Source organism: Sorex araneus, chromosome X (assembly GCF_027595985.1).
Source record: "Sorex araneus isolate mSorAra2 chromosome X, mSorAra2.pri, whole genome shotgun sequence".
NCBI lineage: Eukaryota > Metazoa > Chordata > Mammalia > Eulipotyphla > Soricidae > Sorex > Sorex araneus.
The window spans coordinates 110,789,619-110,933,797 of NC_073313.1; the positions used below are offsets into that span (position 1 = coordinate 110,789,619).

Sequence of the window (144,179 nt, forward strand, 5' to 3'; positions counted from 1 at the left end):
CTGCTGGTCTCTACTGAATCAAAATCTGTTATATTATAATAGAAATTAAATTAAAGAAAATATAAAAATATTACCTCCCAGAATATCCTATCTATAAATATCACATTGGGGTTATAGTTTCAATATATAAATTTTGAGGGGAGGGGAGGAAACACAAACAGTACATACGAGTCTTCTACTTTTTCCCATTGATTTATTTTCTGATCTCTGTGTGACTATTAAAATGTAAACTACTACACCTTCACATTAAACCTTGATATTTAAATTCAAATGTTAAATTAGCAAGTTAAGCTTACTCCTAAAGTCCATGTTCTTCCTTGAACATGTTTCTTGTTTGCTTGTCTTTGTTTCTTTGCTTCTTGTTTCCACTCTGGAGAAACCTGTACTCTGTCTCAATCATGAATTTCTTCCTATCTGCCCTCATATATTTCTAAATAAGTTTCAATAAAACCTACTTTGCTTCAAGCCATGGAAGCAGTACAGTGTGTAGTACCCTTGCCTTGCACACGGCACACCCAGGTTCAGTCCCCGGCACCCCAGATTGTCCCAAAAGTCCACCAGGAGAGAGCTCTGAACACAGCCAGGAGATAAGCGCTAAACACTGTTGGTGTGAACCCCCAAAAAAACTAAAAAGAAAAAAAACAACCTACTTTACTTCCCCCCGAAAATAAAATAAGCAAGTGAACTGCCTTTCACAGGGCAAATCCTGCTTCAGTTCTTCCCCCAAGTACCCTGAGCTTCCCCCAAGCTCAGGGGTCAAGCTATGCGTGACTCCTGAGCACAGAGCCAGGAGCAAATTTTGGAGTACCTCATGATGTGACCTCCAACGCAAAAACAAATTAGCAAGTGAAAATAATACCTAATGATAGGATATTTATTAGAATTGCACTGGAATTGCATATTCTTTTATTTCATTTTTATTTCTTTCTGGGTCACAACCAGCGATACACAGGGGTTACTCCTGGCTCTGCACTCAGGAATTACTCCTGGCAGTGCTCGAGGGACTATATGGGATGCTGGGATTCGAACCCGGGTTGGCCACAGGCAAGGCAAACGCCTTACCCGCTGTTTCATATTCTTTTAGAGAAAAAGATCTGAGACATAAAGTTATCGAGTTTTTTCATCCTTCAAGACTCTTTATATCTCCTTTAAGTCTTTTGTCATTTCCTTTCAATAATGTTTTGTAACCTCTGCAATTTTTGTTAGATTTGATCTTAAGTGCCTTATGCTTTGATCACTCTCATGAAATGGAATGCTTCTATTTAAACAAGTTTTTCAGTTGATATCATACTGGAATACACAATGTACTTTTTCCAGGAGTACACTTTCAAGCATTCTCGAAACATGTTACCACACCAAAGTACCAATATCCTCCTACCACACTCCATTGGGACCCCTCCTCAAATATGTGTCAAAAATTTATATCATATAATGCTTGAAGAAGGCATGATAGATATTTATTATCAAATTAGGATACTCTCTTTTAGTCCACATTGCTAAGATTTTACCTTTAATGTTTTATGATAACAGTAATGGATATAAGAGGGATGAACATATAAGGAGCATATTTTCTAGGTAGCATTGATGAAACTTGCACCTTTATTGAAAGTCTAGACAAAGGGAAATAAAATGTTCAAAGACTAATTAGATTTTTGTGCGGGAACAATTGATTGTAAAAGTGGGAGAGGAAAATACCAATTTTCTTTCGTATAGTCTAAATTTGAGCACTCTGAAGTGTTTAAATAAATATAAAGATGAGATAACCTGAGGAGATTCTTGGGATAACATTTCAACATTAACAAGGAGAAGAAATGGACAAAAGAAACAGAACAAAAGACAGTGAGAATCAGGCCAGTGAGGCATAAGAGAAGCTATGGGGGATGGGGAGACTGGCAAGCGTAGAGGATTATGAGGGTGGGGAGGAGACCTACATCAATGGTGGAGAGATGGCTGGTTTGGTGTTAATGCATTATTTTCATAAAACACCGCCATTGACAGTATTGTAAAGTTGTTAATCATGGCGAGTAAAATAAAATTTAAATCGAAAAATTAGAAAAGAGATTGAATGGCCAGAAAACTCTGGAAAGGACCACCCCAAACAGTAGGATGGAAACCAAGCAAGTATGGCATCACTCACTAAGATGGCAATAGTTGTAAGAGCAAAAGCCCTAATATTCCCAAGTCCCCCACCTGTGTTCCTAGTATTACGTTCAGGATCCTCCTCCTTGACACCAGACTCCCCTAAGGGACATATATAAAAGCAGCTGAAAGAGAAATCATATGAGTGACCCTGAAAAGCAGTCAGGCATAACTTAGCCAATAGTAGGACAAACAAACACAATAAGGTGTAACCAACTATAAATCCAAAGGTAAGCTTGATTGTGAAATATTTTCCATTTACTAATGTCAGAATCGTAGAAGATTGGACTGAAGAGAATAAAAGGAAGATAATTACTTGGTATTTGCCATGTATATAGTGTGAGGAATCCATTCAAACATATTTTTTCCTTATGCAGGTACAGAAAATTAACCAGTATCGGAATTCACACTTTATTGAGCAGTTGCTTGCATTTTGAAATAAAGCTGCATATATATGTTAAGAAAAGAGCAGTTAGAATATGCATTAAAAATTTAAAAAACGGACAGTTAGAATAGTTACCATGAAATATTAACAAATATAATATATAAATGAGATTTTTAGCAAATATAAACTAATGGCGTTAATCATCAAATTGACTGTATGTAATAAATACTAAAAGGCATTCTTTTACATGAAGAGAATAAATTATAGATCATTAAATCTTGAGATATTATGTAAAAGGTAATATAGTAACAACCCCCCCAAAAATCAGCAAGATGAGACTATAAGGAAAACACTAAAAGTTGCAAATGAAAGGACAAAACTGATAGAGCAATTTAATGCCTACACGTACAAAAGACTCTTAGACAGAGAAAATATGATATAATCCCTATGGTAATCACAAAAAAAATCTGAAGCAGAGATGTTTAGAACAACAAATAATAAAGAGGATCACCAGATCAATCTATTGACATGAGAGATGAGGTAGAAACAAATGGGAGAAAAATGATAGAAACACAAAACAAACAGCAAACAAAGGACAAAATGAAAGCAAGACACATATATAAATATTCATTGCAAGTGTGAATGAATGATATAAACTCACTAAGCAAAAAATACAGAGTACTTGAGTAGCATGAAAAATATCTACGTATACTATTATGAATTTAAGAATTTCAATCAAAGACTGAGACACATTATAGTGGGCCTAGCATGTGTTCAACCGGGTTTGATTCTTCTCACTATACATTGCCCCATGGTCCCCCGAGCCCCTCCAAGAATGATTTCTGAGCTTAGATCCAGGAGTAAGCCCTGAGCACCGCTGAGTGTACTGCTTTCAAAAGTATTTCACATCAGATATAAGGACAAAAATAATCTCATAGTTAAAGACTGCAACAAGATTTTAAGTCAGCAATGCAGAGAAAATGTTAGGAACTTCAATTCTTGTATCTGATAGAAAATATTTTTAACTAAGAAAGATAATGAAGGAAAAAGTTGGAAACTATACATTGATCAAGGAGTCAGTTTAGTAGGAAAATAAGCCCAAATATGAGAAGTATGCAAAATTATTATTATATTAACAAGGACATTACTGATAGCAATACAATGTAATTATATGAGTTCTCACTACATGACCTACAAGTCATCCATATAAACTTAACAGGCAAAAATATAATTTAATGAAGCTATCTATGGGAGAGTATTATTATATAGATCTAGATATATGGAGAGACAGAAAAATTTCCATCTCAGAACCATAAAGTACATAAGAGAAAACATAAGTGTTTCATTCCAGGAATTCAACATAAGAGTTATTTTCTATGACTCAATTCCCCTGAAGAATTACAAGAGAAAAGGCAAGGGAAATAAACTGCAATAATAAACAAATTGGACAAGATTTAATCAAAACTTTTACAGTGAAATAAACTACCAGTACTAAAAAGAGGAAACAGCAATTGGAAGAAGATGCTTATATGACCTATATCTAACAAAGGGCTAATAACACAAAAAGCCACATAAATTACGCTTCATTAGACTTTTCAGCAGATATACTAGGGGCTAGAAGACAGTGGAATGATAATTTTCACACTACCATAAATCAATAACTACAAACCAAGAATACAAATCTATAAAGGACAATTTTGTTTGCTGAGTTTTGTTCCAGGGAGGGGGTTCATCCAGGATGCTCAGGGTTTACTCCTGGCTCCATGCTAAAGGATCACTCTGATCAGGGGCCTAGGGACCATTTGTTGTGCCAGGGTTGGGAACTGGAATGGCAGCATACAAGGCAAGCACCCTACTGACTGTACTATTGCCCCTGAAAGACAGTTTGCTTGTTTTGAGCAAAGGGATATGCCTTTAAGGTTGGTCAACCAATGAACCAATGAACGCATAACAGCAGAAACCATGGCAACATACTAAGCTATGTCATAGTTGCATTCTATAGGTTACCATGGCGAGGAGTATCACCATTGACTTGAGTTTCAAGGTAAGTGAAGCCCAGGGATGGACCAATTTTTCAGGGACATAAAAGGAACCAATATCACCTGAGAAAAATGTGTACAAACCTTTCAATCATGGGACAGGAACTGTAAAATGTCTAAGAAAACCAAGAGAAAGATGTCTGTTTAGACCTCTTGTGGAGATGTGCAGAAAGATGCATAAGAAAAACAACACAGGACACATTCCGATTGAGAATTACAATCTGACATGAATTCTAGAGAGGTAGAGACAATGTTTGGGAAAGAAATATTGAAATGTGATCAAATAATAAAAAATCAAGTCACCATGATTATTAAATGGAGGATTGTGGACCAGTGAGTCTAAGATAGGTAAGTTTTCTCATATTGATTTATTCTTGTTTTATAATGCTATGGTATTTTGCTTCTATGTGTGTATGACTCACCGTACCCTACACTATAGTTCCAGTGTTATTTCTTCTCCAAAAACTCCCCTCTATCCATTCTTCCAAACTCCCTTAGTCTTTCTTCTGAAAGCACCATAGTTTTTTTTATCAAGTGTATAAATTAGCTTTGTTAATTATTGCCTGTTCATTTGATTTATTTATGTTTTAAATATGAATAAAACTATCCGTTATTTGTTTTTTCTCTTTCTAATATATATAAAGAATTCACAAGATGAACACAATAAAACAGCATGAAACCCAGTTTTTAAACATGGACAAACTACATGATTAAACAGTTCTAAGAAGAGATACAGATAGCCCAAGAACACGTGGAAAATTCTAAACACTCTTAATTATTAGGGAAATGCAAATAAAAATACTCCAAAGCCGAAACTACAGTGAAAAAATTTTTTAAATTTTTGAAGTCCTACATTACCTAATGTGACAGAAACTACACTATAAAGCTATAGTGATCAAAACAGCCTGATATTGGAATAAGGATAGACTTTGACCAATGAATCAGAATAGAATATCCAAGGATAACCACATACATATATGATCAGCCAACTTTTGACAAAGGAGCAGAGGCATGAAATGGAGTAAAGACAACATCTCCAACAGATGATGTTATGGAGACTGAAAAAAAACAAGGGTGTTAAAAATAGAAGATGGATCTGTATCCTACACCTTACACAAAAGTCAATTCAAAGTGGATTAGTCCTGAAAGTATAAAATACACTGAGTAAAATTTAGGCAGAATACCTCAAGATCTGGATCTCAAAGTTGTCTTCAATGGTACAATTATATTGGCATACGCAACAAAATAAAAACAATTTGGACTACATCAAATTTAAGCACTTCTGCGTGGCAAAAGAAACAAGGGTTAACTGTGAAGAGTCACAGCTGAGTGGAGAGCTGGGCATAAACCAAGAGCACCTCCATATGTATTCACCGCAAAAATGAATAGTTGATAAGCTCAGGAACAATGTGGGGAGTGAGGAGAAGGGATAGTCAGAGGGATAATTTGGTAGGACATCTCGGACAGTGGTGGAGGGTTCTGTTTGGAACACTGTATGCATGAACCCAGTCATTAAATGTAAGTCATTGTGAATCATGGAGCTTTAAATAAAATAGAATTTGAATCATTGAATAAGAATAAATAAATAAATAAATAAATAAATAAATAAATAAATAAACCCACTCTATCTGTTTAGATTTGAGTTGGTTTTTTTTTAATGGTCTACTTGGACAGCAGGGCAGCCAGGTCAAGTCGAAACTCATGGACAGCTAAGCACCCAGGCTGGGTCCAGATTTACCAAGACTGAAAATCCTCCACCACCACTCCGTTGGCTCAGGGCTCAGGAGGCAGAGCTGCTGCGGTATCTGAAGCAGATCAAAGCCTCCACCACCACACTGTACCAAGTACATCTCAAAAGTATTGCTGCCCGCAGTGTATTATGGAACATGAACTGGCTGGAGATTGAACCTGAGGACCAGTGTGTGTGCCCCCTGGTCAGGTTCTGCTGGACTGGTCGCTGAGGCCAGCCCAGAGCACCTGACCTGTGCATGGTGGCCACCCTACCCCCAGTTCTGGTCCCAGCCTGGGCTACTTCTGCCATCACTGCTGGGACCCAGAGGGCACAGCACCACCAGCAAGTCAACTCAGACCCAAGGTTGACTTAGAGTCTTTTCAACCATCAAGAGCATCAGCAGCCTGATGACACCACCAGACTCCAACAACTCAGGACCAAGCGTTGAAAAATTGAAACACCAAAATTTAGCCATACCCACAAACCACCTCTATCTTCCCCATATATCAGCCTTGCTCCAGAGACTCATAAATAATTTTTAAGTTTCTTTTTTTTATTGCATTTAAAAAAAATCTTTGGCATCAGAAATCGCTTTGTAATACAGCTTAATTAGAAAATATTTTTGACCTTTTTTCCTCTCTTGCTTCCTAAACCCATGGAGATCCTGATGAGAAGGCAGCTCTAGGCATGCTCTGCAAGGCCATATAACCCTTGAACACTTAATCCCTGTCATTCTCTCCTCTCACATCTTCCTAAGTTTCAATAAAAAGCTTTCTTGCTCCACCGAGAGGGGGGGTGGGGGAAGTTCTATCTGGACATGGCACCCTTTTGGTTTTATTTTGTTTTTGTCTGGAGACCACAGTTGGCAGTGCTCAGGCACGAGTTAGTACTGACTCTGCACTGAGTAATCACTCCTACCTGGCTCAGGGCACCAAATGGAATGCCAGGGATCTAACCTGGGTCAGCAGTGTACAAGGCAAATAAATGTCTTACTCACTGCACTATCCCCTGATATGGTACCATTTATACATTAGTTATCTGTAGAGTGAACTAAGATCAGATATCATGCCTATGAATCATACTTAGTCTTTATAACAATTATCATTTGATGCACTATTTTCCTTCAGCTTTTTCAGGGACTCATCTGCCTTATGTTACTGATGCATTGTGGAAGTGCATGTTACCCTTTCAGACTTTCAAAACAAAACAAAAATACCCTCAGCACTTTATAAACCAGCACTTGTATTTGATGGATATGTGGAAGATATAAATCCTGGCCCAAAAGTTTGGTTTTGGAATTCACTTAACTTCCCTGGAAGTTGTTAAATTCAAGATACTGTTATTGTTGTAGGTCCCTTCTAACCTGTCTGCCCAATGCTTGTTTAATTTTCAGTTTAGAAAATACATACAGTTCTGCTGGGTCACGTGACTGACATGTGAGCCCTCCCAATGAACTCACTCATCTCCTTCAGGAAGCCAACAGGCGCTTAAGACCAGCCCCAGGCAGGGAAAATCTATCACAGTCCGCCTAAGTAATTACAAAACTTTCCAGTAAACATACTTAAAAGGAAAATTAAAATGTGATTTAATTATACACATTTAACCCAACAAATCCAAAAATATTATACTATGTAATATCTCATAGTAAATGATGTAAAGTCACTGTGATACTTTGAATGAATTGTTTTATACTGTTATTAAAATTCGGGTTCAGTTCAGATTAGCCTTACTACAGACCAATAGTCAGATGCTTCTCAGAGATGCTTCCTGGGGCTGCCCTGGAGAGTTACATGCCCATCAACCTACCCAAACTGGCAACAACTTCATAACCCAGTGCTGATGGATTCAGCTCACTGAAGTCAGCCTGTGGAAATTGGTCATCATTTTCTAAGGAGAAAGAAATCCATCTTCACAAATGCCTGAGGTTCCCTGCCCTTGGACCTGCCCATTCAGGTTAGATGATGCAGATCCCAGAGGTTAACCAAGTGCTTGTAGTTGCCAGTCAAGTGACTGTACCTCTGGGACTGGAAACTGGATGCTAATTCATTACCTCTGGTCACCTGGCATGCCACTGGCGATGTGCCCACAGGCAAAGGACAGGTACCCTTTGAGGGGAGATGATTCTCATTTCCCACCACTGCAAAACACCCTTCATGTTTGGGGGTTGTTTGCTTTGAAGAATTTTCGTTTTAGCTGGAGTTCAGACAAGAACCTACTCTTCTTCGGAGTCACTTTTCAAAGGAAAAAAAAATGATCCCAGGGGTGGAACAATAGTACAGAGGATAGGGCATTTTCCCTGAACATTGCCATCCCTGATTCGATCCCCAGTATCCGATATGGTCCCCCAAGCACCGCCAAGAGTGATTCCTGAGTGCAGAGTCAGGAGTAACCCCTGAGCACCCTGGGTTTGACCCAAAGAGACAAAAAAATGAAACAAAATAAATAAATTGATCCAGACCAACATCTCCAACAAGAAAAGAGACAGCAAGGTGATCTCTCACCCACAGACTGAACAATCAACGGGCTTAAGATAAATGCAAACAAGAGAAAAACGCTGATGCCTGGATCCCCAAAGCAACAAGGAAAGAGAAGCAGAGTTGGACAGCCCCAGCACAGAAGATGAAGGCAAACCATCGTGTCACTCTGCTTTAGCTCAGGTTTTCAGGTCATAAATAAATCTTGAAAGAGATAACAAAAATGCAGTACTCTTCTCAGACCCCCACATGGCTGAAAAATTCAGGGCATACCAGAGGGTTAGCCAGTGCCTGCCCCGCAGTTACTTGTTTCCACAATCCAAAATCACCACTATGTCCCCAGCTGGACCCCACAATCTCAAGACAGACCCCCAATGAGGAAATAATCTGTTGAAAATTTGGTTATACAGGTTTTGTGACTGAAGTCTCCAGGCTTCCTCGGAGTCAGGATGGCCCTGACTTCCCTATACTTTCAGAAGCCTAGCAGTCACTCCTGCAAACCAGCTCCTGAGCTATAATGTAACGTCTTTCATTGACCTTGCTTCAGAGACCCATAAATAAATCTCGAAAGGGATCTAAAGCCACAGTAAATTTTGAACATGCTCATGGCTGAAAAATTCTGGGTACATGAGAGGGAGGAGGAGTAGGGCAATTCCTGCCCAAACAGAGCCCCCCTGTAGCTGAATGCTCTCCCAATCCAAAAGCACCACTAGGCTCCCAGACAGACTTCATTATCTCAGGAAGGACCTCACTAATATATTAATCTGCTGAAAATTCTGATATGTGGATTTTTAATGCATTTTTTAATTTATTTTTTTATTGAATCACCATGTGGAAAGTTACAAAGCTTTCAGGTTTACGTCTCAGTTATACAATGCTCGAACACCTATCCCTTCACCAGTGCACATATTCCACCACCAAGAATCACAGTATACCTCCTCCCCACCCCCTACCCCGCCAGTGTTACTGATAAATTTCACTTTACTTTGATTACATTCAATATTTCAACAAAAAACTCACTATTATTGTTTGGAGTTTCTCCTCCCAAAGTCGGACCTGCTGAAAAGGAAGCATTTGATAATTTGTTTTCCATTGCTGAGAATGAAGAGATATGAGGTCAAGCAGCCGCAATAGCAGCTGCACGGTTTTGGATTTCTGTATTTTAGTATTTTAGTAACTAAGTCCAGAGAAATTTCTGCCATAAATTGCATCATTGCAAGCTTGTACCTCTCTGCTACTTTATATTCCACATGATATGTAGATTTTTTAACTTAAATCTCCAGTCCTCTCTCAGAGTCAGGATAGGCTATCATCCCCCACCTCTGTACTTTTGGTAGCCTTGACAGCCACATCCATACACCAAAGCTGCCACCAAATTAAAAAAGCTACCCCCACTGTACATCACCAATAAAAAGTCTGAACTCCCTGAGCGAACCTATATTGCAGACCATAATGCACAACAGGAGATAAAGAAGAAAATTGCCTGGTATAGAGGCATGTTTTTTGGGGGGTGTTGAGTGATGGTGGGAGGAAAAATAGGGACATTAGTGGTGATACATGGTCACTGTTGGATGGGATGGGTGTTGAATCACTATGACTGAAACCCATTTATGAACAGCTTTGTAATAGTCTATCTCATGGTGATCTAATAAAAATTTGTTTAATTAAAAATTAAAATTAATGGGGCTGCCTCTGCTCCTTAAAGACTATGATCCTGGAGGTCTACTAACCCATTTTGGCACCCTGCGGCTTCTGATAGAAATGCATCTAGACTGTGAACTAAGCTATAACCCCATGCCGCCCGGGGAGGGGGACATGACAGCAATGCCAGCAGCAACACCCATGTGGCGTCCACCATTTCCTAGAACTCACAACCCAGAGGTATGAGCTTACAGTGACGTGGTGCGCAAGAGATCATGGGATGGGTGTGTTACCGGCATGCTCTCAGGCCAGATGAGAGCCGGAGCAGCCGAAACACGGCACGGCCCCTCTGCTCCTTAAAGACTATGATCCAGGATGTCTACTAACCCATTTTGGCACCCTGCGGCTTCTGATAAAAACACATCTAGACTGTGAACTGAGCTAACATAACAGAAATCCAAAACCGCACAGCTGCTGTTGTGGCTTATATAATCTAAATCTGCTGTTGAGCTTATATAATCTTCATTCTCAGCAATGGAAAACAAATTATCAAATGATGCCTTTATAGCAGGTTTGATTGTTGGGGGAAAATTCCAAATAATAATAGTGAGTTCTCTGTTGAAATATTGAATGTATTCAAAATATAGAGAAAATAAAGTGAAAATCATTAGCCACTCAGATGGGGGGCGTAGTAGGGGGTATATTAGGGTTCTTGGTGGTGGAACATGTGCACTGGTGAAGGGATGGTGGCTTGATCATTATATGACTGAGACTTAAACCTGAAATCTTTGTAACTTTTGTCACAGTGATTCAATAAAATAGATTTTTTTTTAAATTAATGGGGCTGAAGCAATAGCACAGCGGGTAGGGCGTTCGCCTTACACGCGACTGTCCCAGATTCGATTCCAGCATCTCATATGGTCTCCTGAGCACTGCCAGGAGTGAGTCCTGAGTGCAGAGCCAGGAGTAACCCCTGAGAATCGCTGAGTGTGACCCAAAAAGCAAAAAAAAATCAATTAAAAAAGGGCTAAAGTTAAAAGATAATCAACTGAGTGGAAGGATATATTTTAAACAACACATCAAATAAAGGGTTAAAATGAAATAAAAAATAAATAAATAAAATTCAGGATGTAAAAGGTACTCGCAGAGATCAAACACAAAAACTGAAATGAAAATCATCAAATAATGGAGAAAGGAATGAAGACATTTCACTTAGGAAGAGCAACAGTTGACCAACAGGCACATGGAAAAATGTTCACCTTGTTACTAATTATTAGGGAAATCCAATTCAAGACAACAATAAGATATCACCTTGCACCAGTGAGAATGGCACAGATCAAAAATACTGGGAAAATTCTATGATGGCTGGGGTGTGGTGAAAAGGGAACTCACATCTACTGCTTATGGGAGTGTTGCCTGGTTCAACCCTTATGGAAAACAGTATGAAAACATGTTAATAAACTAATAATTGAGCTGCCGTATTACAGCAGTTCCACTTCTGAGTATCTACCTTCAGACACAAAAATATTCATTCAAAAAACATATCCACATCATTATTTATTGCAGCACTTAGTACAATAGTTAAGACTTGAAGTCAACGACAGAGTAGATCATGAAGGACTTATATATATATGTGTGTGTGTGTGTATATATATACATGTATATGTACATATAGATGTGTGTATACAATGAATAACAAAGCTGTAGGGATAGATGAAACCATGCAATTATTGCAACATAGATGAAACTGGAAGATACATTAAATGAAGCTAGGAAAGAAAAAGACAGGATGATCTCAGCTATATATTGTATGTAAAAGAATTGTGTAAGAGAATTGTTTGTAAGGGTAGATGCCTAGATCATCCATGGTCTGACAGTTAAAAGGAGAATGGCAGAGAAGCAATGAAATCAAGGGAAAAGAAGAGATAGATGGGAACCAATATGGGATCTGAATAAACTGATGGTGTAAAGTAGAAGTATAGCTAAATATCCAAATCACAGAGTCAACAACACTAAAAACAAGAGATCTGAACTTCAACAACCAAATTTTTTTAAAAAAAATTATTGAATCACCATGTGGAGGGTTACATAGTTCTCAGGATTATGTCAGTTATACAATACTCAAACACCCTTCCCTTCACCAGTGCCCATATTCCATCACCAACACCCCTAGTATACCTGCCGCCCCCTCCCACCTCCCCAGTCCCCACCCTTGTAAGTGATAAGTTTCACTTCATTTACGCTTTATCTCGATTACATTCCATGTTTCAACACACAACTCACTACCGTTGCTGAGGTTTCCCCCAAAAAAGAAAAAGACAGTCCTATTGCCAAGGAAGCATTTGATAGTTCTCCATTGCTAAGAATATAGAGATATTAAGTCCCGCTGTTTGTTACATAACTTTTCTTTCTTCCCCCCTTGCCCCGCGCCACTGAGTTCACTCCTGTTTAGTAATCGCCACGCTGTCTGACAAAGGGGAAAAAAACCGAAGAGGATGGTTATTTCCCGTCATCAGCCGGCATGGGGCTCTGGCTTAGTTGATAGTCTAGTAGTGTGTCTGCAAGCAGTTTCTGGAACTAAAGGTATTGCGCTGGTATCGGCTCCGGCTCGAGATTCCACCAGCGTCCCGCTGTTCCATGTACATAATTTTTCCCCTTATATCCCATTCCCACGCCACCAGGTCTGTTTGCTTAATGGACATCACACTGTGGTTGACGCCACGCCGCGTTTCTTCCCGAGAAAGAAGGATATTTCTTCTCAGCCAGCGTGGGGATATAGCTTAGTTCAGTCTAGAGAGATGGCTACCACTTTGATTGCCTTCAATATTTCAGCAAAAGACTTACTATTCTTGTTAGGATCTCCCACAAAAGTCCGACCCGTTAAAAAGGAACCATTACATATTGTTGATGCTAAGATGACATTAGGTCATCTTAGCATGACCTAATGCAATATGCAGCGGCCGCGCGGTTTTGGGTCCGTATAAAGTCCAGGGAAAGTACAACCAGAAATAACATCACTACAAACTTTTACCCTTTTATGGTGCTCATAAGATGGAGAAACCTAGAGAGAGGTTCGGCGTCTCCATTTTGCGCTCAGAAAGCAGTGGACCCTGCGCTGTGCTCGGGAGGAAGGGGTTGAGAGAGAGAGGTTAAAAGAATTGGGGAATGCCCGGTTTCCACTGTCTCAGCCCGCCGTGGGGTCTCCGATCCCATGCCGGAATTAGTTCAGTGGGCTGCTCGGAGTCCAAGGGCGCTCTTTTGGGCTCTTCCATCATGCTCGATCCACAGCAGGGCCAGAAGGGACACACACGTGGGGGAGGTGGGTTTAAGTATCTATCTGCGGTGGGGTCTCCCGCGCCCGCGCGTCCTGTTTCAGCTGGCTCGGAGTCTCCATTTTGCGCTCAGAAAGCCGTGGACCCTGCGCTGTGCTCGGGAGGAAGGGGTTGAGAGAGAGAGGTTAAAAGAATTGGGAAATGCCCGGTTTCCACCAACAACCAAATTTTTAAATGTGTCTGTCAAGGTGACAGACTGGAGATGGGGCTGGGTTTTGGGATAGAAGGGAACCTGGGAACCCTGGTAGATGGAAGAAGATACTCATGGTAGTATTGGTGCTGTTTTTGAAACAGTATGCCTAAACCCAAACATGAAGAACTTTGTAAATCATGGTGCTCTAATGAAATATTTCATTTATTTTTTTAAAAATTTATCGAATCGGCCCCACTCCCCGCCCCCTGCCCGCCGCGGCTCGGGGCTTCTCCTGAAGCCCCTGCCTGGCACCTTTCCGCCGCCGCTGTCGGATCCTGACCAATCTCCATCCTGCAGGTAAACAGGCAATCCCTTGGAGAGCCTGCCTCAGCGCGGAGAAGCTCCCCTCCCCGCCCCCTGCCCGCCGCGGCTCGGGGCTTCTCCTGAAGCCCCTGCCTGGCACCTTTCCGCCGCCGCCGTCTGATCCTGATCAATCCCCACTCTGCTGCTTAGGGGCGTGTCCTCATCTCAGGGGGCGTGGCCTAAAAGTGGGCGTGGCCTCTTTCCGGAGCGGCCAACGCTAACGCGGCCGCAGTTATTTTTTTTTTACCATTCCATGCCTTCTCCTTTGGCCACAATTGATAGAATTCATTCTATCTGTGTCTTAGTGGGCGTGGTCTAAAGTGGGCGTGGCCTCCTCTCAGAGCGGCCAACGCTAACGCGGCCGCAGTTATTCTTTGCTACCTCAGCTCAATCCGTACTGTGTATTCCTTTGAAAACTCACTTTTGCGATCTCAAACATTTACGCAAAATAGCCATTAGCTTAGGCTGACAGTATAAAAGCTATCAGTGAATAAGGGAAGTTTAGCACAATCGGAGCCCCTTCTTCCCACAAAAAGGAAGAGGAATAAATAACTACAAGCTTCCAACTCTGCACTTCCGTGACAATATGAAGAAACAGCGAAAATCCCCTCCACCAAGAGAGGGAGAAGAAAAGATACTAGAAACCTCAAAAGAGTCTCCCAACATCTACGACCTCTCAGATAAACAATTCAGAGAGGAAATATGGAGGAGAGTCGACCTACTCCAAGCAACTATGGAACAGACATCCAATAAATTAAGGGAGGAGATGAATCAAGCGCTGGAACGGTCTACCAAGAAAATACAGGAACAAATGAGAGCAGAAATGAGAGCAGAAATTTCAAACCTTCGAACCGAAGTCTCACAAATAAAGCAATCGGTAGATGAAATAAAAATCTCACTAGATGCCCTCAACAGCAGAATGACTACAGCCGAAGACAGAATCAGCGAGCTTGAGGATGAGCTGCAGAAAGCTTACAGACAGCAACAAATAATGGCCAAAGACCTCAAAATGGCTATAGAGCGAATCAGAGCCCTGGGGGATGACTTCAAGAGGAACAACATAAGAATCATTGGAGTACCAGAACCACAGGGAAGTAACCCCAATGAAAAAAACATAGTCAAAGACATCATCACTAAGAAATTCCCAGAGCTGGAGAAGGCAGGCGTCCAGATACAAGAAGTCCGAAGAGTGCCAGCAAAAAGAGACCCAAATAAAAAGACTCCAAGGCATATCATAGTCAGAATGGCGGATGCTGTAGATAGAGACACAATTCTACAAGTAGCAAGGTCAAAGAGGGAAATCACATACAAAGGAGCACCCCTCAGATTTACGGCCGATCTGTCAGAAGAAACCCTCCGAGCCCGAAGACAATGGTGGGACATAGTGAAAAAACTCAACGAAATGAATGCCTCACCAAGAATACTTTATCCAGCTAAACTCTCACTCAAACTGGAAGGAACCATACACTATTTCTCGGATAAACAACAGCTCAGGAACTTCATAGACTCAAAACCAATCTTGAAAGAAGGTCTAAAGGGGCTACTGTAAGACAAGGAGGAGCCCCATAAGAACAACAAATCCCACAGAAAGATGACACAAAACCACATCACAATAATCTCTCTCAATGTCAATGGACTAAATGCACCTATCAAAAGACACAGAGTGGCTAAATGGATCCGGAAATTAAACCCAACATTCTGTTGCCTGCAAGAAACACACCTGAACAAACAGAATAAACATAGACTCAAAGTCAAAGGATGGAAAACAATCCTCCAAGCAAACAACCCCCTTAAAAAAGCTGGAGTGGCCATCCTGGTATCCGACAACATAGATTTCAGGATGAAAAAGATCAAAAGGGACAGCGAAGGTCATTTTCTGTTTATCAAGGGATATGTACAACAGGAAGAAATCACACTCTTAAACGTATATGCTCCTAACAAACGACCGGCTAAATATTTAAAACGACTCCTAACAGACTTCAAAGAGGACATCACTAACAGCACAATTGTAGTCGGAGACTTCAATATGGCCTTATCACCTCTAGATAGATCCACAAGAACAAAACTCAACAAGGAAACACTGACTCTGAATGAAGAAATTGAACAGAGAGGCCTAATAGACCTATACAGGGCCTTACACCCCAAAAAGAAAGAATACACATTCTTTTCCAGTGCACATGGAACATTTTCAAAAATAGACCATGTACTGGGCCCCAGAACATACCTCAATAGAATCGGAAAAATAGAAATTGTATCAACCATCTTTTCAGACCACGATGCGCTGAAGATAGAAGCTAACCACCCACAAATACGGAAAATCAAATCAAACACCTGGAAATTAAACAATTCCATGTTGAACAATGAGTGGGTCAAGAAGGAAATCAAGGAAGAAATCAAAAGATACTTAGAAATAAATGAGAATGAAGACACGAGCTACCAAAACCTATGGGACGCAGCTAAAGCCGTGTTAAGGGGAAAATTTATAGCTCTCCAAGCATTCCTCAGGAAGGAAGAAAGGATCCACATAGATAGCTTGACTTCACGACTCAAGACCCTAGAAGAGGACCAGAGAAAGGACCCCAAACCAGACCGAAGGAAAGAAATAATAAAAATTAGAGCAGAAATTAATGACATCGAAACCAAAAAAACAATCCGAAAGATCAATGAAACAAAGAATTGGTTCTTTGAGAAAATAAATAAGATTGATAAACCGCTAGCAAGTCTCACAAAGAAAGAAAGAGAGAAAACTCTAATAAATCGAATCAGAAATGAAAAGGGGGACATCATAACAGAAACCAGTGAGATTCAAAAGATCATTAGAGACTACTTTGAAAGTTTTTACGCCACAAAAAAGGAGAACCTAAAAGAAATGGATGGATTCCTTGATTCCTATAATCTCCCAACACTGAAGAAAGAAGACCTGGAATACCTGAATAGACCCATCAATGTTAAGGAAATTGAAACGGTAATCAAAAACCTCCCCAAAAACAAAAGCCCAGGCCCAGATGGTTTCACTGGCGAATTCTTCCAAACATTTAAAGAAGACCTATTGCCTGTTTTCCTCAAACTTTTCCAGGAAATTGAAAAAACAGGAACTCTCCCAAACAGTTTCTATGAAGCACATATCTCCCTAATACCAAAAGCAAACAAAGACACCACTAAGAAAGAAAATTACAGACCAATTTCCCTGATGAACACCGATGCGAAGATCCTCAACAAAATACTAGCAAATAGGATCCAACAACTCATCAAAAAGATCATACATCACGACCAAGTGGGATTCATCCCAGGGATGCAAGGATGGTTTAACATTCGGAAATCAATCAACATAATCCAGCATATCAACAAAAGGAAAGATAAAAACCATATGATCATATCAATAGATGCAGAGAAAGCATTTGACAAGATCCAACATCCTTTCATGATGAAAACCCTCGCCAAAATGGGGTTTGGAGGAACTTTCCTCAAGATAGTCGAAGCCATCTATCACAAGCCTACGGCAAGCATTATCCTCAACGGGGAAAAACTAAGGGCCTTTCGTCTGAGATCTGGCACAAGACAAGGATGCCCACTCTCACCACTCCTCTTCAATATAGTACTGGAAGTACTTGCGATAGCTATTAGACAAGAAAAAGAGATTAAGGGCATCCAGATAGGAAGGGAAGAAATCAAACTCTCACTATTTGCAGACGACATGATACTATATCTAGAGAAGCCTAAAACCTCTACTAAGAAACTCTTAGAAACAATAGACTTATACAGTAAAGTTGCAGGCTACAAAATCAATACCCAAAAATCCATGGCCTTCATATATGCAAACAATGAGGCAGAGGAAAGGGACATGAAAAAAGCAATCCCATTCACAATCGTGCCCCAGAAAATCAGGTACCTCGGAATCAGCTTAACCAAGGAAGTAAAAGACCTTTACAAAGAAAACTACATAACGCTACTCCATGAAATCAAAGAGGACATGAGGAAATGGAAACATATACCCTGCTCGTGGATAGGGAGAATCAATGTTGTCAAAATGGCAATACTCCCTAAAGCATTATACAGATTCAATGCGATCCCTATAAATATACCCATGACACTCTTCAAAGAAATGGATCAAGCAATCCTAAAATTCATATGGAATAACAAACGTCCAAGGATAGCTAAAACAATTCTTGGGAAAAAGATGATGGGAGGCATCACCATCCCCAACCTCAAACTTTACTACAAAGCAGTAACAATTAAAACAGCATGGTACTGGAACAAAGGCAGAGCCGTAGACCAATGGAACAGGGTGGAATATCCCTACACACAACCCCAAATGTATGACCATCTAATCTTTGATAAGGGAGCAAGAGATGTGAAGTGGAGCAAGGAAAGCCTCTTTAACAAATGGTGCTGGCACAACTGGACAACCACATGCAAAAAAATGGATTTAGACCTTGACCTGACACCATGCACAAAAGTCAGATCAAAATGGATTAAAGACCTCAACATTAGACCACAAACCATAAGGTACATTGAAGACAAGGTCGGCGAAACCCTCCACGATATTGAAGATAAAGGTATCTTCAAAGGTGACACGGAACTAAGCAATCTAGTAAAAACAGAGATCAACAAATGGGACTACATTAAACTAAAAAGCTTCTGCACCGCAAGAGATACATTGACCAGAATCCAAAGACTATCCACAGAATGGGAAAGGATATTTACACAATACCCATCAGATAAGGGGTTGATATCAATGGTATACAAAGCACTGGTTGAACTCTACAAGAAGAAAACATCCAACCCCATCAAAAAATGGGGCGAAGAAATGAACAGAAACTTTACCAAGGAAGAAATACGAATGGCCAAAAGGCACATGAATAAGTGTTCTGCATCACTAATCATCAGAGAGATGCAGATCAAAACAACTTTGAGATACCACCTCACACCACAGAGACTAGCACACATCCAAAAGAGCAAAAGCAACCGCTGTTGGAGAGGATGTGGGGAGAAAGGGACCCTTCTTCACTGCTGGTGGGAATGCCGACTGGTTCAGCCCTTCTGGAAAACAATTTGGACGACTCTCAAAAAATTAGATATTGAATTCCCATTTGACCCAGCAATACCACTGCTGGGAATATATCCCAGAGAGGCAAAAAAGTACAATCGAAACAACATCTGCACATGTATGTTCATCGCAGCACTGTTTACAATAGCCAGAATCTGGAAAAAACCCGAATGCCCCAGAACGGATGACTGGTTGAGGAAACTTTGGCACATCTATACAATGGAATACTATGCAGCTGTTAGAAAAAAGGAGGTCAAGAATTTTGTAGTCAAGTGGATGGGCATGAAAAGTTTCATGCTGAGTGAAATGAGTCAGAAAGAGAGAGACAGACATAGAAAGATTGCACTCATCTATGGTATATAGAATAACGGAGTGGGAGACTAACACCCAAGAACTGTAGAAATAAGTACCAGGAGGTTGACTCCATGGCTTCGAGGCTGGCCTCACGTTCCGGGGAAAGGTCAACTCAGAGAAGCGATCACCAACTACATTGTAGTTGAAGGCCATGTGGGGGAAGGGAGTTGCGGGCTGAATGAGGGCTAGAGACTGAGCACAGCGGCCACTCAACACCTTTATTGCAAACCACAACAGCTAATTAGAGAGAGAAAACAGAAGGGAATGCCTTGCCACAGTGGCAGGGTGGGGTGGGGGTGAGATGGGATTGGGGAGGGTGGGAGGGACGCTGGGTTTACGGGTGGTGGAGAATGGGCACTGGTGAAGGGATGGGTTCCCAAACTTTGTATGAGGGAAGTATAAGCACAAAAGTGTATAAATCTGTAACTGTACCCTCAAGGTGATTCTCTAATTAAAAATAAATAAATTTAAAAAAAAAATTTAGAAACGCCCTAAATGCTTATTTACAAAAATAGTGTGTAAATTTGTACAGTGAAATATTTCATAGCAAAGAAAAATGAAAGAACTATAACTATTTATAATGATCTGACTTTATCTTAAGTTGGTTCATGGAAACAAAACAAGACCCAGAGAATTATGTATAATAAGATATTCTTTCTATAAAAAATAAACAATCAATTTAGATCAAAAAAAAATTATTGAATCACCGTGAGATAGTTACAAGCTTTCATCTTTGGGTTACAATCTCACAATGATCAAACACCCATCCCTCCACCAGCGCACATTCACCACCACTGATATCCCCGGTATACCCCCCCTTTCCCACCCTCCCCCTGCCTCCATGGCAGACAATATTCCCCATACTCTCTCTCTACTTTTGGGCACTATGGCTTGCAACACAGACACTGAGAGGTCATCATGTTTGGTCCATTATCTACTTTCAGCACACATCTCCCATCCTGACTGATTCCTCCAGCCATCGTTTTCTTAGTGATCCCTTCTCTATTCCATCTGCCTTCTCCCCTCCACTCAAGAAGCAGACTTCCAGCTATGTGGAAATCCTCATGGCCCTTGTATCTATCTACTGTCCTTGAGTGTCAGCCTCATTTTATGTTACTCTATACTCCACAAATGAGTGCAGTCCTTCTCTCTTTGTAGTCAGAAAGAGAGAAAGTCCCTCTCTTTCTGACTCAATGAAATATTTTGAATAAATAAAAATTCAAAACACAATTATATGTTGTCTCAAACAGATAATAATGGTGTATATCAAAAAGGATTGATAAGGGTGTGGAGAAAAGATTATTCTATTACTGTTGGTGAACTTTATTTGGAACTTTATGGAAAATGATATGAAAATTTCTTTTGTAAAAGAATTACATTATCTAGAATTACATTAGCTAAAAATTTATCCAAAGGATACAAAAACACTGATTTTAAAGGATATTTTCAATAAAAAATCATTTTTAAATAAAATTAATTAGAACCTCTGAATTTGTTATAATTCTCCAACTGATTCCAACTTGCTTAGAATTATGAATCACTGGTATATATCAGTTATCCAAATTTTAATGTGAATGAATTACCTAGGGATCTTAATAAATTGTAGGATCTGACTGAGATCATATGAGGTATGTCAAATTTTTGTTGATTTATTGTTGTTTTATAATAGTATAGAACTTTAGTTCAATGTGGGTATGACTCATAATACTTTTTTTTTGCTTTTTGGGTCACACCCAGCGATGCTCAGGGGTTACTCCTGGCTTTGCACTCAGGAATTACTCCTGGCGGTGCTCAAGGGACCACATGGGATGCTGGGAATCAAACCTGGGTCGGCCTCATGCAAGGCAAACATGCTACCCGCTGTGCTATCGCTGTAGCCATACCTGTACTCTTTCTGGAGTGATAGCACAGTGGTTAGGACATTTGCCATGCATGTGGCTGACCCGGGTTCGATTCTTCCTTTCCTCTCGAAGAGCCTGGCAAGCTACCAAGAGTATCCTGCCCACACGGCAGAGCCTGGCAGGCTACACGTGGCATATTTGATATGCCAAAAACAGTAATAACAAGTCTCACAATGAAGATGTTACTGGTGTCCAATCGAGCAAATTGATGAACAATGGGAGGACAACAGTGCTACCATAGTTTTCACCAAGTCTGTAAATTCGTTTTGTTACTTATTGTCTACATATTTTTTCACTTATATTTCAAATATACATGAAAATACCATGTTAATTGTCTTTCACTTCATAGCAATCAGGTAAAATAATAAAAATAATAGCTTTAGGTTGTTTTGTATATTTTGACCCAAAAAGCATAGTTGTTTTTTATGGCAATGTAGTATTTCAGAGAGTATATAGACTACTGCTTCTTTATCCAGACATCATTCAATGACAACTAGATTCCATGTTTTGTTTATTGTGAATACTGCTACTAAGAACATAGGGGTTTAGGTATCCTTTTAATTTTGTGTTTTATGTCCCTAAAACAAGTGTTTAGTGTGAGCTTTGCTAAATCCAATGGAATTTCCATTTTTATATTTTACCTATTATTCATTTCCTATGGAGGCTTCATCAATTTGCATTCACAAAAAATGTGTGACAGACTTCCTTTATCAAAATCCTAAATTTCTTATGCACTACTATGCTTTTGGACAATACTTCACTTATATATGTATTGTAAATAATACATGTACAATTTTAAGCCCAAGACTGAAACAAATCATCAGAAAAGTGGGTGTTAGCACAAAACATCCAAGAATATTTTTCTATATTCTCTCTCAACACTTGCTAATGTAATGCAAGTATATACCAGAAAGATTATTAAACTAAAGGGATAAGCTGTTTATCATCAAATATCTGTGTGAACCAAAAGAAAAAAGAACATTTATTTAAAGGTGATTACATGATGAACTTTTTTTTTAATTTTTAAATTTATTTATTTTTAATTAGAGAATCACCGTGAGGGTACAGTTACAGATTTATACACTTTTGTGCTTATACTTCCCTCATACAAAGTTCGGGAACCCATCCCTTCACCAGTGCCCATTCTCCACCACCCGTAAACCCAGCGTCCCTCCCACCCTCCCCAATCCCATCTCACCCCCACCCCACCCTGCCACTGTGGCAAGGCATTCCCTTCTGTTCTCTCTCTCTAATTAGCTGTTGTGGTTTGCAATAAAGGTGTTGAGTGGCCGCTGTGCTCAGTCTCTAGCCCTCATTCAGCCCGCAACTCCCTTCCCCCACATGGCCTTCGACTACAATGTAGTTGGTGATCGCTTCTCTGAGTTGACCTTTCCCCGGAACGTGAGGCCAGCCTCGAAGCCATGGAGTCAACCTCCTGGTACTTAATTCTACAGTTCTTGGGTGTTAGTCTCCCACTCTGTTATACTATATACCATAGATGAGTGCAATCTTTCTATGTCTGTCTCTCTCTTTCTGACTCATTTCACTCAGCATGAAACTTTTCATGCCCATCCACTTAACTACAAAATTCTTGACCTCCTTTTTTCTAACAGCTGCATAGTATTCCATTGTATAGATGTACCAAAGTTTCCTCAAACAGTCATCCGTTCTGGGGCATTCGGGTTTATTCCAGATTCTGGCTATTGTAAACAGTGCTGCGATGAACATACATGTGCAGATGTTGTTTCGATTGTACTTTTTTGCCTCTCTGGGATATATTCCCAGCAGTGGTATTGCTGGGTCAAATGGGAATTCAATATCTAATTTTTTGAGAGTCGTCCAAATTGTTTTCCAGAAGGGCTGAACCAGTCGGCATTCCCACCAGCAGTGAAGAAGGGTCCCTTTCTCCCCACATCCTCTCCAACAGCGGTTGCTTTTGTTCTTTTGGATGTGTGCTAGTCTCTGTGGTGTGAGGTGGTATCTCATGGTTGTTTTGATCTGCATCTCACTGATGATTAGTGATGCAGAGCACTTTTTCATGTGCCTTTTGGCCATTCGTATTTCTTCCTTGGTAAAGTTTCTGTTCATTTCTTCGCCCCATTTTTTGATGGGGTTGGATGTTTTCTTCTTGTAGAGTTCAACCAGTGCTTTGTATACCATTGATATCAACCCCTTATCTGATGGGTATTGTGTAAATATCCTTTCCCATTCTGTGGATAGTCTTTGGATTCTGGTCAATGTATCTCTTGCGGTGCAGAAGCTTTTTAGTTTAATGTAGTCCCATTTGTTGATCTCTGTTTTTACTAGATTGCTTAGTTCCGTGCCACCTTTGAAGATACCTTTATCTTCAATATCGTGGAGGGTTTCGCCGACCTTGTCTTCAATGTACCTTATGGTTTGTGGTCTAATGTTGAGGTCTTTAATCCATTTTGATCTGACTTTTGTGCATGGTGTCAGGTCAAGGTCTAAATCCATTTTTTTGCATGTGGTTGTCCAGTTGTGCCAGCACCATTTGTTAAAGAGGCTTTCCTTGCTCCACTTCACATCTCTTGCTCCCTTATCAAAGATTAGATGGTCATACATTTGGGGTTGTGTGTAGGGATATTCCACCCTGTTCCATTGGTCTACGGCTCTGCCTTTGTTCCAGTACCATGCTGTTTTAATTGTTACTGCTTTGTAGTAAAGTTTGAGGTTGGGGATGGTGATGCCTCCCATCATCTTTTTCCCAAGAATTGTTTTAGCTATCCTTGGACGTTTGTTATTCCATATGAATTTTAGGATTGCTTGATCCATTTCTTTGAAGAGTGTCATGGGTATATTTATAGGGATCGCATTGAATCTGTATAATGCTTTAGGGAGTATTGCCATTTTGACAACATTGATTCTCCCTATCCACGAGCAGGGTATATGTTTCCATTTCCTCATGTCCTCTTTGATTTCATGGAGTAGCGTTATGTAGTTTTCTTTGTAAAGGTCTTTTACTTCCTTGGTTAAGCTGATTCCGAGGTACCTGATTTTCTGGGGCACGATTGTGAATGGGATTGCTTTTTTCATGTCCCTTTCCTCTGCCTCATTGTTTGCATATATGAAGGCCATGGATTTTTGGGTATTGATTTTGTAGCCTGCAACTTTACTGTATAAGTCTATTGTTTCTAAGAGTTTCTTAGTAGAGGTTTTAGGCTTCTCTAGATATAGTATCATGTCGTCTGCAAATAGTGAGAGTTTGATTTCTTCCCTTCCTATCTGGATGCCCTTAATCTCTTTTTCTTGTCTAATAGCTATCGCAAGTACTTCCAGTACTATATTGAAGAGGAGTGGTGAGAGTGGGCATCCTTGTCTTGTGCCAGATCTCAGACGAAAGGCCCTTAGTTTTTCCCCGTTGAGGATAATGCTTGCCGTAGGCTTGTGATAGATGGCTTCGACTATCTTGAGGAAAGTTCCTCCAAACCCCATTTTGGCGAGGGTTTTCATCATGAAAGGATGTTGGATCTTGTCAAATGCTTTCTCTGCATCTATTGATATGATCATATGGTTTTTATCTTTCCTTTTGTTGATATGCTGGATTATGTTGATTGATTTCCGAATGTTAAACCATCCTTGCATCCCTGGGATGAATCCCACTTGGTCGTGATGTATGATCTTTTTGATGAGTTGTTGGATCCTATTTGCTAGTATTTTGTTGAGGATCTTCGCATCGGTGTTCATCAGGGAAATTGGTCTGTAATTTTCTTTCTTAGTGGTGTCTTTGTTTGCTTTTGGTATTAGGGAGATATGTGCTTCATAGAAACTGTTTGGGAGAGTTCCTGTTTTTTCAATTTCCTGGAAAAGTTTGAGGAAAACAGGCAATAGGTCTTCTTTAAATGTTTGGAAGAATTCGCCAGTGAAACCATCTGGGCCTGGGCTTTTGTTTTTGGGGAGGTTTTTGATTACCGTTTCAATTTCCTTAACATTGATGGGTCTATTCAGGTATTCCAGGTCTTCTTTCTTCAGTGTTGGGAGATTATAGGAATCAAGGAATCCATCCATTTCTTTTAGGTTCTCCTTTTTTGTGGCGTAAAAACTTTCAAAGTAGTCTCTAATGATCTTTTGAATCTCACTGGTTTCTGTTATGATGTCCCCCTTTTCATTTCTGATTCGATTTATTAGAGTTTTCTCTCTTTCTTTCTTTGTGAGACTTGCTAGCGGTTTATCAATCTTATTTATTTTCTCAAAGAACCAATTCTTTGTTTCATTGATCTTTCGGATTGTTTTTTTGGTTTCGATGTCATTAATTTCTGCTCTAATTTTTATTATTTCTTTCCTTCGGTCTGGTTTGGAGTCCTTTTTCTGGTCCTTTTCTAAGGTCTTGAGTCGTGAAGTCAAGCTATCTATGTGGGTCCTTTCTTCTTCCTGAGGAATGCTTGGAGAGCTATAAATTTTCCCCTTAACACGGCTTTAGCTGCGTCCCATAGGTTTTGGTAGCTCGTGTCTTCATTCTCATTTGTTTCTAAGTATCTTTTGATTTCTTCCTTGATTTCCTTCTTGACCCACTCATTGTTCAACATGGAATTGTTTAATTTCCAGGTGTTAGATTTGATTTTCCGTATTTGTGGGTGGTTAGCTTCTATCTTCAGCGCATCGTGGTCTGAAAAGATGATTGATACAATTTCTATTTTTCCGATTCTATTGAGGTATGTTCTGGGGCCCAGTACATGGTCTATTTTTGAAAATGTTCCATGTGCACTGGAAAAGAATGTGTATTCTTTCTTTTTGGGGTGTAAGACCCTGTATAGGTCTATTAGGCCTCTCTCTTCAATTTCTTCATTCAGAGTCAGTGTTTCCTTGTTGAGTTTTGTTCTTGTGGATCTATCTAGAGGCGATAAGGCCGTATTGAAGTCTCCGACTACAATTGTGCTGTTAGTGATGTCCTCTTTGAAGTCTGTTAGGAGTCGTTTTAAATATTTAGCCAGTCGTTTGTTAGGAGCATATACGTTTAAGAGTGTGATATCTTCCTGTTGTACATATCCGTTGATAAACAGAGAATGACCTTCGCTTTCCCTTTTGATCTTTTTCATCCTGAAATCTATGTTGTCGGATACCAGGATGGCCACTCCAACTTTTTTAAGGGGGTTGTTTGCTTGGAGGATTGTTTTCCATCCTTTGACTTTGAGTCTATGTTTACTCTGTTTGTTCAGGTGTGTTTCTTGCAGGCAACAGAATGTTGGGTTTAATTTCCGGATCCATTTAGCCACTCTGTGTCTCTTGATAGGTGCATTTAGGCCATTGACATTGAGAGAGATTATTCTGATGTGGTTTTGTGTCATCTTTCTGTGGGATTTGTTGTTCTTATGGGGCTCCTCCTTGTCTTACAGTAGCCCCTTTAGACCTTCTTTCAAGATTGGTTTTGAGTCTATGAAGTTCCTGAGCTGTTGTTTATCCGAGAAATAGTGTATGGTTCCTTCGAGTTTTAGTGAGAGTTTAGCTGGATAAAGTATTCTTGGTGAGGCATTCATTTCGTTGAGTTTTTTCACTATGTCCCACCATTGTCTTCAGGCTCGGAGGGTTTCTTCTGACAGATCGGCCGTAAATCTGAGGGGTGCTCCTTTGTATGTGATTTCCTTCCTTGCCCTTGCTGCTTGCAGAATTGTGTCTCTATCCAAGGTATCCGTCATTCTGACTATGATATGCCTTGGGGTCTTTTTATTCGGGTCTCTCTTTGCTGGTACTCTTCGGACTCCTTGTATCTGGATGCCTGCCTTCTCCAGCTCTGGGAATTTCTTAGCAATGATATCTTTGACTGTGTTTTTTTCATTGGGGTTGCTTCCCTGCGGTTCTGGTACTCCAATGATTCTTATGTTGTTCCTCTTGAAGTCATCCCCCAGGGCTCTGATTCGCTCTATAGCCATTTTGAGGTCTTTGGCCATGATTTGTTGCTGTCTATAAGCTTTCTGCAGCTCATCTTCCAGATCACTGATTCTGTCTTCGGCTGTAGTCATTCTACTGTTGAGGGCATCTAGTGAGATTTTTATTTCATCTACCGATTGCTTTATTTGTGAGACTTCGGTTCGAAGGTTTGAAATTTCTGCTCTCATTTCTGCTCTCATTTCTTCCTGTATTTTCTTGGTAGACCGTTCCAGCGCTTGATTCATCTCCTCCCTTAATTTATTGGATGTCTGTTCCATATTTGCTTGGAGTAGGTCGACTCTCCTCCAGATTTCCTCTCTGAATTGTTTATCTGAGAGGTCGTAGATGTGAGAAGCCCCTGTTGAGGTTTCTGGTATCTCTTCTTCCCCCTCTCTTCGCGGGGGGGATTTTCGCTGCTTCTTCATATTGTCACGGAAGTGTAGAGTTGGAAGCTTGTAGTTATTTATTCCTCTTCCTTTTTGTGGGAAGAAGGGGCTCCGATTGTGCTAAACTTCCCTTATTCACTGATAGCTTTTATACTGTCAGCCTAAGCTAATGGCTATTTTGCGTAAGTGTTTGAGATCGCAAAAGTGAGTTTTCAAAGGAATACACAGTACCGATTGAGCTGAGGTAGCAAAGAATAACTGCGGCCGCGTTAGCGTTGGCCGCTCTGAGAGCAGGCCACGCCCACTTTTAGACCACGCCCACTAAGACACAGGCCACGCCCCCAGTGTCTTCCTGTTGATGGGGGGGACGGGAGGGCGTGGCCGAGGGATGGTCCTCGTACCTGATGGATGTGCGCAGTTACAAGCCGGTTCGGGAGACGGGGCGCGCAGGGCGAGCAGGGAGTGACTTCAGAAACTCGGGGGACGCAGACGGCAGCGGGAAGTGGGGGAAAGGGTACATGATGAACTTTTGACTTCAGGCTTGAAAATCAAAATGGGATCAAAGAGTTGATATATGAATTTTGGAATACATATTGAAAAATTGGATCAAAATTGAAATTTATACATATTTATATTTTATGCTTATATGCAAGAACATTAGCTTAAAGTAGAAAAGTTTTTATTAGGAATCAGAGGTAAAAAAAAAATCAAGATTTTGGTGAGGGTGCATTGATAAATGATATCCAGTGTCAGAGTATCAGAATTCAGGAATGAGAAAAATGTCATTGAAAGTATGAGTCCAAAAGAAAAAATATTAATTTAAAAACCATTATACTAATGTGTTATTTTCAGCACTATTTACGATATTCCAGGCTTCAAAACAGTCCTAGATTCAAATAACAGTTGAGTGGATAAAGAAACTGTTAAAGATGGATAAGTAGAGAGATATAAAAATATATAATCCTGCCATTTGCAACAACATAGAAGAGCTTAGCGCATAGGATTAGTGTAATAAGACATGTAGAAAAAGACAAACACTGATTTTCGTTCACAGATGGGATACAGAGAATATATACAGACAAATTAATTAAGCAAAAATAGACATTTGCACTAAAAGACAAATTACTGGTTACTAAAGAGAAGAATAATTGAGGCAAGAGAGATTTTACTGAGGGTAAAAACATGTCTTGCATGCTTTTAATCCCCACCATTGCATATAGTTCCCTGAGAACCATCAGGAGAAATTCATGAATAGAGGAGTAAACTCTGAGGATATCCAGGTGTGACCCATCTCTCCTGCCCCAACCCCAAAGGAGGATTTGTTGTTGAGTTGTCACAAACAAAGAAAATCAACTGGAAATTTAAGGATAGAACTAGACCTTGAAGTGTTAAACTTAATGTTTGTTTGTTTGTTTAGTTATGCATGCACAAAATAGATAATGCTACAAACCGATGCTGCTCAATAAAGTTTTTAAATGAGATAAAATGCAAAAGCAAACAAAAAAGATTTCAAGAATAGCTAAAAATATATTGGAGCCAATTTAGAGACCATGACACTAGCAGAGCTGTTCACATGAATATTGAAGTTTCCAAACAAAAGACAAATTAATCAGAATATAAAATAGCACTAGATGGACAGAAATACAGTATCAGGTAAGTTACATTACCACACATGAAATCAACCAGGGTTCAATCCTTGATACCTTATATGATCCCCCAAGCAGGCCAAGGAGAGAGCACAAAGCCACGAGTAAGCCTTGACTACCAGTAATTGTGGTCCCCACAAAAAAATTTAAAAAACAAATAAAGCAAAAGAAAGTGGACCATAAGTTAAGATTTTCCATAACCAAAATGTAACCAAGAATTCAGAAGATGATAGAATGATGGAATTTTATGGACTAGTGTTTCTAGAAATTTTTACTTAACTGAAGTATAAGTGGACTTTAGCCATAATGTTTAATTTTTAAAAGATCAATTAAGACTGAATAGTAAATTCCTTCTATGACTCTTGTATAGTACATTTGGGCTAATAGCATTTAGTTGCTCTCTTAGTAAATTTAGCAAATTCAGGGAAGTTAATTTGTTCGATAGCACAGTACTAGGAAATAATTTACGCTGAGATTAAGTTTTGACTCGTTTATTCTAAAGCTAGAATGTCTTCAACATGTTGTTGTTGGGAAGCGAAGTGAGGTAGTATTTTAGGACAGAAGATATCTACAATTTAATTCAAAATTCTCAAAATGAGATTTAACAGACCACAGTAGGAGGGAACAGTGCCTCTAGAATACTTCCATTACTTACAGCATTATCTATCCTTCTTAATCTCCCTTGCTATTTCCACCAAATTTGATTTCCCATAGTTGTCACCACATACATCTTCAGGAAATAGAGGGACGAGGTGTAAGGAAGTCAATGTAATGTCATGGCTTACCCTCTTAGTAGTAGCTGGCCTCCACACCTCCTCCTCCAAACAGTTTTTTGTTCTTTTCTCTTGAGAGACAGAGCAAGGAGCAGAATAGTGTTGTTGGGAAAAAAATTTCATCTCCCCCTACTTCAGCCTTCTGACATGTAAGCAGCTCTGTATAATAAAATCCTAAATTATTTGTGTGCACACATAGCAGCCATTCATTTTCTGTTAGCTTTGAGTGCACAGTAGGGGTTTGATGCATTTAGAAAAGAAATCAACACTGGGCGTCTAATAACATAAGCAGACAAACTGAAACTTAAAATGCATCTCTCTACATATGAAAGAAAAGCCAGCAATAAATAGTCTTAAACTTCAGCCCCCTCTGCAAATGCTTTTAAACTAAGAACACAGGGTAGCAGACTCCTTAGAAGAATTCTGCCTCTTGTCTAAGAAAGATTTGCTGGCCTGGTTGGAAATTGATTATGACTTCTAGAAATATCACATATTTCCCTTCAGGCTACTGTGTGGAGTGCCTTACTTCTTTCACAAAATACATTTGCTGTTACTCTTCTTGAAGCTTTCAGTTTTTTCACCACCAGGCTGCTTTGGGACAAAATACAATCCAAAAGCATCTCCACATTAGTATTTCTTCCAAGAACAAACCCCAAATTAAAAAATTTTCCTTATTGGGTTTCTCTCTCTCAACCTTTCCTTTCCAGGCACAGCATGGCGATCACCGCTTTTGAGCACAAAATGGAGGTACCAGCCGGCTGCTGTGGGACACGCGGGAGATCCTGTGGGGCGGGGGGGTACTGGCCTTGTCCTCCGCCGAGACTGAAGCACAGCAGCCACATGTGCGTGGACTTCCTGCTGCTGCACGAGGATGATCCCAGAGGCCAACAAAACTACTGTGGACACCAGCAGCTCGCAGAAATGCCTCTAGACTGTGAACTGAGCCACTGCCCCATGTGGCGCCAGGGGGGTTGGGTTTCTCTCTCCAGGCTTTTCCATCTCATGAGCACCACAAAAGGGAAGTAAAAGCTTGCAGTGATGCAATTTCTGGCAGAATTTTCCCTGGATTTTATACAGAAATCCAAAACCACGCACCCGCTGTTGTGGCCGCGCGACCTAATATCTCTTAATTGTCAGCAATGTGAAGTGGTTCCTTTTTAGCAGGTCTGACTTTGGGGGGGAAACACCAAACAATAATAGTGAGTTTTTTGTTGAAATATTGAAGGTAATCAAAGTAGCAGCCATGTCTCTAGACTGTGAACTAAGCCATAGCCGCACGCCAGCCGAGGAGAGGAAATATCCTTCTTTCTCGGTTTTTTCCCTTTTCGGAGAGAAGGGGTGTGACGTACGCCATATTATGAGGTCTCTTAAGCAGGTACAGACTTGGTGGCATGGGAAGGAGAAAAAAAATTATGTACTTGGAACAGCAGGACTCTTGGGCAGTCTTGGGCCGGGGCCGATACCGGCGCATGCTCCATGGAGATTTGACCCGGGTGACCACACTTTTGTGCGGCCGCTTTGCTACTGATTGATCAGGATCCGGAGGCCGACTAGACTACTTTTGGTCCCAGAAACTGCTTGCAGCCATGTCTCTAGACTGTGAACTAAGCCATAGCCCCACACCGGCCGAGGAGGGGAAATATCCTTTTTTCTCTTTTTTTTTTTTTCCCTTTTCAGGGAGAAGCAGCTTGGCGTCCTCCATATTATGAGGACTATTAAGCAGGCACGAACTTGGTGGCGCGGAAAGGAGAAAAAAAAGACTAATGTACTTGGAACAGCGGAACTTCATATCTCTTCATTCTTAGCAATGGAAAACTAATTATCAAATGCTTCCTTGGCAGTAGGCTGTCTTTTTTGGGGGGAGACTCCAACAACAATAGTGAGTTTTGTGTTGAAATATGGAATGTAATTAAGGTAAAGAGAAAATGAAGTGAAATTTATTAGTTATGCAGTTGGAGGGGCAGGGGTGGGAGGTATACTGGGGGTTTTGTTGGTGGAATATGGGCATTGGTGAAGGGATGGGTGTTTGAGTATTGTATAACTGAGACATAAGCCTGAGAAATTTGTAACTTTCCACATGGTGATTCAATAAAATAAATAACTTAAAAACTTTCCTTATCATATTCTGAAAGCATCTGGTTTTCCCTCTTTGGACAACTTGCTTGATGATTATGAATCTTGTTGCAGAGAATGTCCCTCATTACCTCATTCCAACATAATTTCCTTCATCAGCTAAAACTTTATTTATTTATTTATTTTTGCTTTTTGGGTCACACCCAGTGATACTCAAGGGATACTCTTGGCTCTGCACTCAGGAATCACTCCTGGCGGCGCTCGGGTGACCATATGTGATGCTGGGAATCCAACCTGGGTTGGCTGCGTGCAAGAGCAAACGCCCTACCCACAGTGCTATCGTTCCCGCCCCTATCAGCTAAAACTTTATGTTACCACTCTGCAGAAGCCAAAATTCCCTTTTCCCAGAGACCAGACCTGTATGTCTTGGTTCAAGTCCACAATGCAAGAAACCACTGTTTGTAATACACCAGCAATGTAACTAAATGAAGGCAGAAACTACTCTGAAACTGGGCTAATTAGAGACCTGAGTAATTTAAAACTTGCATTTCAATGGTTACCTCAGCTTTGGAAATTGCAATGCTACAGACACAAAAGCATGCCAAATGGGTAATTAATTCCCATTTTTTCCCGAAAACTAATGTCTATCACTGTCACTGTCATCCTGTTGCCCATCGATTTGCTCAAGCAGGCACCAGTAATGTCTCCATTGTGAGACTTGCTGTTACTGTTTTTGGCATGTCTAATACACCACAGGTAGTATTCTATTAAAATGAATAAACTAATAGGGATGACATGGCTATTTCTTTTATATTGAATACATGCACATTCCTTTTTTATTGAGATAGCATTGGTTTACATTATTGCATGGATTTTTTTGTCACACCGGCAATATGTAGGGGTTGCTCCTGGCTATGCACTCAGAAATTACTCCTGGCTGTGCTGAGGGGACCATATGGGATGCTGGGAATTGAATCTGGGTTGGCTGCATGCAAAGCAAACAGCCTACCCGCTGTGCTATTGCTCCAGTGCCATCATTGCATGTTTTGAGAATGCCTTCACACACTCTTCAAAGGTATGTTGTCACAATGTGCCTTCTACAAGGCTGCTGTCATCTTTCCACCACCACATATTAGACTCTTTCCATTAAAGTGTAAACACCAAGTAAAGGATGTTGGGAGGACCCATTTGGGTTGAAAGATGTGTGCCAAAAGTAGACTATAGACCGAACATGATGGTCGCTCAATACCTCTATTGACATACCACAACACCCAAAAGGAGAGAGAGAGCGAAAGGGAGCGTCCAGCCACAGAGGCAGGGCAGGGTGGAAGAGACAGGGTGGGGGTGGTAGGAGGGATGCTGGGACCATTGGTGGTAGAAAATGGGCACTGGTGGAGGGATCGGTATTCAATCATTGTATGACTGAAACACAAGCATGAAAGTCTGTAAGCCTGTAACTATATCTCATGGTGAGTCACTAATATAAATAAATAAATAAATAAATAAATAAATAAGATAAAATGTGCCCACTATAGCCTCCAACTCTGGAAATCCTGTCCAAATCCAAAGTTTGGTTTTGGACTGGTTCATCTAATTCATTATCATTGTTTCTTTATGTCTCATGAATGAGTGGGATCATTTGATATGTGTGGTTCTCCTTCTGCCTTATTTCACTTAGGGTTACATCCTTTAATCCATGTTTAACCAAAATGAATGATTTTTTTGTAACTAAGCATTATTCCATTGTGTATATATACGTCTTTATCCACTCATATCTTGTTGAGACTTGGGCTCTTTCCAGAACTAGACTACTGTAATTAGCATTACAATGAGTATATGAATAATAAGGATTTTAAGAATAAACATTTTAATGTCTGTGGTGGTCCTCCTCACCATGATGGCCTACTTGTAAACATGACCAATGAAGTAACATCCAAAGGGCATGGACATGGTTGAACTAATATATTATAAGGAGTACCACTTACTGAACAATCACAAACTGGATCAGACTTCAGATGTCTGTCATTTTAAACTTAAATTGTAGCACCCAAAAATATTTAAGAACAACCATAAAACAAAATATTTCACCTGCTTTTGAAGATAAGTACAGAAGTCTGGCAAATCACTGAGATCAAATGAACCCTCAAGCCTCATCAATGAGTAAACCAAATCAGTGCTTCATGTAACAACCACGGAAATAAACCAATAATTGGAAGAAAAATTTAACCAACTTAAAGATGAACTTATCACCTTTCAAAGAGTCTGCACAAATGCAATAGCAAACTAAACCAAGAGAATTCAGCATGCAGAGGATGCATGAGTGATATTAAAGACAAAATACCAATTACCAAATACCATTACCCATGACTAAGTGAAAAAAGAAAAGTAAATGAATGAAAGAGAATGTAAAATTTTTGATAGATAATAGCAAGATAAATAATCTACAAATCATAGTAATACTAGAAGTGGGAAAATGTAAATGGTAAGAGCAGCTGGTTAAAGAAATAATAACTGAGAACTTTTCTGATATCTTAAGAAAGGCTCCTGCACATTTTCAAGAGGCTCAAAGGATAGGAAACAAAATGGACTCAAACAAAAGTACACCAAGACACATAGTAATCAAAATTGTAAAATCAAAATCAAAACACAGACACAGACTACATATAGCAGCAAGAGAAAAGAAAGTCCTCATATGTATATATCCAAGGAATATTAAATCACTGTTTTGAAAAGATGTATGCATTCCAGATCTAAACTACTGTAAATCCCAATGCTATTTACAGTAGTTTAGATCTGGGAAAAATCCAAGTACTCAACAGCATATGAGTGAATAAATATGTGGTTTATATATACACAATGGAATAATGTTAAGTTTCAAGAAAATAATGAAATCTTACCTTTTGGTTAAAAATAGATTAAAGGATATGACCCTAAGTGAAATAAGGCAGAAGAGATAGACACATACCAAATGATCCCAATCATTCATGAGACATAAAGGAAAAATGCGAAGGAATTAGATGAACCTGTCCAAAATCAAACTTTGGATTTGGACAGCAGAAACTTTCCTGCCAGATATGGAGGACATAGTGGGCACATATGATGAAAAGAGTCAAATATATGGTGGTAGAACAATAACAGCAGTCATAACACATTGTGACAACATACCTTTGAAGAGGTGTGAAGAGGCATTCTCAAAACCAAACTAATGCTATCTCAACAAAAATATAAATAGTTGATTGTGGGTTGAATCACCTTCCATCTCTCACCCAGCCCAAAGAATTCCAAGAAATTTGCTTATAAATGGATAGACACGAAGAGTATCATGCTAAGTGAAATGAGTCAGAAAGAGAGGGACAGACATAGAAGGACTGCACTCATTTGTGGAGTATAAAATAACATTACATGAAGCTGACACACAAGGACAGTACATATAAGGGCCAGGAGGATTGCCCCATAGCTGGAAGCCTGCTTCATGAGTGGAGGGGAGAAGGCAGATGGAATAGAGAAGGGATCACTAAGAAAATGATGGCTGGAGGAATCAGTCGGTATGGGAGATGTGTGTCGAAAGTAGATAATGGACCAAACATGATGACCTCTCAGAGTCTGTGTTGCATGCCATAATTCCCAAAAGTAGAGAGAGAATATGGGGAATATTGTCTGCCATGGAGGCAGGGTGAGGGCTAGAAGCGGGGGGGGGGGTATACCAGGGATATAGGTGGTGGGGAATGTGCACCAGTGGAGGGATGGGTGTTTGATCATTGTGTGATTGTAACCCAAACATGAAAGCTTATGACCATCTCATTGTGATTCAGTAAACTTTTAAAAATAAGTAAATAATTTTTTAAAAAAGAATGAACATTATATAGAGAAAAAAAAGAATTCCAAGCGTCAAAAAGAACATAGGTAGGCAATTTTATGCACAGGCAAGGAGCATAAGTGATATCCAGACAGAGAATAAATTAGTTTCTGAGGTCATTACACTCATTCAGCCCTCAACCTGACTCATGAGACTTTTCTTCCTTTCTGCTCAGTAGCAGATAGAGGTTAAGACTAAAATTCCAAAAACTTAATCCATGTCACAAGGGAAAAACGCTTTAAAGGAATGAACCAAGTACAGGCAGGGAAGAATTTAAATTCAAGTTTAAATTTAAAAAGGGACTATGTTCATTTTTTATTTCAGTTCTTCAGGTAGAATTTCATAACTGGAGAAAAATATCACATTTTAAATATTTATTTTGAAAAAGTAAGGTAGTCTTAACTTATATGAGGTAATAGTTCCTTAAAATGAATATCTTGGGACTGGAGCACTAGTACAGCAGGGAGGGCATTTGCCTTGCAAGTGTCCAACCCAGGTTCGGTCCCCGGCATCCCACATGTTCCCCCAGCACCACCAGGAGTAATTCCTGTGTGCAGAGCCAGGAGTAACCACTGCATATCAGTGGATGTGACCCAAAAAGGAAAAAAAGTTAAAATTATTATCTTTTTCTCATATTTTTCCCCTGAGAGGATTCAAGACAGTTTGCTTGAATTTTAAAAGAACACTTCGTTCGCCCCACTTGAGTGACCAATTAAGACATAAGTCGAATTGGCAAAGGAAGTAGGGGACATTAAATGGATCTTTTAAATTTTAAGTGTTATTTTACTCAATTTTACAAGTTGATAATAGTGTCAATAGTAGGATCTCATGCATACAAAATTCCAACACCACACTTTTTATCAGTGTGTCTGATTCCCTCGACCATTGTCCCTAGACACCCCCTCTGCGACCATCCCTCTCCTTAACTATCGCCTCTACTTCGTCCAAATCTCTCAACCAAAGTAAGCTCTATTCCATACACCACTTCTCAAGTCTGTTATTTTGTACATTTTTTATTCCCTTACTGTGCTTCATTATATCATTCATATGAGAGAGCTTATTCCTTATCTGTCTCTCTCTGGCTGAGTTCACAGAACACAATGCCCTCCAGTTTCTTCCATGTGGTAGCAGGTTGCATGATTTCATAATTTTTGGGGGGTCACACCCAGTGATGCTCAGGGGTTACTCCTAGCTTTGCACTCAGGATTTACTCCTGGTATGCTTGGGGGACCATATGGGATGCCGGGGATCGAACCCGGGTCGGCCGCGTGCAAGGCAAACGCCCTACCGGCTGTGCTATAGCTCTGGCCCCGATTTCATAATTTTTAAAGCCAAGTAGTAATCCTTTGTGTATATACAGCAGCTTTTTTTGTCCAGTCATCTGTTCTTGAACACTTGGGTCTTTCCAGATTATGGTTATTGTGAATAGTGCTGCACTGAATATTGGAGTGAAAACTTCTTTTATGAATATAATTTTTGGGGCCCTTGGAATAGATAACTGGATGTGGTATTGCTGAGTCATATGGAAACTCGATTCTCAGTTTCTGGAGAAGTACCCAAATTGCTTTCCAAAAAGTTGAAACACTCAATATTCCACCAGCAACGTTCCACCAGCAATATATAAGGGTTCCTTTTACCTCATATCTATGCCAATACTAAGATGTATCTTTTTAATTATCCCCTTTTCCTCAACTAGCTCTCTGGGATGGGAAAAATCCACTTCTTCGAAGTGAATTTAGGAAAACCGGGACATGGAGCAGAGCAAAGTTTAGACTTTCTGGGAAGCAAGATGCAAGGAAAGGGAATTGTATCACCAGATTCTAGGAACAGTTAGTGATATAATATTGTCTCTTTGTCTCTCTTATCTCCGAGGTTCATAATCTGCCCAGACTCCATGTCCCAGCCTGCTTATTTGACCGACACATCTTTAAGTTTGGTCCTTATGGTTTGGATCTCCTGCTTTCAATATTTTTGTGACTTTTTATTGAAGCACTGTGAGACCATTACAAAGATGTTCATAATTGGATTTCATTCACACAGTATTCCAACACCCATCCCTCCACCAGTGTACATTTCCCAGCACCAGTGTCCCCAGGGTCTCTCCCATCACCACCACACCCCCGTCTGTCTCTATAGCTGACGCTTTCTCTCTCTCTATCTCTCTCTCTCTCTCTATCTATCTATCTATCTATCTATCTATCTATCTATCTATCTATCTATCTATCTCTGTGTGGTTTGTATATATAGCTATACCAGTTCTCTACACCCTAGGCCCTTGACTCCTGCCCCCCAGATGCTTCCCTTCTTGTTGCACTCTAGATTTCTTTCCCTCTCTTTTTTCCTTCCTATATAATTGCCATCCTTTATGTAGAGTGAAAAACTGTCATCATCCTTTTCCCAGTATGCAATACAGAATGAGGCATATGGTAGGGTACACAATAGATGTGTCATGTTAGTTACTAAATGAATAAATGACATGAATGTAATATGTGCCTGAATTTTCTTGCCCACATAAAATTGGCATAAGAACCCTTACCTAGGGGCTCGAGCAATAGCACAGTGGGTAGGGCTTTTGCCTTGCGTGCGGCTAACCCGGGTTTGATGCCCAGCATCCCATATGGTCCCCCGAGCACCACCAGGAGTGATTCCTGAGTGTATGAGCCATGAGTAACCCCTGTGCATCACTGGGGGTGACCCAAAAATCCTCCCCCCAAAAAAGAACCCTTACTCCTCATGGAGCCAGAGCTATAGAACAGCAACCAGGTCTTGAATATGGCCAACCTGGTTTCAATTCTCAATATCTCATATGGCCCTCAAAGCACTGCTAGGAGTAATTCTTACATGTAGAGCCAGGAATAATCACTGAGTATCATTGGGTGTGACCCAAAAACAAAACAAAACAAAACAAAAGAACCGTATTTCTCTTGAAATAGCATATAATTAATGAGACCAGGCTTTGTCATTTTAGTATTTTAATCATTCAATAGATGAATTGGCCTTTTGAGTAACAGTCCCTCCATATTTCCTAAAGATGAAGTTATGGAACAATAGAAAGTTATCTTAAATTAATTGGGAGGAAAATTCAATCCCCAGAAAACATTGAATTGTCCTACACCATCCCTCAGCCTTGAGCACAAATGGGATAGATCCATGCCTAAAATGCACAAACTCTAGATGGTATCAAGGCTGTGTTAGTTCACATCTGTCTTAGAGGCGAGGGAAAACATTTGATGAACAATATTTGAAACAAATACAGGAACTTATATCATGGTAGAAGGGAAAACAGCAACTGGAAAGCTTAGTCAATAGAAATAAACTCTGATAGAAATTTCAGTGACAGCCAGCAGGAATATCCTTGTCATCATAACTGAATTTTTGTTTATTGAATGTACAACAAATATTAGTTTCTGCTCAGAGTATTTGATGAATACCATTTCTGTGTTTACAAATGATAAGAGAACATTGTGGCTATATTTTAGTGACACTCACAGGTAGTACACAAAATTGAAGTTTGACAAACATCCTAAAAATGAATAAGGAAGATAAAATGCAAGCAACATTGATTAGTGTTCTATCCCTCTACTGGGAATCACCTTCCTGACAAGTTTCTTCAAAACTAAAAAGTCATAAAGTCAGAATGGGGGAAGTAACAACTCTGGTATGGTTCCAATAAAGAAAGAAATTCCAAATTTTGGGCTAAGGCAATAAGTGCCAAGTGGGGTGCCATATGAGTAGTGTTGTGGGGACCATCCCTACCCATTTTTTAAACCCTCTCTGCACAAATACTCTTACACAGACTTTAAGAAGGGGTAGAAAGTAACTAAAAAACTCTATAGTGTCTTTTGATTGTGAAATTACTTTTAAAAAGAGAGTTTTCCTTGTTTTTCAGAGTTAGCTGCTAGCGGGTACTCAGTAACTAGGAAAATATTTGATAGAATATTATTCTAGATTTATTTTAAAGACTTCTGACAAGTTGGATTCAGGAAAACTAGCAATAAATTCCTGGCGAGTTGAAAACCATGCAGATATTAAGTTACACGACTTGCAGGTGAGTAGCAACTGGCCTAGTCCTTAGGAACTCATTTTAGAATTGTCTTGCCTCGACCTATCCACTTTCTTAATCCTCTGCCAAAGTTTAAGGTTTGAGGCAGTGGTCAAGCTCTATGGCATAAGAGTTGGTGTTCCTCATAATGCTTTCCACCAACATGACAGGCTTGGGGTTTCTTCCAGCAAAACATGAAAGCCAGGTACAGATCAACATGGCTGCTGCTGCTCCACCTCCAGCACAGTAATAGGCCCAACCAAGCTGACAGGTACCTGTAGAAACAGGGACAGAGACATAAGGATGTTGTTGTCTTCTCATATATTTTTTGCAGGCTATTAGGATTAAAGTGACAGCAATAAACAGTAAGTGAAACTGTCTGCCAATTTCCTCCTTTCCTTCTTTGCTGAAGACCAGTACTTGTTTCAGCAATAGGTAATACAATATTTTGTTACAGGAGGAAACTGAGGAAATGATACGGGTGGAGGCAGTCATAGTGATCCTCATGACAGTCACTACAAAAAGTTTTATCGTGTGTCAAAATTATGCTAGGTTCATTGGACATGCATATTTTTGCAATACAATAACTCTATGTATGGTAACTGTACATTTGGAGTTTACCCACAAATGCAGTGGTGCTCAGACCTTATTTCTGGCTCTGTACTCAGGAATTACTTTTGATCACCATCAGGGGATTATGTGGTGCCAGGGATTGATCCAGGGTCAATAGCATACAAGTATGTACTTTACCCTGTTGACTGTCTCTCCAGCCCTGACAATTATTCTTATTATCTCTATTGTATGCAAATGAGGGACCAATACACAGGATAAACTAATTGTGCAAAATTATACCTGGAAATCAGTACAGTCTGGCTATTATCCTGGTTAATCTGGACTCTAGAGCTCCACAGTTTTAACCACACAGTTACAGTACAATGCAGGTACTGCTTGCAAAGAAAGGCATCTTTCATCATCAAGAGATTTGACCGAAAAAAAAATCTCTTATCTCTTACTAAATGTCTCTATTTAACATAGCCTTTCAAAAATTAGCTGGGAACTATGCATTGTAACCAAAGCCAATTTATAAGGAATTGTTCAAATTTAAATGGGAATGTGAAGGACTAGCTGCTCCAAAACATCTCCTCAATTCCTGCCATGTTATCAGTGTTAGACTCCTTCCTTTGAGGTATTTTTTTTTTCAGAAATCCCTCAGAAAATGTTAGTTCCCACAAAGGACAGCTATTATTATACAAGTAATTAAAGTCTCAACTAATTACTAAATGTGGACTCCTGAATTGGGTTATATGCCAAATCATACAAAATTATAGGGGAGCCAAGGAAAATTGGGGGGCCAAAGACATAGTACAGTGGTAAGGCACTTTCCTTGCATGTGGCAAACCCAGGTTCGATCCCCAGCTTCCCACATGGTCCCCCAAACACCACCAGGAGTAACTCCTGAAAGCAGAGCCAGGAGTAACTGAGCATAATGTGAACATAGCTCTAAACCCCCAATAAATAGATAAAATTAATTCTGTCATCTAAAAAAAAGAAACAAAAAGATAGGAAATGACCTTCACATACCTCAAAGTCTTGCAGAAAGATGGTTGTAACCACAGTCAGATGGAAAGTCAATATTAATCTCCATAATAAGTTACTTTTTAATAATTATTTTGCTACATTTAATTGATTCATATGTTACATAAAGAGTTTAAGATTGCTCCAAGTTCTACTTCCTTGCTTTTCCATCCAGACCAAATTAATTCTTCCCAAATTTCACACTTTGGAAACAGTCTTTCTACTGTCAAGACATCTCTCACACATCTTTCCAAATTCCCAAAATCACGTCATCCATTTTCAATTCATCAATTCATATCATCCTCAGGACAATACTCAGAAGTCACCACCACCAGGAACTTTTTATTGATTAACCTCAGCAGTATCAACTTCAGGAATTTTTCTTTTCTTTTTTTTATTAGTGAATCACCATGAGGTACAGTTACCAACTTATGAACTTTCATGTTTGCATTTCAGTCATACAGTGATCAGTGATTGTTTACATCCCTCCACCAGTGCCCATTCTCCTCCACTACTGTTCCCAGTATCCCTCCCACCACCCCCACCCCAACCCCCACCATCCTGCCTCTGTGGCAGGGCATTCCCTTTTGTTCTCTCTCCTGTTGGGTGCTGTAGTTTGCAATAGAGGTATTGAGTGGCCATCATGTTCCGTCTATAGTCTACTTTTGGTACGCAGCTTTCAACCCGAGCGAGTCCTCCCAACATTCTCTACTAGGTGTTACCTTCTCTTTATCTTTGCACCCTTTATATAGGAATTTATCTTTGCACCCTTTATATATATATATATATATATATATATATACACTTTATATAGATATACTGCTGGATGAGATGCTGTAGCATGAACTTTAAGATTTTAAATCTAAACTTTACCCCTTCCAGATTGTTGATTTAGTAGGATGAATGTGCTTTTTTTTGTTAAAACCAGTTAAAAACAGTGAGTTGTTCGTATGTGTAGTTAACCAAGAATTCTTCAAAGATGAATGAATTTTGGTGATGAAGGCTATGATTCAAAGAGCTGGAGAACATACATTAAATTCCTTAAGTCAAATTCTCTCATCAGAGTGCCTCATCACTGTGTATCTTTTCTTTTATGCTTCCGTTTCTGTACTTCAATGAATCAATCTTTTGTAAGTATTATGGCAAGTGTGAAATATTTGTCCTTCAGCGGATATAATTCTTTACCCATGGGCTGAAACATTCAAATGACTTACTAAAGTCTCAGAACCACCCCAAACATGCTAAGAATCAGAGTGTAAAATCTTTAAAAACAATATTATATTCAGAGAAAGTGGTTATTATTTTGTTTGTTCTGGGGCCACACCTGGCTGTGCTGAGGGCTTACTCCTAGGACCATTCTCAGGAATCACAAAAGGTAGTGCTCAGAGTACCATCTGTGGTGGAAGTGATCTACTAGAATTAGCAACATGCAACCAAGTGTCTAAAGTCCTGGACTATCTCTTCAGCCCAAGAGAAACCCTCTCAAATAAAATAATCCAGCTGTCTGTAAAATTCCCTCAACATTAACAGTAACAGTGGAACTCTGAAAAGAGAAAATCAAAGAATCCTGACTGAGGCAAGTAGCCATTATATCTTCACCCCCCCATCCATATCATCACACCTTCCCTTAGAGCAGAGGTTCGCAAACATTTTTGGCATGCCATTCCTTTTCAGGAAAGAAAAAAAATCACTCAGTGCCCCTCTTGAAATATGCTCTTTCAGTGAACAAAGAGAAAGTATCCCCAATTCCACCCAAGGTGTCTATCCTCACCTCATCATTTGAGAACGCCCCACCCGGGGAGGCAATGTTACCTGTATCAGGAAATTCTGCCTTAGATGCATACTCACTTAAAGTAGATTAGTGAAAACTAGAGATGGGCCAACCGTCAACTTCTTTTGTCCTTGATAGAAAGAGAATTTTCAAAAGTAGGTAGCTGATGTTAGTTTTTTACTTCATCGACACAAATCTTGGACATTGTTGTTTTGCAAATAAATTTATGTTTTCTATATAAGGATGAATCAGGGGCAAGGACCTACCACACTTTTTCTCCAACAAGATTTTTTTTTATTTTAAGGCCACAGTGTGGAGATGCTCAAGGCTTACTCCTTGACTGTGCACTCAGAAATTACTACTGGCGATGCCGGGGAGACCATATGGAATCAAACCCAGGTCAGTTGCATGCAAGCAAAGTACCCTATCTGCTGCAGTATCTAGCCCTGCCCGAACAAAATTTTATTAAAGTGCCATGGACCATCGTCAATCCCTATTTCTTAAAGTATTTTTGATCAATTTATTTATATAAAATTTATTAGTTATCTCTTATGCAACAAATAATTTAAGTACACCATCACATTTGATACACCTATGAATACTTTGGTGTTTTGGGGCTGCAATAGCTTTACATAGTAATATTATAAAATTTAACACAAATGTAACCATCTTATCGGAACTATGATAAAATTAATTTAAAAATAAATATTGGGGGGCTGGAGTGATAGCACAGTGGGTAGGGCGTTTGCCTTGCATGTGGCTAGCCCAGGTTTGATTCCAGCATCCCATCTGGTCCCCTGAGCACTGCCAGGAGTAATTCCTGAGCGCATGAGCCAGGAGTAACCCCTGTGTATCACTGGGTGTGACCCAAACAGCCAATTAATAAATAAATAAATATCGCTTACTCCATATGGTTTTGGAAGATTAAATTATCTATAAAAGGATTGGAAGCAGTAGTATCCTAAAAGCAGAGACCAGTTAACCAGAGGTCAGAGATGCTGCTACACATCCATGAATACATAAAACAACCTTACATAACAAAGGATTATCTTACCAAACTATGGGTTTGGAGAAGGAAGTAAGGGGAAAAGGTGAGGAGGCAAAACTAAAACAATGGTGATGGAAAGAAGTGGATACTCTAGTGGAGGGTGTGGTGTCAGAACACTGTATTAATGAAGCCCTACCATTAACTGCATTATAAATCACAGTGCCTAATTTATTTCTATTTTCTTAATTTTTAAAACTTCTTTAAAATTTTATTGAATCACCATGAGATAGTTACAAGCTTTCATGTTTTGGTTATAATCACACAATAGTCAAACACCCATCCCTCCACCAGTGCACATTCCCCACCACCAATATCCCTGGTATACCCCCCTTCCCACACTCCCCCTGCCTCGTGGCAGACAATATTCCCCATACTCTTTCTCTACTTTTGGGAATTATGGCTTGCAACACAGACACTGAGAGGTCATCATGTTTGCTCCATTATCTACTTTTGGCACACATCTCCCATCCCGACTAATTCCTCCAACAATCGTTTTCTTAGTTATCCCTTCTCTATTCCGAGGATTGCCCCATAGCTGGAAGCCTGCTTCATGAGCAGAGGGGAGAAGGCAGATGAAACACAGTGTCTAAATTTTAAGGATATTTTAAATTTTTTCTATGTTGAACAGTCCTCATCTAGACAAAAACATATATTTACACCTTAGTCTATAAAATTAATATTAATAACTGAAAGATTATCTCAACAGAATGAAATTTTCTTACAGAAACTGTACGTGTTTTCTTGTTGACCTAGGAAGTTATCTGTAACTGGGGATGGTCTGCCTTGAATTGTCTTGTATCCTATTCCAGGGAAGTTGTAAAAGCTTAGGAGAGAATTTTACTATATATTGAGAGGGGAAAAGCACTAATTCCCTGGGAGTTGGAATCATTGAAGAAATTTCTTAATCCATTGATCTCAGCCCATTCCTGTTTAAATTGAAGAAAATAATTACCTGCCTGGAGACAGCAGGAGAATCAAATGTGTTTGAGTTCCTTTGAATAGCATCCAGAGTTGCTGTTGCCTTTTGTTTCATACTGAATATACTAACTGATTGAGCCTCTATTCTAGAATTCTAGAATTGTGTAAGGAAAAATCTTAGAAAATAATACAGTGAGCTGGTATCACACCAAGGAATCATCTTTATAAATGTGCATAGATATCTGTGAAAAGAAAGATTATGACAGAATAAAGAGAAGATCCTAACTGCAAAATAGCTTTATGTTAAAGCTTCTGGATGAACTTTGAGATAAGACTGTCTATTTTTCTGCTCTTCTATATCATTTCTAACACCGTATCTTATGAGTCAGACTATTCCAGTGTTGAATTTGCTTTGACAAGATTCCTCATAAAAGTTATTAAATCATCACTCAGCAATGTGTCTGACATTTAAATCGAGACACTTTGCTTTTATTCTAAGCTGCAAATCAAATTGGTTTGAAACTTGACTCTATTACCTTTGAATCACCACTAACTTATGGTATTACAATACTGCTTTCTTTAAAAAACAAGATGCCATAGTTGCTGATATTTTAACTAGCCCTCTTCCCTATAACCCAAGTTATGTGCCTTTGAGAAATGGTATATGTCCAGTTGTCAATTGATCACTATGAGCTGTGATGTGGAGTTAGCCTCAAACCTTTTGTTGAGATATATTATTGGAGTTTGTGTTAGTGTTTGAATTTATAATAACACAAAGCTTGATTTGAAAACTTCCTCAGCAGGATGTGTATTCAAAGTAGTATCTTAGGAATCAAACATGCTGATAACTCATCCATTCAAAATCGTTCATACTGGAGGAAGAGAGAAAAGGTATTAGGAGAAGATCAACCCACTATGGAAGTTTGACAGTTTTTTACAAAACTTACCACATGATCTAGCAATAACATTCTTTGATATTTACCCAAAGTATTAAAAATATTTTATTGGGGCTGGAGAGATAGCACAGCGGGTAGGGCGTTTGCCTTGCACGCGGCTGACCCGGGTTCGAATCCCAGCATCCCATATGGTCCCCTGAGCACGGCCAGGGGTAATTCCTGAGTGCAGAGCCAGGAGTAACCCCTGTGCATCGCCAGGTGTGACCCAAAAAGCAAAAAAAAAATATTTTATTTACATGGCATTATGCACACAGATGTTTTTAGTGGCTTATTTATAGTTTCTAAAACTTGGAGACATCCATACGGTTTTTAGTATGTAAATTGATAAATAAACAATGGTACATCCTGGCAATGGAATATTATTCAGTATAATGAACTATCAATCCATAAATAAATAAAAGAATATTCAGTTCATATTACTAAGCTAATTAATAAGTTATTAATAAGCATACAAAATGCATGGCATCATGAAGGGAATATAGCTGTGGAAACATAAAAATAAACAGAAGTTGCCTTGATTTTGAGTGAGGGACAGAGTAAATAAGAAGAGCACAGATGATTTCTAGAACAATTAAAATGATTTTTATACCATATTGATGGCATATGTCACTATACCTTTATCTAAACCAAGAGTGAACTCAATGACAAATTATGAACTTTGAGTAATCATTATTTTCATCATATAGGTACATCAATCATAAATGTAAAACTTTTGTTAGGACTATTGCAATAAGTAACTGTGTATAGGACCAAGCAGATATAGAAAAAATCTTCTTACTTCTCAATTTTTCTGGGAACTTTAAACTGCTCTGCTAAATTTATAAGTTTATACAATTATTTACAAATTTTAAAAGAGACTGATGTGGGCATATATTTTAGGTTTCTGAATTCTTAACTTATAAAGAATCATCTGATAGAATTCTAGGACCCCGAAAGATTAGAGAAAGAGACAGGGAAGTGTGTATAGGACATATACAACCACTAGAACCACCAGACTGACTAGGACTAGATGAAATGCATTGGAACTTTTATATATGAAACATTTTATTTGATCAAGTAATGCCAAAGATCAAGGTCTGAGAACTATGCTCCAGAATAAGTTATGGCTATGATCCAGGATCAGTATTAAGACGCCCTGAATATTATTGTGATGAGAGAGAAGGTGGTGAGGAAAAGAAGTGTAAGGTAGCATGGAGATTTGGGAATGGATAACAAGGAACAAAGCTGTTTTAAGGATGTGAAATGCTCAAGATCTAGAGCAGGAACTTTATTTCCTATATAAAGAGAAAATCAAATCCTCAAAACTTATGATGTTATGATACGGAGAGGTGGTCAAGCTAGAGACAAGTAGAGGAAATATTTACATCTGTTCCATCTAATATGCCCCAATAACCAGATATTTGAGACACACTTCTCTTAACTTGGGCAAAATAAGGGAAGGAGTGACCGTAAGGATGAAGAACCTGAAAGGTAATCAACATATTTCTCTCAGCCTCACTTCTCAGATAGAGAACAATTACAAACAGCGCAAAATTCTGTGTGAGCCACATAAAAGAGAAACCGCTGCCTTCAACGTAACAAACCAGGTTACCTGTACTAACCTCTAGGGTTAGATTCTTAGCTCCAGAGAGACACACGAGACTCCTAACAAATCCTGTATAGTAAAGATACAAGATGGACTAAGAAGAGATCAAAGAGGAGAAAGATACTGAGGAGTGGGGAGTATCAAATGGGATAGATGAAAGTGAAAGGCTGTGGGAAGTGGATTTAGAGAGCATCAGAGATTGGAACACTGGAGTATATGATGCATGAGGACAGAGAAGTGGAAAGAGGATAGGGGCCTTTAACAGACCGCTTTCAAGTCAGGATGTCATTTTTTCAAAGCAGATTCAGTTCAGAAAAGCTGTTCTTTCCTGCACTGCTGCAAAATTAAGCTTATGCAACCATGATGGTACCCCACCTCCCAAAGTGCTGTTTTGTTAAAAGTACTGAAGAGTTGTCATTTGTTTATTAAATACATTTTAATATGGGCATCTGAAATTTAACTTAAGCGGAAATAGCAGACCATTGGGAAAAGGTGGTGGTCCCACTTATTAAGAGAAAATAATGCTGACTTTAGAATTTCCATAGTTTATAAACATTCCTAATGCAGCAACAGTAAGTGAGCAAAGAAATTTGTGATGTTTAGCATGTATGAATAATTATCAAGTAAAAAGTAAATTCAATGAATTCAAGATAAATTGCCAAATCCTCAGTGTAAAATATAATCAATGCCTGAGAATGGAATCCATGAGACGGGAGACCCTGAACTTATTGAAGATTTCAAGAAATTGTCAGATTTCCTTTTCAGAGAATATATATCTTAAAAATAAGGGCTGGAGTGATAGCACAGTGGGTAGGGCGTTTGCCATGCATGAAGCCAACCTGGGTTCGATTCCCAGCATCCCATATGGTACCCTGAACACTGCCAGGAGTAATTCCTGAGTGCAGAGCCAGGAGTAACTCCTGTGCATCGCTAGGTGTGATTTCCCCCCCAAAAAATACTTGGGGTAGCACAGCAGGTAGAACGTTTGCCTTGCACGCAGCCGACCTGAGTTCGATTCCCAGCATCCCATATGACCCCCTGAGCAGCGCCAGGGATAATTTCTGAGTGCAGAGCCAGGAGTAACCCCTGTGCATCACCGGGTGTGACTCAAAAAGCAAAAATAAATAAATAAATGAATAAATAAATAAAGCTTCTAAACGTTTCAGTGAGTCAGGTAAATGCATATTTGCTAGAAGCAACTACATGACACAATGATGTAGGCATTCTGAGTTGTCAACTTAATTCTTCAACAAACCTAATGTTCTAACCGGTAAGTCAGACCAAAGCACTAGAAAGTAAAAGAATGGCTTTATCACCCAAAAATATTTTAAAATCACTAAAAATACTCAAAACCTCCTGGTATCAGAGATACCCTAATTTGGTTAATTTTCTTTCTCTCTTGCAATTCTTCCCACCAGATTCAGTTCTTCTAATTAAATCTTCCTTACCACCTTGAGCATTTGCTTCTGTCATATCTCCATATTCTGCTAACCAGTATTAATTATTTGTAATACTTTCTTATAACTTTCCTGAGTTTTAGTTAGTTTGCTCATCTTTTCCCCCAACAGCTAGTGATTAGGTCATGAGTGTATCTAATAAATGTAACTAGTGCCCTTGGAATATTGTCTTCCATGGAGGCAGGGGAGGGTGGGAAAAGGGGGGTATACCGGGTATATTGCTGGTGGGGAATGTGCACTGGTGGAGGGATGGGTGTTTGATCATTGTGTGATTGTAACCCAAACATGAAAGCTTGTAACTATCTCACGGTGATTCAATAAAATAAAATTAAAAACTAGGCTTCAGAGATCTTGTTTACCCCTTCCACCTCCATGGAAACACAAGATATCTATTTCTGAAAAGGGAAGCTGCTTTTCACCAAATAATAATTCAGCTAGCACTTTAAGTTTGGACTTCCCAGTCTCCAGAACAACAAAGAAATAAAATAGTAATCACTCATAGTTGTTCAAGTGGACTAAGACAGATACTGTCCTAAAGAGGCAGGATGAAAACTAACCAACCAAATATTGTGCTTCTTTGACTCAGCATAAAATATTTAGGATGCTTTGCCTCTAAGATATTGAGTTTCTCTCCTCTGATGTCTATTTAATAGACATAGCAATCTGCTTACATCTACTTGAATTTTCTCAGTTAAATTTGTAACTGAAATATTATTGGTTAAATGTTCTATGTACTAATCACTATTGTAAACTCTTTGAACATGTAGTTCTCCCAAAAGTATGATTAACTTTCATAAGTTTCATAACTTTCATATGATCAAGTCAGCTATGCAAATATGTAAAGTATTATTAACTTTTATAGCTTTCATAACTTTCATATGCATAATTGAGCTATGCAAAGGAACCAAAGGGCAAAGTGGGACTGGTAAGCAGACTATTAATCCTGCAGGCACTACGATGTAGAATAATACAGGTATATCAATTTCAGTTTAATAGGGAAATAGAATTTTTCAAGGAAAAGTACTAAGTTAATGAGGTGAGAAAGGGAATAGAGCTATTGCTAACATAGAAGATGAACATATGCAAAGCAGCATGTGGCAAAGTACTACAAATAACATCACTCAATACATGTTGCCACTTTACAATTTCAAAGGCACTTTTTCTACCTATCAACTCACTTAATTCTTTTTCATTTCTTTTATTAATTCATCTAGTCGCAGTTAGAGGCAAAAAAATTTTTATAAAATAAACTGTATAGACAAATGATTGTTTTGACCAAGGTTCTGAATTAGAGTATGAAGAACAATCAGTCTGTGCCCGTTTATACTTTAGTATGTGATACAGGTAAAGTTGCTAGCAATGAGTGTTATAGTGAATTGGAAGCATGCCCAAATATTTATAAATTGGACCTATAGCCAAGAATTTTAATCTTTAAACCTTCCCTCTAAGATAAGGCAAAAGACAACCTTGCCCATTCTCCCTACTTCTACTCAATATAGTACTGGAAGTACTTGCCATCACAAATTAAGCAATAAAAATATAGCAAGGGCATATAGATATGGAAGGAAGAAGTCAGACGTTCACTTCTTGCAGATAACATGACACTATAGTTAGAAAATTCCAACAAGCTTTCAAAACAAAGCTCCTAGAATTAATAGATTTGTATGGCAAAGTGGCTGGCTACTAAGTAATATGCAAAAGTCCCTGGCTTTCTTATATACAAATCACTGTCACTGTCATCCCGTTGCTCATCGATTTGTTCGAGCAGGCACCATAATGTCTCTCATTGAGAGACTTATTGTTACTGTTTTTGGCATATCCAATACACACGAGTAGCTTGCCAGGCTCTGCCGTGCGGGCTCCATACTCTCGTAGCTTGCCAGGCTCTCCAAGAGGGGCGGAGGAATCGAACATGGGTCAGCGGCGTGAAAGGCGAACGCCCAACCGCTGTGCTATCGCTCCAGCCCCTTATATACAAATATTGAAATAAATTAAAGAGATTTTTAAATCCCTTTAACAATTGTGCCCCAGAAAATTAAGCTCCTCAGAATCAGCTTAATGAAAGAGGTGAAAGACCTATACAAATAAAACTATAAAACACGACTTCAAGCAATAAAAGAGGAAAAAAGGAAGTGGAAACGAATCCTGTCCATGTATTGAAAGGACTAATATCATCAAAATGGCAATGCCAAAGCATTATACAAATTCACTGTAGTCCCTATAAGGATACTCATGTCATTTTTTAAAAAAAATAAATAGATGAAACACTCCTGAAATTCATGTGGAACAATAAAGTCCCAGAATAGCTAAAGAAATACTTGGGACAAAAGAAGATGGGAGGTATCACTTTCCCCAACTTTAAATTGTACTACAAAGAGGTAGTAAACAAAACAGCATGGTGTTGGAATAAATAAAGACTCTCAGACCAGTGGAACAGAATTTACTATTCTGAGATAGACCTTCAGGTATGTGATCAGTAAGTCTTCAATAAAGGAGGAAAAATATAAAGTGTAGCAAGATAAGCTTCTTTAGCAAGTGGTGTAAGGAAAAATTGATCAGCTTTGCGCAAAAAAATAAACTCAGTTCACTATAACTATAACACTGTATCACTGTCATCCCATTTTTCATTGATTTACTTGAGCAGGCACCAGTAATTCCTCTATTCCTCCCAGCCCTGAGATCTTAACAGTCTCTCCTTACTTGTCTTTCCCAACAATTGGAGACTCTTTCAGTGTCAGGGGAATGAGAACTATCATTACTGTTTTTGGCATATTGAATAACCCACGGATAGCTTGTCAGGCTCTGTCCATGTGGGTGGGACACTCTCTGTAGCTTGCCGGGTTCTCCAAGAAGTGTGTGTGTGTATATATATATGTATATATGTACATGCACATATATACACATATATATTGTATACATATATATACGTATATATGTCCATGTACATATATACATATATATATTACTCTATGATTTGTTGCCTATTGTCTGCACTGCATCAAATATGTTTGGGTAATTATAGAAAATGGGTAGAAAGTGTCTTATAATGTGTCTGGAAAGCGGCCTGGAACATGGTGGCAGTTGGGTAGTGGAGGTCGGCTGCTGGGGCTGGGTCCCTTGGGGCAGGGAGGGTTCTCACCCACCCCTTTCTGGGGCGCCCCGAGTTAAAACAGCCTGGTGCTGTTTTTTAAAAAAATAAACTCAGTTATAAAAATTAACAACACATGCACAATAATCAGATCAAAATGTATTAAAGATCTTGATATGAAATCTGAATTTATAGGAACTTAGAAGAATATGTAGGCAGAACTCTCCATGACATTGAAGTTTCAAGACATGATGTGACATCTTCAAGAATGAAACACCACTAACCAAGCAAGTGGAAGCAAAGATAAACAAATGAGACTACATTGACCTAAGAAACATCTGCACTTAAAAGGAAATGATGAACAGGATACAAAGATAGCCTATATGGAAAGGGAAAAAAATTTACCCAGCAGTCATTTGATAAGCGGCCAATATCCAAAATATATAAGGCATTGGTGAACTTTGCAAGGGGAAAACATCCAACCCCATCAAAAAATACAAATAACTAAAAATCACATAAAAATGTTCTGCACCACTAATAATCAGGGAGATGTAAATCAAAACAACAATGAGATATCATCTTATGGCACAGAGACTGGCACACATCAGAAAGAACAACAAGTGCTGGAGTAGATATGGAAACAAAGGAACTCTCATTCACTGCTGATGGGAATTCCGATTGGTCCAGCCTTTCTGGAAAACACTATGAATATTTCTCAAAAATCTAGAATCTGAGCTTCCACACAACCCAACAGTCCCATTCATGAAAATATACCCTAGGCGCCCAAAAACAGAATGCAGAAAATTTACCGGTACTCCTATGTTCATTGCAGCACTATTTACAATAGCCAGAATCTGGAAACAACCCAAGTGTCCAAGAATATATGAATGGATAAAGAAACTATGATAAGAAGGACCACTATGACATTAATGGTTGGAAATGAGAGAAAACAGGCCAGGAGGAATGGTCAGTGATTGGTCAATGGTGTGGGAGATGGAGGACACTTAAGATAGAGTAGGGTCCATTATGACAATACTATTGGAAATGATCACTTTGGGCAAGAGCTGAGTGTTGAATGCAGGTAAAGGGATATACATTATAACCTCTCTGCATCTATATTACAAACCATGATGCATAAAATGAGAGAGAAAGAGAAATAAAGAAGAGAGGTGCCTGTCATAGAGGCAGGCTAGAGTTAGGGGGTGTCTTGAAGGGGTGGGAGGGAAACTCGTGACACTGATGCTTAGAAATTACACTAGTGGAGGAATGGGTGTTGGTACATTTTATGACTGAAACGCAATCATGAACAATTTTCTAATGCTCTATCTCATGGTGATTCAATAAAAAAATAGTTGGGAATGATCATTCTGGATAAGAACTGAGTGCTGAAATTAGGTTAAGGTATATACATGATAACCTGTCAGTACCTATAGTGCCTGCATAGAGGCAGTCTGGGGGGTGGGGGTAGGGAAACAGAACATCATTGGTGGAGGGAAATGTACACTGGTTAAGGGATGGGTGTTGTGACATTATATAACTAAAACTCAATCATGAACAACTTTGTAACTGTGTGTCTCACTGTGAATCAATTAAAAATGTTTTAATTAAGTTGGGAACAAAGAAAGAAATTTATCCTCTCTGAGTTTTAATTCTCCCTTGAGTAAAATGGAAATGATACCACCTACCTCACAATAGGTCAACTGAGACAGTACATATACACATTTAATGCAGCAACTGATGTAGGCAGATAGGTTAGGGAATTCCCCCCCACAACACACACATCATGGCAATAAAGTTTCTGGGAAATAATAAGTAATAAAGTCACCAGTCCTAAATCTGACCCACCTGTGGATACAGAAAGCAAGATCTTATAAGACCTTCTGCAGCAGCAGACCCTAAGGAGACTGGACCCCTCTCTACAAAAAGAGCCTGGAGAAAATTACCGGAGAACCCTCAATTCCTTCTTTCAATCTCATTAACCCTCATCCATCCCAGACCAGATGAGGCTGGACCCACGTTACGAGAGAAGGTCCAGCAGGAACAAGGTCAAGAAAAGGAGATTCAAAGAAGACCATTCCCACTCAGCAACGACCCTAGCAACTTGCAGCTGCATAGTATTCCATTGTCTATATACCACATCTTCGCAATCCATCAATCTTTCACTGGACAACTATGTTGATTCCATATCTTAGTGACTGTACTAAGTGCAGCAATAAATACTATGTGTGTTTGTCTTTTTGAATGAATGTTTTTCTATCCTGGAGGTAGATGCTCAAAAGTAGAATTGCTGGATCATATGCCAGCTCAATTCTAAGTTTACTAAGTACTCTCATACTGCATTCCACAAAAATTGAACCAGATGATATGCCCACGAGCAATGGATGAGAGTTCCTTTATCACCACATCTCCTGCCAACACAGATTATTCCTACTGGTTTTTCATTTGCCATTATTACTTAAGTGAGATGATATAAAAGATATGTTTTTCCCAATTCACAAATTCATATGAGTGAGTGAAGCTTGGTAAAGATTGTTTGAAAATAGTCATATGATTAGTACACAGATCACACACACACACACACACACACACACATATATATATATATATATATATATATATATATATATATATATACATTGTCCTGTATATTTACCCTTGACAGGTACTTTTTCCAGAAGCATGCAGTCATTGTCCCTTGGATTTTTTTTCTGGTTCATATCTTTGAAACCCATGTCACCTTACTAAGAGACCTTTCAGAGGGAGGCTGAGTGATGGCTCAATATGTTGTGCATATTGGTGGCCTGGGTGCAATCCTTGACACTGTGCACTAAGGAACGGTCTCCAATGCACAAAGCTAGGAGTGGCTCCTGAGCACTGCTTGCTATGCCCACCCCCATATAAACAGTGCCCTGGGTAAGTTTAGCCTATAATAATAGCAATAATTAAAATGGAAATTAGTGTTAGCATTTATTGAGTGCAGGTCCTGTACTAAATGTGCTAAAGATATAATCTCAATTTCATCCTCAGAAGAGTCCTGTAAAATGGACTCACAAAGTACTATACAGCCAATTTTTAATTATTTCTACGTTTTTAAACAGAGAAAATACAGCATCATCCCCAAATAGACAAAGACAACACTAGCAAAAGGTGAAGGCTAAAAAGGAAATCCATATTTAGGTTTGTAGAAGGAAATCCTAAAGGAAATATTAATAAAGGAAGTTAAGCGTGTATCACATTTTTGGATCTCAAAACCAAATGTATGGCTGAAACAGCAACACATAACAGATACATTTGCCTGACTTTATCGCCATCGTGTGGTAGTAAGATTTATAAACAATCAGTTCACCAGCCTCAATTTATTGAGTCATTAACGACAGCAAGGAACTGGGTAGGGAAGTAAGGAAAAGTAAAGCACAGGCTCTTCTCTTTTTATAGCCTCGTCTTTTCTCTGGAATCACTATACTGGAAGTCGTATTAGACATCAACTATTCTAGAAGTAAGAATAGGGACCTTTCTTATGTAGGCTATTTTGTTAATGTACGTAAGAAATATTTATAAAAATCATCACATGTATTCTATTTGAAATGATAATAGTTTAATATCCCATGCAAGTATAGTGTTTTGTTGCTTTAAATTATTCAACATTTTTAATATAAGATGATAAATGAGAAGACTGGGATAGAATTTTAGCCACTAAAATAACAGGGAGGTGGAATCTAATAGTAAATAATTTTTCTTTTGTTGTTATTGTTGTTTTGTTTGGGGGCAATACATGATAATGTTCAGGTCTTACTCAAGGTTTTGTGCTCGGGTATAACTGTGGAAAGGGACCATATGTGGTGCCAGGGATTAGGGATAAATTTGAGGTTGAGCAGTCTGCAAGACAAGCATGTGAAACCCTGAACACACATTCTCTCTCTCTCTCTCTCTTGCTCTATCTATCTATCTATCTATCTATCTATCTATCTATCTATCTATCTATCTATCTATCTCCTCATCTTCCTTACCTTTTACCCCTTACATCTATAGGGCATTGTTTTCATAAAGTACATATTTGTACACATTGTCATTTATTGGCCAAAAGCAATACCCTAGGGTAGATAAAAAAAAATCATACTCACTTTCATCATGAAGATACTAGCTAGTCAAATGACAGAGCTTCCCTACAGTTTGTTCATTTCACACAAAGCAACAACTTAAACAGCCATGATTTTTCCAAATACTTGGGATATCAGTTTCATTAAATTGCACCCAGGCCAACTGATTCCCTCATTCCAGTTCACCCTAGTTTCTCCTCTAGGTGGAGACTCCTCTCTGTGTGGACAAGGCAGACAAACTGAAAAACAATAAATTATGTCTGAGCCATGAGTTGTTTTTTTAAATTAAATATTAAGGTACAATTATTTACATAGCTATTCAGAGTTGACTTTCAGAAATACAATTTTCCAACACCATTTTACCACCAGTGTCTACTTCCCTTCACCAGTGCCCCCAGATTCCTTCCAACAACCACCCCCCAACCCACCCCTGAGCCTGCCTCCTTGACAGGCACATTTATCACTTTGATTGTTGTCATTTGGATCTCCTACTCTCAGTTTAGTTGTGAGCCATGGCAGGGAAGACAAATCAGTGTCTTCTGGCTGAGGCCACCCAATGAGTAATTTGTTTTGGGAATCCCCTTCTCTAATCCCTTGCCCGCATTCACATGAGTGCATGATACTAAAGGCTCTCCTATAGGAAGGATGTCCCAAATTAGCTGATTTGATTTTAATTAACATTCTACTTTTTTTTTTTGCTTTTTGGGTCACACCCGGTAATGCACAGGGGTTGCTCCTGGCTCTGCACTCAGGAATTCTCCCTGGCAGTGCTCAGGGGACTGTATGGGATGCTGAGAATCAAACTTGGGTCAGCTGCGTGCAAGGCAAACGCCCTACCCGCTGTGCTGTTGCTCCAACCCCTAACCTTCTACTTTTAAAAAGCAAATAGAAATATATAAAATGAAAGCCAAACCTCAGGTTAAGAAGTTCAAAGGGGTGGTGGTGGCGGTGTGAGTCTGGAGTGAAACAGTGGGTAGGGCATTTGCCTTGCACAGAGCCGGCCTGGGTTTAATCCCCAGCATCTCATTTGGTCCACCAAATACTACCAGGAGTAATTCTTGTGTACAGAGGCAGAAATAACTCCTGCTGTGTGTGGCCCCCCAAAACAAAATAATAATAATAGTAATAATAATAATAATAATAATAACGAGCTCAAAAGGGAGCTAAGTAGGCATCTGGATCTTCCAGTTACTCACTATTCTAGTCCAATAGTCTGTGTGGGAACAGGAAAAAAAGGTTCAAAGATGGAAAATGATGGCCCAACGAAGGTTAGGAAAATTAGTAGCCAACATCCCTCAGTCACCGCCATGTAAACTCATTGGTCCAGCTTCCCCATTCACAACTATTCTCTAAGAAGAGATGCAAGTCAATTTGCTAAAATTCATGGGTTCACCTGTCTTCTGGCTAAAAATTCTGGAGCACCCTAGAGAGGGGTTAGACTGAGTCCCCGCCCTGTCAAAGCGCTGGCAGTCACATCCGTATCCCACCGCCGCTGTAATGCCTATGGACCAACTTCACTGCTTCACGACTAAGATCTGCAGAGATGCGAAACTGACAAACATTCAAGGTACAGCAGTTTGCAGGCTGAAAACTCTAAAGTGTTCTCAGAGTGCAGACAGTCAGCCTCCTCTCTACTTCGCCTTACTTCCTCGTTCCAGAAGCTCGGGCAGCCACACCCACGTCCCAAGGTCACCACCATGTAAGTGCATCGGCCCAGTTCTATAGATCCTGGAGTTTCTGGTGAAAGTAGCTTCGTGTGCAGGCCCATGACACCTCCAAATTCCACAATACTGACAACCTAGTAGGAGGATACCACATTAGATGGAAAAGTAGCAGAATATCCAAGTAAGGTTAATAAAAACAGTAACACAGAAGGTTCAACTAGCAACAAAGAGCTTAGTAAAAACCTCAAACAATGACTTGATGGCCCCATGGTGAGATATAATAATTTCGCAAATTTTATTTTGCAGAATTTTTATAATTCCATCAGTCATTTAGTTGTAACAATCAATACAACATATATGCTTTGCCTGCTAAGTTGGAAGGATTGGGGGTGGGTGTGAAACTAGAGACAATGATGGAAGGAAGGTCATACTGATGGTTGGATTCATGTAAAAAAAATTTATTTTAAGAAAAAGAAAATTAAGAGTCAACTGTTGCAGTTCTCCGGCCAAAGACTGTTTCTAGCGCACTCTGCTGCCCCTCTGTGGGCACAAGAGTATATTTGACTGCTTCATTGTGTTCTGGAGAGCACAAATCAACAGTCTGGCAACACAAGAGGAAACTGACAGAGGAAAAGTGTCAGGAAATGCCTGGGAACTGAACCCACAAAGGCCAAATCCATAAAAGGCTTTGAACTGGCAAGATTGAGAGGAAATGATGAGAGAACAAAGGAAATGGGCCTCCAAGAAAGGAAACACAGGGAGCTTACACAAGGCCTTGGGTAGTCTTTGTTGCAGGTTTTTGAGAGTTCAAGTGAGTGTCTCCCTCCCAATAGCCCTCTCTGGGACATTCTCCCTCAATTCTTAACACTGGGTTGATTATCTATCGTTATCTACATGTATTTTAACGTGTTATGCCAAATGCTTTTATGTGTATCATTTTACTTAAACTTCTCAATAATCTTACAGAGAAAATATATTATCAATTGCCTTAACTTGTGATGACTTAGATATGAACCTAGGTCTTTTTACAATCAACCTGTGCTTATATCATCCATATGAAGTGATTCTTGTACTAGATCATTTTTATTAAAAATAAAGTACTAAGATATTTTTTCAATAGTAAATTATTCATCAACTAGTGCAATACATTAAGCTGATATTAAAATTATTCAGATAAGAACTATCGATTGCTTAGTTCATACTAACCACTGTATGGTTTCCCATGTGTCATCACTTTTAATCCTTAACCTGCAAAGTAGCAGTAAACTTACAAATGCTGAAGAACTTGTTCAAATCACAAAGCTGAGTTCCATTTTGTAAAAGTCCAGGCAGTACTCCCATGGTTGCTTTTCAGGATTCCTACTGCTCTAATTAGGAACTTGGAGAAGGATAACTAGGAAGAGGAGTTCAATGAATCAATTTAGTTTTGGACTGATAATGCTTAATTAGTATGAGCTCATATCCCTGAAATTTTAACTTAGTGATTAGTGTTACCAACTAATAGCACATGTTTTACATGTCTTGGCTTAGATTTTTATTTTCTTAATCAAAGAATTGTATTTGATGGCACTTATGCTTAAATTTGACTTTGCCCATTTCAGTTTGTAATTATTTTTGTTAGTTTTCTTTTTCATACCACAACATCAAGTGTTTTAGAAATATATGAGTCCAGTAATGTAGAGCCTATATTATAATGCCATTGAGGTTAATTATCACTTAAATATGTTCATTGTGCATATACAATACTTATAGGGCCATTCAGAGACCGTTTTCATCCATTAGAACCCTGAAATTATTCTATCTATAGTTTATACTACATAGAAGGTATATAGAGGCATTCTAAATTTTGTAGTGAAACTGTATTTTAAGGTCCTTGTATAAGCTGTAGATTCATGAAAAAAATAATACTGGTTTTGATTAGGCACTACTGAAAATAAGAAAGAAGAAATGGAGTGAGGAAAGAAAGTGAGAAAAGGGGAAAGAATAAAGAAAGAAAGAAGGGGAAAGGGAGAGAACAAAAATTGAAAGATAAGGACAAGAAAAAAAGATAATTTAAGGAACCACTCCCTTTTTAGTGGGTAAATGATTCATTCAACTAAACAATATTAGGTTGCACTTAATCAGTGACTATGGTTTGCTTGAGATTCAGGAAGTCAGTTCCAAATCTGTAGTTGTAAGTACTTAATTTACCTGCATTTATTAGTTTTCATTGGTTATAAATGAACCACTGGTGAGTGTGCAAAAGCCTTCCTATCATAGCTTGAACACAAACTTGTGACTTTTGCAAGGATTACTTTTCTAATTTTCTAATTAAATCACTGTCTTAAGGAAAAAATTCCCCAATGAATCCTAACAAACTCTCCCTAGTGAAGAAGGAATTCAGTATACACAGAGCAGTAAATTAGTCTACATTCACTGTTGACTTTAATTTTCTTGTATGACATTATACAAATCATTTAACCTTTTCATGTCTTGGGAATACCTCAGTATAAAATAGGTATTTCCAAATAATGTTATGCATATACTTTCAGGGATCCTATTAGATCACATTTGTGTAAATGCGATTTACAAAATTTATCCATATGGTAATGACCTTATGTTAGAATTCAGTACTATTTTTAACACCATGCTTGCTCAAAAATAGCTACAACTTTTAGTGACATGTTCAAAAATTGTGAAGACTTAATAACAATGTGCTTTTTAAAAAAAATTTATTAATTAGTGAGTCACCATGAGGGTACAGTAACAGATTTACACATTTTCATGCTTGTGTTTCCCTCATACAATGTTTGAGCACCACTTCACTACCAGTGTCCATTCTCCACCACCAGTGAACCCAGTATCCCTCCCACCTCCCAATCCCATCCCCCCGCCCTCCCTGCTTCTGTGTCAGGGCATACGTTTTGTTCTCTCTCTCCTTTTGGGTGTTGTGGTCTGCAATAGGGGTATTGAGTGGCCATCGTATTCAACCTATAGTCTACTGTCAGCACGCATCTCCCATCCCGAACAAGCCCACCAAGCATCGTTCACTTAGTGGTCCCTTCTCTATCCCAGCTGCCTTTTCCCCCAGCATGTGAGGCTGGCTTCCAAACCATGGAGCAAACCTCCTGGCCTTTATCTTTATTACCCTTGGGTGTTAGTCTCCCATTCTGTTACTTTATATTCCACAAATGAGTGCAGTCATTCCATGTCTGTCTTTCTCTCTCTGACTCATTTCACTTAGCATGATACTTTCCATGTTGATCCACTTATATGCAAAATTCATGACTTCATCTTTTCTAACAGCTGCATAGTATTGCATTGTGTAGATGTACCAAAGTTTCTTTAACCAGTCATCTGTTCTCGGGCACTCGGGTTTTTTTCCAGGTTCTGGCTATTGTAAACAGTGCTGCGATGAACATGTAAGTGCAAATGTCATTTCGACTATACTTTTTTGCTTCTCCGGGATATATTCCCAGATGTGGTATTGCTGGGTCAAATGGGAGCTCAATTTCTAATTTTTTGAGAAGAGTCCATATTGTTTTCCAGAAGGGCTGAACAAGTTGGCATTCCCACCAGCAGTGTAGAAGGGTCCCTTTCTCCCCACATCCCCTCCAACAGTGGTTGCTTTTGTTCTTTTTGATGTGTGCCATTCTCTGTGGTGTGAGGTGGTATCTTATAGTTGTTTTGATCTGCATCTCCCTGATGATTAGTGATGCAGAGCATTTTTTCATGTGCCTTTTAGCCATTTGTATCTCTTCATTGGAAAAGTTTCTGTTCATTTCTTCGCCCCATTTTCTGATTGGGTTGGATATTTTCTTCTTGTATAGTTCAACCAGTTATTTATATACCCTTGATATTAACCCCTTATTGGAGGGGTATTGGTTGAATATCCTTTCCCATTCTGTAGATTGTCTTTTTATTCTGGTCACTGTATCTTTTGCGGTGCAGACGCTTCTTAGTGCTTGACTTCACGGCTCAAGACCTAAGAAAAGGACCAGGAAAAGGAACCCAAGCCAGACCGAAGGAAAGAAATAATAAAAAATTAGAGCAGAAATTAACAACATGGAAACCAAAAAAACTATCCTAAAGATCAATGAAACAAAGAGCTGATTCTTCAAGAAAATAAATAAGATTGATAAACCACTAGCAAGACTCACAAAGAAAGAGAGAGAACCCTAATAAATTGAATCAGAAATGAAAAGTGGGACATCATAACAGAAACCAATGAGATTCAAAGGATCATCAGAGTCTACTGTGAAGGTCTGTATGCCACAAAACAAGAGAACCTAAAAGAAATGGATGAATTCCTTGATTCTTACAATCTCCCAAGACTGAACCAAGAAGACCTGGAATACTTGAATAGACCCATTAATATCAAGGAAATTGAAGCTGTAATCAAAAGTCTCCCCAAAAACAGAAGCCCAGGTCCAGAGGGATTCACTGGCAAATTCTTCCAAACATTTAAAGAGACCCTGCTGCCAGTTCTCCTAAAGCTTTTCCAGGAAATTGAAAAAACAGAAACTCTCCCAAACAGTTTCCATGAGGCACACATCTCCCTAATACCAAAAGCAAACAAAGACACCACTAACAAAGAAAATTACAGACCAATATCCCTAATGAACACTGATGTGAAGATCCGCAACAAGATATTAGCAAATAGAATCCAATGACTCATTAAAAAGATCATACATCATGACCAAGTGGGATTCATCCCATGGATGCAAGGATGGTTTAACATTCAGAAATCAATCAACATAACCCATCCTATCAACAAACATAAAGATAAAAACCATATGATCATATCAATTGATGCAGAGAAAGCATTTGACAAGATCCAACATCGGTTCATGATGAAAACTCTCACCAAAATGGGTTTTGGAGGAACTTTCCTCAAGATATTCAAAGCCATCTACCACAAACCGATGATAAGCATTATCCTCAATGGGGAAAAACTAAGGGCCTTTCCTCTAAGATCAGGGACAAGACAAGGATGCCCACTCTCACCACTTCTATTCGACATAGTACTAGAAGTACTTGCAATAGCTGTTAGGCAAGAAAAAGACATTAAGGGCATCCAGATAGGAGAGGAAGAAATCAAACTCTCACTATTCGCAAATGACACGATAATATATCTAGAGAAGCCTAAAACCTCTACTAAGAAACTCTTAGAAACAATAGGCTTGTACAGTAAAGTTGCAGGCTATAAAATCAATACCCAAAAATCCATGGCTTTCCTATATGCAAACAATGAGTCAGAGGAAAGGGACATGATAAAAGCAATCCCATTCACAATCGTGCCCCAGAAAATCAAGTTACTCGGAATCAGCTTAACCAAGGAAGTAAAGGACCTCTTCAAAGAAAACTATAAAACACTATTCCAAGAAATAAAAGAGGACATGAGGAAATAGAAACATATCCCCTGCTCATGGATAGGGAGAATCAACATTGTGAAAATGGCAATGCTCCTCAAAGCACTATACAGATTCATTGCAATCCCTATAAAGATACCCATGAAATTCTTCAAAGAAATGGATCAAGCTATCCTGAAATTCATATGGAACAACAAATGCCCACGGATAGCTAAAACAATTCTCGGGAAAAAGATGATGGGAGGCATCAGCCTCCCCAACCTTAAACTTTACTACAAAGTGGTAACAATTAGGACAGCATGGTACTGGAACAAAGGCAGATATGCAGACTAACGAACAGGGTGGAATATCCCTACACACAACCCCAAATGTATGATCATCTAATCTTTGATGAGGGAGCAAGAAATGTGAAGTGGAGCAAGGAAAGCCTCTTTAACAAATGGTTCTGGCACCACTGGGCAACCACATGCAAAAGAATGGGCTTAGACCTCGACCTGACACCATGCATAAAAGTCAGATCAAAATGGATTAAAGACCTCAACATCAGACCACAATCCATAAGGTACATTGAAGACAAAGTCGGCAAAACCCTCCACGATATTGAAGCTAACAGTATCTTCAAAGACGACACGCAACTGATCAGCCAAATGGAAACAGAGATAAACAAATGGGACTTTATTAAACAATGTGCTTTTTAAAAACATTTTGTACTAAGAGTGTTTAGTATATCAGAACTGTTTAGATCTTTGATGCACTTTGAGCTAATCTTTAGCTAATGGTGTAAAATTGGGGTCTAATTTGATCTGTAGACTGATTTTTTTAAACACTCCATATTTTAAGTATACATGAAGTACTTTAAAATGAATATAGTAATATCTGAAATGTATTATTTGTCACTTTCCTGGTTATCAATTATGATATAGCAAATTATGACCAGAACATTGTAGTTTAAAACAATAACATTTTATTCGAATATAACTCAGTATTGTGTGTGTCACAACTGCATCAATGTCAGCAGAGCAATTGTTCCTTGCAACTGGAATGAACCAAGTTCATTAAGTCATATTCAAATAACAGACTGGAGAGTTCAAAACAGCTTCAAGTCACAAATCTAGTGCTATGACAGGAACTTCTAAAATGTTATACTCAACTAGGTCAATTTCTTTTTTCAAGTAGTTCTGGGACTTACTGTTTTCTCAGCAAGGTAGTCATATATTTTATATAATAGTTCAGAGTTCCAAAAAACAAAAACTTACTAATTCTTTAGAATCTAGGTCTAGAGTAGTCTTGATGTAATTTATGTTTTACTCAATTGGTTACAGCAATTATAAGCCAGCCCAAATTTGGGGAATAGTGGATGCAGCTAGTTTCTTCTCTTTTTGATATCAAAATGTTTACTAATTTTAATTAAAACTCATATTAATAAAATCATTTCTTTTTTTTAATTTTTATTTTTAATTAGTGAATCACCGAGAGGGTACAGTTACTGATTTATACATTTTTCTGCTCATGTTTCCCCCATACAAAGTTCGAGAACCCATCCCTTCTTCAGTGCCCATTCTCCATCAACAGTGAACCCAGCGTCCCTCCCACCCTCCCCAGTCCCATCTCCCCCCACCTCAAACTGGCACTATGGCAGGGTATTCCCTTTCATTCTCTCTCTCTGATTAGGTGTTGTGGTTTGCAATAAAGGTGTTGAGTGGCCATTGTATTCAGTCTCTAGTCCACATTCAGCCTGCATCCCCCTTCCCCCGCATGGCCTCCGACCGCATTATACTTGGTGTTCCCTTCTCTCAGTTGCCCAGAATGAGAGACCAGCCTCCAAGCCATGAAGTCAACCTCCTAGTACTTATTTCTACTATAAAATCATTTCTTAATGGATAAAGTATTGGATAGCTTGTGAGAGGTGAAACTCCATATACTGAAATGTTTAAGTCCATATACTTAAATGTTTAATACATGAATAAGAGAGGTAGAAGACACCAAAAATCAAAAGAAAGATGTCCAATTTTCATGGATTGAATAAATGTATTTAACATATATAAAATCTGTATATTAACCAATGTATAGATTTAACACAATCTCTGTTAAAATATAAATTATGTTTTAAAAAGAAACAGAAGAAACAATTCTCTCTTTTTAGTTCCCTCTCTCTTACTTTGGCCAAGCAGAGTTTGGGGCTACTCTTGGTTCTTTGCTCAAGCTCACTCCTGACAGTCTGAGGAAATCAAACCTATGCCTCCTAAATACAAAGCATAAATTACAGACCACTCAATTCACTCTCAGATCCAATCACACCACATTTATGGGGATCAGGGTAAGGAGCAAATTGAATCAATCTGCACATCTATCAATTAACTCTTTATTCCTTTCTTTTCCCCTCTCTATTTCTCTCTTTCTAGTTTTCTTTCTAATACAAAGACTTATTGGAAACTAGAAGAGAAAAAACTCCACAACTCCAGAAAAACTTAGTATAATTTTTAGAAACTATTTCTAGCTATGTGCGCAAGAGTCAATCCTGATGATGTTCAGGAACTATATATAGTGTGGGCATTTTACCAGGGTCAGCCACATGCAAGGCTGTGGCTTAACCCTTTACTATCTTAACTCCTTACTATTTTACTTATCCCCTACTACCTTACTTACATAACCCCTTATTATCTCTCCAGTTCCAAAGATTTGGCAATGGAACTAGAGGACACACCCATCAGTTCTCAGTGGCTATCCTGCTCAGTGCTCTGGGGACCATGCAATTCTAAGGACTGAACCTGGGACTTCTGTATACAAAGCACATGCTGAGCTTGTTGTGCTAGCTCTCTGGCTCTAGAAAGAGTAATTCTAAATTTTTTATGCAATCACATAGGACTGAAAATTGACTACATCTTTAAATTTTTTCCAAGATTTTTTATTGAATCATTGTGAGATAGATGAGATAGACCCTTAAAAAGCTGTTCATGATTAGATTTCAGTCATGCAGTGTGTCAGTACCTATCCCTCCACCAGTGTGCCTTTCCCATCACTGGTGCCCCCAGTTCCCTCCTATCACCCCCCACTGCACCCCCAGCCTACCCTGCCTCTATGACAGGCACTTTCTCTCTCTCTCTCTCTCTCCTTTTGGGCATCCTGGTTTGCAACATAGATACTAAAGATTTTCATGTATATCCCTTTACCTACTTTTAACACTCAAGTCTTGTCCAACATCATTATTTCCAACTATTAGTATCATGCAGTCATAAAAAGGAATCAAAAATGAAGTCATTGAAGTCACAGGCTTCAAACTGATTTTCAAAATAATAATTAAGAGTATGATAGATACAGAAAACAACGGACTAGATTAGATAGTCCAGAAATACATCTGCATACACACAGACAGATAGATAAATAAATGAATAGATAAATAGATAGATATGGCAAAGGATCCAGAAGAACAACGAATACAATATATTCTTTATATGTTTATGCAATAAAGAGGTAAAATATTGGGAACCTGAGTCCAGAATGCTGGAGCTGGGAGATGGAATACTTCCCTGGAGAATTTCCTTTTGAGAAAGCCCTTTATATTTCTGCTTATACTAATAAACTAACACCCTAGGATATGTAAAAGTTTAATCTGTATAGATGAAGGTCCACAACAGGGTGCTGGAACAGTAGGAAATGTCTGACATGGGTGGAAACAGAAAATTCCATAAACCACAAAGAACACAGAACTGAAGGAAGGGGATCCCTGCTGAAACAAGAGTGAGCAAACCTACAAGAGTGAAGGGCTTGTAGCATCAAGGATGAGTGTCTTCTGGGAATCTGTTAATTAGGCTAATAGTGGGGAAAAGTACTTCCAAAGGGGGGCGGGGAATACAAGCAACTTTTTAAATTGCTAATGCGTACATCAGGAGTAAAAATGAGAAGGAAGTCTTCAAAAAAAAAACGAGTTCAGACTATTAGGCAGCATTGTCCTTGGCTGCCCTCACAGGGAGCTTTAGTTTGCAAACAATGGAAGGAAGTGATCTTGGAATTAAGGAAGGCCCTGAGACAACAGGCATGTGTATGGATTCCATTTGGTCCCTTTGTAACTTAATTTCTTTAGTTTTAGAAACACCACAATTCAAAGAAGGGGGTCCTCACAAAGGGAGCAGAAAGTAATAAAAGGAAAAAAGAAAAAAATAGGAGGTCTGGCAGATGAGGGCCAGTTTCCATAAAATCTGAACATCTCTGACTTCAGAATTGGCCAATTCAAATCTTATCAGTAATTTATCTGGCCTAGGAGCAATGCCAAGGACTAGGCAGGGCCAGTAGATCCTTAAATGTGAAGGACCAGAGCTATAAATTGGCACCTTACAACTCTCAATGGCCCTGATAACTGTAAATTTATGGGTGCCAGACCTGTTACAACAGTGGAGAGTGTCCTTAAGCATTCCTGACACGTCTCTGTCAAAACCTGCCAAAGGAAAAGAATACCCTTTAAAGTAATACCATGAATTTCAAATCTTTAACCTAATTGGGGCCACTGTCCTTATGCGTCCTAGCCCTTACACTAGGTATGGAAATCTACTCAGTTCATCTGGGTGGGATAGTGGACTCTGAATAACAAAAAATTGAATGTGTTAAAAGAGTTGATAAAAGAGTTTGTTTAAATAAGAAGCTTTCCTGTAGCACATAGAACTCTTTAGTTTTCATATGTAAAACAGGGATATGGAGAATGCTGACTGATTTTTAAAAATGTGAATGCAGCAATTTTACCTATGAGATTTTTACAGCCCAGCCTGGTCTCACTGGTATTGATTCCTAGAGACTGGAAATTACAGTAAATGATTTAAACTTTCTTTATTATCCCTCTGGCAGTAGCCACTAATGCAGCCTCTCCCTCAGTCAGCTAAGAAAATGTTAAATCCCTCCCTCAGAGCTAGGAGAGCTGATAATGTAGCATCTCACTGCATTGGGTTTACAACTTTGCCATAATTTAGCCTGCTGGCACTATACCAATAAAAGTGCTTTCTTAACCTGTTTCCATGTTCTTTAAGTTTGGGAAACATGGGGAATGATTCCAATGGGCCAACAGGACTATTTTTTACCGTGGGGACTGTCTTTTCCTTTGTCAGCCCCACATCACTTTCCTCTTGACCACTCTTGATGGATAAGAATAACAGTTGGAATAAATCAATCGATTTACTGTTTGTATGCGAGAGAATATGTGTGTGCGTGTATGCTGGCCATCGCTGTGTTTGTATTTAATTTATATGTGTGTTGAACACTGGAATGTTAAAGTCAGGTTGAAATAAGAAGTAGAACTTCTCAGGAACAGACCTAGGCTAGTAAATTTACAAATGGGGTAAACTACATAATCACTAGAGATCAATGATATGTCACCCAACAATTTTAAAAGTTTAGATGCATTCCTTATTTACTGTGAATTTCTTACAGCAAAATAAAGCTGACAGTTTTCTAAACTGGCTACTGAACCTTAAAGAAATTGAAAATCTAGATCTAATTATCCTATTGGAAAAAGTCTAATGCCTTAACATTTGAAATTCTTGAGCTTCAGAATCTGTACTATTTAGAAAAATCTTAGAGCTCAAAACAAAAAGTGACATAAGAAAGATCCAAAAATTAGCTTCAGGATTTTATCTTACAGGTCTAAATCAATTTCAGTTACAAATTGGACTGTTTTACAAATAGAAATGTAACTTCAGCAATATTTTAACTTCTGCACAAAATTATCAGTTAAATCAAAGCTTGTTTGAGCTTATACAAAGTGACACCTTAAATGTCTTCTTTCACTTGTATCTAAAATTTTTGTAAGGACCGAACATTTCTGTCTAAATACATATATTTGTTTTGCTTCTAAAAATTGTTAGAATATCTGTCCCCAAAGTACTAATATTTGAGAAAATTGTGATATATTGAAGACATATCTGTTCATTTCTTTTTCACATTCTTTGAAGTTATTTTGTTTATTTAGCTTTAATAGTATTTTAAAAAACATTGAATATTAGCTCCTTGTATCACTGTAGCACTGTCTTCCTGTTGTTCATCGATTTGCTTAAGTGAGCACCAGTAACGTCTCCATTGTGAGACTTGTTGTTACTGTTTTTAGCATACTGAATACACCACGGGTACTTTGCCAGGCTCTGCCGTGCAGGCAGGATACTCTCGGTAGCTTGCCGGGCTCTCTGAGAAGGACAGAGGAATTAAACCTGGGTCATCTGTGTGCAAGGCAAATTCCCTACCCACTGTGCTTATTGCTCCAGCCATATAATCTAACTAATATCTAACTAATATCTGACTTACATGTTTGATGCGCTAATATTTTCTCCCAATTGGTAAGGCATCTATTTTTAGACCTCATTTCTTTTGCAGTGAAGGAGTTTTTAGTTTGAGGTAATTCTGTCTGTTTATTTCTGCTTTGCTTTTCTCTGTTAATGGGGTTGTGCAATTAAAAACTCCACAGAGGCCAAGATCATGGAGATGTCGGCCTGTTTTTTACTCATTTTTATGGACATGTTTAATATAAAATAAATAGGTAAAAATCAATTTATGATGAGTGAATTCTATATATATATTAATCTATGTAAAAATCCATTTAATATAATAAAATATAATGCCTAGTCTCATTTATGTAAATAAGTTTTCAACTCTGAAATATGTTGTATTAACTTTATTTTGTACTTGAGTCTCATTATGGTAATAGTCTTGTCTTCACTCTCATTAATAAACCTATTTTTAATTATTTACCAATACAGTTTGAAATAGGTAAAGCCTACAACTATGAAATTTATTAAGAGTGAAGAGAATTAAGAAAATTTAAAGGGAAAATCTGAGTAGGCCTATTAAAATCCAAAGTATTTACCCTAAGGAGGGGAATATTAAAAAGATTGAGAAGACATAAAACAATCAACATAAATGAGACATAAGTTCATTCTTGAAAATATATAAAATCCCTTAGCCTGCTAGGAGTAAACATGCCTTCGTTAATGTAGTAGAGGGCAATCATAAGCAGCATGAGTGCCATACTCAATGCCACGTGCTGAGAACTTTTTCTTATCCTTTAAAAAATTTCCTTTAAGGCTTTTTGCATAATTGGTTTCAAGTTTATGAATTTACTAAGCTCTTGTTTGTGTCTGAAGTTTTGGCTCATTTCTTCATATCTGAATTATAGTCTATCTGAACAGAGTAATCTTGATGAGGTATTCATTTCTTTAGTTCTTGTTGTATATTCTTCCATTCCCTTCTGGTTCATAGTCTTGTTTGATAGATGTGCTATGAATCTAATGGGATCTCCTTTTATATATGTTGCTTTACTGATCTTGGTGCTTTCAGTATTCTGTCTCTATCTTTTAAGTTTTTCAATTTGAGTACAAAGTGTCTTGGAGTTTTCCTAGTTGCATCTATTTTCACTGTGGGACACTTTGGGTCTTTTGGATCTCTAGTCTTGGAAATTCCAGTCTTCGATCTCTTACATATTGTTTCTTCATCAAATTTGCCCTCCTGTTCTTCAACTTCTTGGTCTTTTCAAAACTGAGGATGGCAGATTCCCCTCTTTTCAGGCTAGGTCCAACCTCTCTCACTCCAGAACTCCACTGTAGCAATGGGCTCACCTCCTCAAATTCTGAAACATGCCTGGCTGCGAAGTCGATAGCTCAATTGTTCCTCCTGATCCCACACTGCTCACAGCATGATAGGAGCATAGCAAACCAGATGTGGAAGGCATGTACATGCCCACCAAGCTCAAAAAGTAAAAATAAGACCACAGAGGGCTCAAACAGTATCAAACAGTACCAACCAGCTTCGTAAATCTTCCAAAATTGACTTTCGCTACATCATTCTAAGAATATGTAACGAGATCAAAGGAACAATAACATGGGTAGTCAGCAAACCCAACAGTGCAGAAGAAAGAATGATGCTGAAATGAGCAAACTGCAAGCAGAAATGATGACCATGGTAAGTGACTTTTTCAATTTTATTTTTTATTTTTATTAAATAACTGTTTTACAAAGTTATTGATAGTTGCTCTTTAGGCATATAATATTCTAACATCAATCTCAACACCAGTGTCAGCTCCCCTTCACCAGTGTTCTCATGCTCCCTCCACACCCCAACTTACACCTTATCCCCTGTGACATTAACAGGCACATTAAAAGTTTCAGTGATTGCAGCTTAAATCTCATGGTTTCAGTTTTGATGAGTATGTGTTTTGGATATATTGCTATGCCACTCACCCGTATCACCAATATAACTGAAGCCCTGATGCAAATTCAACCATTACTTCCTGTTCTCTTCTTCCCTCTACGTTTATTTCCTTTTCTGTTTTTTTTTTTTCATTTCTAAACACTGGGTCAATATAATGCCAAAAAGTAGACAGAGAGTATCTGAGCAATTGTCTGCCATAGAGGCAGGGTGTGGACTGGTTTGGGGTGGGGGATAATAGGGACATTGTTGGTGGAAAGATTGCACTGGTGGAGGGATGGGTGTTCGATCATTGTGTGGTTGAATCTCAAACATGCAAGTTTTGTAACTGTATCTCACAATGGTTCAGTTAAAAATAAATAAATAAATAAATAAAATAAACACTGGTCAAAGGTGATCTAGGCATCTCCTTCTTACTATAGCACATTTCTTCATTCAGTATTCTATATACCACAAATAAGTGAGATCATCCTGTGCTTGTCTTTCTTCTTCTGTCTTACTTCACTTAGCACATCTTACAGTTCCAACCACGTTGCAGCAAAATTCATGATTTTATCATTTCTTGCAGCTGCATAGTATTCCATTGTGTATATTTAGCACATATTCATAATTCATTTATCTGTCATTGGGCACCTAGGTTGATTCCCTATTTTAACTATAGTACGGAGTGTAGCAATATAAATAATAGTATGCATATATCCTTTTGAGAGAGTGATTTTATGTACTGGGTGTAGATGCCCAAAAGTAGAATTGCTGGGTCATATGGCAGTCCAATTCCAAGTTAACTGAGAACTCTTCATACGGTTTCCCACAATGGTTGTATCAGAAAACATTCCCACTAGCACTGGATGAGAGTTAATTTTTCATCATATCCCAGCCAACACAGATTGGTCCTACTATTTTCAGTTTGTTCCATTCTCATTGGTATGCAATTGTATCTCTTGTCTTGGTTTCTCCGATGATAGGTGATGCTAAGTATATGTGCCTACTGGCCATCCACCCATCTTTCTCTGAGAAGTATCCACTTATTTCCTCTCCCCCATTTTTGATAGGGTTTTTAAATTTTATTGTTCATCTTTGTGACTTTATATATACTGTATATCAAACTTTCATCTGATGTGTCTAATCCAAATATGTTTCCCCTTTCAGTTAGCTGTCTTAGTATTAGCACAAGTTTCTTTTTAAACACTCAATAGAAGATATAAACTGTAGATTAACAGAAGCTGAGCAGAAGGTCAAGGAACACCAAGATGAGATTTTTTAAAAGATGTTAGAAAATAAAAGGTGTAAAATACTCTGAAAAAGAAATGAACAGCATACAATAGATCTATGGAATGAATTCAAGAGGAACAAAATAAGAATCATCAGAGTCCATGATATATGGACTTGATGCATTTTTGTGCATCTTTGTGTGTGACAGGAGTTTGGGATGCAACTTGATTTCTTTATGTTATCCAGAGATCCAGTTTTCCTAGCTCTATTTGTTGAAGAAGTCCTTCTTACCTTACTTGATGCACTTAACCTTTTGAAATAAATTAACTTCACATATATTTAAGGTTTTATCTCCAGGTTCCTAATTCTATTCCATTGATTTAAGAGTCTGTCGTTTTTCCTATGCCTTTTGGAAAAGACCACCATCTTCTTTAAATTAAACACTGTGTATGCTCTTTAGCATACATTCTATTATTTCATTGAAAAACCAACACTAAGAAGGGTATTATTGTTCCTGATTTTAGAGAAAGACTCTGAGATGCAAATATCATATAACTTTACCCTATGCAAATATCTTTGTGGATAAGCCGAGATCTTTTACTCCAAAATATATAATCATCTAGTGTATCATGCTGTCTCTCTTTACAAAAAAACGAATAAAGTTTCTGTTTTTCTACTATTTGTTTTGTCTACCTATGCAATACCTAAGTTCTTATATACTTTCTGTCATAATATTCAGAGTATTAAAGGTTGGCATAGTAAGGCTGTACTTTATATTGACATTCCCAAGTATTAGTATGCACAAGGTTTGCATTCCAACACATTTTTAAATTTTATTTCATACCTTACTGCTGCTTATTGTAGAACTATCTTGCAAGTAACCAACTCTTAATATAAATGGTCCTATTGTGTGTGTTGGGATAACTAATCAGAAAAGTATGATGGATAACATGTATCTCTCCAGAATTAACCAGAATATTTCTGATATTTAAATGTTTAATTGGGGATTGTATTATAATATATAAACCTTAGAGAAATTGAGAACCTTAGGACATTGGAAAAAATACAAAGGGGCTTTAATAAAGTGAAACGGCTTGAATCAAGAAGGATCCAATGACCCTTTCATCCCTAAGAATTCACAGAACAGTAATATCTGTGTAATTACAGTAAATGTTATCTCAGTAATAACATACTGAGGGGAGGAAAACACAAGTACTTGAGTAGAAACAGGGTACAGGAAAGGAGGATAAATAAAGTTGGAGAAGGAAATGGTAATATAATAGACTTTTTAGTTTTGTGTGAGAATAAAGACAAACATAATGATTTTTTATAAAACATAATTAAATACCATCAACTTTGGGCAATCACACACAGAATTGCCAAAAAATACCAAATAAGTTTGTACAAATTACACCTCAATTTTATACTCTGTTATTGAACTTCAATCAAAGTAAAAAAATCACAGCCACTCTTTCTATGAGACCAATTTTTCCCTGGTACTGAAATCCAACAAATGCATTATGAGGAAATATACATACCACTATCCCTAATTAATGCAGATGCCTGCTTCAAGTGCTGGGGGAGAAGGTGGTTGGGATAGAGAAGGGACCACTATGACAGTGATAGTTGGAAATGATCACTCTGGATAAGAACTGTATGCTGAAAATAGACAAAGGAAGACACATGATAACCTTTCAGTACCTGTATTGCAAACCACATTGCCCAAAAGGAGAGAGAGAGAGTGAGAGAGAGAGAGAGAGAGAAATAGAGAGAGAATAAAAGTGCCTGCCATCAAGGCAGGCTGTCGTGGGGGGCGGGGGGAACTGGGATATTGGCGGTGGGAAATGCACACTGGTGGAGGGATGGGTGTTGTAAAATTGTATGACTATAACTTAACCATGCACAGCTTTGCAACTGTGCATCTCACAGTGATTCAATAAAAAACTATGTATTAACAAAATACTATCAAATCACATCTGTCAACTTTTAAGATACACCATAATGAACTATGATTTATTACAGAAATACAAAGTTGTTTTAAGATATGAAAAAGATGGGGGCTGGAGTGATAGCACAATGGGTAGGGCGTTTGTCTTGCATGCAGCTGACCCGGGTTCGATTTCAGCATCCCATATGGTTCCCTGAGCACTGCTAGGAGTAATTCCTGAGTGCATGAGCCAGGAGTAACCCCTGTGCATAGCCAGATGTGACCCAAAAACCAAAAAAAAAACCCTATGGCACATAACCAACTTGCTCATCTCTGATGGGTAAAAAAAGAAAGATATGAAAAACAATCAATTAATACATATGATGATCAATATACATATGATACACATACATAAGATGATTAATCTTGGTAGATGAAAAGAAAACATTTGACAAGATGTGTTATTCTTTCATAGTGAATACACTTAACACGCTAAGAATAGATACAAAGGAAATTTCTCAATCTAATAAAATCATTTGGGATCACTGCAGCAATTTCCATTAAGCATTACAACCAGAATGTGAACCAGCACCACATATGTAGAGTGTGATCCCCAATGAGGATATGTGCAATCACCACCACTAAGGGAGCTCCTTGTGTGAGCGTGTAAGCACTATAACTTTGAAAAGTCCCCCCAAGAAATACCACAACTAAATGTGTGAGTACTACAACCAATTGTAAGTGTGATCACTGCCTGGTCATCACAGCATGAACAGAGCGAAGAGAAGAGGTAGATCATTTAATCAATAACTGTCAGGGGGATTATGAAATGTTGCAAAGATATACAGCTGTTAACATGCATACCTTGCATGAGGACACCCTCAGGTCAAACACCACACCTGGATTTCAACTCCAACATGGGTCCTGAGCATGTTGTTGGTACAGCATTGGAGGTACCCCAGGGTGTGTGGTGTGGCTTGTGTGGCTCAAGTAATGCCCAATGACTAAGGGCCAAGTTGCACTACACCCTTGGGACATATACTCTTGATTGGCCAAGAATCACAGGGCAGAACCATAGAGAAGTAGAAAAAGTAGAGAGCTTTCTGGTGTGTGGCCAGACCTGACATTGAATATGTTCCCCAGCCCCTGTAAGGAGTGATTCCTGAGCACATATCCAGCAGTATGTCCTGAGAACTACCAGGTGTGGCAGCCAAAAAAAAATGAAAAAGAGAACCACAATGAAGAGCCCCACACCTCCTGAGCAAGGATGAGGAGACACACACACACAAATCCACCTATGAAAATAACAACATATCACTTTTCTTTTATCCCCTCATGCTATCTTGCATAATGAGCAACTACTTCCTCCAAAAATAGGATGGCTCAAAACATAGTCTAAAGTAAGAAATAGAAATAGTTGGAGAACACGCTGTGGATAAGCTCAATTATTCCAAAATCCTCTCCTAAAATTTAAAGATGTAACCTCTTAAATTCCTTTATTATAGTGGCTTGGGACTTTTACAAATATATTCTAGTATTTAATTATGATTTTTAATTTAAAAAATATTTTTATGAAAGCACCTCATGGAAGAGCCTGGAAAGCTCCTCGTGGAGTATTTGATATGCCAAATACAGTAAGAAAACAGGTCTCATTCCCCTGACCCTGAAAAGAGCCTCCAATCATTGGGAAAAACGAGTAAAGAGAGGCTGCTAAAATCTCAGGGCAGGATGAATGGAGATATTACTGGCGCCTGCTCAAATAAATAGATGAACAATGGGATGACAGTGATACAGTGATGAAAGCACATGATTTACAAAATTATTCATACTTGAATTTTATGAATACAATATTGCAGCACTGATCCCATCACCAGTGTCAACCTTCCACCATTCCTTTCTTTGTTAACCTTGGTTCTGTTCACAAAGTTTAAGAGCTAATTTTCATTATATATTGTACATTTACTCCCTTTATAAATTCATTCCCCACATATGAGTGAGAGCACCCAGTATGTCTTTAACTACTTCTGATTTATTTCATTTAGCATATTTGCCTGTTTCATCCATGTTGCAGAAAAGGGCAAAATTTCACCTTTTCTTATATATCCTGTTCTGTATATATGCCACAACAAGTTCTTTCTATATTAGATGAAATCCTGTATTTCTAAAAAAATGCTGTTGATTCTATGGTCAATCATACCTTTACCAAATAAAGGTCATTTGTATACCAGAATTTCTATGCTGGACATATGGGTTGTTCCCAAATCTTGATAACACAGCAGTGATTATAGACATGTGTACATATTTTAATTAGTGTTTTGTGTTCTTGTAATACATACCAAAGGGTGATATTTCTGGATCACATGGCAGTTCTGATTTTTTTTTATTTAATTCATGTTATTTTCCATACCGGCTAAATCAATTTACTGTCCCACCAACTCTGAATGAAGGTCCTTTTTTTTCCATATCTCAGTCAGCATTTGCTTTTTATGACCTTTTTGAGTAGACCATAATCGACTGATGTGAGATTACATTCCACTGTTATTTTAATTTGTATTTCTCCTGTAAGAAGTGTCTTGAGGGGCTGGAGTGATAGCACAGCTGGTAGGGCATTTGCCTTGCACTCGGCCAACCCGGGTTCAAATCCCAGCATCCCCTATGGTCCCCTGAGCACTGCCAGGAAAAATTCCTGAGTGCATGAGCCAGGAGTGACCCCTGTGCACTGCCGGGTATGACCCAAAAAGCAAAAAAAATAGTGACTTGAGTATTTTTTCATGAGTCTATTGACATTTGTATAATATCTTCTTTGGAGAAGAGTCTGTTCAGTCTTCTCCACATTTTTTTTCTTTTCGGGTCACACTTGGCGATGCAAAGGGTTTACTCCTGGCTTTGCACTCAGGAATTACTCCTGGCGGAGCTCAGCGGACCATATGGGATGCTGGAGATTGAACCTGGGTTGGCCAAGTGCAAGGCAAATGCCCTACCCGCTATGTTATCGTTCCAGCTCTTCTCCACATTTTTTGATGAAGTTTTTTCTATCTTGCGTTCGTGCTGTGAGACCCAGAGTTTCTTCACAGGCTCTTTAAAACGATAAAACAATGTCATTTGAGCCTGTGGTAGCCCCGTGTGAAGGCCCAGGAGAGGGTCAAGCATGCTGCCTGCACTGAGAGGCAGAAAACCGTCATGAAAGCATTGAAGGTACAAGCAGAGTGAGAACACAAACTTTGAAAAATGAAGCTTTTTGAATAATAGAATTTCTAAGATTGAAATTATCAGTGAATGGGGCAAGAGACATCTTATACCCTAGTTATCCCTCTCAGAGAGCCTGGCAAGCTCCCCGTGGCGTATTCACATGCCAAGACCGTAACAATGATGGGTCTAATTCCCCTGACCCTGCAAGAGCCTCCAATGTGGCACCATTGGGAAGGACGAGTAAAAAGAGGTTTATAAAATCTCAGGGCTAAGGTGAATGGAGACATTACTGAGACCGCTCAAGAAAATTGACAATCAACAGGATGATGATGATACGTTTTGAAAAATACTTTCTATACAATAATTCTTTGCATTATGCAATTCTCTAACATCCGTTTCTTCTTGTTTTTGTTTTGTTGCTTCATAATACTTCCACTAATATTCAAAGCTTTGCATTATCGTCAAATTTCTACTTTTTGCAAAAAAAAGTTTAGCATAAAATCTGCAACAATTATCTATTAAAGTATGGTAATTAGATACTAGCCTTTTGTCAAATGTATGGTATGCAAATGCTTTTCTCCACACAGTTGGCTCAGTTTTCATTTTAGTGAAAGCTTCATTCATAGCATGGAAGCTTTTTAGTTTTACCAAGGAAACATAATTCTGTTTGTTTAATTTTTCTTCTTGCCCCCTTTTCAATACAGTTGAATCACTGAAATCACCTCTGAAGCGAAATATCGTGGAGTATTTTGCCTATATTTTCTTCAAGGTATTTTATGGATTTGTGTCTAAACTTAATCTATTTTGAGAGAATTTTTGTTCACAATCTAAGTAGTGGTTGAACTATATTACTTTTATATGTGACCAATTGGTTTACCCAATACATTTTCCTGAAGAGGCTTTCTTTCCTACATTTCATGTCCCAACTTACTTGTTTACATTAACTGTGTGTGTATCTTTGGTATATATATATATATATATATATATATGTGTGTGTGTGTGTGTATGTATACATATATATACTGTAAATGTATATGTGTATATGTGTATATGCATACACATATATATTGGTCTCTCAATTCTATTTCACTGGTGTACACATCTATTTTGTATCCTAATACTGTATTGATTTGATTGCAATAGCTTATAACATAGTTCAAAGACAGAATTTGTTGACTACAATTCTCCCCCTCTGGACTGCATGGAAATTTAAACATGTCCCCTCTATGTTCTTTCATTATAAGAGATTGAGAAAATATTTTAATCTTCCAATTTGAGTCTAATCTATTTTTAACTTACAAGAATGAATTTATGTCATTCTAAGTGATAATTGGAAATCAAAGAATAATCTAGGACTACTTCAGTTATTCATTCTAATATTTAACAGCTTTTGCCAATTAACACTCTTGGAGCAATTCTCATTATTTAACTGAAATAACGTTTCAAGTAAACAAAATTGGCTCTTGGTAAATCATTAGGGAAGAGTAGTAAGTAATACTGTTTATCTATATTTGGAAAACAGTCCTAAAAGAAAACACTAGAAAGAACTAGTGTTTATTCAAAGAATGACCAAAGATTACTCTTTGAGTATTTGAAATCCCTCTTTAGATCTTCCAAAGTGTTTTTGGGATTCTGGTTAAAAGTACGTAAATGTTGTGTAGAGACATAGTTAAACCAGTGGAATTTATGGTGAGCCATTTATGAGTTACCAAGGACACATGAGTTTGGCCAAACCACTGTCACTCACAAACTAACAGTGAAAAAAGACTCAGACAAAAGCCACTATCAATCAGACACCTACCTCTGACAGAAGTAAGGCAAATTGTAAATGAGATTTTCAATGAGTCGTAACTATTAACCTTCCCAGGACACCTTACCTAACCGAAATTGATTGGAGACATTTCCACATGTTTGCATTATCTCCGGGCTATTCCATCCTAAAGGGTATAATGCACAGCCTGAGCTTATCAGCAACCCTACAAAGGAAAACATACATGTATGTAGAAAAATATATAATAGTTCTTCTGTTATTCTGTATTAACTCAGCTCAAATCCTACTAACCCTCTCAGATTTTATCACCTCCCACCTTTCTAAAATTTTATTTTAGGCATTGTGGTTTACAAACTGTTATTGGTAGGGATTCATTAATAAATCATTTGAGTGCAACACCCTCAACCATAATATCCACTTCATTCCACCAGTGCCCTAATATTTCCCACCATCTGCCTTTCAGTGATTACCGTCCTACTGAAGATGGTTCTCAATTTATGTTGTCTTTGTGCATTATTACTACCCTACTATATTTCTTTATATCCCACATATGAGAGAGATCATTTTGTGCCTGTCACTCTCCTTCTGACTCACTTCATCAAAATACTCTCTAAATCGATCCATGCAGCTGTATATTGCATGATTTCTTCTTTTCTTAATGCCATACAATACCATTGTATATATGCATTAGAGAGTCTTTTTGTTTTATTGGGCTACATCCCGTAATGCTCAGGGTTACTCCTGGCTCTGCATTCAGAAATAACTCCTGGCTGTGCTTGAAAAATCATAGGGAATACTGGGAATAAAACCTATGTTGACTGTGTGCAGTGCAAATGCACAACCCACTGTATTATCACCCCAGCCCCTGTATCATAGTTTGTTTTTTCACCCACTTTATTTAAACACCGTAGTTTACAAGGTGCTCATGAAGATTTGTTACAAGCATTCAATATTCCAACACCAATCCCACCATTGTTGCCACCTTCCCTCCATCATGGTGTCCATTTTCCCAATCAGACCTCAAGCCTACGCCCCTAGCAGGCCCACAAAAATTTATTTTATATGTTTGTTACCACTAATGACTAACAGAATGATCAAATAATATTTCCATAGAAGAAAATTTGTGAAAATTGTATTTGTGAAAATTGTATCTCACCATAGGGACATTAAGTCCTTGTCTGGGGGTTTACTAAGCTGTTATTGCAGGTTAAGCCTTGTGTTAGAGTTTTGTTAGTTGACATTGGTCAGTTTCTACATTACATCCCATTCAATACAGTATGCTAATGCTGGGATGTCAGTGCTGTAGAGTAAGGAGATGTCTCCTGGCCTCGAATGCAGCTGTGTGCTCCAGAAAATCCAGAGTATTTAACTGGTCAGTCTGGCTGGAGACATGTGCCATCATTTCTTTAGCCAATCATCTATTCCTGGCTATTTGAGTTATTTACATATTTTGTCTATAATTAATAGTGCTTCAGTGAACATAGCAGCACATATTTCTTCTCTGAATGGAATTTTTGGGCCCTTAGGATAGAAGCCAAAAAATGGATTTCTGGGTCACATGAAAACTCATTTTCTTTGAAAAAGTGTGTGCATTATTTTACAAAAAAGCTGGAATGATTTTCAGTATATGTATTGTAAACCATAATGCCTAAAGGTAACAGTGGGAGAAAGAGAGAGAGAAAGGGAGTGAAGTGTCTGCCATAGAGGGAGAGAGTGTGGGAGGGAAACTAGACACATTGCTGTTGGAAAATGTACACTGGTGAAGAAAGTTGTTGGAACATTATATGGCTGAAACCTAGTCATGAACAGCTTTGTAACTGTGTATCTCACTGTGATTCAATTTAAAAATAAATATTTTTTAAAAAAATAAAACCCTGGTAAAGTATATATATAATAAAAATTAAATTTTCCTTTTAAAAAAGTGGAATATTGACATTTCCACCGGCAGTGAATGAGGTCCCTTTTTCCTTACATCTATAACAACATTGATTGTTTTTGCTCTTTTTACCAGTTTTACACTGGTGTAAAATGATATTTCATTGTGGTAGACTCTAAGACTAATGGAATAGAATCGAGGGTCCAGGTAAATATCCCAAGTATATTTAAAAGGTATCCTTCAGTAAGAGAACAAAAAATATGAAGTGAAGCAGGGAAATCATCTCCAACAAATCGTTTTTAAATGATTTGTTTTGCATATAACTGGCCAGTTAAAAATATAACTGGCCAGTTATATGCAAAAAAAAATGAAATCAGAACTCTAACGCCAAGCACCAAAGTCAAATCAAAATGGATTAAAGAAATCCATATCAGCCCTGAATCTATAGATTTTATTAAGTAAAACAAAGATATAACTCTTCATTACACTAAATCTTCAATGATTCAATATCATTGGCCAAAGAAATAGAAGCAAAGATAAACAAAGGGGACTCTATCAAACTAAGAAGCTTCTGTACCACAAAAGAAATGATGACCAAAATTTAAAATTTAAAAAAGTACCCCACAGACTGAGAGAAAATATTTGCCCACCACTCATCTGCTACAGGGTTGACCCAAGACATATAAAGCACTGGCAGAACTTTACAAATAAACTAATAAAGCCACCAAAAATGATGGGAGAAGATGAATTGAATATTTCCTCAAAGGACCCTTGCAGATGGCCAAAAGATTTATGAAAAAATATATCACTAATCATCAAGGAAATAAAAATCAAAATAATTCCCTTTTATCTTAAATATCTGTGGTACGGAAAGTTCAGCAAGATTTCTTTTTTTCCATAGAAAGTGACTTGAGGTATATTACAAATGGTGCAGCTCCTCATTTGTGAGGTATAAAATAACATCACATGAGGCTGACATCCAAGGACATACAAAAACATGCAAGGACATACAAGGGCCAGGGGGATTACCCCATAGCTGGAAGACTGCTTCATGAGCGGAGGGGAGAAGGCAGATGGAATAGAGAAGGGATCACTAAGAAAATGATGGCTGGAAACCAGTTGAGATGGGAGATGCATGCCGAAAGTAGATAATGGGCCAAACTTGATGATCTCTCAATGTCTGTGTTGCAAGCTATAATGCCCAAAAGTAGAGAGAGAGTATGGGGAATATTGTTTGCCATAGAGGCAGGGGGAGGGTAGGGAAGGAGGGGTATTCCGGGGATATTGGTGGTGGGGAATGTGCACTGGTGGAGGTATGGGTATTTGATCATTGTGAGATTATAACCCAAAAATTAAAGCTTGTAACTATCTCACGGTGATTCAATAATTTTTTTTAAAATGGTGCAGCTCATAAAGGTCAATACTTGGAATAAAGATCAATCAATGTACATTCTACAATCAAATGTTCTTTACTCACGAAGTTTGTTTTGCCTCATCAACAAGACCCCTATTTTCCTTCTTCTGCTTTACAAATAGTAGCAATTTATAGCATACTAGTCTTTTGTAAACCTTTTCTAGGACTCAAGTACATTCTTACTAGTGGAAGATAGATCATGATTTTTATAACTTGGAGTCAGCTGTCAGAGTGAAGTCTGCAGAAAATATACACTTAAGCTGGAACAATACAGCATAGGTTTGAACTGCACAAATCCACTCACACATGTGTTTCTTATTATCCTTTGGCCAACATAACTGATTGGGCCAACTGTAGATGTTAGTTGCTTGAACCCATGGATATGGAGCCTGTGGAGGGCCAACTATATTTGGATATTTGGCTGTGTGGATGTCTGGAATCTGTAGCATTATTAAAGGTCATTACCTAGTTTTATACTCCTGAGTGGGGCTCCACACTCCCTGTTACAAAAATCCTTTTGCAACCTAAATTTATGACCACAATTTCTCCCTACTTTGTCATATATAAATGACCACAATTTTCCTTTCTTTGTCAGATATATACATAAATATATAAACATACATTTATGCACATATTTTTCCTTTGTCTTCTTTGTCTCATATATCTCTTACTTAAACCCCCTTTTGTTTAAATTCTTTACTGACCACAAGAAGACTATCTAGAACATAATTATAACCTTATTCTTCTTACTAGAGATACAAATCGTTTTCTGCTTGTCTACACTACCTTCAGAGGGCAACTCAAATCCACAAATATTTCTTGCTGCCTGAGTTTTCACATTTTGCAAACTATGATCCTACCTTGTGCCTCACCATATTGTATTCGATGTAAAGCAGTATAGCACAAAAGTTACCAAATTAATTTACTTCCAGTAATGGGTAAATTCATAATTTGGCATAAAAGTATAAATTGTACCAGAGTCTGATTTCTGAAATTTTAACCACAAAACATAGAAAGGTTGAGCTAATTAGTATATGAAGCAGAGGTTGGGTGGAAGCCATAAAATATAATGGTCTGGGGGCAGAGTGATTGTACAGTGGGTAGGCCATTTGCCTTGCACATGGCCAACCCAGGTTCAATCTCTGGCATCCCATATGGTCCCCTGAGCACCACCAGAACTAATTCCTGAGTTCATAACCAGGAATAACCCTTGAGCACTGCCAAGTGTGGTACAAAAACAGCTGGGTTAAACTGTACAAGTATTATCCAAAATAGTGAATAGACAGCATTCTTGATAAGTTGGGAAAACTAGCTATTATAAGGAGAGAATATAAAGTTATAAAGTAGACATGCCATGAGAAACAACTTCTAGACTGCCAATTAAAACTTTAGAGAGAATTCAGTCCTTCAAAATAGCTTCCTATTTCAACTGTCTAATGCTATATAGCAAGCCCTCTTTTCATAGAGAAAACTTACATCATCCTCTGCTACTTGCAATCAAGAGAGACTAATTATAAAATCACTGTACTTCCAGGCTACACCAAAAGTCCTGGGGTAGTGTCACTGACCATAAATATACCCTCAGAAATTAATACAAAACAGAGAATGTTCACAGCACAAGTGCATAATCATTGATGAATAATGGGATGTTTTTAGGTTCCAGAGCTGTAAGCTTCAGCTCTACAGTGAAAGGCAGTACTCTCCAGGATTGGTGGTCTCTGCTTAACTCTCTTCCCTAATTGAAGAAGATTTAAGATGACTTCTTAGGAGATAATACTAATACCTTCACCTTCCCAAGAATCCTTCTGAAAGTTGTCTAAGTATGTTCTAAACTTGTCTATAACATAATGGCCAAACTCAGTATCTGGTGTGAACAGAGAAAAAATACAAGAAATGGGGAAAATGGTTTAAATAGGAAAGCAGAACTACAACAGTGAGGAGAAGTTTAGAAACAAACAACAAAGAGGAAAAAAGTCATTCTTGTCTGCCTTCTAGTCTCAAAGGAAACAAAATTAATGATAAAGACTTTTCCAGGATCTAGAATTTATTCTGTGCCAATGATGCCAATAAACACATTTCTCTTTCTTACCACAAATAAATGAAATAATAATATGAGGTAAAAGACAGTGTTTGTGAGTCCTTCAGCTTTCACAATGGGTTAAAGACAAAATTGGAAATGAAACCTAAACTTTACCCTGTTGCTGGAGTATTCTCTAATAGGGAAGAGTTGATAAATAAATGAGCTGTCCCGGGATGGGAGATGTGTGCTGAAAGTAGACTATAGACCCAACATGATGGCCATTTACTAACTGCATTGCAAACCATAACACCCAAAAAGAGAGAGAGAGTGAAAAGGAATATGCCTGCCACAGAGGCAGAGGGCAGGGGTGGGGTGGTGGGAGGGACACTGGGAACATTGGTGGTGGAGAATGGGCACTGGTGGAGGGATGGGTACTCGATCACTGTATGACTTAAATGTAATCAAGAAAGTTTGTAAGTATGTAACTGTATCTCATGGTGATTTATTAACATTTTTTAAATTAAAAAATAAGTGAGCTGTTCCATATGGAAAGGAAGAAAAAAACATGCATTTATATAATATCAGCTACTCTTTCCAACTTCTACATTCAGATACATGGAACCTGAGACAACTCTGCTCAAGTGGGAATTAACGTTGATCATGTGCGTTTCTTGACATTAGAGGGGAAAATACTCATAATCTTCCATTTCTTGCACTTTAGAACTTACCATACTGAAGATCTCAGTCAAGGATTACCTCTCCAGGAAGCCATTACTCTTCATTCTTGCTCTCTTAGCCCCCCAAATCAGTTATGTGTTTCTTCTCCTGTTACCATAGCACCGTACATTTACTTCTGTGGAACATCTTTTTCAGACAAGTTCGAGCTTATTCAGGGTTGAATAACCATAAATGATACATAGGATTTTCAACTGTTTGCTGGCTGCTTCCTTCACCAGAGTATGGCTTTCTTGAAGTAAGGAGTCATTGTATTCTTAAACACTGAGCACTTGGTAGCAGGTATATTATATGTGTTCAATTAAGTGTATCTCTTTCCTTTCTAACAGCGTTGTTTCACCCACAATAACCAAAATAGGTGACTTCTGAAGGGATAGCATAGCAGGACTGGGATCACACGTGATACCTTATATAGCAATAGAATTTTAAAGAGGGAAAGGCCTTTATATATTACCTATTCTAATCACTTCACCCATTGCAAATGTGAATACCGAAAAGGAAAAGGGATGTATCCAACATCACACAGCCAATTACTAGCAAGACTTTTCTTCACTAACCAGAGAAATCATCAACCTTGAGAGGCTCTACCACCTGGACATGGGGATCTAGAAAAGACCAGCTTTGAACAATATTTCTAGCAGGCATGTTGAATTTTATAGACATTAGTCCCAGAGAGAAAATACAACATATGGTTAATAGAATAATTTTGTACTATATACTTGTAAACTAATAAGAAAACAGAACTTGAATGTTCTCCCATATTAAAAATCGTAAGATGGAGCTCGAGTGGGTACAGTGGGTAGGGTGTTTGCATTGCACCAGGCCAACCCGGGTTTGATTCCCAGCATTCCATATGGTCCCTTTAGCACAGCCAGGAGTAATTCCTGAGTGTAAAGCCAGGAGTAACCCCTGTACATCGCTGGGTGTGAACCCCCCAAAATTGTAAGGTGATAAATCTGTTACCTAAAATTATTTTTTATTTAATCATCGCTTTAGACACCTTAAGCTTATACATATATACAAATTACATATAAATAAGACTGAAAATAAAAGAATCAATTCTGTGGCAGCATAGACCTAAATTTAGATCCTAGTCTTGTCACTTAAAGTCTTTGTGATTTTAGGCAACTTACTTAGTATCTCTCAATGAAACAATATCCCTTGTTTTAATCACAAATTACACAAAATCCTCTAATATTAGGTACAAGTCAGAGAATAGGATTCCTGCTTCCAGAGTACTACCTATAAAATAAGAGTTAATGAGAATAACTTCTTTATGCGGCAGTTACCTCACTTTTAAATGGGCATAATATTATTCTATATTATAGTTATTTCAGGAATAAAGTGCCTGGTACATAGAAAATACCCCACAAATATTTTAAATATTTAAAAGCAACCTATCCCGATGGATCCTTTCTCAGTTTCCACCCATATTGTCTATGCAAATTTATTTCTCTCTTCTTTGTTGTAATAACAAATAAAAGGTCAAAAGTTAAAAAAGACTCAGTTCCAAAGAAAACCTGCCTGTAGTTGCCTTGCAATTTTTCAGAGGCACTAAGTGAGAGACTAGGAATTTTATCTGGCAGGTATCTGCTCTGTCATAGTGTATATGAGCTAACCAACCTGCCTAAAAACCCATACCAAATCTCATATGTTCTCTTGCTTTTTAGACAGGTGAGAAAAATAAATTGCATATATTCTTCATAAAGATATCTTACTTGCATTTGAAAGTTAATCTCATTATGTTTTATTTTAGGTGGACAAAGATACTGTCAGACTAAAGATGAAGCCATAGGGGTAGTATATCCACAATCATATTTGTTTCAAACCATTTTCAATAATTGGGAATAGTGAAAATAAGCTCCAAATAGCAACACGGAAATCATCTGCAAGTTCCAGGCCTCCCTATCTTCTATAATAGTAGGTGATTTTTTTTTGCTTTTTAGGTCACACCCAGCGATGCACAGGGGTTACTCCTGGCTCTGCACTCAGGAATCACTCCTGGCGGTGCTCAGGGGACCATATGGGATGCTGGGAATCGAACCCGGGTTGATCACGTGCAAGGCAAATGCCCTCCCCGCTGTGCTATCGCTCTACCCACTGTGCTATTGCTCCAGCCCAGTAGGTGATTATTAAAATGTAGATTCTTGCAACTCTCACAGGAATTCAGATATTTTATTCAGTAACTGCAGCCAAGAAATATTCATTTCAAAGCACCAAAACTCTTATGATGCATTTACCACAAGTACCAACACTTAATAAAACAATGCTAAGTACTAAGAATAGAAACTGTATTGGCAGAGAATGCTCAACTATGATATACATACCTCTTGCTCTTTGCTTTTTATGTGTCCTTGTTAACTCCAGTTTTATTGTTCATCACAACATATAGAAGTCTGTCCTAATTGTATATGCTAAGTAGAAGATTTTCTTATAGTCACCTTTCTTTAGAAAGTGAAAAATACCTTAGAGTATCTTACTATTTTTACCCTTCTGCTACTTCTACTGTAGCAGTTCTTTTCCACAACTGTTCCCCTCCATAAGAACTATTTCAAAACATAACAAATCTTCCAAAACTGTATGTTCACTGTATCTTGAATCACTGACCTGACCAAAAAGAAGCCTGGAATAAGACATTTTATTTAGCCTCCACCCTCATAGCAACTTGAGTGCCAATACAAACTCCCAGGCACACAATCTCATATAGAACTTGGAACCAGATAACATCACCCTTCTTCTAAATACATCCAGCTGCCCTCACCTTCTCCTTTGACCAGAATTACTATAGCTCAACAACTAGTTAACTCTTTCCCAACTGCATATTCTCAACCAGATACCTAAATGTTCTCTCTGGGTAGGTAAAACCTGCCTCCATGAATGCAAGTTTGAGTTCGAGTGGGTACCAGTAAAGTCTCATTGAGAGACTTATTGTTACTGTTTTTGGCATATCCAAATGTGCACGGGTAGCTTGCCAGGCTCTGTCGTGTGGGCTCCATACTCTCGGTAGCTTGCCAGGCTCTCCGAGAGGGGCAGAGGAATCGAACACGGGTTGGCCACATGAAAGGCTAAAGCCCAACCGCTGTGCTATCGCTCAGCCCACGAGTTTGAGTAGACAGCCATTATTTTATAATTCCATTGCATCCCCAAATATCTATAACATATAACATGTAGGGTTGTTTGAATTTCCTACCCTAAGCATATATATATACATATATATGTATATATATATGTATATATATATATATATACCTCTTGGAGAGCCCAGCAAGGTATCAAGAGTATCCTGCCCGCACAGCAGAGCCTGGCAAGCTACCCGTGGTGTATTATATATGCCAAAAACAGTAGCGATGGGTCTCATTCCCTTGACCCTGAAAGAGCCTCCAATCATTGGGAAAGACAAGTAAAGAGAGGCTGCTAAAATCTCAGGGCTGAGTGTAATAGAGACATTACTGGTGCCAGCTTGAGAAAATCGACAAACAACGGGAAGACAGTGATACAGTGATACCCTAAGCAGAAGCCTAACATGGGTTAACTTGTTAATTTGTTCAGTTTATTAGTTCTTGTAACAACTTGGACTCAAACATTTTGGAAAATTTGCAGGTCTATTCTCTAGATATAGCTCAGCTTTCCCTTCCCAGGTAAATCTCCCATTTAAATCTTCCATTCATTCTATAAGCTCATAGTTTATACCATGTTATAAACATAGTTCACCTTTCCTAGAAATATATGCTGTAGATAAAGGGAGGCTTCACAGAGGCTGCATTTGACCTGCCTTATGAAGATAGACGGGGCTGGGCTGGAGCGATAGCACAGCAGTTGGGCATTCGCCTTTCACGCTGTCGATCCGAGTTTGATTCCTCCGCCCCTCTCGGAGAGCCCGGCAAGCTACCAAGAGTATGGAGCCCGCACGGCAGAGCCTGGAAAGCTACCCGTGCATATTGGATATGCCAAAAACAGTAACAATAAGTCTCTCAATGAGAGACGTTACTGGTGCCCACTCAAACAATCGATGAGCAACGGGATGACACTGACAGTGATGAAGATAGATACTTATAAACAAGGATGGAGGGGGAAAAGGTAAGTCTAGAAAGAGACAACACTATGAATAGAAGAACTGAGTGGAGGCGCTCAAATTTTAGTGTAATATTCAGAAATCATGGTGTCTGGAATGATAAATAACAAATACAAGATAGCGCTTACTTTGTAGTGCATGCAAGGAAATATGATTAGGATATAAAGATTTCAACTGCATTGATCATATTCTATTTCCTAAGTGGTAAAAGTCCATCTAAAATATTTCATACCATCTTTTCAAAACCAAATTGGCTCAACATGCTGTGTAAAATACAGGTTGCCAGGCAATAGTAGTTTTAATTCAGTAGGCTAAGAATGTCACTTAGGAATCTCCATTAATAAGCATCCTTGATCATTCTCATATAAGTAATTGAAGGACCATTTTGAAAAACATAATAATAGCACTTCCTTTCTAAAGGGAAAAACTAAAACTTTAATTAGCCAGTGTGTCAACTCCAGGACTGAGACTCAGAGTCTGGGATCTCATTCTCCATATTTCTTTAGCTTGCTACATGAATCTCTGCTGATAGGTTCATTTCTTTGACTATTACTTTCCAAACCAAAAGTCACTTTTATCACCCTGTTCAGCACGGTAAAGATAAATTAAGTAAAACCTAGTAAAACTTTGGAAGACATTCCAAAATGTGTAAGGTTTCCACAGAAGAAAATAATTTTTTAAAAAAGAGCACATTTTCCTCAAATCAAGTAATCAGTAATGTCTCTTGTGTAAATTTGCATTACACTAATACATGTTAACACTAGGGCTTCACATAGTATAAACTATGGGTGCCTATATGGCTGTGTCGAATTCTTTCCTGTAAATAAATAAATAAAAATAAACATACCGGTTGGTGGCTCTCACTTGGGCTAGGGGATAGAAACACGATATATACATTAGAGTCACTTGGGGAATTTTTTAAGGAACATGCAGCTTTTTACAGATTGTTTTATAAATCATAATGGGAAAGACAACTGGAGAGTAGAAGAATCCACGTTTTTAAGCACTCTAGGTGATTCTGATACATCCTTCCTCTGAAAAGATTCTTGGCTTTCCTCAAGTAACCTGATCCAAGATCTTACACTTTCTTGCCAAGATGTTCCTTATATTTACCTCTCACCTATTTCTTCTTTCCTTAGCTCTCATTGAAAATAGAGAATAATTTACAAGTATCTAGCACATGTATACACAGGGGAATGTGAATAATGACCCTGTTCTCAGGGATTGGGAGCCAGCTGGTTGGAAACATCAGCATCTCCAGGGTTGAAATAATCTCTTAGCCATATGTTTCCTTCGCCAAATGGAGCAGGGCATGACGATCCCAGTGGAAGGCTCTTTGGACCCTGGACTTGTCCAGATGGATCAGTTGCAGGTGGAGTAAATGGGACCCTAGGGCCCCATCAGGTCACCTTGCTAAGTATGACTCAAGCCAGCAGCTCTTTATTTCTTCCTGTCTCTCCCACTTCCCACCGCTCATCTTTGTGGGCAGCTGCCAAACAGGGGAACAAGAGTCAGGCAGGGGGAGGGAGTTGTTCTTAATGGATATTGTATCTCCTCAGTGGTTTGGGGTCTGGAAGAGATAAACCAGACCTGAAATATACAGGCTCCTCCCCCAGATGTATTTCAGTTAATGCTCTCGTGGCCAAGAAGCCGAGAAACAGTCAGAGCTGGAGTGACAAAATCAATTCCCCTTGGTTAAACAAGTTTAAATTTAACCCCCAAAGTTCTTTCTCTAGAGTCTTTTATTCATGGAGTTCAAACTGCTCTTAAAGCTGTTTCCTGACATTGGAAAAATTCGTCCTAGAAAATCAGAACCAAGAAAACTGGAGAGCTTTGGGTAATGATCATGTGCCCTACATTAGGGGCTCCTTGAAAATGTAATGCATTCAAGCAGTCGTCACCATTCCTTCGTATCTGTTGTGACTTTCACAGGCACAAGATTTTAAAAGGAGCATGAGGGGCTGGAGAGATAGTACAGCAAGTAAGGTAGGCATTTTTACCAGGATTCCATACTCAGCGTCCCATATGGTCCCCCAAGCACTGGAGAAAATCCTGAATGCAGGGCCAGGAGTAACCCAAGCATTGCTGGTGTGTGCCCTCCCACCATTTTTATATAAATAAATAAATAAATAAACAAATAAATAAATAAACAGCTCAAAATACTTGTTATTACATAAGGAGAAACTGAAAATGCAGTATTCTTTGTAACATAATTTCCCTGCCCAGGGTTAAACCTTATAGCACGCCTTGAGTTTTAACTTTTGTAAAGACACTGTCAAATGACATATTATTATTGAACTTTAAAAAGCATCATTTCAGTGTGGACATTGTGACTATGTTCCTATGAGCGAAGCTTAATGGGGAATATAGAATAACAGAATCTTAAAGAGAAATATGACACACATGTTTATTCTTCTGTATGGTACTTGTCACTCAGACAAAGCTCTTCCTCACTCAATCCACATGGTAAAATCTTCATCATGCACCCACACTTTCCCTCAATATCTTCCTTTGAATTTCTAGCAGTAGTAAGATCAATTAAGTCACTTAATATGTAAAACAATATGGGTTTTATGAAAGTTTTGGTTGAGTGCAAAATAGAAATCAAGAGCTATTGTTAATGACTGGAATCTAATATAGTCTATTGCTACTGGTCTGATTTCTATTAGTGAGCGTCTCCTTATTTATTCCCTACAGAAAACTTTTAGAAATGTAACATAGGTTAAGTTGTCTCTCTCATCAGAAGAAAATAGAACTCCCTCTGCCAAGAACCCTGAAACTGAGTTTGGGAAAAAAAAAACGACATAAATGAGCAAAGCTCTCACATCTCCAGCTTCTCCCAACCTACAATAGACATTGCCTTATTCATGCACCTTTTTTCTCAGTTACTGAATATTTGCTGTGTACCAGATACTAAGCTCTAGCCTAGGGCTATAAATATGAAATGCAAGGACAATCTCTTTCTCCTTTCAGCCACGTGTCACTTCCTAAAATCATGTTCCATGAAAGTGCTGAGCTAGCTGTATTGTGTGAAAGAATACAGGTGAGAATTAAGACTGCTTAAAGTATTTGTAACAGACAAAAAACTACCAAAAGAGGTTTAAAGTTATTGACCTTGCTAACTAGTTTTGTGGCATGATTTTCAAGGAGGAAATGGAGAAACAACTTTACAATGTGATTATAAAACTATCAATAGATAAAGGGTAAGAAAATTAAAATAAGAAAGGATAGAGTTTTAACTTAGAATTAAAGTTTTACATTGAGTCCAAAAAAAGAGGGAACCAGATAACATCACCATAACTGGCACAACAACCAAAATCTGGTGCTCTAGTAAACATACCAAGAAATCACTATAACTTAGGGATTCTTGACCTTGGCACTATTGACAATTTGGACTAGTCAGTGTTTCTGTGTTAGGAATAGGAATCTTATTCTTGTATATCATGCAATATTTATCAGTGTTCCTCATCTTTTTTTTGCTTTTTGGATCACACCTGGAGATTCACAGGGCTTACTCCTGGCTCTGCATTCAGGAATTACTCTTGGCGGTGCTCAGGGGACCATATGGGATGCTGGGAATCAAACCTAGGTCAGTCGCGTGCAAGGCAAATGCCCTACCCACTGTGCTATTGCTCCCGCCTCAGTATTCTTCATCTTTACCTACTGGATGTCACTAGAAAGCTCCTTGAGTTATAATAACAAAAACATATGTCTTAAGACATTATTAAATGTGTCTTTGGAGGGAGTTGTTAAAAATATACCCTTTTGAGATGCATTGTCATATCTCATTACTAACATCTCACACCCAGTACTGCTGAATGCTATCACTGGAGACAGAAAAAAAGTAATTGGGATCTGGTTTATCTTTCCTTGAAAACAAATTCAAGAAAAGAGAAGTGATTACAGGAGAGGTTATTGTTATCTGCCCAAGAAGTATGTCACTTTTATATTTTTCTCCTTTTTAGCCCTCATACACATATTCCTGGCCTCCTATACTAAACTTAAAGGGATTCTAAATGAGATAAGACAATTAGGAGCAGGTTAAGGCATATGAAACCTGGATTAACTATAATTGGCTACCTGACAATGAGAACCTTAGACATAGTCAACTATTCAGTAACCTAGAGCATGTGTGGTACTTCGGATTTTAATATTAGTGTTGTGTTTCTTTGGTGAGGGATGCACATTTTAAACCATAGTCATTAGTAATGTGTATATGTTTATTAGATTCTTGGGCTTTCTATTATAAATTAGGGCTCATAGAACTCAATTTTATTTTGGACCAGTCATACTGGAAAAAATGTTGTTACCCCTGGATAGCAGATATGGATAATATTCTTACTCTTCTTAATCTACCTGTGGATGGAATAAGGTAAGCAAGTGGAGGGTAAAAATAGTTATCAACTCTGTCTATTAGTCAACTTGTCAGTGAATAAACTCTTAGTATAGATTGCACTTTGGAGAGTCCTAGTGAACTGTCCTAATGAAATAATATAAGAGGAACTGTCTTATAGCATTAGAGTTGGACAGAGAGAGAAGTTGAGTAGATATTCCCAATAGGTAACATTCTGACACCCATAATTAAGCTTACCACCCTCCCCAATCCCAACAACAGTCTTACCTCCCACAAACTGCGCTGCTCCCATGCAACGTCCCATCATTCTGGAGATGAGCTCTTCCATGCAGCAGCCCAGGACAGCAGCCAGTGCCACCAGGAGTAGCAGAGCACAGCCAAGACCTGTCACCACTGTGCACATCTGCCAGGCTAGGCTTGGAATGGCTTTGAAGCTGGCATAACGCCCACACTCTTCCACCATGATCAGACTGTGACCCTCTCCCCGCACAGGGTAGTTGCACCTCCGGAATGTGCTGAATGACACTGGCTTCCCCAGCTGGGATCCAAAGAGCCAGTAAGGCAGGAAGTAACTGGTAGAACTGGCCACAGCAGTAACAAGAGACAAGAAGGCCCAGAGAGTTCCCACAAGTGTCAGGCTGCTCCTCATGGTCCCAGGTTTCTCTGCAGGGATGGAGATGAGTTGGGTCACAGAACCAAATGCATAAAGCTATATATAGACTCCATTGGTATAATTTCCACCTAACTAACCAATTATTGGATTCTTTATGTGCCACTTGGCTCTGTTTCTGCATAAGATTGTTTTCTCCAGGACCACCCAGGTCCTTATGAGATTCTGACTTTCCAACACTCTTCTCATCTTGCCTTCTTTTCACCTGATTCAGAATTCTATGGTATATGGACTGCAGTGAGAGAAACATAGAACTAAATCAATGACTACTCTGCAAACTCAAATACAACCTTATTAGACTTCTTTCAACTCTTAACTTTGAGCATGAAACAAGTGGATAGAGGGAAGTCTGAATGAAATCAAGACTTCCCGGGATTCCAGTAGAATGTCATAATTGGAGTAAAGTCCTAAAAGGGAGTTCTATTTATTTCAAAAGTTGTCCTCAGAGAGTCAGTAAGTAAGATAATAAACCATAAGGTCCACCCTTACTACAAGAGAAAAGAGGGAAAGAAAACTAATTCTGGAGTTTTAGGGTATGGTAATTTAACCTAGGTAGGATGTCTGAAAAGAAGTTAATGTAGACTTTTCACTAGGAAGCATCAACCAGATTGACATAAATAGAATAAACTAAAGGGTGCCTAGTCTCCTACTTCTCGCCGATTGTTGAGCAAACACTGTTCAGTCAATTTCCCCCAAATCAAAATGGGGTGAACTTTTTAATCTATTAAAAGTTATTAACTCTAGACTGACTGCTACATAAACTATCTCATGCTTCACTAATTCTGGTCAAGGAAGATTCTCATATCTCTCAAATGATTCGGGCACCCTTTCCAGTATAAGGAACATATATCCCTAAGGCCCTTTCAAGCTGCATTTAGAACAACTAATCTCAGACTCCAGATGCTGAGTCTTTTCTGATCTAGTCTCCTCATTGCAACTCACACATGACTTTCACAGATTCTTCCATCAAAAATCAACCACTTCCTTTTCAACCCCATTAAACTGCCACTGCTTTCTGACCTATTTTTCGATTAGGGCTGCCAGAGGCCACACAGCAGTTGATGACAGGATACAGATGGTAGAGTACATTTCACAAACTTCTTCACGATTCATAACCATTGCTCAAAGTTACAGGTGGCAGGAGAAAGGAGGGGTGTGGTAAGCAAAGGCAAGGTAAGTGTAGAAGCTGGGTTATCATGGCTGCCACACTGATAATTTGTAACTTGTTAAGAGAAAGCAACAATTATACTCAAGGTCTAAGGGGCTGTAGGCCCTTTTATAGCCATCATCAAATAATGGCTGGCACAGAGCTGGCACTCTAATTCAAGTTTGTTTAATGAAACACATTTCGTGGAATCATCCCACTTCTTGGTTGGCAGAGACTGTAATGAATCACCTAATTCAACCTTCTTGTTTTACATATGAGGGATTATGGCCTAGTAAATGGGGGAAATAATTTCCTCCAAATTATAGTGTATGTTAGCAAGCAGCAACACCGGAATCAGAAATGTGATCTGTAGATCCTTAGACCAGTGCTTCTCTGTGCTAATGTCGTCCCCAACTCACCATCACTTTACATATGGGGATATTGGGAGGAAGTTATTTCCCGGAAGGTAAAGATCTAGTAAGCTACACTGGCCAGACCGGAGTCTTGTTATTTGATTCTTAGTGTAATACTCTTTTTTTCATTCCACCACAATTCCCCTCTTGCTACTTATGCATTGTGTGCTCTGTGCTTCATACAGGAAGGGAGCAGAGATCATAAATTGCAGGTGCTTACTTTGGAATGTTAGAGCTTGGGAAGAAAGTGCCCTGAACTGGACCCCTGGGAATGAGGCTTTGTGCCTGAGTGAGGGAAAATGAGAGAAAGATGCGAGAAGGGATTGAAAGCCAACAAGAGTAGAAGTGGAACTGTTTTTGAGTAATTGCTGTTAGAAAGCAGGTATTTGGGGCCACGATTAGGTAATGCCTCTGTTTCTTACATTAGGGTTTGTATGATTATGAAAAGTGCAAGCATTCTTCTGCTGTGGACTTCCTGGTGAAGAAGTCAACACCAGAGGATGGAAGGAAACGAGCTATTAAGAGTTTCTGACTTATCATAATAATCTCCTCCCAATCCATTGCTTCATGTGCACTTTCCAAACTGTCTTCTTGGGTTGGTAAGAATTATGTTATCACCAATTTACACATTTTCAAATTGGAAGTCAGATAGCTAATTGACTTGCCAAAGTTGTGCAACTTTCAGTGGCAGAGTCATCATTTACCACCTTTTCTTCACATGTAAGCTCCCCCCATACTCTCATAACTCCAGTAAGTATATCATTATAAGACTCAATGTTCCCATCTGCATTTCAAAAAGTGTTTAAGGATGAAGAGAAAACTAGAAGGAAAAATAGACAGCATAAGGAAGGTAAATATTTCTAAAATAAGCATAACACAATGGAGCAAGAGCATTAACAGTTTCAGGTTCACGAATCATCCTCAGAACCCCATATATACTCCCAAGTAAATCATTATCTTAAGAGTTTAAAGCCCAGTATGAAAATATTTAAAAAGACAAAGAATTTAGAGCAGAACCAGAACTAAAAGTGTTACTAAGACTATATTAGAAAAATAGGGGAGAGGTTCTGATATAAAATTATGAACATCAGTGACAATTGAGGCTGCTTTAAAACATCTATTATTAAATACTGAATTGTATAAATTTATTTTATTATCATATATATTGTATAAGTATATAATTGTACAGATATAGTATTGGCTAGGGATGCAGCTCAGTGTAGAGCACTTACCTTACACATCTGAGTTCATAAGCTCAATTCCAAAAACCACAAAATAACAATAATAATGATAATGATAATAATAACAACAATTCTACCAAACCTGTCACAAAATTTCATTTTAGTGGCATTTTGAGGTCAATGTGCAGAAATACTTGTGAGAGTACTGATTTTGATCCTCTCTCTTCACATTTTACACAGTCCATAATCCCTTGTTTCTCCTTCTTTCAAATGAGTTGCTTGTTTGAGACTTTTTAGGAGTGGTAGCGTGATATGCAGAGATATGGCAAAAAGGCAATAACCAGGGTATAATCATGAGATGTGAGTTTTACTGTCCTTACTAAAGATTAGTGTTCATTAATTCCATAAAATTAGCTAAATGTTCATTAGTTTTTAGACATACTGTTATTATCATAAAAGAGAACCATTCAATAGAGATCACTTCAACTTATTTGAGGCAGGAAGTCACATAAATTGTGCATGTCAAATAATTATATATACTCCTTTTAAAGAACTCTAGAAATAAGACACTACAATTTTTGTCAATAGTCTAACATCTCTCATTGTCAATAAATCATTTGGTTTAGCTCATTTTAACCTTTTCTTGTAGAACATAAGACAAATCCCTTTGATCCATCCTCAAAGGAGGCAGAGAACATCTTATACACTGTCCTTCAGATGAAAGTCCTTGGGGCTGGAGCAATAGCACAGCGGGTAGGGCGTTTGCCTTGCACTTGCCCGACCAGGGTTCGATCCCCAGCATCCCATATGGTCCCCTGAGCACCGCCAGGAGTAATTCCTGAGTGCAGAGCCAGGAGTAACCCCTGTGTATCGCCAGGTGTGACCCAAAAAGAAAAAAAAAACAGATGAAAGTCCTTCATAGACTCACATTGCTAGTATTTTATATTTATTTTAACTTTTCTCCTTCAAAGGGGCACTCTACCTTTCCTTGTGGTGTCCCATTGTTAAATGTTTTATTACTCATTCTGTCCTTTTTACTCATATGTGTATATACACATTGTAAGGTACTTAGTGTCAGTGAAATATTTCTCATATTTTTCTTTCTACAGAAAAACAAACTACTTCCTTCCTGTATCTCAACTACTCTCTTGTCAGCACAGAAAAACACTTAAACTGTTTTATTACGCTTTTGAATTTGTCATGTAATTTTTCAGTTAAGGAAACTACTACTTTACCAAGGGATAACAGGTCTGGGAAAAGCAGCCAGCAAGTTAATGACCAGAACATGAAATAGTACAAAAAAGGAGTTCAGACTTTCAACTTCTGGAGAAAACATGACTGAGAAACTGCTGGTTTCAGAGTTATCTGTACAGAACAAATTTGTGGGCAAAATTTTTGGCAAAATAACATGAACAGCCTTTCTCTTCATATCCGCAGACTGTGCATTGCCTACTATTACAAATGCATCATACTCAATGAACTTTCTTATGAGATGTTAAAATACAGAGGCAAATATTTCTACTGAAGGTGAATAGTATTTTTCCAGTGATATGTTTGCCACTTATGACTCTTTGTATCAGAAATAAGAATAGTATGACTAGTCTATATTTTTATGCTTCAGATGCAGCATAAAAATCAATGTATTCCTACTTTCCCAACACTTTTCTCTTCACTTTTTGTCTCTGGAGTGCCTAAACAATTTCTCTTTCACTCTATATCTCTTTACAGTGGGAGTTGCTCTGGATCTCCTGTGCCTGAAATCATCTCCCAAAGTAACTCTTTCAAGAGCTCAAATTCCCATTTGTGCATCAATGGCTCAAAAATAACTTCTTTTGACTGGAGTGATAGTACAGCGGGTAGGGTGTTTACCTTGTAGAGTTGCTGGCCCAGTGTTTGATTTTGGCACCATACATGGCCCCCCAAGCCTAACCAGGATTTATCCCTGAGTGTAGAGCCTGGTGTATATCCCTAGCACCACAGGGTATGGCCCCAAAACAAAAAATTCCTTTTTTTCACTTTAAGTGATTTATTTTAAATTTTCTATTACTGGTGCAACATTGGCTTATAAGCATGCAAATGTTTATATATTTTAGGGGCACGATATTGCCACATCATATCAACCAGCAAAGTAGCAGTATTTCTCCACTAGGAAGGTACAGAGTAGGCTTATAGTGAGAGTAGCAGATACTTACTTTTGAAAACATTTCTGAAAGAACAATTGATATCCGAAACATTAAAAGCATTTAAGGTATGCATCATGATGAATTTTTACATATAGTTACATGTGTAATGACACTGAACATATTCAGAACCTTCCAAATTTCTTGCATTTTTCCTGTATGTGTGTTTTAATAACACTTAATATGATATCTATCCTACTAATATAATATAAAGTGTACTAAAATTGTAAATAAAGTGTTATGTTTTTCTCTACAGATGCAAAGTTATGCACCATGTCTTTTAAATTTAGTTATCTAACATAACTGAAACTTTATACCCATTGGGAAACTTTACCTTTCCTCTCTCCCAAAAACCTGGCAATTAATTTTTACTCTCTGCTTTAAAAGAGCTCATTTGACTTTAGTCTCTTCTTTCTAATTTTTCAGGCTTTATGTTTTTTAAGTCTTATTGTTCTCCTGTTTTAGTCTGGGGTAGAAAGAATAGCAAACCTAGCTTTGTTGGTTTCATTTACTTCTTCATATCCATTCATTCTGAATTGGAAATATTACAAAAAATAATAAAATCAGGAAGGCAAAAAGTAAGTAGAAAGAGGACCAATTGAGCTATTAATAAGATAGAAGATAAATTCTGAATAAGGGGGTAGTTAGAGTAGCAAGTATATATACACAAAAGCTCCAAAAGAGTGCTCTACAAGTCAGACAACTCTATTTTACTATAGTCTGCGGTTGAAATGTAGGAAGAAGAGTAAGGCTGCTAAATTTACATGAGCTTATCCATCTCCTAATAAAAATTCTTCTCACAGAGCTCCACAACTATCTTTACGTGGAAAATTAGAGTGCCTACTAGTAATCGTCACCACAGTTCTCAGTCTTGTTAGGCCAAACCCACCATGTTTAGTGATGAATTTGTTGGCTGGGAGTCCTATCTAATATTATCCATCAGTGGGAACATATTCCTAAGAACCTACCTAGGAAAATGATGCTAAGTCTTACTAATAATAGACTAACTAGTAAACAAATTTTCAACCTTAGATTCTTAGTCCCAGCCTTGCTATTAATGTTCAACAATTCTTTTACCAGGGCTGTAAATAAAATGTCACCACAAATGGCCACATCTGTTAATTTGGCCACTGTGGGAAGAAAGTAGCTGAATGTTCTCTAGCTACCTCAGAGGAACTGGAAGGCAGCTTGGCATATTAAGAGTCCTCCTAAATTGAATGTTTTATCTCCCTAAATCAGAATCCCCTTTAATACCTCTTCAAATTGCAGAAGAGGAAATATCTTCCAAGATTCTCTGAATTAGAACTTTTAGGAATCTTTAACTTAAAATCTTCAGTGCTGGGGACATATTTCAAAGGGCTGTATTCAATGTATTGCATGCAGAATTTCCTGAGTTCAATCACTCCTCGAGCAATGTTCGGTATAACCCTGGTGGCTACCAGAACCACAAGACCTACACAGTTTAGGATTGCTCAGCCTATGAATTTTAGGCCTGCTTTGTCAGACCAAGAAAGTGAGTTTCCCCTGGTCCCCTGAACAGTGTTTTTGCAGTTCAAAAACAGCAACAACAACTTCAGCAACAGCAAAAATTCCTGGTTGATTCTGATGAGAACTAATGAATGAGAGAACTGCTTTACTAGAAAGGAGCTCAGATTTGGTAATTACATCTGAAACACAATCCTCTGATTTTCTCTGTTCAATACATGAACTATAGAGGATCTTCCAAAAACTCTGCTTTTCACTTTTATCTGTAACAAGGATACTATGAAACATAAAGTTCAGGTGAAATAGAAATACGTGGAGGTGTCAGTTCTATTTTCTACAGATGACTCCATTTTCTCATAAAGGAAAAGTTGAAGTCACCCAAGAAGCAGAACAATCTTCCTACCACTGACCACTTGATCATTTAATTTCTCCTCACCCCTAGGCTTCTTTCTACTTTCAATTTTCCACCACAAAGTTGAATTCTGTTCTTTATCAGGAATGGATTTATGGTTGAAATGTTTCAGGTTCCTCTGGAAATCATCATGTTTGGCACATAGTAGGAATTCATGAATAGTCACTGAGTGAAGGCGATCTTTTATTTTCAGTCTGGCTGACTTTCATGTATGTGTTTTGATTTAATCCATCACGCCATTTCAATCCCGTAACTACAATTTAGGCAAGTCTAAGAAATCTACACAGCATATCAGCAAATCAGGTAGGTCCACTTTCAGAGAGGTCAAAAACAAAATCCCTCCCTCCATTCAAGATTTCTGTAAATCCTCTCCTCAGATTACCAGCTCTCTTGAAGAACTAAAATTTAACTCAAATTTAACCCTTAGGTACTCAAACCATGTTAATATGAATTAATAATCCAACCTTGATTCTTTTTATTCTTTTTGCCTACAACAAATTATTCAGATGTAAAAATTCACCAGGCTGCATTTGGAAAGAAAACAAATTCTATGAATTGTGAGATGAAAAGACAGGAAGCCTGAAAAAGGAAAGGAAGAAGGGGGACTGACCAAGGGGAAAACAAAGCAGTCTTATCCAGCTGTTTCAATTGCATTTGACCCAAGTTGCAAATTTACCTTCTGAACACAAGGCTGATTGACTTGTTCCCTCTCTTGAGATTCAGATCTGAGAACCAATTTCTCCTCACAGCTTGTCAGAAGGGGATGGGAATCCCAGCTGCTCTTTGCAGTGATGCCTGAAACCCTTGCTTTACCTTTGGGATAAAGGGGTGGAGTCCAACCTAATAGGAGTTAACTCCAAACATGCTGGAAGCGTCACATCGTACCTCAAACATTCAAGCATTTGAAGTAGCTTAGCAGGCACAAAGTACCCCACCTCCAGTCTTACAGCTGCCAAGTCAGTGGGCTGTATTATGTGTGAGTGTATGTGTATGTGTGAGCATACATATAAATGATCTGCCACAGTTAGGAACTGCTGCTAACTTAATGCCTGTTGAGGAATAGAGATTGTCTCAATCTCTTCTGTAACGACCTAAAGACATTGTATATGTTAATTGACTTATGTGGCTGTAAATGTTTTGTAAAATTTAAGCAGAGTAAGGCAAAATATTTTTCCCCAAAGCAGATCAGGTGTTTGATGGGAACAGTGTTCCCACAGAACAATCTATGGCTACAAGCTATAATAAGTTTACACTGAAAACCTAAAATCACATACTGAAAGGCTAAATAATACTTTATATTTTAATTTAAGCTTATAGTTAATATGATTACAGTCGTGTCAAAGTTTATGTTATTGATGTACAAAGTTACTGCACTCCACCACTACCAAATGCTCTTGACCCTGAACCACTGTCCTGTAACAGCTCTTATTTGGTCTTCATTTCCTTCAGTGTTAATCAGGCTTTTTGTCACACATGCATGCATTAGTCTCTCTTGTGACTTTCCATCAGCAATTTTAGCCATTATTATTCTGCCCCAACACACTGAGAAATCACATAACCATCTGTAATAATAGATTATTAAGGCAGTTTTGCTGGCAGGGATAAATGAACCTTTGTTGGAGTGTCTGAATTTTACTGTATATTCTAAAAAGATAAATTTGATGATCTCCTGGAGTGTGTCCCTCTATGGATCACTGATTCACAGCCAAGGACCTTTTTGGGTTAGCATAAGGCACAGCTCTTCCATCTTAGGCCTTGAAGATTAATAAGCAACTGCTCCATTTTAGGACATGTGCAATCGATCTCCCCAAACTATTGCCACCCATAGTGCCCTGTGCCCCACCGGACTGCAATTTGGCATGTACAGACTTAATAGACCTTAAACAGTTTCTGAAGGTGAGTGCAGTATCTCCTGGAAAAGGACAGTAGTATTGCAATATTGAACAGATGCTTTAGAATCTTACAAGTGATTGCTTAAAGCAATCCTGACCATGTTCCCTTAGGAGAGTCAGTCTTGACTTTCTGTCCTCTTCTGTCTTATGCTCAGGAATCAGCCCTCTTTCCCAATTTTTCACAAGTTTCATTCCCATAATATAAATTTGTCTTGGAAAAATTGGGGGATGGAACATAATGATCAATGCTTTAGATCTAGGCTTATGAGGGCAAATTTTGAACACTAGAGAGATAGTACAGGGGTTAAGATACTTGCCTTGCACAAAACCTACCAAAATTCAATCTCTGCCATCCCATATTTCCCCAAACACTTGGAACAAACCCCATGCACCACCTAATGTGACTCCAGTCCCCCAAATAAAAAAATTAACAGAACACGATAACAATGTGAAATACACATTGACTTTTTTATTACTTTATCAGTGGTTGTTCACAAGTGTAGAATTTCAAGGTTTATAGCTCCCTATCTGTATAAGACTCACCATATTAACCATCAAAAAATTTCCTCCTCATATTTCACTTAACCTTTTCCCCTTTCCCTTAGGTAATGACAACAGTTTTTTCAATTCTAGGAATTATTTTTGCTGATTTTTCCAGTTTAATTTAGCTACTTGTACCTATGAAAGAAACTACCGATAATTTTCTCTCACATTTTCTGCATAATATAGTCATGTCAAGGTCTATCCATTTCATCTCAACTAGCACAATTTCATTGTTTCGAGAGGAAAGTAACATTCTATGGGGTACCTATATCAGAATCCTTCTTTTCAATGTTTTTGGTTATTTTGGAGAAAACATGGTTTAGAATAACATAAATGCTTATGCTGTGGGTATACAAAGTTACTGCACCAATTTCCAAAGACCATCCACCACTGTTCATTCTATCACTGCTAGTCTTCCCTAACCCTGCCTATCCCCTATCCACCAACTGCTTGATAGCTTCAGTTTTGTTGTCAGAGTACAGGGCTGGTTTCATAGATCAGCCATTCCCTTTCTTTTTTATTTAATATTCCATAGATGAGTGATATCATCTAGTTGTTGCAAATAATACCCCAATGGACATAGCTATGCATTTACCCTTGGACCAAATTTTCATGTTCTTGAGATAGAAGCTAAGGAACCACATATTATTTATCCAGTCATCTGTGACTAGACATTTTGGTTGATTTCATGTCTGTGCTATTATGAATGATGCTGCTGTGAATATAGGTACAAACTGTTCTTTCAAATTAACATTTTCATATATTTTGCATGCCTAAGAGTGGTATTGCAGGATCATATGATATTTCCGTTTTCATTTTGTAAGGACTTTCCATACTGTTTCCATAAGGGCGTCATTGATTTACTTTCCCAACAGTAATGTGCCAGGGCCAATACTTCTTGTTTTCAGCTTTGTTGATATCTACCATTCTACCATTCTACCATTCTCAGTTCTGTGAGGGGATATTTCATTGTGTTTTTTTTTTTGCTTTTTGGGTCACACCTGGCGATGCACAGGGGTTACTCCTGGCTCTGCACTCAGGAATTACCCCTGGCCATGCTCAGGGGACCATATGAAATGCTGGGATTTGAACCCGGGTCGGCCGTGTGCAAGGCAAACGCCCTACCCGCTGTGCTATCTCTCCAGCCCTCATTGTGGTTTTTTTAAATTATGATTTTTAATTTGAATTTCCCCAATATCAAATGAGGCCGAGCTTGTTTTCATACATCTGTCGACCATATGCATGTCTTCTTTGGAGAAGTGTCTATACAGCTTTCTTGTTCAATTTTTAAAAAATTTTGACATCAGAAAAGGAGCCAATGACAGTCTCAGACACAATGACACAATATAAAAAAATATCAGTATCTACACCTATCAGGTGTGGAACTTATCAGAATTTGTAGCTCTAGAAAAGTTCATCTTTTGTTCTCTTTTCCCTTTTCCTTCAGTTACCTTAAATGAAAAAATATGAGAATCGACATACACACTAAATATCAATTTAATTGATTAGGCCCTATTCATTTACTATTATTAATTTACTGTTGATAGATAAAATATGTATTTGCATCTAGTGGCTTGATCTTTTTCTATTTAAAAGTACTCTTCAGTATTGCTTCCATTAGGGACTAAGAAGGGAATATCTCCTGTTAGTTATTTAGGGTATAGGATGGCATATATTTATAATAAAACCAAATATGCGTAGTCCTAGAAACTAGGGAATATATAAAAATCTGCCTTTGATCAGTCTGGTATAAGAGATCTTGCAATAAGACAATATAGATCACAGGTAGTTCTGATACAAATCTTTATGCCATTTTTCATTTTTAAAACACCTATGTAACTGAATTTTCTAGAAAAATAAACATTCTCAAGGGGGTCAGCAAACCCTTCATGTGTACCAAATCTAATCTAAAACTCTTTTGCCTATTTTTACAATTCTATTGGCACATCACCACAAGTTATCTATTAAAATATAATCTACGGGTGTTTTTTTCTGCAGGTCTGAGTAGCATGGACAAAGATCTTATGGTTAGAAAATCCTAAAAACCCTAGAAGAAATTGATAAATTCCTGGATTCCTATAATCTCCCAAGGCTGAACCAAGAAGACATGGAGAATCTGAATAGTCCAATTAACATCAAGGAAATTGAAACAGTAATCAAAAGCCTTCCCAAAAACAAAAGCCCAGGTCCAGACGGATTCACTGGCGAATTCTTCCAAACATTTAAGGAGGACCTATTGCCAGTTCTTCTCAAGCTTTTCCAGGAAATTTGAGAAACAGAAGCCCGCCAAAACAGTTTCTATGAGGCTCACATCTCCCCTAATACCAAAAGCAAACAAAGACACCACAAAAAAAGAAAACTACACACCAATATCCCTGATGAACACAGATGGGAAGATTCTCAACAAAATATTAGCAAACAGAATTCAACAACTCATCAAAAATATCATACACCATGATCAAGTGGGATTCATCCCGGGGATGCAAAGACGGTTTAACATCCAAAAATCTATCAACATAATCCATCATATCAACAAAAGAAAAGATAAAAATCATATAATCATATCAATAGATGCAAAGAAAGCATTTGACAAGATCCAGCACCCATTTATGATGAAAACTCTCACCAAAATGGGTATAGAAGGGACCTTCCTCAATATAGTCAAAGCCATCTACCACAAGCCTATGGCAAACATCATCCTCAATTGGGAAAAACTAAGACCCTTCCCTCTGAGAACAGGGACAAGACAAGGATGCCCACTCTCTCCAATTCTGTTCAATAGAGAACTGGAAGTACTTGCAATAGTGATTAGGCAAGAAAAATATATTAAGGGCATTCAGGTAGAAAAGGAAGAAATCAACCTCTCACTATTCGCTGATGATATATTATACCTAGAAAACCCTAGAACCTATACAAAGAAACTCCTAGAAACAATAGACTCATATAGTAAAGTTGCAGGCTATAAAATCAATACCCAAAAGTCCATGGCTTTCTTATATGCAAATAATGAGAGAGAAGAAAGCAACATGATAAAAGCAATCCCGTTCACAGTTGTGCCTCAAAAAATCAAATACCTCGGATTCAGCTTAAGTAAGGAGGTAAAGAACTTGTATTATGAAAACTACAAAACGCTACTTCAGGAAATAAAAGAAGACATGAGGAAATGGAAAAATATCCCCTGCTCATGCATCGGAAGAATTAATATTGTCAAAATGGCAATTCTCCCCAAAGCATTGTACAAATTCAATGCGATCCCTATAGGGATACCCTTGTCATTCTTCAAAGAAATGGAGCAGGTGCTTCTGAAATTCATATGGAACAATAAGCCCCCACGAATAGCTAAAGCAATTCTTGGGAAAAAGAAAAGGAGAAGAATCAACCTCCCCAACTTCCAACTCTACTACAAAGTGGGAGTCATTAAAACAGCTTGGTACTGGAACAAAGGCAGAGTGGCAGACCAATGGAACAGGGTTAAATACTCTGACACACTCCCAAATATATGACCATCTAGTCTTTGATTAGGGAGCAAGAAATGTGAAGTGGAGCAAGGAAAGCATGTTCAACAAATTGTGCTGGAAAAACTGGACAGCTATATGCAAAAAAATGGGCTTAGACCTCCACCTATCACCATGTACAAAAGTCAGATCAAAATGGATTAAAGACCTCAACATCAGACCAGAATCCCTAAGGTACATTGAAGACAAGGTTGGCAAAACCCTCCACGACATTGAAGACACTGGTATCTTCAAAGCTGACACGCCACTGGCCAAGCAAGTGAAAACAGAGATAAATAAACGGGACTATCTAAAACTAAGAAGCTTCTGCACCTCAAGAGAAACAGTGACCAAAGTACAAAGGCAATCTACAGAATGGGAAAGGATATTTACACAGTACCCATCCAATAAAGGGTTGATATCAAGGATATACAATGCACTGGTTGAACTACACCAGAAGAAAACTGCCAACCCCATCAAAAAATGGGGTGATGAAATGAACAGAAACTTTCTCAAAGAAGAAATCCGAATGGCTGAGAGGTACATGAAAAAATGTAATCACTAATACATAATCATCACTAATCATCAGGGAGATGCAGATCAAAACAACAATGAAATATCATCTCACAGCACAGAGACTGGCCCACATCCCAAAAAACAAAAAAAAAAAAAACGGTGTTGGCGTGGATGTGGGGAGAAAGGGACTGTTCTTCACTGCTGGTGGTAATGCCGACTTGTTCAGCCCTTTTGGAAAACAATATGGACTATTCTCAAAAAATTAGAAATTGAACTTCCATTTGACCCAGCAATACCACTCCTGGGAATATATCACGGAGAGGCCAAAAGGTATAGTAGAGATGGCATCTGCATTTCTATGTTCATGGCAGCACTGTTTACAATAGCCAGAATCTGGAAAAAACAGAGTTCCCCAAAACAGAGTTCCCCAAAACCAAGCTTTTTTAAGCTGGTTAAAGAAACTGCGGTACATATACACAATGGAATACTATGTAGCTGTCAGAAAACATGAAGTCATGAAATTTGCATATAAATGTATCAACATGGAAAGTATCATGTTGAGTGAAATGAGTCAGAAAGAAAGAGACAGACATAGAAAGATTGCACTCATATGTGGAATCTAATATAACTGAGAAGTACAAGTTGGCAGTGATGCAATTTCTGGCAGATATTTCTCTGGACTTAGTTACTAAAATACAGAAACCCAAAACCATGAGGCCGCTAAGTGCGGTCACTCGACCTCATACCTCTTCATTCTCAGCAATGGAAAACAGATTATCAAATGCTTCCTTTTCAGCAGGTCCAACTTTAGGGGGGAGACACTCCAAACAATAATAGTGAGTTTTTCTCACTATTTGCAGACGATATGATACTATATCTAGAGAAGCCTAAAGCCTCTACTAAGAAACTCTTAGAAACAATAGACTTATACAGTAAAGTTGCAGGCTACAAAATCAATACCCAAAAATCCATGGCCTTCCTATACGCAAACAATGAGGCAGAGGAAAGGGACATGAAAAAAACAATCCCATTCACAATCATGCCCCAGAAAATCAAGTACCTCGGAATCAGCTTAACCAAGGAAGTAAAAGACCTCTACAAAGAAAACTATAAAACGCTACTCTATGAAATAAAAGAGAACATGAGGAAATGGAAACATATACCCTGCTTATGGATAGGGAGAATCAATGTTGTCAAAATGGCAATACTCTCCAAAGCATTATACAGATTCAATGCAATCCCTATAAGGATGCCCATGACATTCTTCAAAGAAATGGATCAAGCAATCCTAAAATTCATATGGAACAACAAACGTCCACGGATAGCTAAAACAATTCTTGGGAAAAAGACAATGGGAGGCATCACCCTCTCCAACCTCAAACTTTACTACAAAGCAGTAACAATTAAAACAGCATGGTACTGGAACAAAGGCAGAGCTGTAGACCAATGGAACAGGATGGAATATCCCTACACACAGCCCCAAATGTTTGATCATCTAATCTTTGATAAGGGAGCACGAGATGTGAAGTTGAGCAAGGAAAGCCTCTTTAACAAATGGTGCTGACACAACTGGACAACCACATGCAAAAAAATGGGCGTAGACCTTGACCTGACACCATGCACAAATGTCAGATCAAAATGGATCAAAGACCTCAACATCAGACCACAAACCATAAGATACATTGAAGACAAGGTCGGCAAAACCCTCCACGATATTGAAGATAAAGGTATCTTCAAAGGTGACACGGAATTAAGCAATCTAGTAAAAACAGAGATCAACAAATGGGACTACATTAAACTAAAAAGCTTCTGCACCGCAAAAGATACAGTGACCAGAATACAAAGACTATCCACAGAATGGGAAAGGATATTTACACAATACCCATCAGATAAGGGGTTGATATCAATGGTATATAAAGCACTGGTTGAACTCTACAAGAAGAAAACATCCAACCCCATCAAAAAATGGGGCGAAGAAATGAACAGAAACTTTACCAAGGAAAAAATACGAATGGCCAAAAGGCACATGAAAAAGTGCTCTACATCACTAATCATCAGAGAGATGCAGATCAAAACAACCACGAGATACCACTTCACACCACAGAGACTAGCACACATCCAAAAGAACAAAAGCAACCGCTGTTGGAGAGGATGTGGGGAGAAAGGGACCCTTCTTCACTGCTGGTGGGAATGCCGACTGGTTCAGCCCTTTTGGAAAACAATATGGACGGCTCTCAAAAAATTAGAAATTGAGCTCCCATTTGACCCAGCAATTCCACTATTGGGAGTATATCTCAGAGATGCAAAAATATAGTCGAAACGACATCTGCACTTATATGTTCATCACAGCACTGTTTACAATAGCCAGAATCTGGAAAAAGCCCGAATGCTCTAGATCGGATGACTGGTTGAGGAATCTTTGGTACATCTATACATTGGAATACTATGCAGCTGTTAGAAAAAAGGAGATCATGAATTTTGCATATAAGTGGATCGGCATGGAAAGTTTCATGCTGAGTGAAATGAGTCAGAAAGAGAGAGAGAGACATAGAAAGATTGCACTCATCTGTGGTATATAGAATAACAGAGTGGGAGACTAACACCCAAGAATTATAGAAATAAGTATCAGGAGGTTGACTCCATGGTTTGGAGGCTGGCCTCACATTCTGGGGAATGGGCAACTCAGAGAAGGGATCACCAACTATAATGTAGTCGAAGGCCATGCGGGGGAAGGTTGTTGCGGGCTGAATGAGGGCTAGAGATGGAGCACAGAGGCCTCTCAACACCTTTATTGCAAACCACAACAGCTAAGTAGAGAGAGAGAACAGAAGGGAATGCCCTAACACAGTGGCAGGGTGGGGTGGGGGGAGATGGGATTGGGGAGTGTGGGAGGGATGCTGAGTTTACTGGTGGTGGAGAATGGGCACTGGTGAAGGGATGGGTTCCCGAACTTTGTATGAGGGAAGCATGAGCACAAAAGTGTATAAATCTAACTGTACCCTCACGGTGATTCACTAATTAAAAATAAATAAATTTAAAAAAATAATAGTGAGTTTTGTTGAAATATTGAATGTAATCAAAGTGAAAGTAAAGTGAAATTTATCAGTTACACAGGCGGGGGGCTAGGTGGGGGGGTAGGGAAGTGGGGGGACGGGGTGGAGCTATACTGTGATTCTTGGTGGTGGAATATGTGCACTGGTGAAGGGATGGGTGTTAGAGCATTGTATAACTGAGACTTAAACCTGAAAACTTTGTAACTTTTCACATGGTGACTCAATAAAATTTTTTTTTAAAAATCCTAAAATATTTTCTATCTTCTCTATGTAGGAAAAGTAAGCTGTGGTTTTAGACCCATACTAATAGAATATAGTAGAGACATTAGGTACATTATTGGGAGAAAGGGATTGATTATAAAGGAAAGGGAAATTAAATAAAAGCAAATACTACTTATCTTCTGCTTTGATAAGGTACCAGTTAACCCTTTCCAGTTCATTGCATATTGTTAACACAGTAAAGATCAGTATAAGATTAATACATACATATATGTATATAGATACATACATATGTATATAGATGTACATCTATATACATAATATATGTATGGGTGCTTGGGCAGAGTTGCTCAGAAGTTATTCCTGACACTGTGCTGAGGAATTATTACTGGCGTTGTTGGGGGACTTTATGGGATGCCAGGGATCAAATCCAGGTCAGCCATGTGTGCAAGGCAAACTCCATACCTACTCTAATGTCCCTTCAGCCCCTAAACCTAGGATTTGATGATCTTGTAAAAATATTTTTCTCTGATTTGTAACCTTTCAAGCTGTGTTTATGTTGTTTTCCAATATAGCTTATTTTTTACTGATAGCATAGTTAAGATGTCACATACGATAAGATTTTATGTTTTTCCAGGGGCCAGAAGGACTGGTCAATGATTGGAAGCTTGCCAGAAGTGTGTGGGGGCCAAAGGACAGTTAAGATAGAGAAGGGACTAGTATGACAATGAAAGTTAGAAATGATCACTCTAGACAAGGACTGAGTGTGGAAGTGGATAAACGGATATACATGATAACCGTTTAGTATTTGTTTTGCAAACCATAATGACCAAAAGGAAGTGAGAGAAAGAGAGAGAGAGAGAAGAAAAGCCTGCCACAGAGGCTGCGGGGGAGGGAATCTGGGGACATTGAGGATGGGAAATGTACACTTATGAAAAGATGGGTGTTGGAACATTATATAACTGAAACCCAGTCATGAACTTGTAACTGTATATCTCATTGTGATTCCATTAAAAATAAATATTTAATGATTTTGCTTTTGAGCCACACCTAGAGAAGCTCAGGTCTTACTGCTGTCAGGGATTACTCCTTAAAGGCTTAGACAACCATGCAGAGTGCCAGGAATTAAACCCAGGTAATTTGCAAACAAAGTGAGCACAATATCCACTGTATTATCTCTCCAGCACCAAGACTTAAAAAAATATTCAATCTTTAAACTATATAATTTGTTTCATTGTATTCATAAAGTTCAACATAACACCACTATTTAATTTCAGAACATTTTCTTTTTGTCTTTTTTTATAGTCATTTATTAAATGACTATGAAACAGAGAGTCTCTTGCCCATGCACCTGGCTGTCTTCCCCAGGGCCCACGAAGCGGGTGGGCTCCAGCTTCTCTCTCCACCCCGAGCAGAGCTCTCACAGCCAAAGACCTCCGGAGTCTAGCCACAGATATGCTCAAGGCCTCTCTCCACACGTTTGGACGAGCCTCACACATGAAGGTACCAGCAGAGGAACCCAGGTGTGTGGGACCCGGGGCTGAGACCTCCAAGCCTGCTCAGATCAGGACTGGGCCTCTTCCGCCCAGATTTCCCATTTTCCAGTAGTTAGGCGGTCACACCCAGGGACTGCCCCCGGCGCCTTGTAATCCCATCAACGGCCAACATCCAGAGACTTAAAACGAAGCTCCCGACATCGTATAGCCTAGTTCTCCCTCTGGGAGAACCTGGCAAGCTACCAAGAGTTTCCTGCCCACATGGGAGACCCCTGCAAACTCCCCATGGTGTAGTCGTATGCCAAAACCAGTAACAATGCTGGGTCTCATTCCCCTGACCCTGAAAGAGCTTCCAATACAGCATCGTTGGGAAGGATGAGTAAAGAGAGGCTTCTAAAATCTCAGGGCTAGGACGAATGGAGACATTACTGAGACTGATCCAGAAATTCAACGATGAACGGGATGATGATGATGATGATGATGATGATGATGATGATGATGATGATAAGATGATTAGTGGTTGCTTGGTTGTTTTTTTGTTTGCTTAGCAGGCTCCTAGAGGGCCCTTCTGAATATTCTCAACAAAGTGCTGGTGGTTCTATGTAAGGGCCCAAGTAATACCAGGGATTATTTCCCATGGAGTTTCAAGACCTGCATTCAGAGATGCTCAAGGAGTCCATGTGATGCCACTGGGGTCAGTAACATGCCAAGTACATGTCTTAACTATTGTGCTTTCTCTTTGGCCCTGTTCATGTAACTTCAAAATATTATTTAAATTTACTTTCCCTTTTTGTTGTTTCAATGACTGGTAATGGCATATATTTCACTACAATGTTCACAGAGTTAGTTGTGGTGCTTGCACAATTTGGGGTGTTTGCAGATATATTTGCCAAGAGGTGCATTCCCACTCACTATGTTCACACACATTTTGTTCTACTGAGTCTAAGAGAGCACATCTTGTCATAACACTGGAGACCCCAAATTTCTGTGCTATCCAGATTACACTTGGCACATATGGGGCAGTACCAGGACTTTTTTAGAATTTTAAAACCTTTAAAACCTTCAAAAAAGAGGGCTGGAGAGGTAATACAGCTGGTAGGGTGATTTTTTGCATGCAGTCAAGCCAATTTCAATATCTGAAACCTCACCTAGTCCCCCCAGTCCACCATGAGTAAACCCTGCATGCAGAGGTTGGAGTTAGCCCTGAGCACTGCCAGGGATGACCAAAAGACAATAAACCTAGAGAGAGTAGAAAAATGCCTGCCAAAGTGGCAGGCTGGATGTGGGGAAGATGGCAAGAAAGAAACCAGGACATTGGTGGTGGGAAATGTACGTTGGTGAAGGGAAGGGTGTTGAACATTGTCTGACTGAACCCAATGGCGAACAACTTTGTAACTGCATATCTCACAGTGATTCAATAAAAAATAAATAAATAAACTAAAACCTTTAAAGAAAACTTGCTTTTACTCCTTAAGGTCATCCAAAATATTTGAAAAAAACTGCCTAATAACTTCTATGAAGTAAGCATTATACCAGTACACAAAGATAGAGACACTACCGAAAAGAAAATTTCAAACAAATTTCCCCAACACTCAGACATGGAAATACTCAAATAATTTTTAGCCAAAAGAGTTCTAGACCATATCAAAATATCATGCACCCTTATCAAATGTGATTCAATCCAGGCAAGCAAAGACTTTAACATATGTAAATAAATTAACCACATCCATAAAAGGGAATATGAAAGGCAGTACACCTCATTCATAAAATAAAAGATAAAGATCATATGATTGGGCAAAATTCTGAGCACCCTCTGCTCATCCCATCCAGGTATCTGGTCCATGTCAAGGCTCCTTCCCGGAGCACTGCCACTAATGTGGCCACGAGTTATTCTCACCTTCTCCATATTCTATAGGAATCATAAGTTACCCTCTTAGTTGGAACTTTCACTAGGTTAGCTTAACTGCCAGAAACACATTAGCCAATAACTCATTAAGCCCACCTCAATTAATACTGCATCCTAAGCAGAATAGTAACAGTGAATGTTAAAGGCTAAGCCACATAGGTCACAATAGTAAAGCAATGCAGATCCCCACCAAGCTTACTAATTGAAGAGGCTAACCCAGAAGACACCAGCAGCAATGAAGTGCTAGATAACCTCTCTGACAAGGAATTTAGAAGAGCGCTACTGAGGATGCTTAAGGAGCTAAAAGAAAAAATGCAAAGCAATGCCAATAAAATACAAGAGGATTTAAAGGTAGAAATGCAGAAAATTCAAAAAAAATTACAAATGCAAATGTCAGAACTGAAAAACCTGTTAGACGAATTAAAAAAACTCAGTGGAAGGCTTCAGCAGCAGAGTAACAGCTGCTGAGGACAGAATCAGTGAGCTCAAAGATGAAGTCCAGAGACTCTCTAGAAAACAACAGAAAATGGAAAAGAGACTCACAATCTGGGAACAGATTGCAAGAGAAGATCGGGATGAAGCCCAGAGGAGTAATATAAGAATTATTAGAGTCCCAGTGGGACAGGAAGAAAACCCTGATGAAGAAGAAACTGTCAAAAACATCATTGCTACAATGTTCCCAGAACTAAAGAAAACATGCGGCCATATTCAGGAGGCCCGAAAGGTACCAGCTAGAAGAAATCCAAATAAAAATACCCCAAGACACATCCTGATCAGAATGACCAAAACGTTAGATAGAGACAAAATCCTGAAAGGAGCAAGATCAAAGAAAGAAATTGCCTATAAAGGAGTATTCTTAAGATTCACAGCTGACTTGTCCGATGAAGCCTTCAAAGCCCGAAATCAGTGGTGGGATATAGTGAAAAAACTCAATGAAATAAATGCCTCATCAAAAATACTTTACCCGGCTAGACTCTCATTTATAATAGAAGAAACATCACACAGTTTCACAGATAAACAACAGCTCAGGAACTTCATAGACTCAAAGCCATGGTTACAAGAACAACTGAATGGGCTACTTTAAGACAAGACAGGCCCCTCAAATACACCAAATTCCAGCAGAAAATGGGACAAAACCCCATAACAATAATCTCTCTCGGCATCAATGGGCTATATGCACCAATTAAAAGACACAGACTGGCAGGATGAATTAGAAAATTGAACCCAACATTCTGCTTCCTGTAAGAAACACATCTCAACAGTCAGAGCAAACACAGGCTCAAAGTCAAATGCTGAAAAACAATCCTACTGGCAAACAACTCCCATAAAAAAGATGGGGTAGCCATCCTAGTATCAGACCACATTGATTTCAGACTGAAAAAGGTCACAAGAGACTGTGAAGGTCATTTCTTATTGGTAAAGGGATCTGTACAACAGGAATAACTAATACTAAATATATATGCATCTAATGAGGGACCATCAAAGTACTTAAAACAACTACTCATAGACTCGAAGAAAGACATCAATAGCAACACAATACTAGTGGGAGACTTCAACACCACTTTATCACCTCTTGATAGATCAATCAGACTCAAGCTTAGCAAGGACATACAGCATCTGAGGGAAGAAATGGAAGAAAGGACATACTTCATCTGAGGGAAGAAATGAGAGAAAGGGGCTTAGTAGATATATACAGGACACTTCATCCTCAAAAAGCTGAACACACATTCTTCTCAAGTGTGCATGGAACAAGGTCCAAGATAGACCACATGCTGAGTCATAAAACATACCTCCGTAAAATTAAGAAGATAGAGATTGTATCAACGACCTTCTCAGACCATGATGCACTGAAATTAGAAATAAATCACACACAAAAACAGGAAATGAAATTAAACACCAGGAAATTAAACAGCTCACTATTAGACAACGAGTGTCTTAGAAAGGAAATCAAAGAGGAAATCAAAAGATTCCTGGAAGCAAACGAAAATGAGGACACGAGTTACCAAAACTTACGGGACACAGCAAGAGCTGTGTTAAGAGAACAATTTATAGCTCTGCAAACATTCCTCAGGAAGGAGGAGCGAGCCCACATAAGTAACCAAATTTTACACCTTAAGAGTTTGGAGAATGACCAACAAAAGGAGCCCAATTCTAACAGGAGGAAAAAAAATAAAACTCAGAGCAGAAACCAACAAGATGAAAACTATAAAAAAAATCTCAAAAAATTGTTATGGCCATCTATAACAAACCCACAGCCAGTAACATTCTCATTGGGGGATAACTGAAAACATTCCCTCTTGAGATCAAGTCAAAGATGTTCACTTTCTCCACTTTTATTCAATATAGTATCGAAAATCAGAGTAACAGTAATAGAAGAAGAAAAAGAAATCAAAGGGATCCAAATTATAAAGAAGTCAAATAATCACTATTTTCAGATAATATAATATATTTAGAAGACCCATGAAGAATCTACATTTTTATTTTGCTTTTTGGGTTACACCTGGCAATGCACAGGAGTGACTCCTGGCTCTGTACTCAGGAATTATTCCTGGCGGTGCTCAGGGAACCATATGGGATGCTGGGAATCGAACCCGGGTCAGCCACGTGCAAGGCAAACGCCCTACCTGCTGTGCTATCACTCCAGCCCCAAGAATCTACAATTAAACTTTTTGTTTTGCTTTTCTTTGTTCTGTTCTGTTTTGGGGTCACACCCAGTTGTACTCAGGACTTACTCTTGATTCTACTCTGAAGGATCACTCCTGGGGAGGTTCAGAGGACCACATGTGGTGCCATGAATCTAACCTGGGTTAGCTTGTACACGGCAAGTATCCTACCCACTCTACTTTCTTTCCAACCCCCAAACTTAAATTCTATCTCTTTTGACACCTACATTCAAGTTGGTGCCAAACTAATTGCTAAGTCTATCTGCCTGTCTATCTAAATGAAGACCAATTCTTTATGTTTCAGTAAAGTTTGGATAGAATGATATTCCTATAACTGTATCTTCAATGATAGTTCAGAGAGTTAGTTGAAAGAATAGTTTCCCATATCTCCCAACAGAATTTATTCTGGCATTCTTTTCTATACCACCTCTTGCCACAAAGCTATCAATACCTTTTTAAGTCTTACTGAGACTAACACACCTGTCTTCTCATTTAGCCAAACCATATGCTGAAATGGTCACTAGTACCATAACTGATTTTTCTAAGCCACCCCAATCCGTTTCCCAGGGGAAAATGTTACTGGGTCATAAAAGTTTCTATGAAACAAGAGAAGCAAGCAGCATTCCAACATCACCCCCGTTCCCATACCCCTGCTCCCTCGGAAAAAAAAAAGAAAAAAAAAAGAAACCCTTATTATTCTGGCTGTTTCCTGAGTCAAGTCATGAAACTTGTCAATTTAGAAAACTCACTCTCAAATATTGGTTTATAGGAATGCAATTTAAGTGTAATAAGATTATTCTAACTCTTAGTAGAATATGGTAGATTATCAGGTTGCTCCAAAAGACCTGAGCAAACACACTGAAAGAATCAGTGTGTCTGTGGCTGTTTTAGCCTGATTTCGAGGCAAAAGGAAAAGTAGGAGTTACAATACCGGCAAAAATCCTCAGGAAATGAGATTCAAGTCTAAGAATATATTATTTCCCTTGGAAGTAACCTGACAGGACTAGTGGCTGACCAGTGAAGACAATGTGATAAAGCAGACTACTTGCCAACAATGTCCCGTGAAGCAACAGCATACGTAGCAATAATTACACAATAATAAAGGCCCAGATCTATGAACATCAGCTATATTCTATTGTTAAGTATTGGGTTACCAAGGTAAGAACATCCCAGGGCATATTTTGTTATTTTCTTAGTGATTTGCAGTATATAGTTCTTTCATGGTGATTGTGTGTACAATCATTTAAAGGCCAAAGAATCTTGTTTTTGTCTTCCTGAAACATAGTTTTGCTTTCTATATGCACCATAGGCACATCCGTGATTCTAAAATGTTTTCTAGCTAGAGGACTTGCCCAAGAGGTTTTCATCATTAATATTTGCTAGGAATTGGGAAAGTACCATACCAAAAAAAGTTTGCAAACAGGATTTATTCTTCAATGAGTATCCCTTAAATTTGACTTGTAAAGTTAATTCTCAAAATAATCTAATAAAGTATTCATTACCCACATTTTAAGAGAGGTAACAGACTTAGAAAGGTTAAACAATTTTCTGAAAACCAAGCTCTTGGGTCTAATAAGTGATGGATTCAGAAAAAAATTTGGAAACAAAAGACAGGCTGGATGGAACAGAGGGAAAAGTCCAAATGAAGTATTAGGGGAAAAAAGAGATATGGCATAAGTACATGTTTGCTTTGTAAAACCTGGTGCATTAAGAAAGAAATAAAAGCAAATAGACATATAATCGCTCCACACACCTTTCCTGTTCCTTGGTGAGGGGCAGTGAAAGCAGTGAATATTTTATTTCAACTTGCCTTTTATGTTAGAAGCCACTCTTGAATACTCTAGTAGTGCTAAACAGATATGTTGGCCTAAAAATTAAATATCACAATCAATGCATTTGTCAGTTAATAGAACTAAAGGCCGGAGCAATAGGATAGGATGCTTACATATAGCAGATAAGATGCTTACCTTGCATTTGTGGTGCTGCGTTCAATTCCTGGCACCACATATGATCTCTGAGTCCTGTCACAAGAAATCCCTGACACAGATCCAGGAGTAAGTCCTAGCACTGTGGGATGTTGCCCTAAAACAAAAAACAAAAAAGTCTATTATACCTAAAAACAGGAACAACCCTGATAAACATGCACTTTCAAAGGATGAGTAAAGAGACAAGGAGATATATAGGAGACAAAGTTCTAAGTTCTGTTCTTACTTTCTTGTTTTGCACACACCACAGCCTCCCAGGAACAACAGTCAGGTCAGGAAGAACTGGCCCAGGAAGGATATGAGGACATTTGGGGTGGTGGGACATAGAAATTAAAAATCCTTCAGTATTAAGAGCTTTATCAGCCAACCAGCCATTGCCTAAGGTTAACCAAGTATAAGCTGTGAGAAATCCAGCTCCATCAGAAATGCAATTGTATTTCCAGCTTGTTAAACAAGTCTGTTTCATTTTTAATGAGTTTTAAAGGGCCATTCTGTAGCTGAGGCTTGCTGTACTTGGCAAAGTGCCAACGCTGGTACCACTTAGTTCTTTGAATTTAGAGAATTTTGAACTCTGACTGGGAGGTTGAAAGTAGACTCAAGCACATTAAATTTGTCTTACAGCACTCTCCTGTGTCGACCTTTACTCTTTACTTGTCGTCCTTTACTCTTGTGGGACATCACAAGCTAAATTAAAACTAGGGATATCAGGTATCACACCGCAAAGACATTATATTTGCCCTAGAAAAATGACTTTTACCCTTCCCAGAATTTAATTTTCTTGCCCAGTGAAAAAGTTTTCAAAAAAATCGTTATAAAGCCTAGGGACAGAGGCAGGCGGTAGGGCTTTGCATGCAGTCAACCCAGGTTTGAGTTTCAGCATCCCATATGGTCCCTCAATCCCCTCTAGGAATGAACCCTGATTGCAGAGCCAGGAGTAAGCCCTGACACCACCAGGTGTGGCCAAAATAACAAAACAAATTAAAAAAATAACTTTAAGGATAGCTTGGGCTGGAGCGATAGCACAGTGGGTAGGACATTTGCCTTGCACTCGGCCAACCCGGGTTCAATTCCTCTGTCCCTCTCGGGGAACCTGGTAAACTACTGAGAGTATCTCGCCTGCACAGCAGAGCCTGGCAAGCTACCCATGGCGTGTTTGATATACCAAAAACAGTAACAACAAGTCTCACAATGAAGACATTACTGGTGCCCGCTCGAGTGAATCAATTAGCAACGGGATGACAGTGATACAGTGATACGTATAGCTTATTAGGTTACACAATTATTTGGAGGACATTGTATTACCACTACTGTTGGTGCCATTAGATTTATTTTAAAAGATTTATTAACTGTCTAGAGATACAGTAATAGAATGGACAAATAAGGTCTTGCTATTAAAGAGCTCACATTCTAGTGAGCAAGAGAATCTAAATAAATACATGAACAATGAATAAAATTGGATGATACACGCCCTCCACCCAGATGAGATCCGGAGCAGCTGCGCACGACACGGCCTCTCTGCTCCTTAAAGACTATGATCCGGGAGGTCTACTAACCCATTTTGGCACCCAGAGACTTATAGAAATGCATCTAGACTGTGAGCTGAGCTAAGACCCCATGCCGCCTAGGGAGGGGGAAGGATTCTCTCTCCCAACGCTTTCTTTCTATGGGGAAGATAGCAGCGGTGGCAGCAGCAGCAGCGCCCATCGGCGTCCGCCATTTTCTAAGACTCACAACCCAGAGTTACTAGCTTGTGGTGACGTGGCGCACAAGAGATCATGGGATGAGGGTGTTACCGGCACGCCCTCGGCCCAGATGAGATCCGGAGCAGCTGCGCATGACACGCCCCTCTGCTCCTTAAAGACTATGATCCGGGGTGTCTACTAACCCATTTTGACACCCAGAGACTTATAGAAATGCATCTAGACTGTAAACTGAGCTAAACAACAGAAATCCTATAATCTTCATTCTCAGCAATGGAAAAAAAAATATCAAATGATTTCTTTTCAGCAGGTTTGATTGTTGGGGGGAAACTCCAAGTAATTCTCTGTTGAAATATTGAATGTATCCAAAGTATAGAGAGAATAAAGTGAAGATCATTGGCCACTCAGGTGTGGGGGGTGGGCGGGAGGGGTGTATATTGGGGTTCTTCATTGGGGAACAGGTGCACTGGTGAAGGGATGGGGGTTTGATAATTATATGACTGATACTTAAACCTGAAAGCTTTGTAACTTTTGTCACGGTGATTTAAAAAATTGGATGATAAATTTTAAAACAAAAAATGAAATGTGACTATAATATAAGGCTCTGGGCTGGGAGTCCTATATTATTTAGATTAGATAGGTTATTTGAGAGAGACACTGAGAGGATATTGGTCATAAAACCTAAATTATCAGGAGAAGCCACACATGCTAAGGGTCAAGGAGAGGGACTTCCACACAGAAAAAAACCAGAAAATGAGATAGCTCAAACCATAAAAATATTCAGAGTATGTACATATCTTAAAGCAGATAAAGAACAACTGGATAATTGCGTGTCCTCTCCTGGAAGGGAACATAACATGATGCTTGTCATAACCATGCCACATGACCCCTCACCAGGCTGTTTCACTCAGGGCGACCAGAGTGGGCCAGGTGAGAGCCCTCCCTGCCCCAAAGGACCCAGCCCTGGCAGCCAAAAACCTCCAGAACTCAACCACTGCCGTGCTCATGGCTGCTCTTCACATTCTTGGGCCAAGCCCCACCCACGAGTGAACCTTTTCCTGGTTCACGTGGCCACAAATGCAAACACATGACACTTCATAGGAAACACCCTACCCATACTCCAAGAGTACCACACCACATTTGATAGGATTCAAATTAGGAGCGACCAACCTTAGAGGGAAATATAATATTATTTGGTTTTGCTTTGTGGCAGGGATTGGTGTTCGGGATGGGAACACCTGAAATATGGTGGTGGGAATGTGTAATAGTGGTGGGATTGCTGTTTGAATATTAAATGTAATAAAATATTGTAAACTACTTTATAAAATAAAATGATTAAAAAGAACAACTGGATATCCACCTGCAATAAATAAAGCTAAAATTAAAATTTTCTTCAGGACATACATAAATATGCAGCCAAAGTTGATCAAAAGCTAATAACTGTAAGAACTGAGTCCAGAGAGATAGTATAAGGGATAAGGTGCTAGCTTGAATGCAACCATCCAACAAACCCCAGTTCAATATTTGATGCTGCATATGCATATTTGATGCTGCATATGCTCCCCGGAGCAACACAGAGGTCACCTCTAAGCACAGAGCCTGGAATAAACTCCAAGAACAATTGTATTGGCCCAATTGCCCCTCAAAGAGGAAAAACCATAAGAACTAAATGTAAGAATTAGAACTGAAAAATTCATAGAATTTCTCAATGTAAATCTTCATGAATTTGAATATAGGCAATGTGTTTTAGACATGGCACAAAAAGCACATGTAATGAAATAAGAAAATAGATGTTTGACTTAATAAAACTTTTAAAATTGTATGCATCAAAGATTATTATGAAGAGAGTGAAAGTACACCCTACAGAATGGGAGAAAATATTTGCAAACCATTTATCTGATGAATATAATACCCAGACTGAAGATTACAACTCAACAGCAAAAATTGCAAAATAACAATTTAAAATAGACAAATCAACCATAAGGCCCAAAACAAAAGATAGGGAGGTAGAGAGCAAGCTAGTGAACGAGAGAGAGAGAGAGAGAGAGAGAGAGAAGTCCCTGACATAGTGACAGGTGGTGGGATGGTGGGAGAGGGGGGTGGAAGGGAAACTGTGACCATTGGTAATGGGGAAAAACAGAAAAAGAAAAAAAGAAAATCTTTTTTTAAAAATAGGCAAATCAAGGCGCGCATATGCTGCCTGAGACCATGTGCTGCTTGTGACCACGTTTCTGAGCACATATGGCATGGCACCCGAGCACATGTGTTGCCCACATCTCCCCTCAGATGTACTTTAATGCTTTCATGTCTAATGCTAGGGTGTGTGTAGGGGCTCTCTCCGCCCTTGGAGATGCCAGTGTTCTTTCTTAAGTGCATTTCTCTCTCTCTCTCTCTCTCTCTCTCTCTCTCTCTCTCTCTCTCTCTCTCTCTCTCTCTCTCTCTCTCTCTCTCCTCCCTGCCCCCAATCTCTTACTCTTCACACCTTCAAAACCTCCAAATAAAATCTGTTTTACTTCACAAAAATAGGTAAATCAATTGAAAAAATTATATTCTGACTGTAAAACTGAAGTGGGGAGGGAAAGGGGCTGGTTTAAATAGTGTTGTAAATCTAATAGGCTATCATAAAGCGATATTTGTACTTTAGTTGCAGCATGGTGTGGTAACAAACAATTAAGGAGTTTTAAACCTGTACTCCTAAGATGTACAGTTACACAAACCAGTTACCTCAATTAAATTTTTTTATAAAGTGGGTAAAGAACGTGAGTAGATAAAAATTCAAAGAATACGTGTCAGTTGTCATGAAAAGATACACAGCATCATTATTTATGAGGTGAATCAATATTAAAACCACAACAATATAGCATTTTAGACCTACTTAAATGGTAAGGTCTGCTATAATAATATAATATATAATAACAAATATTAAGTGTTGAGAACTGTAGCATTTGGAACCATTATCTATTCCTGATATGAATGCAAAATCATGCATAATCTATGGAAAATAAACTAACAGCTCCTTTAAAAATTGTGCATAGTGGAGCTTGAGGAGTTCACAGTAGTTCAGGAGTCTATATCACTTTCTTTGCAAGATTTGATCAAAGTTTAAATCTTCAGTATTTCACATGCAACAAGTATGATCCTGACAACTCCTTTGTGCAATCCTGGCAATTCTGTGATTCCCGGTACCACAAGCAATTTCCAGCCGCAATGCAACAAGGTATTTGGACTCCACAGATAGAAGTGTGATTCCCATGACTCTCACAACTAAAATAATTATGTTTGAGTGCCATGATCAGGAAGTGCTACTTCTGGAGAACACATGTGCATGCATCACAGTAATCGTAAGTGAGCACCACAACCATAACTGGTATGCCTCAACTAAGAATGTGTGGCACACTGTAAACACATGTGCAAGTATGCATGCACAAGCCTCAGTGAGCACTTGACTGGGTGTTTGAGCACTACAACCTAATAAGCAACCCCTGGCAAGCACTACAGCTGAAAATGTGATCACCACATCCAGGTGTATGTGCAACCATTGTCCATGACAATAAAAACAACAAAGAAGACAGGGAGGGAGGACTAGAAAAAATGAACATAGAGTTAACATATGATTCATAAAATCTACTCCTACCTATAACCTCCCAAATTGAAATGGATGTTTTAAAATTGGGGTATATATTTTTTAAAAATCATGTATTTTTTACTTATAGTGTGATATTTAATAAGTTTTATAAATTACTCAACACTTTATCAAAAACAGACCTTGGGTTTGAAGGCTGACACAAGTGTTTTGAACACACTGGAGGTGGGTGAGGCAAGTTTCTCTTCTTCTGTAGGTTAGGAATATTAAGTAGATTTTCCACATAGGATATTTTCTTCTTAAAATTGGCTTATCAGGAGGTAATGTAATTATAATTAAAAATATTACCTTAAGAAATATATTATTTCATTTATATAGTAAATAATAGTTAATTTTATACAGATGTTAGGTAGATCTGTGTTATCCAGGACCTGGGAGTGAAGTAAAAAGGGATGTGCAGGATGTTTTTCAAGAACAATGAAAATATTCTAAAATTTAATAATGGTTGTACAATGTTGTAGTTATACCTAAAGCTTTTGTAAATAGCTTAACTTAATGTTATTTGAATTATATCTCAAAAACATTTATTGGGGTAAAATCAGGGTTAATGTGTTAAGATAATAGTGAGCATGAGGGACAGTGATAAAAGGGGCTAAGACTCTTGTTATATATGAAGAACAAGCTTCCTTGGCCTCTCTGTGTTTGGCCCGAGGCCTTTTAGAGATTAACTTTATATGACAATTTAGGGAGACAGAAATTTCATGTTTGCATTTTGATCAGTTAAGTTACCCTCCCTAGAATTAGTCAATGTGGCAGTACCTAACAGACCCCACATTAAGCACACTAATGATATCAAACAAATTTAAAGTATAATGGATAGAAGACACTTAAAATTGACTGCAATAACATAGGGATTCATGTTTTGTCTATTTTTATTAACTTAAAATTTGTAGATTTTAAGCTTTATACTTCTGTAACATTTCTGAGGTATTTTATCTTTATATGTATATATGGTTCATTGCATCTACTACCAACATTCCAGGTCATTCCACTACCTAAATCTCCTCTTACACCATTTCTCATACTTCCTCTTTCATTATGTTAATTATCATAGCTTTTCATCAAGTAACCAAGTGTAGGAGTTAGTTTTGGTGTTTTTTGCCAGTTCATTGGCTTTAGTTATTCCTAGTTCACATATGAAAGAAACCAAACCTATGATTGTCTTTCACTCCATTACTTATTTCACTTGGCATAGTTATCTCAAGTTTCATCCATTTTATCCCAGAGGGTATAATTAAATAGGTTTTAATATAGAGTAGTATTCCATTAACAGTTTAGATACATATTATTTTGGAAATACTCTCTTGTTAGACATATGATGTGCAAATACCTTCTCTCAATTGCTAAGATGCTTTCTCATTTTGTGGTAATTATTCTTTGTTTATGTGTCTGGTTTTGCTGAGAAGAATTTTAAGGTCCGGTAGGCCAGTTTGTTTATTTTGTTTCCCTAACCAGAGGAGTTGATTCTCTAAACCCACTTCTGATGTTGGTTTTGAAGTGTGACACCTATATTTTCTTCTGTGCATTTTATGGTTTCAGTCTATTTTTTATGTTAGCACCAATTTTGATCTCATTCTATCCTGGAGTTTGATATTACTAACATAGTTTCATTTTTGTAGTTGTCAGTGGAATTTTACCAGCACCTCTCTAGCTATTTTTCCATACATTGTATATATGTATATATACATAATTTGGGGATTATTCTGGGATATCTCTTCTGTTTCATTGATCTCTGTTCAAGTTTTGTTCCACTCTCATACTGTTTTAGTTATTCTGATTTATAGTCCACTTTGAAGTCAGGGCGTATGATGCTTCCAATTTTCTTATTTTTACTCTGAATTTCTTTGGCTATTAAAGGTATTTGTGGGTCCTTATACATTTTAGAACTATGTGTTCTATTTATCCTGGAGTTTGATGCTACTAATCTTGTCTCAATTTTTGTAGTTGAAAAATGTCATTGGGATTCTGATAAAGATTGCTTGAATCTGTATATTTTTTACATAGTCATTTAATAAAGCTTATCTTCCAATCCATGCCTATATATTTCTTCACCTCTTCTACTTCTTTTAGCAATGTCTTATACTTTCCAATGTAAAGCTTTCATCCTCTTTATTTTATTAAACTAGAAGGTCATTTAAAGTTGCTTTTTTTGAAAAAAAACTTTAATCAGAACTATTTCTCCAAATCAATGTTTTAATACAGAAATGCAAAATAATTTTTATGTTAATTTTGTATAACCTCAATTTTCTGAAATAATTATTTCTAATAATTTTCAGTGGAGTCTTTTGTTTCTATGTATATTTTCATGTAATCCACAAATAGCAAGCAACTTTATTGCTCTTTCAACTTGATTTACTTTTATTTATATTTCCTGTGTAATTGCTCTGCTAGGACTTTCAAACCTATGTAAAAAGTAATGGGGAGAATGAACGTCCTCGTCTTGTTCCAGATCTGAGGTAAAGCTTTGAGTTTTTTTACCATCGAGTGTGGTAGTTGTGGGTTTATCATATATTTTATTTACTGTGATGAGGTATGCTCCTTCTAATCTCAGGTTGTTGCGCATTTTGTTGACTCTTGTCAATATTTTGTTGACTCTTGTCAAATGCTTTTTTTTCTCCATCTTTTGAAAGAATAATATGCTTTACCAATGTCCTTTTTGTATAGGCACAGAAAGGCAGTTGATGCTATGCTATGTAACATGGGAGTGAATTGACTCCAAAGTAATATTTACTCTTGGGCATCCATATTTACTTGACTTAAGCCTCAGTTGCCATTAGTTCCTAGCACTCCAGCAGCAGGGTGCTGATGAGGGACAAATGGACCCAGGGCAAGCTCTTAGCTACCCTGGCATCAAAATGGGTCCAGGCCAAGCACCCCAATACTTCACTATAAGTAAAGAACACGGTCATGGACAAACTCTGTCATGATCACAAAGAGGTAACTGGATAAGGACCCTGCTGGGGTTAGGAAAGACTAACCTGGCCTGAGGACGGTGGTCTGTGAAAAAGAGTGAAATATCCCCAGGAAGAACCAAACATTCAGCTTAATATATCTCTCACTGTGCTCATGCAAAATGACATTGCTAGAAATATTATAAAAAGTTCAATTGACTACGACTATTTAAGTGGATTGCATGGGAGTGCTTGGCAAGCTTCCTGTGGTGTATTCAATATGCCATATACAGTAATAATAACAGATCTCATTCCCCTGACCCTGAAAGAGCCTCCAATCATTGGGAAAGATGAGTAAGGAGAGGCTGATAAAATCTCAGGGCTGGGACAAATGGAGACATTACTGGTGCCCACTCGAGCAAATTGATGAACAATGGGATGACAGTGAATATGTTTTATCATTTTACATTGATGTTTTGTGCTGTGCTAATTGGTTTATGTACACTGAATCAGCTTTGGATCCTAGGGATCAATCCTACTTTTATTCTGGGATGAATAATTATCTTGATGGATTGTTGAATTTGGTTTGCCAAGATGTTCTTGTATCTATACTAATCAAAGATATTGCTGTCTTTCTTTGGTTTTGTGCGATACTTTTTTTCGCAGGGGGTGGGGGTTAAAATTAGAGTGTTATTGGTCTCCTAGGATATGGTTAGGAGTGTTCTTCCCTTTTCAATTTTTGAAAGGAGTTTTTTAGGATGTGTTTTAGTTCTTTGAAAATTTCATAAAATTCACTGCTAATACCATCTGTTCCTAAGTGTTAATTCTTAGTAAAATTATTTGATTATTGTTTTTACTTTGTACTTTGGTCTGTTTGCAATTTATACTTCTTTCCAATTCAGTCTTGGAAGTTGCATGAATCTGAAATATGTCCAATTCTTCTAGGTTGTCCAATTTATTTGCACGTAAATAAATGTTCATAGTAATCTCAGGATATTTTGTTTCTCTACAACATCACCATTAACTTTGCCTCTTTCACTTCTGACTTTTTAATCAAAACTTACGTCCTGTATTGGGTGAGCCAATCTGGAATTTTTTATTTTATTGTTCCTTTCAAAGAATAGATCTTGGTTTCATTGATTTTTTTAAGTCATCTTTTGGTTTCTAGTTCACTTATTTCTGCTCTAATTTTTATTATTTCCTTCCTTCTGTTATTGACTTTTGGCTTCTGGTTGTTTCTCCTTGTCCAGTTCCTTCAGGTATAAGGTCAGATTTTTGCTTAAGATTTTTCTTTGTATTGATTTTACCTCATATTGCTGTTATCCTCCCTCTTAATACACTTTTGCTGCATCCCATGCATTCTGCTAGCTCACCTTTTTTGTTATTTTTCCATTTAACTTTATTTCTTCACTGACCAAAGAGCTATTTAGAAGCATATTGTTTAGTCTCATGTTTAAGATTTTTACTATTTTCTTTTTTATTAAATTCTAATTTTATAACACTGCTGTGGAAAATATACTTGATATAATTTCAATTTTCACATTTATGAAAATTTGATTGATGTGCCCCGTGTGATTCAGAAGAAGGTTTCATTCATTTAGATTAAACATCTATATATACATGTATATTAAGTCAATCTCATAAATTATTTTATTTAATATTAGCATTTCTGTTTTTATTGAATCACCATAAGATAAAGTTACAAAGCTGTTCATGATCAAGTCTCAGTCATGCAATGTTCCAACACCCATTTCTTCGCCAGTGCACATTTCCCAACATCAGCATCCCCGGTTTCCTTCCCCTATCCCACCTGCATAGCCTGCCCCTATGGCAAACACTTTTCTTGTCCTCCCCCATCTCATTTTCCTTTTAGACATTATGGTTTGCAATAATGTTACTGAAAGGGTACCATGCATGTCATTTTACCTCTGTTCAGCTCTCAGTTTGTGTCCTAAGTGCAATTCCTCTCTCCCTTATTGGCATGCTTCCTACCATGGACCAGTCCTCCTGGCCCTTGTTTCTGCTGTCTTTGGGTATTTGTGAATACACATTGTGTTTTTTTGTATATCCCACAAATGAGTGCAGTCATTCTGTGTCTGTCACTTTTTTCTCTCAGATTTTACTCAGCATGATACTCTGCATTTCTGATAAGCGGTTAATACCCAAGGTATATAAGGCACTGGTAGAACTGTACAAGAAAAAAGTATACAACTCATCAAAAAAGTGGGTAGAAGAGAAAAACAGAATCTTCCTCAAAGAAGAAATACAAATGGCCAAGAGACACATTAAAAAGTGCTCACATAAGTAATGATCAGTGAGATGCAAATCAAAACAAAAATTAAGATATCATCTTACACCGAGGGTCTGGTACACAGCATAAAGAACAACCAATGATGGTATGGATGTAGAGAGAATTCAATCGCTGCTGTGGGAATGCCAATTGGTCCAGCCTTTCTGTTTTTGTATTCATGTTTGTGTAAATGATGTGCTCATCATTGTAAATAGTGTGTTTTGTAATTCTATAAAGTTACCTGGTTTTTTTGGATTTCACATTTGAGTTCTGCTAATAGTTTTGTATATTTAAGTAGCTTTGGTTTGTGGTTGTATGTGTGTTATATGTAGTGTCCATTATATCTTCTTTGTCCCCAGTTTTCCACCCACACTCAGGCCTGCCTCCTCAGCAGACACAACATAATTTAATGTTATCGACCCCTTAGTCATATTAGAATTTCATCTTTCTTTCTGATTATATATTTCACTTGACAGTGTCTTTTATCAGCACAGTGGGTAGGGCATTTGCCCTACCGGGCTCAATTCCTCCGTCCCTCTCGGAGAGCCTGGCAAGCTACCAAGAGTATCCTACCCGCACGGCAGAGCCTCACAAGATACAAGTGGTGTATTCTATATGCCAAAAATAGTAACAATAAGTCTCACAATGAGATGTTACTGTTGCCCACTCAAGCAAAATCAATGAACAATGGGGCGACAGTGCTACAGTGCTACTGCAATTCTATATTTTGTTTTCTGGCTGCTTTTCATTTCTTTTTCTCCCCATTGTTTCTATCTGTTTTTTCTGTGTAGAGTGTTTTCTCTGATAATTCTCATCATTTCTTCATATTTTTATTTAAATGTTACCATTTTTCTTTTGTGTTTTTGATGGAGAATCTGATATACTCTTTTTTAAAAATCTTTCTTTTTTCAGTGCCAGATATCAAGCGCAGGGACTCACCTCACACGTGGGAGTCATGTGTTTTAAAATGTTTTACACCTTCAGCCACAGGGTCATACTTTCTATATTTTAAGTCTTTTTTGTCCTGGTGGTAATTCACTTATTTAACAATAGTTTTTTGTTCTTGTTTTCTAACTTTACTTAAACACCATGGTTTACAAAGTTATTCATGGGGCTGGCCAGACAGCACAGCGGGTAGGGCGTTTGCCTTGCACATGGCCCACCTGGGTTCAATTCCCAGCAGCCCATATGGTCCCCTGATCACCACGAGGAGTAATTCCTGAGTACAGAACCAGTAGTAACCCCTGTGCATTGCTGGGTGTAACCCAAATAAAAGCAAAAAAACAGTTATCCATAATACAGTTGTGTCAGGCATTCGATATTTCAACACCAATCCCAGAACCTGTATGACCTTTCTCCACCACTGCCCCATTTTCCACCCACCCTCAAGTTGCCCCCTTTGCAGACAGAACATAATTTAATTATATTGTCGTTACAACAAAATGGTAAATTAAATTATAAAAAATAGTTCAGTAAAAGAAAATTTGTGAAATCTGTTATGAATACCTCTTTTTAATATATAAAATGAATACTTTAGTACAATTAAATTTATATGCATAAGGACTAGAGAGGTAGTACAGCAAGTAAGGTACTTGCCTTACATGCAGCCCACTGGGATTTAAATCCTTAGCACCAGTTATGGTCCTCTGAACAATATCAGGGAGTCACTTCTGAGCAAAAAAATAAAATTCATAGCTACTAAACTTACTCTGGTATGAGTACAAACCCCTTCTCTCCAAATTATATTTATATACTCAATGTGCCACCTTTGTCAGGAAAATGAGAGTGTTGAACAAAACAGGACTTTTGGATAACTTTATGAATATGGAGGGGTAAGACAAAGAGAGGGATCAAGAATGACGGATGTTCAGGGTTGCAGCAGCTGAGCAGGAAGCTCTTTTGCCCTTTTATTTCTCCCTTTTTAATGGTTTTATGGTTGTTTAATATCACAGAGGGTGTTGTTTCTGTTCCTACATTACCAATTTATCCTCTTATAAGGACTCTGTTCATTTTTTTCCTTTTCTTCATGTGTAATAACTGTTTTCAAAATATACAAAAATCTGGTTGGGGTAAACTATTCTCAATTTGGAAAAACTCCTTTATTTGTTCATTATTTTCTACTTATAATTTGGAGGGCGTTCTTAGCTAACAGATTTTAAAGAACTCTAAACCTCCCTCATATTATGCTTTGCCAAAATATTTCTGTGACCTTAAGAACCAGAGCTGGCTGTATTCAAGACTGGAGAAGTTCTTTGAAGTCTTTTCTATCATACCAGAAAAGGGAAAGTAAAAAAAAAAATTCTTGTTATATCTGTAATCGATTTCTCTGAAAGTCAGATCCTCTGAATTAAAATAATAGCCTGCTTTCAAAGTAAAGCTTTTTAATTAAATCTCAGTTCCAAAGCTTCTCTTGGATCTTCCTATCAAATATGCTCTGTGAGCCCTACCTACATTAAAGACCACTCACACGGGTCTTGGCAATAAGGGTAGCTACTCTAGTTTAGAATCTTACAGTGAAAAACTTCGTATGAGACTAATACCTAAGGACAGAAGAAACAAGGGTTTTGTCCACCATTAGAAGCTTGCCACAAGTCAGGGGTGGTGGGGCGTTGAAGGCAGTTAAGATAGAGAAGGGACCACTATGACAGTGATAGTTGGAAATGATCGCTCTGGACAAGAACTGAGTGCTGAAAGTCGATAAAGGGACAAACATAATAACCTTTCTGTACTTATACTGCCAGTACTTGTGTAAACCATAATGCCCCAAAGGAAAAAGACAAAAATAGAGCAAGAGATCAGAGAAAGAAGAAAGGTGCCTGCCATAGAGGCAGGATAGGCTGAGGGTGGGTGGCAGGAGGGAAACTGGGGACATTGGGGGTGGGAAATATACAGTGGTGAAGTTTCAAGTATTAAAGCATTGTATGACCTAAACCAATCAACTTTGTAACTATCTCATGGTGATTCAATATTAAGTAAATAAATAAAGGTAAAAGTTTCAAAAGACTCTACCAGTGACATTTGCTCCCACTTTCATTTCCCAGTGGCAGAGCCAGTTTCAATTCTCACTGACTTAAATCATTTGCAGAACAACTTTTTCTTGTAAATGCCAATATTCAGGTTAGCCAAAACTGGTTTTCTGTCTGTGATTATTTGATAGAAATAAGACTAATAATAGAGTTTTGTGTGAAAGTAGAAATCTGAATGGCATCAAATAATCATGAGGCATCCTGCTGATTAATGGGCCAATTGTCCTGAAATTCATCTGATCTAAGCTTGGCTAGATATCATTAAAAGTGAATTGTTATCAAAGTAACAGCTGCAATTTTAGAGTTTGTATTTTAGGTCAGACTATGAAATGATAACCAATGATATTACTTACAGAAGGATTTTACCTTTAGTTGAGGTTTGCATAGATTTTCTTCATGCTTCCCAAAAGATCGGATGAATCTGGTTTTATGGCACATAAAGTGATTTTTTCCCTCGTTGTCGAACACAATAATCACAGACTCCAGGTGTTCTCTTCTTGCTCCATGTAATTTTTATAAAAATTAGTCTTTCAATATATGCAAAGTATGAAATTTACATAAACTGTAGGATTTATTCAACCATTTGCATATAAGTTTATGGTTTTGCCCCAATATTTGTTACTGATATTTCTTTTGTTGATGTCTTTGTGTAAGGCTGGGGAATGCCCAATGTTTCCTCTCAATTCTATAGTAAATCCTCAATAAAAGCACATAAAGAACGAATCAAAAACACTTCATCATCAATGGCTGTCTTTTGGGGGTCTAATTTTCACCCTCATCCTTGGACATAGACAGTGGCTGTTCTAATATGGAGTTTACCTTAGCAGATGTCTTCTGTGTCTTCACTTTGGTAAGATTCTGATACCTTCTTTATCTACATCCTCAAATACCACCATACCAACATAGCAGTACTTCTGAGGTGCTCATTAGGCACTGCCGTGTGACATGCTCAAGTCATACATATTTCTTTATGGATCCTGCTCATGCAGAGTATTGGTGGCTTTCATGCATATTCCCTGAAATAAATATATTTGTTTCCCTTTTGTTTTTCACTTTCAAAAGGCTTGTTTCTTCTTTTGTTTAAAAGACAGTTCTTGGGGGCTGGAGTGGGTAGGGCCTTTGCTTTGCATGCAGCCGAGACCCGGGTGTGATTCCTCTGTCCCTCTCAGAAAGCCTCAGTTTGATTCCCAGCATCCCATATGGTCCCCTGAGCACCGCCAGGGAGGAATTCCTGAGTGTGCCAGGAGTAACCCCTGTGTATTGCTGGGTGTGACCCAAAAATCAAAAAATAAGTAAATAAATTAAAAATAAATTAATTAAATAAATAAAAGACATTTCTTTTGTGGGGCTAGACAGATAGTATAGGGTTAAGGCACATGATTTGCTTGCGATAGACTCTCATCCAAATCCCTGTACTGCATGTCCCCTAAGCACCATGTCTCTCATTGCAGCCCTATGGACCCCCAGAGCAACACCAGGTGTGGCCCAGGAAATCTGTTCACTGCTAGGCTCAGGTATCATTGCATTCACAAGGCCTTCCGATTGAACTGAGGGACCAATTAACTGGTAATCAATGAGAGGGACCCAGAGGCCTCTTCAGTACCATTTTAGAAAAAAACACAGAGAGAAAAAGAGAGAGAAAGGAAGAGAGAGACAAAAGATATTTCTGTTGTGTTATCAACCAAGATAAACTTTTTTGTGGAATCTAAAAAACTAAATACCTGTGCACAGGTGCACAAGTATTTACTGTTTTTTTTTTCTTTTGGGTCACACCCGGTGACACACAGGGGTTACTCCTGGATCTGCACTCAGGAATTACTCCTGGTGGTGCTCGGGGGACCATATGGGATGCTGGGAATCGAACTCAGGTCGGCCGCGTGCAAGGCAAACGCCCTACCCACTGTGCTATCACCTCCAGCCCCCAATAGTGATCTTGAAGGTCACTCCTCCATCCCACCACCACAACATGAAGAAACAGCACAAATCTCCACTGCAAGAAGAGGATGAGGAATGGAGTCCAGATGCCTCAATAGGCGTTTCCCACAAACCTGAGCTTTCGGATAAATTATTCAGAGATGAAATGCTGAAGATGTTCAATCAACTCAATGTAAAGATTGACCAGGTATCCATTAAATTAAAGGAAGACCTGACAGAAGCAATAGAAAGGACAGCCAAGAAAATATAGGAAGTAATGAGAGCAGAAATTAAAAAGCTACAAAAAGAAATGTCACAAATAAAGGATTTGGTAGATGAATTAAAAAACTCACTGGGTGCCCTCAACGATAGAATGGCTACAGCCGAAGACAAAATCAGTGAGCTTGAAGATGAACTGCAAAAAGCCTACAGGCAACAACACACAATGGGGAAAGACCTCAAAATGGCTCTAGGGTGAATCAGAGTCCTAGGGGATGATTTCAGTAGGAATAACATTAGAATCAATGGAGTACCAGAAGGACAGGGAAGTAACCCCAATGAAAAAGCCACAGTCAAATGAATCATTGCTGAAAAGTTTCCAGAGCTGGAGAATGCAGACATCAAGATTCAAGGAGCCTGAAGGGTGCCAGCTAAAAGAGACCCTAGCAGAAAAACCCCAAGACATATCATAGTTAGAATGATAGACGTCACGGATAGAGACAAGGTATGCAAGCAGCAAAGTCAAAGAAGGAAATCACGCACAAAGGAGCATCCCTTAGATTAACAGCAGACCTATCAGAGGAAACCTTCCAAGCCCAAAGGCAATGGTGGGATCTAGTGAAAAAAATCAATGAAATGAACGATTCACCAAGAATACTTTATTCGGCTAATCTCTCATTCAAACTCTATTTTGTGGATAAGCAACCGCTTAGGAATTTCATAGATTCAAACCAAAACTAAAAGAAGGACTAAAAGGGCTATTGTAAGACAAGAAAACCCCCTACAAGCACAACAAATCCTTACAGAAAGATGGCACAAAACCCCATAACAATTATCTCTCTAAAAGTCAATGGTCTAAATTCACCAATTAAGAGACACAGAGTGGCAAAATGGATTCAAAGACTGAACCCAACATTCTGCTGCCTAAAAGAAACACATCTCAACAGCCAGAACAAACACAGACTCAAAATCAAAGGATGGAAAAAAATCCTGCAAGCAAGCAACTCCCTGAAAAAAGCTGGGGTAGCTTTACTAGTATCGGACAACATAGGTTTCAGGTTGAAAAAGATTAGAAGGAACACTGAAGGCCATTTTTTATTAATCAGAGAATATGTACAGCAGGAAGAAATCACACTCCTAAACGTGTATGCACCGAAAGAGGGACCAGCTAAATACTTACAACAACTGCTAATAGACCTTAAGAAGGACATTGCGAGCAACACAATAGTAGTTGGAGACTTCAACACCTCACTATCACCTCTGGATGGAAAAATAAGTTTAAAAATCAGAAAGGAAATATTGGTTTTGAACGAAGAAATAGAAGAGAGAGGGTTAATAGATCTATACAAGACTTCATATCCCCCCAAAAAACGAATATACATTCTTCTCCAGTGCACATGGAACATTTTCCAGAATAGACCATGTGTTGGGCCACACAGCACACCTCAACAGGGTCAGGAATATAGACATTGTATCAGCTGTCTTTCAGACCATGATGCATTGAAGATAGAAGTTAATCATTTAAAGAAGCAGAAAACCAAATCAAACACCTGGAAATTAAACAACTCAATGTTGAACAATAAGTGGGTCAGGAAGGAAATCAAGGAAGAAATCAAAAGGTACCTGGAAACAAATGAGAATGAGAACACGAGCTACCAGAACCTGTGGGATGCAGCAAAATCCATGTTAAGGGGAAAAATTATAGTCCTATAAGAATTTCTCAGGAAAGAAGAAAGGGCCCGCATAAATAAATTAACCTCACAGCTCAAGATTTTAGAAAAAGACCAACAAAAAGAGCCCACACCAGGCAGAAGGAAAGGGATAATAAAACTTAGAGCAGAAATCAATGACATGGAAAACCAAAAGACAATCCGAAAGATCAATGAAACCAAGAGCTGGTTCTTTGAGAAAATAAACAAGATTGATGAACCACTAGCAAGACTCGCAAAGAAAGAGAGAGAGCCCTAATAAATTGAATCAGAAATGAAAAGGGGGGTATCACAACAGAAACCAAAGAAATTCAAAAGATAATCAGAGACTACTTTGAAAACCTGTATACCACGAAATAAGAGAACCTAGAGGAAATGGATAAATTCCTAGATTCCTATTATCTCCCAAGGCTTAATCAAGAAGGCCTGGAATACCTGAATAGTCCTATTAATATCAAGGAAATTGAAGCTGTAATAGAAAATCTTCCGCAAAACAAAAGCCCGGGTCCAGATGGATTCACTAGCGAATTCATACAGACATTTAAAGAGGACCTATTGCCAGCACTTCTCATGCTTTTCCAGGAAGTTGAAGAAACAGAAACCCTCCCAAACAGTTTCAATGAGGCTCATATCTGCCTAATACCTAAAGCAAACAAAGACACCACAAAAAAAGAAAACTGCAGGCCAATATCCCTGATGAACACAGATGTGAAGATTCTCAACAAAATATTAGCAAATAGAATTCAATAACTCATCAAAAAGATCTTACACCACGACCAAGTGGGATTCATCCCGTGGAGGCAGGATGGGTTAACATCTGGAAATCAATCAACATAATCCATGATATCAAAAAAAGAAAAGATAAAAATAATATAATCATATCAATAGATGCAGAGAAAGCATTTGATAAGATCCAGCACCCATTTATGTTGAAAACTCTCACCAAAATGTGTATAGAAGGGACTTTTCTCAATATAGTCAAAGCCATTTATCACAAGCTTACAACAAGCATTGTCCTCAATGGGGAAAAACTAAGAGCCTTCCCTCTAAGATCGGGAATGAGACAGGGATGCCCATTCTCTCTACTTCTGTTCTATATAATACGGCAAATACTTGCAATAGCGATTAGGCAAGAAAAAGATATTAAGGGTATTCATATAGGAAAGGAAGAAATCAAGCTCTCACTATTCGTAGATATGATAGTATACTTAGAGAACCCAAAAGCCTCTACCGAGAAACTCCTAGAAACTATAGACTCATATAGTAAAGTTGCAGGCTATAAAATCAATACCCAAAAGTCCATGGCTTTCCAATACACAAATAATGAGAGAGAAGAAAGCAACATGATAAAAGCAATCCCATTCACAATTGTACCTCAAAATATGAAGTATCTCGGAATAAGCTTAACTAAGGAGGTAAAGGACTCGTATAAAGAAAACTACAAAACAGTACTTTAGAAAATAAAAGAGGACACGAGGAAATGGAAAGATATCTCCTGCTCATGGATTGGAAGAATTGATATTGTCCAAATGGCAATACTCTCCAAAGCATTGTACAAATTCAATGTGATCCCTATAAGGATACCCATGACATTCTTCAAAGAAATGGAGCAAACACTCCTGAAATTCATATAGAACAGCAAGCCCCCACAAATAGCTAAAGCAATTCTTGGGAAAAAGAAAATGGGAGAAATCAACCTCCCCAATTTCAAACTCTATTACAAAGCGATAATAATTAAAACAGCATGGCACTGGAACAAAGGCAGAGCCGCAGACCAATGGAACAGGGTTGAATATTCTGACACACTACCTCAAATATATGATCATCTAATCTCTGATTAGGGAGCAAGAAATGTGAAGTGGAGCAAGAAAAGCATGTTCGTCCCATTTCTCCGCGCCCGCACCCCCAGAATGACTGACGAAGAGGACGGAGCTGCTTGGGACACCGGCAGCCCACCAGCAACCTGCAGTATGTGACTTGAGAGTTTCCGCCAGGTCCCCCGAGCGGGGGCCTGGCGTTTCTCTTTTTTTTTTTTCTTTAATCTATCTCTCTTCCCCTCAACCTCTGGGCACAGCACAGCATCTATCCCACTTCTGAGCACAAAATGGAGAGACGCACCCAAGTGCGCGGCGCGGCTGGCGGGGGATCGAGGGCGGGGAAGTACCGGTCTCCGCCCACATCGGACACTTAAAGAGAGTGCAGCCACGTGGGCTTTCCCATTTCTCCGCGCCCGCACCCCCAGAATGACTGACGAAGAGGACGGAGCTGCTTGGGACACCGGCAGCCCACCAGCAACCTGCAGTATGTGACTTGAGAGTTTCCGCCAGGTCCCCCGTGCGGAAATCTCTCTCTCTCTCTCCTTCAACTTTCTCCCTGGACTTTAGACAGAAACCCAAAACCGCGCGGCCGCTGCCGCGACCGCGCGACTCAATGTCATCTTAGTATCAGCAGTATGTAATGGTTCCTTCTTAATGGGTCGGACTTTTGTGGGTGATCCTAACAAGAATAGTAAGTATTTTGTTGAAATATTGAAGGCAATCAAAATGGTAGCCATCTCTCTAGACTGAACTAAGCTATATCCCCACGCTGGCTGAGAAGAAATATCCTTCTTTCTCGGGAAGAAACGTGGCGTGGTGTCAAACATAGTGTGATGTCCATTAAGCAAACAGACCTGGTGGCGTGGGAATGGGAAATAAGGGGAAAAATTAGGTACATGGACCAGCGGGACGCTGGTGGAATCTCGAGCCGGAGCCGATATCAGCGCAAGAGCTTTGGTTCCAGAAACTGCTTCCAGACACTCTACTAGACTATCAACTAAGCCAGAGCCCCACGCCGGCTGATGACGGGAAATAACCATCCTCTTCGGTTTTTTTTCCCTTTGTCAGACAGCGTGGCGATTACTAAACAGGCGTGAACTCGGTGGCGCGGGGCAAGGGGGAAAAAGAAAAGTTATGTAACAAACAGCAGGACTTAATATCTCTATATGCTTAGTAATGGAGAATTATCAAATGCCTCATTGGCAATAGGACTGTCTTTTTCTTTTTGGGGGGAAACCCCAGCAACGGTAGTGAGTTGTGTGTTGAAACATGGAATGTAATCGAGATAAGCGCAAATGAAGTGAAACCTATCACGTATAAGGGTGGGGACTAGGGAGGTGGGAGGGGGCGGCAGATAGACTGGGGGGGTTGGGAATGTAAGATGGGCACTGGTGAAGGAAGGGGTATTTGAATATTGTATAACAGACATAATCCTGAGAACTTTGTAACCCTCCACTTGGTGATTCAATAAAAAAAAAAAAAAAAGAAAAGCATGTTCAACAAATTGTGCTGGCAAAACTGGACAGATACATGCAAAAAAATGGGCTCTGATCTCCACCTATCACCATGTACAAATGTCAGATCAAAATGGATTAAAGACCTCAACATAAGACCAGAATCCCTAAGATACAGTGAAGACAAGGTTGGCAAAACCCTCCACGACATTGAAGCCAACAGTATCTTCAAAGATGACATGCCACTGGCCAAGCAAGTGAAAACAGAGATAAACAAATGGGACTATCTTAAACTAAGAACCTTCTGCACCTCAAAAGAAACAGTGACCAAAATACAAAGCAGTCTACAGAATGGCAAAGGATATTCACCCAATACCCATCTGATAATGGGGTGATATCCAGGATATACAAGGCACTGGTTGAACTCCACAAAAAGCAGACTGCCAATCCCATCAAAAAATGGGGTGATGAAATGAACAGAAACTTTCTCAAAGAAGAAATCCTAATCACTCAGAGGCACATCAGAAAATGCTCTACATCACTAATCATCAAGGAGATGCAGATCAAAACAATAATGAGATATCATCTCAAACCGCAGAGACTTGCCCACATCCAAAAAAACAAAAGCAACTGGTGTTGGGGCGGATGTGGGGAGAAAGGGACTCTCCTTCACTGCTGGTGGGAATGCCGACTTGTTCAGCCCCTTTGGAAAACAATATGGACGATTCTCAAAAAATTAGAAATTGAGCTCCCTTTTGACCCAGCAATACCACTCCTGGGAACATATCTCAAAGAGGCATAAAGGTATAGTAGAAATGACAACTGCACTTGTATGTTCATTGCAGCACTGTTTACAATAGCCAAAATCTGGGAAAAAACAGAGTGCCCAAAAACAGATGACTGGTTAAAGAAACTTTGTTACATCTACACAATGGAACACTATGCAGTTGTTACAAAGATGAAGTCACGAAATTTGCATATAAGTGGATCAACATGGAAAGTATCATGTTGAGTGAAATGAGTCAGAAAGAGACAGACATAGAAAGATTGCACTTCTCTGTGGAATATAAAGTAACAGAGTGTGAGAGTAAACCCAAGTGTAGTAGAGATAAGAACCAGGAGGTCTGCCCCACAGCTTGGAAAATGGCCTCACATGCTGGGGAAAAAGGCAGTTGAGATAAATAAGGGAATACCTTGTAGAGAATGTTGGGAGGACCCACTCGGTTGAAAACTGTGTGCCAAAAGTAGACAATAGACCGAATACAATGACCACTCAATACCTCTATTGCAAATTACAACATCCAACATGAGAGAGAACAAAAGGGAATTCCCTGCTGCAGAGGCAGGGTAGGGTGGTGGGTGTTGGGGTGGAGGTGATGGGAGGGATACTGGGAACATTGGTGTAGTAGAATGGGCACTGGTGGAAGGATGCAAACAAAATGTAAACATGGAAGTTCATAAGTTTGTAACAGTACCTAACGGAGATTCACTAATAAAAATTTTTTTAAAAAGGACGCTAGGCGGTTTCCCCAGCACCTGTGTCCTTGGACCGAGCCCTCCCCATACCACTTCTGGGGCCGCCCCTCCCCCAACACTGATGTGTGCCATCCTGCGACAGGTTGATGAAGGACCCTAGACCGCTTCCCCAACTACATAGCTATAGGAGTTGTGGCCTCCAAAACAGGGTCGTGGCCTCTGCAGAAGTGGGTGTGGCCTCTTTTGGAGCCATTGGTCACTCACAGTTATTTTTCTCTTCCCCAAAAATCTGTATTCGCATGTCAATCTTGACCACCCAATTCTGTAAGGAACATCCTAGCCACCTTAAACATAATAGACCAAAAGTCTATTAGTCTACTCCAATTTAACCAAAATACAGGTGAACACAATAATCTATTCAAGCTCAATATAAAGGATAACATCTCTGAAAGCTTCACTAGAGACCTCACATAAATTTCAGAGGAATACCTGAGAGGAAAGACACACTCTACAAGGGAAACAAAGTCGACCACCATCAACCAAACCCATCCATAATCCTTTCTTTTTTAACTTTATTGAATCACTATGAGATAGTTACAAGTTTTCATGTTTGGGTTACAATCACACAATGATCAAAGACCCAACCAGTGCACATTATTCCCCACCAATATCCCCGGTATACCCCTCCTTCCCCATCCTCCCCCTGCCTCCATGGCAGATAATATTCCCCATACTCTCGCTCTACTTCGGGGCATTATGTCTTGCAACAGAAAACAAGAGATAATAGTGATAGTGAACACTCCCATACAACCACAACAACATGAAGAAACAGTGCAAATCCCCAACATGAGGAGAGGATGATGAAAAGGGTCCAGAAGGTTCAATAGGTTTTACCCGCAAATGTGAGCTCTCCAATAAAGAATTTAGAGATGAAATGCTGAAGATGGTCAATGAACTCAAAGAAACGATGGAACAGTTATCCAGTAAATTAAAGAAGGACATGAAAGAAACAGTGGAACGGACAGCTGAGATAATCACTTGTATCACTTGTTGTCCTGTTGATCTTTTATTTGCTCGAGCGGGCACCAGTAACGTCTCCATTTGTCCCTTTCACGTGCTAGTGCAGCCAAATGATATCTGCTTGCTCCAGGAACAGTAAGAGCCTCAAATCGTTCATTCAGGGATTTGATGAAGAAATCTAACCATCTAGTTGGTGGGCGGCCACGCAGTCTTCTGATGTCCTGTGGAATCCAGTCTGTAACAGCTCTAATCCAGCGGTCATCTCTGAATCACATTACATGACCAGCCCATCTGATTTTTTATGCCTTGGTAAACGAGACAGCATCCCTGATTCTTGACCGTCGACAGAGGTCAGAACTTCAGATTCCTTCTCTCACTTGAGTGAGATGTGATACTCCTAGCATAGCTCTTTCGATTCCTCTTTGGGATACCCGAATAGTGTTCTCATCCTGTTTGCATAGGGCCCAGGTCTCTGAGGCATATGTTAGTGCAGGAAGAATGTCGGAGGTTCTTCATCCTCTTAATCACTTCTTCGACACTCTTGAAGGCATTCCATGCTGCTCGCTTCCTCCTGCGCAGTTCTAGAACCAGGTCGTTCCTCATGTTGATTTCTCAACCCAGGTACACATAGCTGCTGCATTCGGAGATGTTTGTTCCATTGAGAGCAAATGGAGCTTCAGGGACTAGTTCATTTTCATGAGCATCGTCTTGTTGAGATTCAGCTGCAATCCGACCTTTCCACACTCATGGTCGAAGTTGGCCAGCATTTGTGCTGCTTCGCTAATGTTTGGCATTATGAGAACGATGTCATCAGCAAAGTGGAGGTGGTGTAATTGCCGACCGTCTATCTTCACTCCTATTCCTTCCCATTCCAGTCATCACATGATGTTCTCGAGGGTGGCACTGAAGAGTTTCGGTGAAATGGTATCACCCTGTCGCACCCCTCTATACATCAACGATCACTTCCTTGTAGAATGGTGAGATGCTGGTGGTGAATCCACAATACAGCTTGAGGAGGATTTTGATATACTGAGTTCGAACGCCCTGTTTGGCTAGGGCTTCGATGACCGCTTCAGTCTCAACAGAATCGAAGGCCTTCTTTAAGTTGATGAATGTTAGACAGAGCGGCATCTTGAACTCTCGCGAAACTTCAATGAGTTTCATTACTGTGTGGATATGGTCTATCGTACTGAATCCCCTTTGGAACCTGGCTTGCTCGCATGGTTGTCCTTCATCTAGTGTTCTGCCTATTCTATTCAGGGTGACACGAGTGAACAACTTGTAGATGACGGACAGCAGGCAGATTGG

At 38.6% G+C, this 144,179-nt stretch overlaps 1 protein-coding gene and 1 pseudogene across 1 annotated transcript; both read right to left on the reverse strand.

Moving 5' to 3' along the window:
* Positions 1 to 36,789: 36,789 nt before the first annotated feature.
* LOC129400718 (small nucleolar RNA SNORA27) lies at positions 36,790 to 36,908 on the reverse strand (annotated as a pseudogene).
* A 3,384-nt stretch (positions 36,909 to 40,292) lies between these two features.
* LHFPL1 (LHFPL tetraspan subfamily member 1) lies at positions 40,293 to 102,753 on the reverse strand. The gene is made up of 4 exons (XM_004614479.2): positions 102,622 to 102,753; positions 94,725 to 95,120; positions 80,093 to 80,191; positions 40,293 to 40,474 (listed from the first exon to the last, which is right to left on the reverse strand). The coding sequence occupies exons 2-4, from the start codon at positions 95,104 to 95,106 to the stop codon at positions 40,293 to 40,295; spliced, it is 663 nt and encodes a 220-aa protein (XP_004614536.1). The 5' UTR covers positions 95,107 to 95,120; positions 102,622 to 102,753.
* Positions 102,754 to 144,179: the final 41,426 nt, after the last annotated feature.

Excerpts from the sequence above, each read along its gene's own strand:
- LHFPL1 (XM_004614479.2), bottom strand. The coding sequence starts at position 95,106 with ATGAGGAGCAGCCTGACACTTGTGGGAACTCTCTGGGCCTTCTTGTCT. Across the intron at positions 80,192-94,724 it reads AGCAGCGCAGTTTGTGGGAG|GGTTGCTGATAAGCTCAGGC; the intron begins GTAAGACTGTTG and ends TTTCCTTTGTAG. Across the intron at positions 40,475-80,092 it reads CTCCAATCAATTTCGGTTAG|GTACCTGTCAGCTTGGTTGG; the intron begins GTAAGGTGTCCT and ends CTGTTTCTACAG.